At 38.2% G+C, this 126,975-nt stretch overlaps 9 protein-coding genes and 1 long non-coding RNA gene across 14 annotated transcripts in view; all 10 read left to right on the plus strand.

Moving 5' to 3' along the window:
- LOC146321725 (uncharacterized) overlaps positions 1–4,435 on the plus strand; it is a 26,279-nt gene extending 21,844 nt beyond the window's left edge. The window contains exons 7-10 of one of the 2 annotated variants that reach the window (XM_084726994.1): positions 134–388; positions 2,373–2,426; positions 2,562–2,602; positions 3,763–4,435. In XM_084726994.1, the coding sequence (XP_084583120.1) occupies positions 134–388; positions 2,373–2,426; positions 2,562–2,602; positions 3,763–3,768 (356 nt within the window). In that variant the 3' untranslated portion in view covers positions 3,769–4,435. The remainder of the gene's footprint in view (positions 1–133; positions 389–2,372; positions 2,427–2,561; positions 2,603–3,762) is intronic. The other variant, XM_084726993.1, reaches the window with a different exon arrangement.
- Positions 4,436–6,955: 2,520 nt separating this feature from the next.
- lsr (lipolysis stimulated lipoprotein receptor) lies at positions 6,956–30,669 on the plus strand. 2 transcript variants are annotated; one of them, XM_084726995.1, is made up of 11 exons: positions 6,956–7,162; positions 9,412–9,741; positions 13,624–13,743; positions 14,080–14,136; positions 17,044–17,190; positions 17,975–18,178; positions 18,385–18,441; positions 20,698–20,814; positions 21,153–21,450; positions 25,296–25,764; positions 29,184–30,669. In XM_084726995.1, the coding sequence occupies exons 1-11, from the start codon at positions 7,123–7,125 to the stop codon at positions 29,217–29,219; spliced, it is 1,875 nt and encodes a 624-aa protein (XP_084583121.1). In that variant the 5' UTR covers positions 6,956–7,122; the 3' UTR covers positions 29,220–30,669. The 2 variants fall into 2 exon arrangements, with proteins under 2 accessions (XP_084583121.1, XP_084583122.1); XM_084726996.1 differs by lacking the exon at positions 14,080–14,136 and having other exon boundaries at positions 6,957–7,162.
- A 17,151-nt stretch (positions 30,670–47,820) lies between these two features.
- Positions 47,821–83,568, plus strand: mag (myelin associated glycoprotein). Of its 3 annotated transcripts, XM_084726997.1 has the most exons (13): positions 47,821–47,951; positions 55,997–56,116; positions 61,334–61,440; positions 63,263–63,338; positions 63,946–64,314; positions 66,701–66,997; positions 68,227–68,484; positions 70,950–71,210; positions 72,266–72,571; positions 75,227–75,326; positions 75,958–76,054; positions 78,617–78,670; positions 78,976–83,568. In XM_084726997.1, the coding sequence occupies exons 4-13, from the start codon at positions 63,293–63,295 to the stop codon at positions 79,132–79,134; spliced, it is 1,947 nt and encodes a 648-aa protein (XP_084583123.1). In that variant the 5' UTR covers positions 47,821–47,951; positions 55,997–56,116; positions 61,334–61,440; positions 63,263–63,292; the 3' UTR covers positions 79,135–83,568. The 3 variants fall into 3 exon arrangements, with proteins under 3 accessions (XP_084583123.1, XP_084583124.1, XP_084583125.1); XM_084726998.1 differs by lacking the exon at positions 78,617–78,670; XM_084726999.1 differs by lacking the exons at positions 75,958–76,054; positions 78,617–78,670.
- A 2,246-nt stretch (positions 83,569–85,814) lies between these two features.
- On the plus strand, positions 85,815–92,303 carry LOC146321729 (sialic acid-binding Ig-like lectin 5). Its single transcript, XM_084727001.1, has 8 exons — positions 85,815–85,930; positions 86,214–86,323; positions 86,651–87,061; positions 87,293–87,616; positions 89,004–89,291; positions 90,289–90,576; positions 91,229–91,328; positions 91,428–92,303. The coding sequence occupies exons 2-8, from the start codon at positions 86,263–86,265 to the stop codon at positions 91,471–91,473; spliced, it is 1,518 nt and encodes a 505-aa protein (XP_084583127.1). The 5' UTR covers positions 85,815–85,930; positions 86,214–86,262; the 3' UTR covers positions 91,474–92,303.
- Positions 92,304–93,669: 1,366 nt separating this feature from the next.
- Positions 93,670–97,720, plus strand: LOC146321730 (sialic acid-binding Ig-like lectin 14). The gene is made up of 7 exons (XM_084727003.1): positions 93,670–94,158; positions 94,424–94,825; positions 95,120–95,446; positions 96,200–96,478; positions 97,218–97,236; positions 97,341–97,418; positions 97,512–97,720. Exons 1-7 carry the CDS (start codon positions 94,098–94,100, stop codon positions 97,618–97,620), a joined length of 1,275 nt encoding a protein of 424 aa, XP_084583129.1. The 5' UTR covers positions 93,670–94,097; the 3' UTR covers positions 97,621–97,720.
- Positions 97,721–99,833: 2,113 nt separating this feature from the next.
- On the plus strand, positions 99,834–102,425 carry LOC146321731 (sialic acid-binding Ig-like lectin 9). Its single transcript, XM_084725857.1, has 4 exons — positions 99,834–99,894; positions 100,825–101,145; positions 101,434–101,539; positions 101,634–102,425. Exons 1-4 carry the CDS (start codon positions 99,834–99,836, stop codon positions 101,740–101,742), a joined length of 597 nt encoding a protein of 198 aa, XP_084581983.1. The 3' UTR covers positions 101,743–102,425.
- A 4,935-nt stretch (positions 102,426–107,360) lies between these two features.
- Positions 107,361–113,386, plus strand: LOC146321732 (sialic acid-binding Ig-like lectin 10). The gene is made up of 8 exons (XM_084727002.1): positions 107,361–107,469; positions 107,781–108,191; positions 108,408–108,731; positions 108,930–109,232; positions 110,107–110,766; positions 111,310–111,421; positions 111,509–111,578; positions 112,264–113,386. Exons 1-8 carry the CDS (start codon positions 107,409–107,411, stop codon positions 112,714–112,716), a joined length of 2,394 nt encoding a protein of 797 aa, XP_084583128.1. The 5' UTR covers positions 107,361–107,408; the 3' UTR covers positions 112,717–113,386.
- Positions 113,387–115,229: 1,843 nt separating this feature from the next.
- LOC146321733 (sialic acid-binding Ig-like lectin 14) lies at positions 115,230–117,050 on the plus strand. Its single transcript, XM_084725858.1, is given in 4 exon segments — positions 115,230–115,374; positions 115,752–116,162; positions 116,406–116,714; positions 116,806–117,050. Coding segments are annotated over 4 exon segments (1,026 nt in total). The 5' UTR covers positions 115,230–115,313.
- A 926-nt stretch (positions 117,051–117,976) lies between these two features.
- On the plus strand, positions 117,977–121,622 carry LOC146321734 (uncharacterized). The gene is made up of 3 exons (XR_014771409.1): positions 117,977–118,899; positions 120,507–120,612; positions 120,706–121,622. It is a non-coding gene; the product is annotated as an uncharacterized LOC146321734 (long non-coding RNA).
- A 1,206-nt stretch (positions 121,623–122,828) lies between these two features.
- Positions 122,829–126,975, plus strand: part of LOC146321735 (sialic acid-binding Ig-like lectin 11) — a 4,840-nt gene continuing 693 nt past the window's right edge. The window contains 7 exon segments of the mRNA XM_084727004.1: positions 122,829–123,127; positions 123,382–123,792; positions 124,087–124,410; positions 124,615–124,917; positions 125,810–126,484; positions 126,647–126,746; positions 126,867–126,936. Coding sequence (XP_084583130.1) covers positions 123,067–123,127; positions 123,382–123,792; positions 124,087–124,410; positions 124,615–124,917; positions 125,810–126,484; positions 126,647–126,746; positions 126,867–126,936 — 1,944 coding nt within the window. The 5' untranslated portion in view covers positions 122,829–123,066.

The following is a 126,975-nucleotide window of genomic DNA, read 5'->3' on the forward strand; positions in this document are numbered from 1 at the left end:
AATAAGCTGACATGAAATGAAAATAAGTTCCAGGTTGAAAAACACCGAAGTTACCCTTTCAGTAACCTTTCCCTGAAACTGAAATTCACGTGCATCTGTTGCTCATTGATATTTTTCTCTGTTTTGACCACAGGTAACTGTTTTACCTGCGTGGACGAGGACAGATGCCCAAATCTGGTGAGCATATACAACTCTGATGACGATACGGTGTTTAATGGTCTCAATCAAACATTTACAACATGCTGCGGAGCCTCTCCACCCACCGCTCCGAAGACTTGTGCTGTGTGCCGTGACCAGTCTGACACCATCAAGATACTCTGCTCAGAGGACGTGGAAAAAGTGGAGGTGGAAGATAACGATGGAGATCTAAAGACTTCTCCATCAGTCTGTACGTATCACATAAATATATCAAACATGCATCTCTGCTGGTTTTAGTAATTTGTAGGTCAAAAGATGTCTAAACATCTCGGTTAAAACGGAGCTAAATTTATCAAACATTGGGGCTACATCTAACCATGAGTGCCTAACTGCAGTTAAAAGTGATGTCATGTGAAATACATCAATTTGTTTAGTGTGTGTCAAGCATCTCTATGAACTGCTGCACCTGGTCTGTGGTCAAAGCAGGGATTCACCTGGAGAAGAAGCTGCAGAGAGCAGGCCTCGCCACGATCGTCTAAACTGTGGGCGTATCATAGACAGGAACTAATGATTATTTTCATAGTCGATTAATCGGATGATTATTTCTGTTACGGTGAAAACTGTCCATCAGTGTTTCCTAAAGCCCAAGGTGACGTCCTCAAATGTCTTGTTTTACTAATAACCCAAAGATACTCAGTTTACTGTCATAGATGAGGAAAGAAACCAGAAAATATTTACATTTAAGATACCGAAGCCATTTAAATATATTTTCTGAACATTTCTGCATCTCCCCTGTGATAAAAGGATGTGTGTTTTGTACGGTTTGCTTGCTTTCGGTTTGCTTTAATGACCACGTATGAGTGAGGAATGGCTAAAAATAACATTACAGAGAGTCTGTAACTCATTTCAGTTATTTTTCTCACCCCACACTGATGCAAAAATACACTGCCAGTGATCAGTTTACCTACACATGACTCCAGTGATGGAATAACTCATAAACAGTTTTAAGTCAGGTACTTCAGGCATATAACAAACAGAGACAATTAAATGGGGTGAAAATTGGACAAACTAACTACTAACCTTTCAGGATTTCTGGTCAAATAAAATATTAAAACATTAATGAGACAAGTTTTTGATATTTATCTTAGGCAAACTGATTTTTCTAATTGATTAATAAGAAATAATCATTGGATGAATTGATAAATCAACTGTTAGATTAATAAAAAAAAATGTTTAAATAATTAATATGTGCAACCCTAGGAGGTACAGCAGAATTTTTAAATAGCAGCGACAAAAAACAAACAAACAAACAAACAAAAAAAAAACAGTGATGAAGGGTGTCATATGTCGATAGTCTTTTTGTGAACTTGGCATCAGTATAATCCATAAAGAGAAACCATATATCTGTTCAAAACGTTACATTTTGGATTTTGTTACCTCAACACATTACCAGCCTCATTACCTCAGCTGAGCTCTGTGTGATAGATATTATTATTATTATTATTATTATTATTATTATTATTATCATCATTATTGCTTTTTAATACTTAATACTTTATTATTATTAATACTGTTTGATCCAAACTTGCTCAAGTGTTTAAAAATACCACGGTTGTATGAAGTGTGGATGCAAAAGTTAACGTTTGCTCCTCCAAGTTTAATAGTTGGGATGCAACTGCTCTACTTTCTCCACTGCTCAGGTGCCTGTACATACAACTGTTGTTGCAGCACAGTGAAAACATATTGTAGTTACATGAACGATGTTGAAATGTCAGTTAGCCGGGTATTCCCCAGGAAACTGTCTGGCCAAAGCAGTTAGTTCAGGTCGCTTCTTGTCTAGTGACTGGTTCAGTAAGCAGGGGACAGCCTGAACAATAGGCGGAAAATATATTTCTCTGTGAGAAGCACCTCTGCTCTTTTCCCATAAAATATAATAGCTTATTTCCTAATAGTGTTAAAATTTCTGTGATATTAGTGGAAGCAGTCTTTGCTTTAAGTAAAAGCTTAATTAAAGTGGCTCATCTCCCAATACATTATACCTGACACTCTAGTTGCCAGTTTATTAGGTACTCTCACTAAATCTCATGCAGTCTAATACTACAGGCCTGCAACAGTGAAACTGTTTTAGAGAGTTGCTGATCCAACTTCATGGTCTTTTGGTAGAAGTTTATTGTGCTGTTAAGTGGTGTCTCTATGATTTGTGTAAAGCTCCAATTTTCCTTCTTCCTGTTTAGGTGAACTGCAAAACAGATGTGACCGTGCACACATTGGCTTGATTGCAGGAGCTGGTATGTATTTATCACAAGCACTGATGGTCAGTTTATGGCTGACATTGATGAACTGCATGATTTTAAACAATGCCAGAGGTCTTTTTTTTTTTTTTTAACTTCACCCAAAATGACAGACGTGTTTTCATTTTGCAGTCCTCTTTGGGGTTGCGGTGGCGGCGCTGTTGATCTGCAGTGTAAGTGCCACTCAGTGTGGTCACTGATCGCACAAATTTTAACATGTTCAACTGAGAAACAAAACTATCTCAAATCAGGTTTCTGTCACTGAAGTGATTACATTCATTCTAAGTCTTAGGTCTTACATATTTCATTTATATTTGTTTTGGATATGGTCACATTTAACTATTTCAATATATTTTTCGTTGTTCTTCTTTTAGTGCCGCCAGAGATGTAACAGGTAGGTTCAGTCTGATCTTAATGTAACCCATTTAATCAATATATGGGGGGTTATCATTATAATTTGTTTCCATGGTTTTATAAACACTTTTGGCACAAAATCATTCATACTGACCTGGGCAGGGTTCATACTGGAGAACTGAGAATAAACTGTACTTTGAGGGTTTTTCAATTTTTAGTCTTAAGTGATGCTGGGCTTTTAAAAGATCAAACTCTTGGCTATTAAACCTTGTAACGGACCAGCCTCCTGGGGATTTAAATTTTTATTAAATGTAGACTCAGTCAAATGGATAATCTCACCGTTGAGGTTTTACGGAGCTGATAAAATGCTATTTTTTTATTCCACAGCATTGTCATAGTGTGTGACCATTTTATTTTTTTAAGTTAATCACAATAAAATCAAAATACACATTTTTGAAAGGTAATTCTCATTCAGCTTTGATTTAAAGGGGCTATGTTTGAGTTGACGTGTTGAGAAACATCTGATAGTAATACATGAAATTTAACCAGTGCTTCAGAAGTATTCTCACCCTTTTTAAACCAGGAAGCGAGACAGGGGTCCTTAGGCTATAGCTTAACCTTTTATACCTGATTAAATCATGTTTTTGTAAAAATCCAGCAGAGCTGATGGAAAACTGGGGCACAACTTTAAAGGGCAAACATTTTCATTAAAAAATGATTTTTAAACAAATATAATTATAAAAGCACACTTTTACACCCATGTTAACCACAGATATTGGGGTTAGGTAGTTTTAGATTTCGAAGGCTTTTAACACATTTTTGTAATTGTTTATATATATATATTTTTTTATTCTTATTTATTTATTTTTTTGAATACCAAACATAGGCACACTATTGGACTGTGAATATTTCTAATTCAATATATTCACACTAGACACTCAGATCATGTTTTTTGTTTGTTTTTCTTTGCTTGAAATAGGACTGAAAATAGTGAGAACTGAAGAACACTGTACAAGCAAGACGAAGACAACAGTCTGCTGAGGCCATTCTATCGCCAACCCATTTTATTTCCATCTAATAATCCCTAGATTTAGCTGCCATGCAGAAAATAGCTTTTTATTGTTTACGCTTTGGGACAACTGCTGCTTTAGATTACTGCCATTATCGTTTCATCTGTTGTTTATTTTATTGATTGTTAAATTCATTGTTTAATCTGTAACATAGCCAAAATTATATAATACAATTGCTTGTTTTGTCTGATCAACACTCAAAAATGGCCTTTTTGCCTGTGTTTGATAGGGACAGCTGAAGATATGACAGGAAAGGGGGTAGAGATAGAGGGGATGACAGAAGGTCGGCCTCAGGTGGGAGCTGAACTAGCGGCCGCTGCACAGGACTGATAGCCTCGGTACATGGGGTGTATGCTTTACCAACTGAGCTACATGGGCGCCCCCTTTTGGCCTTTTTTTTTTTTTTTTTTAATTACTTAAACAGTCGATGACTATCAGAATACCTGTAGACCTCTTCACTGTCAATCAATGCTAAATGCTTATTTGATTAATTTACTTTCAGCTCTACAGCAAAAATTGCCTAATGAAAATGTGTACCTCCTGTTTTGATTAAAAAATGTTTCAAACAGCTCATGGCTTTGTCATTATTTATAGACCAGGCCACAGTGAACAATCAGTGGTGGACAAAGTAGTCAGACCTTTAACTTAAGTAAAAGTTGGCCAACACACTGCAGAAATACTCTGATACAAGTTGAAGTGAAAGTAAAAGTAAATGGTACAGGCCCACCAGCAACTATAATTTACCTAAAGTAAATTGACTCATTTTACAAATTGTCCCCTTTTCTGAATAGAATGTACTGGGTTATAATTATAGATGCATTAATATGTGATCATCTTTTTTAAGGGTTAACAGCTTTACTGCTGCATCACTTAAATGTCCTGTGTGTTAAGATAAATGGAAAAGGATTCACTGGCGTATATGGAAGCATGTTTTCATTAGTGTATAATCAACTGAAAATAGGAATTGTTGTTTTTGTTACTGTAGAACAGTGGTTCCCAAACATTTTCTGCCATGTCCCCCTTCAGAAGATGGATCTAAAGTAACTAAATTGATCAAATAAATGTTGTGGATTAAAAAGTCCAATATCCCCCTGTGAACTATAATGCAGTAGTACAAAGTAGGAGAAAATGGAAATACTGAGTGAAGTATTTAAGTACAGTACTTTAGGCCTAAATGCAGGGGAGACTGGGGGCAATTGTAACACACTTAATTCCTCCTATCACAAACAAGCTAGAGTGATGACACTTACTCTGCACGTGCTCAGTAGGATCCTCTTGCTGCTTGGGGAACAGAAGCATGATCATTTCACCTCAGCAGACATTTTCAACAAAAAACATTTTTTGAGGCATAAAAGTAACTTTTTGGATGTACGGTATCTTTCTTCTGCTGTAAAAAGTTTTGATGATAGCAAACTTAAACATCAGTTTTATCTTAAGGCTATTGGTTAAAAATGAACATGAACAAATTGTGTTAATATAGGTGTTGCTAGCTAGCATATGAGATTTTTATCATGGGTGGAAGATCAGGTGCAGTTGCATCAGTGTTACAGTCACCCACAAGCAACACGGCCCAATGTCAGCACTTCGTTCGTCTATTAGACACTAAACTTACTGTATAAAATTTAAATGGACTTACTTTTAACTCAATGCAAATAATTAAAATCTACTTACCAGTAGAATAGTTGCTTTTTCCTCTGCAAAAATAGAAACAGGCTTTTGCTTTGAATGCATACAATGCCTGACAATTAAAAGAATCTGAACCATATACAAGTATCTTAAAGGATGAGTATTTAGCAGTTGGTCATCCAGAAATGAGTACTGCAGTCCAAATAGTGAGTTGGAGCCGCAGAGGGTATATTAGTTTGAAATCTTATTTTGTGTACAATATGTGATTGAAGTAAGTTGTTTCCCCTTGCCCCCTCCTCTTCAGACTTGAGGAAGCTCAGGCAGGCTGCAGGAGCACTGCAGGAGTGCAAGACAAGTGCAACATTACAATGTGACAAAAACAAGCAAAGATGAGCACTACACTATAAGTTGATCACCTGTTATAGCTGTCATCTATCTGTCAATGTAAAACTAAGACCGTTATCCTGAAAACAAAAGCCCACTGCTCTGAAAATACACACTCTGGATTTTGAGTTCACTGACTGCCTGCCAGACTCCATATTGCTCAATTTAACCATTTCAAATAGCAACTCCTCCTAAAAGATTATTAGTAATTTCTTCTGACTCACAGACACTTACTCATTGTGTGAACATTCAGCATTAATTTCAACTCTAACCTAAACTAAAACTAAAACAGTTATTCCACCGCGGCATTAGTCTTGTTGTCAGATTAGCAATTATTTCAATTTACAACATTTCCATAATTTCTGATGACATATGTTGGTCATTTTATAATCTATTACAATAAGTATATTATCCTCTAACTAACAATATTTGATACTGTAGCAGAAATTACTTTGAGGTGTGCTTTTATTTTATATACAGTGGGTTAATGACTTATTTTTTCAGTGTTACACTTCTGTAACACTGTGATGTCTCTCATTAAATTCAGCATTATAGTCTTGATGTGTTTTTATATCAAAAGATGACTGACAAGTAATTGTGCGTTAGGAATGAAAATGCTAAAAATGTCACAATTGCCTCAACCTCTTTGAATAGCTTACAATAATACCGTGATAATACAGAGCGATACTGGCCTACTGGGCAATATAATAGCCGTAAAATTGCAAAATGTCTCACCTTCAGGAACTAGGCCTACTTAGCTACTTGGTTTCACACACACACAAACACATCTTTGTGCTCTCACAAACAGGTTGAACTTTAACAAGTGCTTTGATAACGTTATCACTGGAGCGTACCAACTACCGGGTAGGGGAAACTTGACTTCTCGGTCTTATTTCTATCTTAGCGAACAAATTCAGTGACAGAGAAACGGGTTTGTACTTTATAACATTGTTCTGCTCTCCTCGTCAGATTCTTGTCGTTAAATAAGTCCAACACCGAGCGAAAAAACACGAAACAACACACACACACCCCTGTGTTTCGCAACCCGTCCAAGCTCACCTGTTGGCTTGCGCGGCTGACGTGGGGCGTTCAGGTACTCCCCTCGTCTGTAACACACGAAGGAACAAAATGGAGCTGACGCTACCTGGCTGAGGGAAAGTACAGTTGCGTTCATTATTATGCATAACCTGATTTTTTGTGTATTTCTTAAACTACTAGTAAGCAAAGTCGACTGAGAGCCCGAAGAAAGAGGAGTAAAAATGTTCTGGACGTTAATCATCGCCGCTTTGATGGCGACAGGTAAGTTAGCATGTTTTTTTCCCCCATTTCTGTTTTGTACCAAACAGGGTGGGGGCCCTCTTCCGTGAAAGGTCCGTGGATAAATACTGCTTCATGGCTGCTCGAGTCTTTCTCAAATTTGACACATTTTGGGGATATTTTATCGTGTAGATTTAGTGTTATTGTGCTATTAATGTTCATGTGAGGGATTATTTAGTGCTAGTGGTGTATTAAATTCTGAACATTGAGCACTGAACCATAAAACTACCTGTTCTGACACAAATGAGTTTGTTCTTGTCGAAGGCTGCTTTCTTTTAACTACTTGCAATGTGTTTTGATAACCATTTTGATAATGATTAATCAATTTGAGTAAAGTTTTAAGACAAAAGTCAACAACTTCTTAAGTGTTTTGGTTTCCTTACTCCTTTATGACAGTAAACAGTATCTTTGGGTTGTGGGCAAACTAAGACATTTGAGGATGTCATCTTGGGTTTTGGAAACCACTGAGCAACATTATTCTCATCATTCTTATACGTTATTTTCTTTTAAGGCTTTATCGACCAAACCACTGATGGATTCATCGTGAAAATAATCGATAGATTATTCAACAATGAAAATAACGTTAGTTGCATTCTTATGTTATGTTATGTTATATAGAAATAATGCACAGGCTATAAAACATACAGATAAACATGACAGGCAACATAGATATATTATTTAATATTTTATATTATGATTATTTTATTTGAATGAAGTGACATGTTTCCTTTATGTGGAAAATGGAAGAAAAATTATGGTAGCAGAAATCTTGCCAGGGAATATTTAAATGCAGATTGTGCCATCTCTAAACCGCACAGTTTCTGATGCTGTTAGTGTTGTTCCTGTAGAGAATTTTACATTTAAAATGAGAGCGAGTTTTGAGTCAGAGCAACATAGAAAAGGTCACTTCAGCAGCACCACAAACCAATTCCAAAATTTGGAAACTTCAAGGCCTCAGAAAACTTGCATAGCTATCATAATTTAGTGAATTACAGCTGCAGAGGATTCAAACAAGTCATCTGAAGCATGTTACAGCTTATTTTAACAAAAATAATGAGTTGTTTCTTTTGCTTGGTGTCCTCTTTGATTTATGTCTTTTGATACAGTTGCATTCTGCAAACAAAACCTGTTCTCAAAATATGCAGTGTGATCAACAAATATGATGTGTGTTTTCAAAATGACATTTCCAGTGATATGGCACCTTACTTACGTGTTTTATTGTTTGTTGTATGGTTTCTTTCAGCCTTTTACATTTTACTTAAGCAATATGGGAAAACATGCTGGTTGATAAGGCTGTCAAATACATTGATAGTGAAATACTTTTTCAATACCACATGTTTAAAATGATACAATATCCATTAACTATAGTATAAAATGTAACGAAAATGAAATGCCTAAATGCTCATTCAAAACTGTCAATCTTTATTGTGCTGCCTGAAATTTGCTTGCAGCGAAACCAGACCAGCACTGCACTGTACTGTACTGTGTGCAGGTTGTTAATGTCTTCAACCTTTATTTATCAGGAGTAAAATAAATCGTTTTCATGACTGACCTGGCCAAAACAAGTAGCAGCAAAGATAACAAACATAAGACAAACAATTAACAAAATAAAATGAGAAACAAAGAACAAATTACAGAATGATAAGATGTCAAAGGATTCTTCAGCATTCAAAACATCTACAGCCAGATGTACCTTTTTTCAGGTCTTTCAGAAACATTTTAAAAGTCTCCAATGAGGCCTGTTCCCGAAGTTTTAGGTGAATACGCAACTGATTCCATGTTGAGGGAGCTTTAAATGCCCTTTTTCCCAGTTCAGTATCGACTGTGGGGACAGCTAGCAGAAAAAAAAAAACTATTGGGAACAAAGTCAATAACTTCCTATACCCTTTTTTTGTTTTGAAAAAGAAAAAGAAAATCCTAATCCTATTTTGGGTTGCCTAGGACTTTTTTCTTTTTGCTATGGTATCTGAAGAGCTATTGTTTTTCCAAAGTCTGGTATCGACTGTTCCTCTATCCTCTGAGCATGCAAAGTATGCAACATGTTGTCATAGTGTACTCAGCTGTAATGGTCAGGCTGAGAACCTGCCTGAGGTGACTCATCACACCCACCCAGTGATACTACTGAAGCAGTTACGAAATACAGTTTGTCATATACTACGCCCTGGGGCTATTGCAGACTGATTCAAAACCTTACTCAATATTACAAATTGTGTGTTAACTATATTTTTTAGAGTCCACCATGGCCATCTCGGTCCAGTGTCCCACAAAGAGGTACATAGTCATCCTCTTCCAGCCAGTCACCCTCACCTGTAACTACCAGACGACAGCCACTCAGCCTCCTGTCATCACGTGGAGGTTTAAATCATATTGCCGGGACCCCATCCAGGCTGCACTTAATCCCAGCAGCGCAGAGAACATCTTGTCTCAGAACAACCCAAACTACGACGCCAACATAGAGTGCGCAGACAGCCAGAGGACGGTGCGCATAGTGGCCTCCAAGCAGGGCAATGCTGTGACCCTCGGCACGGACTACCAGGGCCGCAAGATCAGCATCATAAACAGTAAGTTGATCAAAAAGTTCACTTTACTACACATCTGAACGAGAGGTCAAGGACTGGGTATGATCTTTTGCTAAATATTCAAAATATGCTGTAATCCCGTGTCGCTGTTTATTTACACAAGTAGAAAGTTAAACGACATGTCGTAATTACACAGGAATTTGAAGGAGAATTGCCCATAAAAACCCTCCAGGGGCTTTCAAAGTGCCCTTCTGCAGACAACATAATACAAGTAATAATTAGTGTTGAACTGTGCACAGTTTCTGTCATTAAAATTAAACATTAAAAACAGACATAGAGAAATAGTTTAGCATGGGACCTAAAAATGCAGTGATTCAGTCGTAGCCATTAGACACACATTATCGGGAAGACTTAGTCATAATACATGCAAGCATCCGCTAACCCTACAATTAACAAACAAAGAGTGTACACTCATGTGACATGACTTTAAGTTATTATCAGACAAGTATGTGAGAAATGACACAAGCACTGTACTTGTTATTTTGTCTACTACTATTATTTTGTTATCTTTATTGTTTAATAATCACCAAAATGCAAAGCTGGTTTCGAAAACCACCCTGTTTTTTAGGTCTCAAGGTTGGCACATATGAGGACACTGAAATAGAGGCTGAGAGGAGTGTCTTCACTGTACACAACTTAAAGGCGATAAATGGGCACAAGTTTTCTGATGAATAGTAGCCCAGCAAATTACACTTTGAAATCAACAAAATTAATTACCAATTAGAATTATACAGAGAATATGTTTATTAGGGCTGCAGCTATCGAATATTTTAGTAATCGAGTATTCTACTGAAAATTACATCGATTAATCGAGTAATCGGATAAAACATATTTTTGTTTAGTTAAAGAGCAATTATAAATATACATGAGAAAATAAGACATTTCACCTAATAATGAACCATTGGTTTCCTTTTTTAGACAATCAATGTCTTTATTTTTAGATGCACATTGTTTAAAAACCCTGAACTTACACCAGCTGACCAAATTCACTGCCTTCACTCAAAAAACTAAGGATCTTACCAAGAAATTTTCTTATTTCTGACCTAAAAATGTCATTACACCTGATAACACACATCACTTAAAAGGTTAGGTGTTTTTCCCACGTGTTTCAATTGAACTTTCATTTGTGTCAAGCACATTTTAAGTTCTAGTTAAGTTTTAAGTTAAAGTCTTGATAAGATTTTGAGTTTTTGCAGTGCTCAAAATAAAATTATGATACCTGCTGTACTGGAGCACATTAGGCACCAGTGCTACTTGATGTTTTATCCATCAATGACTACTGAGCTAAAATTGAGAACTACCCAGTTAGCTTTATAATGTTTTTATTTTTCACCCTCATCACTCTACAGCGCTGTGTTTTTACAGATTAAATAAAGCCTGTATGAAAGGCATGTTAGCCACGCATCGACAGTAGTCATAATTAATAGAAACCTAGTCCTCCGCAGGGCTAACGTTATGTTAGCAAGGTACAGTAACGTTAATCTCATTAATTAACGCAACGTGTCCAGCTTGAAATGCTCCCACACTTTTGACATTTTCTGCCTTTTCTTTGTGCCTTTCTCTTCGCTTTCGTCGCCTTCTTCGTCGTTACCTCTACATCCATGGTTAAAACCGAACATATCCGCCGCCTCTTTCTTCTTCTTTTACGTGCGTGACGTCAGCGCGTTGTGCCGCATTAAAAGTAGTCCGGGCGAAATACCATGCTTTGAGCTGGCAAAATTAAACGATTCCTCGAGGCAGAGAAAATTCCTTGATCATTTTTTGTAATCGAGTTACTCGAATTATTCGAGGAATCGTTTCAGCCCTAATGTTTATGTCTGTAAGACCTGTAATATTATTTAAAAAAAATGGAGTGGGGAATGGCTGAAGGATTAAAAAGCTCTGCTCTTAAGCTAATTATTCTCCTAGCAAGGTTGTTTATGAGTGATATAGCTTATAAACTGAGGGAAGACGCTAAAAATGAAAAGTAACCGAGCTGTATGTTCATAAAATCACAGGACGAATCTGTATAATGCATAAATCTAACATAGTGTCACAGCAGCACAAACTGTGTGCGTCACACTGTCATGTTAACCGCCGTTTGGGGAAGCAGAGGCATTTTTCCTTTTTGCTCCAGGTCCACTTTAAATTCACATGGTGTATGATCGACACGCTAAAATAATGATGAAGCAACTACGGACACTTTGAACACTTTTTAGCAGTGTCCGGTTTGCCTTGGTGATATTGTAGCTCAGAACACTGATTAGAAAATTCATCAGCGTCATGTTTGATTCTGCTGTATGAAGTTGTATTTGTTAACCTGCGGTTTTCATATTAGAGACAGATGGCGGGGGGGGGGTCATTTTATGCCTTTAATGACACGACAGCTGAAGATGTGACAGGAAATGGGGAGAGAGAGTGGGGGAATGACACGCAGCAAAGGGCCATGGGCGGGAGTCGAGCCCATGGCCGCTGCAGAGGACTCACAGTCTTCATACATGGGGGGGGGCACTCTACCAACTAAGCTATCCAGGTGCTCCTTAATATTCCTGTTTGATATAAATTCAGACTACAACAAATACAAATTAAATTCTATCCAAAAGCATTAATTAGTTTTTGGGATTAAAGTGAAAACCCATGAAAATTCCTGTTACCTTGTTTTAAAATCATTCGTATCTTTGAGTTTTAACTGTTGGTCTGACACAGCAAGACATTTGAGATCACCTCAGGCTCTTGGTGATGTCAGTCATGAGCATTTTTCACTTTTTTAATAAACAAAAAAATGTTAAATTTCCAGTTTTATTGCTTCATGCAAATAAGAGTAGAAATATCTTAAAGTCTGTCCAATTGACATTTTTATATTTATTCCATTAATATGAAGTAACGAAACACAGTACAGCTGTTTCTAACGCTGTTCATGTTACTATACAGTGTATATGTCAAATGCACCTCTGTATGATGCAATACATCACTGTATATAAAACATAGCTTGCTGTTTCTCTGCTGCATCTAATTGGCTCGTTTAAGTTTCATTCGAAAATCACTTTTTTTTTTTCGTTATGATTGCAGCTGGAAACATTGGTTTCCACTGTATTTGAATTTCAATTTGAATTTGACTGTGCGTGTGTTTGTGTTTGGGGGGGTTAACACTTAAACCCTCAACTTATGTTATTAATTTTACAGCAACATCTGACCAGAAATCCAAATTGAATGTATTTTAATGTGAATTTTTTGTACTAAATAAGTCAAGAGTGGTGAATGATTTTATATCGTCATTGTCAGTAATGTCATACGTCTTGTTTTTACTTTCATTTCTGAGAAGATCTGCTGTTCAAAACTGGACTAGAATGAATAAGTCCAGGTGGCACTGTAATGATTGATGCTGATAGACACAATGAGTCATATTTGAATTTGACTATGCCAGAAACTAAGGTTCAAAAAGTTACAGGCTATGTCACATCCTCTTGTCTTCAGTGTGTGCAGTTCATCATAAAAAATAGATCTGTTTATCTGGGTCATGTAGCTACATTAATATTCAATTGAAACTGTTTCAAAATTTGTTAAAAAGTCCTTATTGTAGCTTTAAAAACCTTTTGCTAAAACAAATAATGTGATAAATGGATTCGGTTACTGAATACATCTTTTAAAAGGTAATTAGTAACTCCAAAAGTGTCCATGTATTTGGACACTACATATTTTGCACTAGAGGATTTACTCTTTGTTTGGTCACTTGGCATTATTAAATAAAGGAATGTTTACAGAGTGATAAGAGTGATAACACATGATATAGAGGCTATTTCGCACAGATATGATTGCAGGTGTGCCTTAAGATTTTCTGTCTTGCCCCTTGGTGATTGAAAACCACTGACCTATTGTTTCTCACAGATGCCGACCTGAATATCGCGCAGACGGCATGGGGCGACAGCGGCGTCTACGTCTGTTCTGTTGTCTCCTCCCAGGACCTTTCAGGAAATGGTGAAGACTACACGGAGCTAATTGTCCTGGGTGAGTTACTTTAGTAGGCGTATGTGGTCACAGTTAACTTCTTCTTTTCCACTCTCTTTGCTTCCGTTTCCTTCCCCCATGCATGCACGCATGCACGCACACACACTTAGACATAAGTTTTTCAAATAATTAAGAGGAAATGTTCCAGATAAACTTGGCCTGACAGATTTGGCGTGTGGCTGATGATGAGCTAGTGTGTGGGCGGATGTACAGTCAGCAGAGAGGATAATTGCCACCAGCCTGGTTCTGAATAAGTCTGTAGAGTCGTTGGATTTTGGCAGTAACATTAGACCGATACCACTTAAAAGTAATTGTGGCTTTATCTTTCTTTCACAGAGAGAAAGTCAAATACTACTGACCTCCTGCCTGGCATTGACTTACTGGTTATGGAAGGTAGTACAAGCCTCTTGATATAGTTCAGTCTTGTTTTAGTCCCACAGTAGAGAAGTATTTGAGGTAGGAGGAGTTTTAGTTGCAAAGGCAAAGTTGTTATTTCTGACACAACACCCTGGCTGTATTGCTTGAGGTCACCCAGGTTGTGTGTTTTAAAAGATATAGAAATCTTACACTCAACAATCTTATTTCTGCTCCCATTTTTGTATAAGTTGAGTTTTATAAGACCTGTTCTGTGCACACAAAAAGTTTTCTTTTCCTTGTCACAGAATTGTTCTGTGTTAGTGAGCTTTTGGACACAATGGACTCATCACAATAAAAGGCTGCTCTGAAATGTGCAGTTTAATCTTCAAAAAAGACATTTATTAGATACTGGACTATGGCTGTTTCACATTTGGTGGCAGGGTAAAGTCATGACCCTCCCTCTGTTTGGCTTGCCCTGATATTCTTACCCTAAATAGAACTGCAATTATTACACGACTATTAAATTGATGGCCAATTCATTTACCTTACTTTTCACTGTCAGGTCATGCATTCATTAACCTTAACAGTTTGTTGTTCAAATACAACAATGTGCCAAATATTGCTTTCATGAAGATGTCATAACTATACATTGATTTTAAGACTAAAGCTCCTTTTACAAAACACTAAGCCCTGCTAACACCTGGAATTTGTCCTACATGGGAACGTGTACGATCGGCATTCACTCCCGGGTCAAATGACTCTGCAGTAGACACGGATATTTATCGCTTTTACCTCCAATCAGCATGAAGTGCTCATATTTAATCAAGCTGCTGAATGATGTCTTAACATTGTACTCCCTATAAATTCTTTGCAATATTATATACATGTATGTATATATATGTATGTATGTATGTATATATAGTTATTTGTTATCTGCAAGCAGCAATGTCAGGAAATATTGCACTTTCATCAGTAGTAACTTAACACGTTTCCTCTGCAGCTGAAAAGCAAACATGGGGCAGTTAAGGCAAACATCTGAAAGTACAAACGGTGACACAGAAGAGAACCTAAACTTTAAACCACAGAAATTTGTTTCATTCTCGTCTCTGCTGTTGTGCACAGACAAGCTGAGTCTCGGCACACATCAGGGAAAAAAAAAAAAAAACGGGTCTGCTGGGAATGGGAAATGGGTCAATTGCCTATTTTTACTGTTGGTGTGTAAAAAAAAAAAAAACTGCATATACATGCTATTTTGAGTGTAAAAACGGTATAAGAATGATTATGCATCTGTGATAACAGTACTGATTAAATTTATATAGTGGTCTAAAACAGTTTCTAATTATCCCAGACATACTGTAAAATGCCAAAAACAGTAAGGAGAACAAACTATGAGGCAAAAAAGCAAATGGCTACTCCTCTGATGGCGGTTGCTAATGCCCTGTAGAACTGTTGAAAAGGCTTGGCTTCCAATTGTGAAAAGTTGCCAATTATTTTGATTTCATTGTTAAGGGTCATTTTTTTAAAAGAAGAAATGTCCAAATTCTCTGATTTCTGGGTCTCAAATGTGAACATTTTGTGTTTTCTTTACTTCACTATAACAGTAAACTGAATATTTTTGGGTTATGGACAAAACAAGACATTTGAGGACATTTGGGAAACACTGGGCAAAAACAGAAGCGTTGCATTTATATTTAAAAGTGTGAACAATTTAGGTCTTTTAGACATGCAGTAGATTTTAGTGGCCAAGATCATACTTAAAGTGCACGATTCAGACAAAGTAGCAACTGACTCATCTTGAAAAGAGGCCCATGCCCACAAATATCTTGTCGTGAGTTAATAATATAATTATAGGTTTTTGAAAACCCAGCTGTTCTGCTTGTGTTATACCTCACTTACATCCTTAACTTTCTCTATCTTGCACTCTCTCCTTATCTACCTCTGTGTCTCTACTGTGGCTCAGCTCCCATGTGTGACTTTCTGTAGCTGCCTGCTTAAAAGGGCAGTCAGTCAACACACATTACCTTATCAGTGTGCACAGCCAAATTATGTTTTCACTCTGTGCTCTGCTAATCCAGAATCCATTTTAGTTGATGCTTGTGAATGAGCAGTGTCTCCCTCTCTGTTTGCTGTTTTTGTCTCTCTGCTACCTGAACTGACTTGCAGCATGAATTCATGCCGTGGGAGAAAAGGACAAACTGGCTTTACTGGTTTGGCAAAAACTTAAAAAACAAAACAAAAATACCACTGTAGCCAACATGTTTTGTTGATCTTAACACTCTAAAGCAAAAATGAAATCTGAGAGATACTCAGTGATTTTAAAAAGATTCTTTGCATTTATTTTAAAAAAAATCGTACAATATACAGTACAACCTATGACTAGAGTGTGAGTGTAGACAGACTTGGTTAAGCCACAAACTGCTGATACTGCCATACACATACACATACATCCTGTTTGACTGTTCCTCAATTATCTATTTACATATCGCACCTTAGAGATTTTCTGTTGGTAAGGAACAAAACAAAACAGAATCACTCTTGTTCTACTCCAGTTACAGAACCTGTAGATAACTTTGTAGTTCTGGAGCTGCATTCACAAAACTTTTTTCCCCCTTCAAGTTAAGAGTAGATCTTGTTTGAGATAAAAGTTATTCACAAAGCATCTTAGCCCTTAAGAGAGCTCCTCAAGTAAAAAAAACCTGTTAGGAGCAAGGAGGGGGGCTTTCGTTGGCTTAGAAATTTGTTAAAGGGACAGTTAAATCAACAATCTCATTTCCATACAGACCAAACAACAGTGGTGCGACTTAGGACAGTACAGTTACATTTCTATTCTGATTCCTTTTTCCTGTGAGGGCTGCAGCTAACGTAAGTTTAGTGTGTAAATCTCTTTATTGTATGAATATGAATGTATTAAATGTATCTAATGCACCCCCTGTTGATCCACAGACTGGCTCCTTGTTGTTTTGGTGGTCCTGGGCTTCCTGTTGCTGCTGCTCCTGATCGGGATCTGCTGGTGTCAGTGCTGTCCGCACACCTGCTGCTGCTACGTCAGCTGCCCCTGCTGCCCCGACCGCTGCTGCTGCCCGCGAGCATGTAAGTACCAAACGGATTTACCTACATTTCACTGCTTACTTTAAATATGGATTGTTCAAGCAAAAATGCCTCACAAATTGGCTTGGATGTGTTTTTAATGTAGGGTTTTTATACAGTTTCATCTGTTTAAATAGTTGGAATATTCTTTTATTCTATCAAGGATTTTTCTTCATCTTTTTCCTCTTCATGTTTCCTAAAACTACCTGGATCTCAAACTGTAACACATTCACTTTCCAAACTCAGCAGATATGTTAGAAATCTCACCCACTAGTCGGACAATATTGTGGCCATATTATTCCTTATTGTGATAAGTATAATGGTATAATGCATGAGACTACAGTACGCAGTAGAAGTGGAAATTCATTAGAACGGTCTATTCACCTCTGACAAAATATGACATTCAAAAGTTTGTGGAAACAGGAAATCATGTAGGTGATTTCACTGTACAAATACACATTCAGCAGGTGTTCACATACCATTTCTGCGGGACTCTTTCGAAGAAAAACATATTGGAAACTGAATTCCAACAAATTTGTGTGAGTCATTCTGATGGTTTGACTCTTGTCATTTGCGAGCAGTGTAGAACATTTTCAGGAAGGAGGAATCTGCTCTCTCAAATCTAGCTAATTAGCAGTTCAACCCCATTGTATCTGTCAGGATTATTCTTCTATCTAAACTATCACTAAAACTATATGGATCTCAGAAACTGTAACAGCTGCTGTTCCCAATCTTGCCCCGTGTGTTCTTTCCACTTAAACCAACTGTCTTCCTTTATTTTCCTCAGTGTACGAGGCAGGAAAAGCAGTGAAGAAAGGACTGCCCAGTAATTATGCTCCCACAGTTTATGCTCCCAGTATGTATGCTCAGCCAGCATACAGTGGCCAACTAATGAACCAGCCTGGTATACCCATGCTCCCTCTACCCAACGGAGCTGGAGCCTTACCGCCCCATAACGGTTACAGTCGAGAATATGATGGTGCCAGCTCAGGTGAGAGACACTTGTCATTGTTATTTCGGTCCTGATCTGAGTCATTTCTGAAGCACTTCTCATAATGTGTTGAACTTGTGGTTGGCCTTATCAGTAAAAGTCAGTTAACTGAAAATATGAGTTTCTTCATGACATCATAAAATCTCCTGCCTAATTTGTGTATTGCTGAACTTTGTTGTTTAAACTCGCTCTTTGTGTCTGCACAGTGGGACAGGGCTCCCAGGTGCCTCTGCTGCATGACCAAGACAGTGCAGGGGACCACAGTGAGTAAATGTAGCTTTTCCATTTACACAGCAAAACGTTCGCATTAGAGAGATTTTTATGCTTCAAATGGTGTAAAGATAACTGTACATCTTCCCAGTGCTGTTTGTCACTAATCTTGAATGAGCTGCACCCAATTGTTAGACTTCTCTGCTTTTTAAAGAAAGTTCTAACATGTGGGCCTTAGATTCAGTGACTCATTTCAACAGATATTTTTACAGAGTAATTATGTCGAAATATCATCCTTGGCTGGGCCTTTTCTGATTCATCCTTTTATCTCTATGTACAAGTAACCCCAATGTTCCCATTACAGTTTTTTCAATTGTGAACATGCACTAGTCAAAACTGAAGCCTATCCATCCATCCAATTTCTGTAACCGCCTATTCCCGAAGGGTCGCGGATTGCTGGAGCCTATCCCAGCTGACATTGGGCGGGAGGCGGGGTTCACCCTGGACAAGTCGCCAGTTCATTGCAGGGCTGACACATAGAGACAGACAACCACTCACACTCACATTCACACCTACAGGCAATTTAGAGTCACCAATTAACCCAGCATGCATGTCTTTGGACTGTGGGAGGAAGCTGGAGAACCCGGAGAGAACCCACGCAGACACGGGGAGAACATGCAAACTCTGCACAGAAAGGCCCTGCCCCTGCGGGATTTGAACTCAGGCTGTGAGGCGGCAGTGCTAACCACTGCACCGCCGTGCTGCCCCAAAACTGAAGCCACATTGTCAAAACTCTTCACACAGTCTGTAAAGCAGAAGTCTATATGGATCAAACTCTGAATTTTTTTTCATTGGTTTCACACAAAATGCACTCAGTGACCACATTTCCCAAGACGCTTGAACTCTTTTTTTCATACTTCACCATCCTCATGATGTCACTGGCCATTTTACTATGTGCACTGCATCAATTACAGGAATCATTCTCCCAGTTAAAGTTTTATTCATGTCAGTAATTTAAACTTATCAATTTATTAGTTTTAGTTAACAGAAGTATTGCATCTGACTCAAAATCAGAAACTGTATCCAGTGTTAAAGGTGGTTTGGATTTTTTGAAGCGGGGTTGTATGAGGTATTTATCCGTAGTTTGTGTATTATTTACAGTAGATGGCAGTCAGCAGACCCCCAGTTTGGAGAAGAAAGCTGAGCAATGTACTGATGTAGACGAGGTCAGCAAGAAAATGTATTTTAGCAGCTTAAAAAAATCATAATCAGGTATCCTGTCCATCGAGGCCCTTCTTAACCACCGAGAGCGCATAATCCGCGCTCCAGTGTATTAATGTAAAAAAAAAATTCATACAATTTTTTTTTTTACTTTTTAATTTTTTTTTTTGTATTTCTTTAACTTGAGCCATAAACAAAAATACCAAATACTCAATTGTCATATTTTTTTAACCCTTTAAATGCCATGTTTGTAATGTAAACAAACCACTTTTTTTAATGCAAAAAACAAAAAATGATTTTTTTCCCCCAAAATACTACATAAAAATGTGATTACTTCTTTTTGATTTTTGCAGGCCAGCATATGTCAATGATTAACAGCAACATTGGTTAATATGCATTATTATTTTTTGTACTAGGTCAAATACTCACACTTCAAAAAATGCACACCTATAAATCAAGCTATTAATTATTATATATTGATTTCTTTTTCTGCTCTAATTGAATTTTATTTTTGTAAATCAAGATCAGCCTTAATCATACATATCAAATACTCATTAATTTCACATTTTTTTAACCCTTTAAATGCTGTATTTTGATCATGATATCACTACATTTTGATGGAAAATGCACAACATTTTTTTTTTTCCCCAATATACTACATGAGATTACTTTTTTTTTTTTTTTTTGCAGGTCAGCATATGTCAGTGATGAACAGCAACATTGGTTAATATGCATTATTATTTTTTTGTACTAGGTCTAAAATACTCAAACTTATCACCCTCACCCCCATAATTTTAAAAATCATACAAAAATGAACAACTTTTGAATTCTCATCTATTACAAATTGTGAACAATAATATAACTTTCTTTAACATGAAGTGCAAAGTGTGCAGATTATGCACACCTGGATACCAGAGGGTAAACAAATATTGCTTTGATCTGGTACTCCTCTCTGTTTCTCCAGACTGCTATCTACTGTATCTATACTGACTATGGATAAATATCTCATACAACCCAACTTCAAGAAATCCGAACTATGTATTTGCATGAAGAAGCTGAAATGTGACTTCCTTCCTTCTTTTCACCAGCTCGCAGTGGGTTTCGTATCCAGGTGGACCCTGATGGGAACGCCACACGTGCTATTTACTACATGGAACAGGAGCTTTCCAAATTGGACCCGTCCAGACCTGGCAACTACAACCGCTGTGAGTGACTGATCACTTCCTCCTCCCTTTCATGCCAACTGTGCCACAGACATTTTGGAACCATTATGACAACAGAGACATGTTTTTTTTTATCGGGAGAGCAAAACCCCCTAAATGAAGTGGGCTGTTGTCGTGGCAGTCACAGTGTAGTACAGGTATTCTCTTATGACTGCCATTTATAAATGCCTACATTCATGTTCACATATTGGCAAATCAGCAGTTAATATTTCATTCCCACCTGTTCAAATGTGGCTTTAGTTTTTCTACCCTTCACAAGGCACTTTTGAACTTCCTCTCTTCTACTTATCGTCTCTTCTTCTCTGTTTGTCCTCCCTCAGTGGAAAATATGAGTGAAGTCAGTTCCTTGCATGATAGCTTGGAGCCTCGAGGTCGAGGGGGTCGTTCCCAGCCGCCACCTCTGGCCACGGTCTATGACCGGGATGAGGCCATGAGCACCATCAGCAGTGTTTCCCAGCAAGGCCGCCACCGTGATGACTACCCGCGCCGTGGTGGCGGATACATGGGGGATCGTGTGCGCGCCCGCTCCATGGACAACCTTGACGACATTGGACGGCGCTACGGCCGAGATGACTACCCACCACACCGGCGCCCAGATGAGCCCAGAGGCAGGAGAGGGTGAGTGAGAACAAGACCATCATCTGATTGGTGATGATTTACCTTGTCTTGGTATGTTAAGCTTTGATTGCTAGCAAGAAGATTGTTCATATTTATTTACTCAACAGCTGAATAAGAAAAGCAAACACACTCCATCCTACAGCTCTGCTCTTGACCTCGTTTAAAAAATGATGAAATAACCATGTCAGAGCTGTATATTGCCACATACAGTCCAGTGTTAATTTTGTCAATGAACATTTTGACTTTAGGTATTCATTGACATCCTTTCATTTCATGGCTAAATTGTGACCATGACGTAAGTGAAAAAAATTATATGAAATAATAAATAACCTACTAGAAATTGCATTCTTTAAAATATTAAATGAATCTGTTTATAGTAACATTTTTAGGTGAAATTCCTGATTTTATTTCTCCTTTGCTCCTCTGTTTGTTTGTCTGCCATAAAGTAGGTGAGCAAAAAGAAAGCCACAAACATTCTCCAGCATTTGCCACCTTCGTCTCTCTCCCTCCCTACCACACAAAGAGATTGGATCTCTTCTGAACTCGTCCCACCCTAACATTTTGGTTTTGTTTTTATTAATTGACCAAAGTGTCAATAGATAGCTTTTGTCATCATAAATAACTTTTTATTTAGTCATAGTCTCATTTTTGTTTGTGTTAAAAAAAGGCATTGATAAAAACTATGACAAAGATTATTTGTCAAAGAAATTAACAGTGGTTTGCACGAGAGGAATAAATCTTAATTTTTACTCCTCTCTACGTTGAAACTGAGAGCTGACAATCTCACAGACTTGGGTGTCCAAACCCCTTTTTGATACTTTGGGCTCTGACTGTTGTTTTGTACATCCCAGATATTTTTTTTTTTATTGTCTATGGTTCAGTCTGATTTTTTTTTTCTTTTTACTTTAATTTTCTTAGAAAGTAGAAGAAAATAGTAGTAAAGTAGTAACCTTCAGGTTTATTTGTCAGCCTCAACTACAAGATGCTTTTCCCAGTGCATAGCCTGGTCTCGCTTGGGTTAAAAAAAAAAGACTTTTTTAAACTCTCAAACTGATGTTGGTGTTAACCTCTCTTATCATAGGAATATAGCGTACAGTTAATTGAGTACATTGGAAAGTCCCTCACATTATTTACACTTTATTCTGTTTTACTGTAGTATGTATGAATGCATGCTTTATTTCACAATGTATGTACAAGAAGGTATACACAACATAATGAATAATATTTGTATGTATGCACAGAATATTTTTCCATGTGCATCTTGGTCAAAAGAATTTCATCTGTGTCTTATCTCGTCTAATCTTATTTTCCTCAAAACAGTGACGACACAGTGTCTTTCTGCTTGAGGCCGGCAACTATGGGGCTTCCCGCACACATGCCCTCGGTTTTATCACTTATTAAAATTATACAGGGAGAGCCCCTAATATAGCCACATAATAATGATACTGTGATAACCACCTGTGATTTTTCCTTTCCGTCCTGTGCAACAAGACCTCTTTGATTATCAGGTTGTTACGAAAGGTTTCACGTTAATTTTAACTAAACTTCTCTTTTTTTCCTCTTGGCTGGTTATTGTGTCCACAACAAAATCAAACAACAAGATGTTTTTTTAACACGACAATCATGGGGTCATAAGTCCTGTTTGTTCATATTACACTCTTTGACCCAGAACCATTTGCTTCTGAAGAACCCTTTTTTTAAGGAAGTGGTTTGTCCAAGTGTCCATTAGGAACTGTTTTCATCCAAAGAACCATTTTTAGAAGAAAGAGTTCTTCAAGGCTTGTAGAAATTCTTGAAGAACTCTTTCTTCAAGGTTTTGTCAATAGTTTTTTGTACCATAACATAAAAGGGTTCTCGGTAGTGAGTAGTAACCCCTTGGGTGAGTTCTACATTAAACCCTTGGAATGTAAATAGGTTCTTAATAGAACCCTTGGGTGGGTTCTTGTTGGCACTGTGAGAAGGTGGAAAGGTTCTCAGTAGAACCTCCAGAGAAGGCTTCTCTATAGAACTTTTCATGGGGGGATTCTGGGTGGAACCTAACACAGATGGTTCTGGGTATAACCATTTATGTTGGGTTCTAGGTAGAAGTCTAACAGGAACCAAAAAGGGTAGTAAGAGTGTATACAAGCAGCAGCATCTCTTATTTTACAGATTATTAAGAAAACAAATAAAAAGTTTAGTGTAAGTTGAGGGAAATAAAATGAAAATAAGAAGCACTGTTAATATATCAGGTTTGGATGAATAAAGTGATACTTTTATATTTTTATTTATTCATTTATGTATATATGTATATATATATTTTTTTTCATTTTTGAAGGGGATGCACCAGAACATTTAGAAGTGAAACCTTCACTTCAAAATATTCTGGGTGGGGACCAGAATGTGCGTGCATACTGGTAGTTTCGGTGGGTTTGGTGGTTTATCCTGCTGCCAACAAGATTGTCAAACTGAGCACATTTTCATCTGAACAGCATCTAAATTACAGTGAAACTAACCGTCCACCAAGTCTTACACTGCCGTTCGTTGGTGCTGTTTAAGTGCAGGAGAGAGAGCAGCTCCACACAGCCGTATGTGTTTCAATCAAACATTGCAAAAAAATATGGGTCTTTGTAATGCTCTATGTTAGTTTCCTCATTTTTCACAGCAAATAGGTTGTTAAATGAATTTATCTGTTTATTATTATAGTAACTGTTGAAGGAAATCTGGGACATCTGATACATTTAAGTTAAAATTTTCTGCTTTATGGCCTCTTCTAGTTTAACAAACATCTGTTTACCCTTCTTTACAATATGGAACGTAAAATTCAGTTACTTTTCTTAGTTATCCAAATGAGCCAGCAAAAAACTGCAGATTTGTTCCAACAATTTACTTGACACTTCTGCATTTATGTAATTTGGTTAGGTGTGGTTGAATAATCCTCCTGTTACACTCACCTACTTTGCTCAGTTCATCAGTTAAATCGTGATCGTTGTGAATTTCCTGTTTAGATATTCAGATAATCAAAAACCCTCTTTTCTGTACTCAGAATAAACTGAGGCAGATGTGGCATTATTTCAAAACAAGACAAAAGAGGACAGGCAACATGACTTCACAAGCCATAGATGCAGTTAATACAGATTTAGGTTGCCAAAGAGACACCGTGGCCATGCATTGATTATTCTAACTACAAGAAGCTGTATTTTCTGTTTTCTTCAGATTTGCTTAATTTCTTACATTAAAGCCTCCATTTCAACTTAACTATGTAAAACAAAGCAAAATAAAATGCTTCCCGAACACTGTCTTTCTCCATACATTAGTGATGGCTGATGGCTCTTGGCTTATTATCCACAGCATATCCATATTTTTTTAAATTCATCAATTACATGTATATACTAAATGCAAATCATTATCCCCAGAGAGTTTTCTTGTGTAATGTTTTCAAAAACAAACAAAATATTTATTTTGACCTTTAATTATATGTGGTTTTCCACACCTGGTGTGTATCATTTCCAAAATAAGTCTGCAAACTTCAAAATTATTCAACTTTGCTGTGACTTGTCAAAGTATGAACTGTGTCTGTGAAGTGAAGCTAGTCATAAATCACAGTTCTCAGATATTTGAAACTGCTAACAATGTCTGTAAAGGATTTGGTGATTATCAGAGTTTGATGCAGATTCACATCAGATGCAGTTCAGTAAGGTGACTTTTACATCACAAAATGGGTTCAAACTAAACGTAAATTATTGTTTAACCTGTAAGTGAGAACAAAGCCATGAAGTTTAGGCTTAAGTTTAAACTTGTCTTGCAGGGCAACAGCTCCAGTATATTTGCATTTCCCCTCAATTTGCTGTTTTCTGTCTCTTTAGCTCGGATGACGGGTGGAGCAGCAGTGCCCGCAGCGGCTATGACCGTGACTTGGACGAACGCAGGCGCCGTGACTACTCCCCTGACGATCGTCGGAGAGGAGACCGAGGAGGCTACGGTGGCCTCCCAGGGAGACGGAGCCGCAGCCGTGATGATCTGATGGACCTGGAGAGGGATAACCGGCGTGGCGGCGGTGCCAGGGGCGGGCGAGATGATTATGATGACAGCTTCCTGCGAGAAGCCATGGAGAGGAAGAGGATGGGTGAGCAGCAGAGGGCACGCAGCCGCGAGCGACTGGACAGCGAGAGTGACCGCTCTGATCGGGGGAGGGCACCACGTGGGCCCCCACCACTTCCTCAGAATCCACCCTCTGGACATCCTGGCCGCCGCGATGATTACCCGCCTCCTCCACCACCGCCATACAGTGAAGATGAAAGTGTGTCATCTTCAAAGAAAAGCAACCTCCGCAAAGTGAGTACCGTAACTCATACAATGCTAGAGTTTCAGAGTGATTTTTGATGTTTACTGTCATCTTCAAGAGCTTTATAAAACCACAGTTGGGTGCCAACATGTAAAATGAAACTGACTTCACTCACTTTTCTTGTAATTGTGAGTTTGAACTCTGCCTTTGTCTTACTGCCTGCTGACTGACTGCTATAAATAACTGCACTTTATAATAATCTGCGTTTGGAGGGTAACTTTAGAAATGTAGTAAACACAGAAGTAATCCAAGTTTACAGTGCTTTCCCATGATTAAGACAAGAGGGGTCAAGTAAAAGGTAAAGTAAAATTTCTGGGCTGATTCACAAATTGCAAATTTGTTTTTTTTTCCTAGTTTAAGGAACATCATCATGTCTTGTGACAGGGATGATGATGATGGGGGTCCAGGGGACTTTCAGACACATCAAATCCTCATACAAGCAACAAGAGAACTAAACAAAATAATGTAAAACCCCCTGATGTGATATTTTCAACTGAGTCAAGCACTTTAAAAACAGCTATCTCTATACCCAGCAGGATCTTCACCCCAGTGACCTCTGAAATTATTTCAAAAAATGAGAATTTTAGCAGTATAGGACATGACCAGAATATGTGTATTAGGTCTGCTGGGGATTGTCCTCAGCGGTCTTGTTTGTCATCTACTTCAGGGTAAAATTTTGCACGTTTAAATTTGGAGTGATGGACAGATCACCATCTAATTGACATTTGTATATTTAAATAGGAATACAAATGAAAAAAACACAGGTTCACTATTAATTGAATTTGAAAAACTGACAGTTTCAAAATATAGTACAGCTGTTTCAAACACCTTTGAAATTACTGCACAAATTAAAGTACTGTTCTGCATATACCTCAAATACAGTATAATAAAGTACAGCACTGTATATAAAATACAGTTTACTGTGGTTTCGCTGCTGCATCTCGTCGGCTCGTTTTTGACAGTTTGTTAGAAGCTTCAATTAACATTTTTTATGAAGAGACAATTACACTGTTTTTTTTCCCTTCTTGATTTCAATGTGCAGCAACACCGGCGTCAGCTGGAAACACAGATTACTCATTAGAGATGCACAATCTAGATTTTTTTTTTTCAGTCTGTACAATAAGTTTTATACGGTTGGTTGAGGCTGAGATGAAACGAGCAAAGATGGATGATGTAATATTCTACAGCTCTGACTGAAACAAATCTGTCATCACCAATTCAGCAAAAACAAATAACAGTTCTGACTCTTCAAATGTTCATTTATTTTTCTTGTAAAGCTTATCAGAAAACTTCACAACTATATTTTGGCTTTGATTCTATTTTAAATTAAATGCTTTGACAATCTTTTATATACCCTGATACTGATAGAGACGGATAAAGCTGGATAGGCCAATATCAGATCATTTATCTGCCGCAGTATTTACTGTGCATCCCCTAGTCGTCATGTATGAAAAGACCCACACTGTAAGATCACTACTTATATTTAAACAGCATTTGCATAAGAATGGTTCCAGTGTTTCCCCTGTCCTGGTCCTCTGGGGTCGCCACCTTGCATGTTTTAGATGTTTCCCTGCTCCAGCACACCTGATTCAGATGATCAGCTCATCATGAAGCCTCTGCCTGATAGACTGAAGTCTGATAATGAGCTGATCTAAAACATGCAGGGCAGTGAGCTCTAAGGACCAGGATAGGGGAAACACTGGGTTCTGTGCCAAGCAAGATTCATCTAAGTGATTTCCATGCTATACAATACACATAAAAAGATATTCAGTCTCCCCATACATATTTATAATACTGTCCATACTTGTACTTATACCTGCACTTTATACTTTGCTATTTACCACAGGTTTGAACTGTGTACACCTAACTGTACCTCTTACTGTTTATACTACATATTATTACTATGCATATGTATATTACTCAACAGTTTGCTGATTGTTGCACTTGTGGTTGGATGAAAAATTGCAATTCATTGTTTCAGTATTCTGTGCAGTGACAATGTAGTTTAATCTAATGTAGTTTAATTAACAGGATGAATGATTTAGAACAGAAGTTCTCATTTTTTTCCACAACCCAGGACCCCGTACAAGATAGTCATAATTTGACATCCCGTATTTGTTTACACTTCTATCTAGTTATGTGAAACAACCCAAGAGAAGTGTAGAGAGAGCCTGTTTCCACCATTAACGGGTGACGCATGCTTGACTGGTCGGGGGAATGTTTATTTATTGAGTGTTACAAATAGTTAGGTCTGTTGAATTTAACCTGTTTTAGAACCAGCAATTTGGAAAAACCAAAATCTGTTTCAGTGTTTCTGTGGGCGTCTATTGTCTGAAGACAAACCCAGGGGTTTCCCTCCTTACCAGCTCAGGGGTGGGCCGCCTTTTTGCTACCTCTGTTAAAAATTCCGACAGCAGTGTAAAAGCTTTTGTCAGCCGCTGCTTTGACTCACTCATGCCAATCATGTGCACGTTACACGGGGCACTTGAGTGCGGAGGCAACTGGGGAATGACACATTCAAAGTTCCTCAAAATCCAAATGAAGATAAGTTAGAACTTTATTAAATATAGTTTACATTTAAACTGATATTATTGCTCTTAGATGGGTCTTTTCAAGGGGCTAAAATTCCTTTTGTACTCCTCTCTTCTTCTCCAAACTGGGGTGTCGACCAGAAGCTATTGTAGCTAATACACAGACTATCAATATGTACGTCAAACAACTTCACTTCAAATAATCTGAACTATCCCTTTAACAGGGAAGCAGTCGTTGGTCTCAGGTTCTGTCCAGCTCTGGTCATGTAAAGTGAATGACAAGAAAATCCTGTAGTTAAAGCTATAATAAGTAACATTTCTGCATTTAAATGTCTAAAAACACTAAACATACGGTATGTATGTTGCCAAGTTTTGTATTTACATTATCTCAGATCTTTCCAATAATGTTCAAATGCAAAGAAATCCCTAATTTATTCAAAATAATAGTGCATTTCCTGTTAGCCCCTGCTAGCTAGTTGCTATGAGCACCGGTAAAAACAAGAAGAAAGTCAGTGATTTTGACTTAACATAATGTGAATAAAACTTGAATAACACCTCGTCCATGAACATAATTTCTGCCTGAATCAAATAGATTTTTATTGGCTATAGTCATTAAACGGTGAAGACAACAACTCCCATGATTCCACACCACTTCATGACATCATCAAAGTACGTCTTTTGTTATTGTTTTATTGTGAGAGACCCCTAGTGGTAGAACTTCCAAATGTGACATAAACCAGTACAGAAGTCAAGTCAAGTGGTAAAACGATTGAAGTGTAATATAAACAAGTTATTCATTAGTTATTTAAAATTCATAAATTAGATTTTTTTTTTTTTCGGTTCATTGTCAAGCTGACACGACTTTTCTTGTCTTACAGAATGGAGCTGTGAGTCGGGAGAGCCTGGTGGTGTGAAACCAACCGTGATGCGAGCAGCCCGTCCAGTAACGCAGCTTTGATCCATCCAAAAAATAAAAAGGACCCTTGGATTTCTAAGACTGTAAATATTACTCACACTGCTAATTTGCTGTGCTGATTTTATTTTGTATGTTGCATAATTAATGGTAAACGTTTCATGAATTGATGCTGAATGTGTATGAACACTTTTCTAACAGGGAAGAGGTGCACAGATCAAATTGTTACGTGCCTTTTCATGTGTAAAACATTGTGGCTGCCACAAGTGCCTTAGTGTGTACAGGATTTTACTTGTAGATGTGAAAGTCAAGTTGATAAACAGTTCTCCGTAATGATGTTTACATCTTGACGAGTAAACATGTTCTGATTGGTTTCAACTTTCTTTTTAACTTTTATGTAGTTTCCCTCAACTGAAAAAGGTACTGTTGTAAATCTGTAGGGGTCTAAAGATTTTTTCTGGCTTTTTACTCGTGAAAATGTTTTTGTAAGAAAAACTATGAACATGTAAAGGAATTGATTTTTTTATCTTTGCTTTTAGTTGTGTTAGTGTGCTCAGTGTTTAGAAACACCACTTTGCAAAAAGATCACCCTTATAAATGGTTTATAATTAGGTTGTTAAGACGTAAACACTTTATAAATCATTAATAAACTATTAAAACACATTAGCTGTGAAGGGTAATAGTGGCCTGTTGCTTGCCAAATAGTGAGCCCTCATTTGTCTGTAGTGTTAAACCCCAGATTTTATTGCTCACTTTGTCGTCTCCATCAGCAACATTTATATATTTATGTATTTGTTAATAAGTAACTAACATTTAACTACCCCCCAGGGTGATGCAGGAGGGGACTTGAATCATCCTGAATGCATAAAAATATTTAGATATTTTTTTAAAATTATTTTAACAAATTGTATTCTTCCTTCAGAGTCTATAATCAGAACTGTGTTCATAACAATGGTCTGTTCTTCATAGTAACAGTCTACCATACATGCTCTTATTGACCAATCAGAATCGGGTATTTAACAAAGCCATGCAATAATTTATAATAAACCTCCCATTTGCTGGTTATAAATGTTAGTAACCCATTAGTAAGATTATTTGGTAGAAAGCGACAGTAACTACATCTTGGTAAATAGTGAGCCTACAACGATGCATGAAAACTTTTAGAACTTGTTTATATTTGTTTATTAATGATCTATGAAGTGTTTACAACCTAATTAATAACCCAATTAGACTTTTTATAAATAAGTTATTATAAAGTGGTATTAAGTAGTCTTAGATAGAGTTTGTGTTTGAGTGCTTACTTTTTATTGTTTGTTTTCTTTGTTTTTTTACACAAAATTTCAGTTTTAACCTGCAGTATATTGTACAGCTGACCAGTAATACAATCTGAAAATGTTTATTGTGACATAATGAATCCTAATTTTACAATAAAGGTGTCTATTGTCAGGCCATCTGTTCGACATGCAGAGTTTTACCACTAGATGACAGCATCACGTTAGAGTGTAATTTAACGGGTACAGTCGACTGAAGCAGTGGAGTTGTTGTGGACTGCAGTCTCTTAAGTTCAAGTGTTGCTCTTGAACTGTGGATGTATTAATCACAACAGATGTTCATTGCTGTTGTATTTGGAACAGTAGAGTACAGTACTGTTTGACAGATTTATTTACGTGTTTTCAGTTCAGTTTAGATTCAGTTAGTTTCCAGGGTGAGTTTGCTCCTTTCAGTTTAGTTTGTATTGTAAAATGTTCAGTTTTAGTTTAGTTTCCATTAGTTTCTGTGTTTTGTTTTTGGAATAATACAGGAGGTATTTTCTGGGGTGACGTTCAAGAAGTTCAGAACAGGTATTACAGTAGAAATGCAACACTTTTCTCATTCTTGTGTTGACAAATTTGACCAAATTGACTAAAAAGACTAAAACTAAAGACATGTCCTGTATATTTTCATTTTAATCTTGTAGGAGCACAATGTCATTTCAGTTAGCTTATGTTATTTTCTGAAGTCTAGTTTTTATTTTTATTTCAGTTAACTAAAATGTCTTTTCATACATTATTTTAGTTTTTTGTGAAGTTTTAGATAACTTTAATGACCTTGGTTTGGCTTAAAGAGACAGTGTACTCTTCAGGTCTGTGTCATAATTTCTGTAAAGAGACACATTTTGGTGCTTTGAGCGCCACAGGCAGAGTGCCATTTAGTCCCATTTAAACTGGAGAGAAGGCAGAAATCTCTATGGGCAAAATTCTTCAGCTCAGACCAGGAGGACAAATAGCAACACAGCCAAGGGGAAAATATGTACTGGGGGGAAATGTCCCTTTAACATAACTTCACAAATCTTTGGGCTTGGGGGAAGGTGTCTAGTATTTTCAAGTAAAAAGGCTAAAGTCCAAAAGACGTCACATGTCCAATTTAAGTTGCAAATCTTTTTTGATTTTGTCAGTTGTATAAAGTCATCTAATTTGTTATCACCATCTGAGTTTAGTCCAAGTCACATGACTCGAGTCCACACCTCTGCTGAACAGGTAAGAACACATCAGCAAGTAATTTATCCAAAGTTGTTAAACTTGCAGTCAGAATTTAATTATATAAAATGGCACTGTCTTGTTTTCAGAACTCCCACCATTCTCTGCTTCAGGTATCCAGATTACTGGACAGTTTGTGTGTCTTTCTCCATGGCAACCGTCTCATCACGCCATCCATCAACACCCTGAGGTCTCTGGTACTAAAAGATGGTCACAGTGACTGAAGTTTGTGTGAATTATCTCCACATTACCACATGGTGTCAGTTGTGACTGTGGTTGCATGCAGGTGGCACAAGTGAATTTATTTTGAAATCTGTTGTGTCAGAGTGGGAATTTCAGGTCCCGAACTCTTTTACTTTGAAGGACGCTTTCTTGACTGTTTCATATAATGCAAGTGTTTGAGAATGTCATGAATGCCGACATTAGACCGCTGCTTCTGCTTTTTGCGAGTCCAATTTCTGCATTCTTCTCTCCAAAGGAAGTCTTCTGCAAATATCTAACTTTCTGTGATTGCTTTAAGATTAACCTTATGTCATAATTACTCACGCCTACAAAACAAGTGCCAGCTTTATAAATAGTACCAAATTTTACGAAAGTATAGCTTAATTTGGGAATCCAGCACAATTATTATTATTTAAGAATAGATAGTAAGAGATAAATAACTTTTCTCATGACATGTTCAAAGTGGGAAAGGCACGCTTCCAGAAAGACTTGCAGAAAGTTTAAAATCTTGTTTGTTTTAGTGCTTCCCAAACTTTTTTTCTGGCCCAAGTTACAATAGGACCTATAGATTTTTTCATCTACTTCATAATTGCTATAAACAGCAGATATAAATCTTAAATTTTTCCAGTCTTTTACTTTTTGGGGACCCATAGAAAAACTCCTGTGACACCACCAGTGTGGATGTGTGTCTCTGTGTGAATTTAATCAGGACAATCCTGCAAAAGGGAGGCTTTGTCTCAGTGCACTATCCCTGAATAAATAAAAGTTTTCTTTAAAAAAAAAAGAAGAAAAACTTAAAAAACAAAAAAACAGGTTTTTGATATTAATATTAAATATAGGGTATTTGTTCTGTAGGTTTGAGGGAACAAAATAATTGCATTTAACTTTATTTTTCTGAGAATGTTTAACCCTTTGAGAGACTCTTAATGGTCCCCAGGCCCCACTAGAGGAACTACTATCAAACAAGGCTACTAATATCATGAATGTTATTGCAGCTAATAGCGTTACTAAAAGTTTCTTTTCGCTGCTGAGATCATTAGAAAAAAACAAAAACAAAACAGATTTGTATGAATGACCCCTCCTGCAGAATAATATCAGGAGAAACTGGCTTTGATTTCATCCTGAGGATTTACTATTACACTTCCATAAAGCTGGGAGACTCAGAAGAGTCAGATTGAAAGACGAATGATCAAAATGGGGGCATCAAAGGCTGAGATTCTCAATTTTTGGCACTAGGATGAGTCAAATTCCACAAATGACATACTGACATCACCATGACACTATGAGGGGTTATTTTCTCACACTTTAATCTGATCTTTATGGTTGAAATTAGTGTAGCTCCCCTTTAAAGATAACCAAATGAGTCTCCTGCGCTTTCAAAGAGCCTCATTCACGGTTCCTCATTGATAAAGTTACTTGTTCGAAGGTGCAGTGTGAGATTCATCAGGATCTACTGGCAGAATTTGGCAGATATGGACTCTAATAGTTTGTTTTCATTAGTGTATAACCACCTGAAAATAACCTTAGAATAAGCTGTTTATATCTACAGAGGTTGTTGGTCCTCTAGGAGGCCGCCATATTGCACAGAGACTCCCAAAGATCTTGGTATTTCACACAGATGGGCGCTGTTTTGCAGGATGTAGCACAGCGCGTTTAGATGACCTTTAGCCTTTCAGCTCATGCTCTGAGTGCACCATGAAACAAAGTTGGACTAAGCAGCAAAGACTATTTCTAAATCTTGGGGAATTAAGCACACTAGACTGAATAATACACTCACGCAATATGAGATAAGTTAATTTTATGTTTGTGAACCTCATCAGCCCATTTGAGCAAGATACCCCACTGACTTCAGAATACAGGCCCCATATCTTAGTATATTTATGTTGTACACTATACAATGTAGTTCATCTTGTCAGTAGCACTATTTAGTTCTGGGGCACAAAGGGTGCTAAATCCAAGTAAACTCAGTTTATCCATCTCCTTGAAATGAGGATGAGAGTTTACTCATATTGTAAATCAACTGCATCGATCAAGGAGAGGAAACGAGCACCATGTTACTGTGTTTACCACTAAACCCCTGATTTAGTTATATTTTCCAGTATAACATTATGATAGTAAGGTTAAGAATTTATCTAAAGGTCAGGTAAAAGTCATTTGAAAATCTGTAGGGAAGTCATGATTGCAGCTGTGCAACAGTTCAAGAAGCCAGAATCTATATGTATCCTTGTAAACTGATGATCACAAAAAATCAGAATTATCTTTGCTTGGCATGAGGTGTTTGTATCTCTACAACGTTTTAGGTTCCGCATTTGTTTATCCACAAAATGACAAAGACAACCTGAAGTAGATCAAGCATCAGGTAAACAAGACTGTGTGTGACGCAGGACGTCAGGCTCCACTGTCGGGGCGAAATGCCAAATGGGAGTCCCCATAGCCTATAATAAAAATAGACAGGGCTTTGCTGCTCAGCCTCAGTACCAATTTTTCCGAGTGGCCACTTGCAGTATAGCAGTGAAAAATTTCCCACTGGACCAAAACGCATTTTCTCCCATAGACCGCCATTATAACAGAGATACCTGTATAACTGTTGACAGGACACCTCGAGCTGCAAACAAGGTCAATTATGACTCTTTGTATTATTAGGGATGCATCAATATCGATACCAGCATCGGGTGTTTTTTCTTGGTAATAAGCTGTAATAACTTCTCTTTGTGTACTTAATCTTCACCAAAAGGGCCTTACAGCACACCCGAGTACACCCAACTTCACTCTTTGAGGTTCACAGCAGGGTCAACAAAACTGTTGCACACATGGCACCACACTCACACCTGTCCCCCCTAAACAATGACAGGTAGGAACTAATTAGCTCTTAGACAAGAGGGACATGAAGAAGAAACTCAAATAACACACATGTAAATACTAGACATGTAAATTAAAATACTAGGTAAAATGCTGTAAATGATAATGAAATAATTATCATATATAATACCATTTATAACAGTAAACTTAATTCTCCATAATGTTGTGAAATTATTATACTGAAATATATCATGTACACAGTATTCATAAGAAAGACAAAATCAGTTAAGTAACTTACTGCAAATAACCCAAAAATGTAATGTGTACAGTAACTATGGTTACACTTGTAGCAGGAAACCGTAATGATGATTTGTTACATTCAGAAAGTGAGCATCTAATGAAAATCAAACATGTTTTTAAAGTTATTGTAAGAACTTTAATGGCATTATTAAGTACTTGTATCGGTACTCAGTATCAGCAAGTACTCAAATGTAAGTTATTATGAATGCTATTATTAATATTTGAATTGATTTGTATTTGTAAAATTTTCCTCAAGCCGAAAAAAGGAGCGTGAAGGGAAATGGAATATACAGGGGTTAGGAGCTGAAGAGTCACATGACAGTTAACTTCCTGAAGTCCCCAAACACATCTCGACAATATAAAAATAACTAAAGACAGGTGAAATGGTAAATCTGATGTTCTGTTTCCATGTTTTGACACTTGTTCAGAGGAACAAGTATTTATTTACTACAACTTATTGTTGCTCATATTTTGCCAACTCGGCCGGTGTGTCCCGCCAGAGATTTTTCAAAGGAAGAGGAGGAGATTTGTTTGGCAGTTGACTGGTGCTACATTAGTCAAAGATTAACACTGACGGCAGAATATTCACATCACACCCACATCAAGCACACTTGACGTGGCAATAACGAACGGCACTAATGTGAGATTCCTTGACTGCTGGAGTGAAAACAGCTCAGGGTGTTCATGGCCATTTGCACCAGCGAACCACCAAGTGGGTGGTTGTTGCTCCCTCGTCTCCAGACAGGAATACCAATGTTGGATAATTCTCTAAAATCCCAGATTATGTTCAATAACAAATCATTTTCTAATTATCACTTTCCACAGTATCTCTGCAGGGCAATCATTGTATGGATAATTTTAGGGTTTAAGTAACTGTTTGGTATAATGGTAATTAGGGTTAGGACCTGATTTAAAACCCATCCAGACCAAGAATGATAACTTTTAGGGCTGGGAGAAAAGTTTTAGTCTCTAAAATATCGTGATTCTTTTTTCATGATTCCTGAATCGATGTTTGGATTCCTGAATCCTTCTTGTTTTCATATAGTGGCTAGTGCTTAGTCTGTTAGCTCGAGGCTAGCACATACTGGCAATTTTCATTGTCACGCTAATGGACATTAGCATGGCGATTGCTGTAAAAGTAGCATAGCAAACTGATCCATTTTACTTTACACGCTTAATATAAAATGACACTTGTGCTCATATTTTAAGACATATATTTCCTCTGGTTTGTAAACAAATTAATAGCTGCTGGCATCACATTGTTAACTCAGTCAATTACTCTGGCTTTAACACTCCACACCGGCCAGCTACAGCAACCACAAAGGGTCAAAACTCAATATTCTCAATGGGAAATACAGCTACCACTTGGAAAAAATATTGCATCCCAGGAGAGGGCAGCACAAATATTTATATTTTCTATTTTATTTATTGTGTTGTGAAAATCAAGTGGATGGAGGAGGCCGCACCACGATTATAAAGTTGCTGTCTGAACTCCACCATCCACTTGAGGTAGAATGATTTCTGTGATCTGATTTTATGCTGCACACAGCACGATCTGTGAACAGCAGGGCTCAGTCAGTGAGAGGAGTCAGTTACCTGGCTGAAAAGTTTTGTTTACTCTGTCGCCTGCAGCTCCTCATCACTGTGGCAGCTCTTTGTTGCTCCATTACTTTGTGCAATATTTCAAATGTATCCTCTATCAAAAAAGCCAAAAACGACCATTGTCTTGTTTTGTAGATGCATTTTTGTTGAATGATTATGCTAAAAAAAGAAAAAAGAAAAGTACACTGAATTTCCAGCAACTTAACTCCAAAATAAAAGTCTACTTATGTTTCGCCAGTTGAATGTTTTTAATATGAAGCTGCAGCAGTAGGAAATGTTTGGTTTGCATTAGCAGTAACTTCATATTTTTAAGTATATTCATTAATCAGAGGCCACTCTGTGGACAAGATGCGGCCAACAGGCTGTAAAACAAACAGGTAGTGAGTTATGAAGGGGGTGTGGCTACAGGATAGGGGCAGGGATATCTTGCACTTTTGAAATTGGAACTATCTTCCACTTGAGTCTATGACAAACTTCATTAGTTTGGCCATGTAACAGTAATAAATTTAGAAGTTAAATATATTTTTGTCATAGACACCTCCTAGTGCCACACCCCCTTTTTTGCCAGCTGGCATGAACATAAACACACAAACACACACTTGACCTGCATGCCAAATTTCAGCCTCCTAGGGCAAAAACTGTGGCTGCTAAAGGGAGGGGAAATTTTGTCGACTGACCAACTGACCAACCAATAAAGCGAAGTATAGAGCTGCTGGTCGCAGCTAATAAGTAAATTTTCTTTCTTTTTTTTTCCGTTTTCATGCTAATATACATTAATGAGTCTGAAAACTTTTCACAGACACTCTTGCAGAGTGCTATGGACCCCTGGCTGATACCTATTTGAAAATTACTGTTTTGGATAATGTGGATAAACTGTCAGCTTGTTTGCAACCTGACTGAGTCCGACTGGCTGACATGTTTCTTGCACTGACTTTGCCACGTCCCTAGATCTCACATCTCTCTTACTTAGGTGAGTACAATATTATCATGACGATAGAAATAACGCCCCAAAATATGAAAAAATAAGACAAACAAGCAGAGCCCTCCTTGAATTAAATAAAAATAATGTGTGAATCCAAAACCTGAGCACTGCCTCCCTCCACCACCACCCCATCACAGGTTGTGTATGCCAAAGACCCAATCTGCTGACAGAGAGAGAGAAAGAGGAGGGAGCACAGTAGAGAAAACCGATTGAGAGAAGACGCCTCTTTGAGCTCCTCACTGGCTTCATCTCAGCTGATAAGGTAAGAGCTCTGCTACTCTCTGCTCTAGAGTTATTTTTCATTACTGATGGATTTTCCTCGTATGCAAATCCTGGACACCCTGCTGGTCTTTGCTTCTCTGAGTCATAACTCTTTATCTGCTCTCTTGTGTTTACATTTTTAAATATTTTCTTTGCAACAGAACGGCTGTGAGTTGATTATTGTTGTCATAGTAAAGAGTTAATAGCTCTTTTACACTTAGTTTTTATTATTATAGTATATCCATATCCAGTGTCTTGACACGTTATGGGTTACAGCTGAGGATGATCACAGAAAATCATGAATGTGCTGTTTTTTATGTTTCATAACCATGCAGTATGTATTTTTCTTTCCAAGACTGGTGACTCAACAAACTCATGTTTTTCTTATTTTTTTTTCCAAAAAACAAACAAAGACTGTGTTTCATATTGTTCTGGCCATGACAAAATAGCACCTAATTATTATGTTCAACATTTTTTCCCATTGCATCCCTGTTAACTGCTATTCTGTGGCTGTCATTGCTCTCATTGCTTTAGATGTCTATTGTGTCTGGCTTTTCAATTTTAGTGTTTTAGAGTCATTGGACAAATTACTGAGGAAATAACATTAATACACAGAAACAAGAAGACAAATAGTGATAGATTTTGAGATTACCATAAAGATAAGATAAGAGAAAATGGGATAATCCTTTATTAGTCCCAAACAGCCAAATTTGCAGTGTTACAGCAGCAAAGTGGATAGGAAACATACACAGAAGCATTAATAAAAAACAATAAATAATAACCAAGTTAGAAAGCAATATAAAGAGCAATATGAACAAGAGGAGATATAGAAGAATAGGAACAATATAAATAAAAGGGGAATATAAAAGATAGGAGCAATGTAAACAAGAGGAGATATTAAAAAAGGAACAATGTATACAATAAAATGTATATGATATAAACAATAAATATAGCTGCCATAATTTCAATGTCTTTAATGGAAGGAGCTAGAACTTTTTTTTTTTTTAAATGACCTGCATATCAAACATCCTCCAAGTCCAAGCTGCACAATAACAGTTGGAGTGCAATATTAGGCCAAGTAGGACAAATTTGAGATTAGTTGCACCTTTGGGAATAGAAATCCCATGTAGCACAGGGACAGCAGCATGTCAGGGCCTGAACTGGGGTCAATAATCCCTCATTGAGATATTCAGTGGTATACAACATGGTGAACATGATAAGTGAGTACAATATCAGCTTTATCCTGATAGGAAAGAAATGACCAGTTCATTGTTTTTATTGAGTCTCATATTTAATCTGGGATCTTTCCAGAATTCCTTAAATTGGATTTCGGAGTTCTTGTTGATATTTGAGTGTTGACTTCGGAATTTAAAGTTATTGAACAAAACTTTTATTTTGTGTTGATTCTGGCAGCCCCCTGTGGACAAAAGCGGTAGTACCCTCATGTCGTAAAGCTCTTGATCTGGCTCGTGCTGCACCTGTTTCAGAAGTGACTAATTTTCAAATACTGTTTGGCAGAATGCATGAGCATCTGTAGTTATTTATCCATTTTTCAGTTATGAAAACAGATGTTGTCGTTAGCGTGTTCTTAGCTGTCCACTGGCAATCCCAAGATGCCTTGGGTTGAGCCTGTCGACCAATCAGAGGCTGCGCTCCTGACTTGTGTGTGATAGTGCTGATCCTGTGTAATAAAATAAAAACACCGATCTCAGCATAAGATTGACCCTTCAAAATAAAAACAGCGGTGATGACAGTAATGAGGTCACATGATCGCTGGATTGCCATCAACATATGAACGTTGATAATAAGCCAACAGCAAGATATAGCTTGGTAGCGAGGTCAGCATAAAATTTTATATTATGAGCCAGTTATATTACAGTAATGTCCACCATGGACTCTTGGACACCAAGCTCTTGTTTTCACCCAAAGGGAACTGTGACGTACGGCTGCATGCAGCCATTCAGGGTCGGTTTTGAATCCTATTAAATTCCACAATTCTCTCCATCTGTCGAATGATCAAGGCTGGCTCATGTTTTTGACTGTGTTCTGTCACTTTTAATCTTTGCTGACCCTGTGCCAGAATCAACCATAACCACAAAGTGTAACACCATTCTTTTAGCTGACTAAAGTACTAGAAACTTTCTGAGCATGGGAAAGCTGAAAAATGCTGCGTGCAGTTAATAGTTTCGCTGTGAATTGGACCTGTTGTAAGGCATTTAGAATTACTATATAGAAATAACCATCTTCTCACTGATGGTTTTGTTTGTTTATGTATGTCTCAAGCTTTAACTTGAGACACTGACTTTCAAATTAAAATATTTCACTGTTCTTTTCAACCAAATCGGACAAACCTCATAATTAAAATACTTAAGTTGCATGCACATTGCATTTCCAGTAGGTTTTAAGCCTGTTGTTGTTTCCATCTGTTTCTACATGTCCAATCAATGGCCACAATCTAAAATGATTTAGGTAAACACATTCTAGGTGCAGCGATGAAAAACATTAAATGCAATCATTTCTAGCAGTTTTGCAAATGGCGGTGATCCACTGCCTCTGTCCAGTAAAGTGGATGGAGGGACAATGGATCCATTCTCAGTGTGTTGTTCTGTTACCCGTCTCTGTCCAGCACAATCCCAGCAACCTCCTCACCCACCCACATGCCCTCTCTCCCCCACACCACCCTCAATGTCTACACCGTAATACTGTAAAAGCATGTCTGTGTGTGTGTGTGGTTTTACACTAAGTGGATTCTGGTGTGTTTGACTCTCAGAGTTGTTGTAATATTTTCATCTTTTTATCAAGCTGCTTTGTGTTGAAACAGGTTTTGGTTAAGATACAGTAAGAGTAGCAGGTAAATGTTTCTCAACCCATTAAACTAAAGTACACAGAGCTACTTGCAATGAATTTTTGAGACATGTCATCCTGAATACCCACACAGGTGTTTCAGTGTATTCTTGATGATGACATATCGGAGGCGGAGCTTTGTTTGCATTATGTCGTGTCACAGGATAAGAATGATGAAGATGTAATTTGCTGAAGTCTAACAGGTACAACAAATCACACTGCAGAGTGAGGGAGCAGCCGAAAAAGCCCAAACTGTACGTGCTCACACAGCCATGAGAAGAGGTCTAATCAGCCAAAACAATTAAAATTACAATTAAAATTAATGTGTGGTTGGGTGTCCTCAGCTTTTGAAAGATTTTCTTATCTTTCACAGACCAAATCACAGTGATGCCGCGCTAACAACAGCAGCCACTTTTGGGTAGACTTCTGGCAGTTTATTTGAATTGCAAAGATATTTAAAGTCCAGAACTGTTGTTTTTTTCTTTAGCTGTAACAAAAGTAAAAGTGTGTACTTTTCTGGTCCGACCTCTATGCTTCTGCCCTGCTTTTTTTAAAAATGTATTGGCTTTGCTAGCGTCTTTGATGAACCACACAACAGCGACATCCCGCCACCACTGCTACCAGCTCTGACAAAACATAGAAAAATATTTATTTAAACATAAACTGTGGTGTGTTGATCACCCTTTTGTGTAGCAATGCAAGTGCGTCTTTTTAATGTGCAATATAGCCTGTTGCACACCATTTCAAGGAAAGATGTCGTTCCATGTGGAAATCTCAGCAAAACAGTGCACACTGCTTCCAGACTGAGCGTGGCTCTGGTACATTAGGTCTCCAAACTATCTAGTGATAGTATTAGGCACCAAAACTACTTGGGCAGGGTTAGGAAAGATCTCAGCGGGGCTTGTCATGCAGTGAAGTTGCTGTGTCATGTAGTAAAGTGGGACCTTCTCTATGCCGCTGCTTTGTGTCTGCATGGCCGCCATATTGGAGAGGTTAAGATCTGCTAGTAAACAAATACAACATGTACTAAGAGATACAAACTTTACTACAAAATCAACTATAGCCTGCTTAATGCTCAACCGATTTTCATGAAATTTGGTTCATTATAAACATGGCAAGTTGAACATGATAGTGGTTACTTATTGGAATTTAATTCACTTTCTGGGTGCGATCTAATCAGCTCCACGCCAAAAGATTAACCTTCTGAAAAGCCACAACTTCCACTGGGACCTGCGGGCTCTGATCTATGAATAGGAAATATTAAGAGTAAATTATTTAGAATTTCAGCTTTTGTGAGTTTCTCCAAAAATTCCTACACAGTGTGTGATTTGTTAAAAAAAATCAACTGTTGGAGCAGCTGTTTAGCTCAGTTGGTAGAGCGTCCGCTCCATGCAGCGGCCGCTGGTTCGACTGCCATCTGTGGCCCTTTGCTGCTTGTCATCCTCTCTCTCTTCACCCCCCTTTCCTGTCTCCTCTTCAGCTGTCCTTTCAAATAAAGAGAAGAAAAGCCCCAAAACATAACTTAAAAAAATAATAATTTAGGCATATTGTGACCTTGTCTTCACACTTTTTGGCACCAAAATGCATTGCGGTCATCTCATACAGGTATTAATTTTTGATAGCTAGTGGATGTCAATAGTAAGCTAGTTATTATTGCTTATAGTAACAATTAACTTGATAATGGCAGTGACTTTCCCCTCAGGAGAGTCCACAACTTCTTGTTAAAATAGCTCGTATGGCTTATTGACTTGCAGCATCTACTGATGAGTGTAGTAAATACATCTGATTTATTCAGTCTGACCAGAAGCAGCAATTCTCACCCTGTTCCAATATTTATTATATTGCTGTAAAGCTGCCTGGTTGCTTGTTATGTCCTAAATAAATAAAAATGTTTGAATAGAGAAGTATGAAGTTATCGTACCATTTATTATTTCTTTAAGTTTATTCAGTTAGCTGAACCCAAGATGCTTATTCTATGCATCTTAAAGTTAGGCTATACTATATAAAAAACTTTATTTAAAACTTTGCATACACCTATGTAAGAAAACACATACACTATACTATACAACAAACTTAATCTCCGCTGGTTGCATCAGGCAATTGTTGTGGCACTGCAGTAGGTGCTTCACCATCTGTTACCTGGAGGAGATCTGCACTCTACTGACTGCACTTTTCTAGTTTAAATATATTTGATAACAGCAGTTTGCCCCTTTTAGGTAAGTCCCGTCTTGTATGGGACCCATCATTCGTAGTTTCAGCCCCGTTTCCATCACAAAAGCCTCAGCTCACAAGATCGATGTGGCCGGTCGAACTCGCTAAAAGCCACAAGAGTTACAACCGAGAGAGAAAGGTCGAACAAGAGACAGAAACAATCAAGCGAGGCCAGAGAAAAGGGGATTGTTGTGATTAAAAGACAATTATCTGTGCACATCGACTTCCCAGTGTTGTGCGGTGTCAGGCTCGAGCTGAGCTGTTCTGTCCCAGAAGGCCTCGAGAGACAATGGCTCCTGTGTCAGGAGGAGGGAGGGGGTGCGTTAACAAGTCTTGGGGTTTCATGACACGGTCACAGCACCATGCAACTGTGTGAACACTCTTAATGCCACATTTAGGCTTAATAATGGGTTTTTATTAATGGTAGTAAGAGGAAGGATGAGCTGGCAGCTTCATACAGGCTTATTTCCTAATGTGATGTACAGTTGTCGTAATACTACAATAGACCTTTAAAACAGACTTTAGAAGAACAAAAACAGTGTAATAACTTAAATTAAGCAGATTACCTTTAGATTATCGTTGCTGAAAGGCTGCAAAGAGGAACTATTGCACAGATCGTAGAAAAAGAAAACAAAATCAATGTGTTTAAATACAGATTCAGAGTGACCTCAGTTCACTGTGTGGTTCAAGGACATCAAGGAGTCTGTAGTGTCTTCAGTCAGCGAGACAGTAGAGATGTGCTCATACACAGCTCTTGTGTGCCAGCTCCAGCTGTGTAGTAAGGTGTCATGAAGCACAGTGTCCCAGTAATATTAGTGCAAATGACAAAAGTAGCATTAAGAGTAAGACTAAGTTGACTAGATCTGACCACAAATGGACCAGTAAAACCATTACATGATTAGTGATAAGAAGTAAAAGTACATTCTGAAACTGTTCACAATTTAAGGGACGGTTCACCCTAAAATCAACAATACATGTGTTTCCCCCATCCTGTGATGTCATTTATCGTTCTAGATTTTTCTGGACTGAGTTGCAGAGTTTTGGAGATATCAGCCATGGAGATGTCTGCTTTCTCTCCAGTATAATGGGACAAGATGGACTCAGCCTGCGGTGCTCGAAGCACCATGAAAAAAATACATTTGAAAAATTCAAAATCAGTGTCCGTTTCCTAAAATCATAACCCGGTTACTCAAGATAAACCACAGACCTTTTTAAGAGCACTTTCATGTAGAACTGTTCCATAATACTGGACAAAAGGCAGACATCCCTATGACCGATATCTCTAAAACTCTACAACTCACACCAAAAAAAATCTGGATAGATAAATAGCACCACAAGCCACGGTTTTCCTCATTCAGTCTACTGTCATTACATCTGCAACTACAATATATCACAGTTGCACAAAACATTTATGTATTTCAGAATTGAACAATAATATAGTATTTTACTTTGTTATGATTAAACAACTTGTCAAGATACTGAAATTTTCTTAATTTTGAAGACATTTCCACTCCTGTTTAGTAATGCTGGCATCACAACACAACCCATCCCCTGTCTTACAGACCATTTAAAAATCAAAATTTTTGGCAGTGCCTTAGCAACAGCGTATGACAATATTGTGTTAAGATAGAAGTCTGATGCAGATTATTTCTGAAGCTCCTGACTGACAATATTTTTTGCACAGTATTCAATATCTTTAAAGGGAAGGTTAATCTCAAAATCAAAAATACATATTTCCTTCATCTGGCCTTTTGCACCATTTATCCATCCAGATAGTTTGGGTGTGAGTTGCAGAGTTTTGGAGTTATTGGCTGTAGAGATGTCTGCCTCCTCTCCATTATAATGGGACTAAATGGCACTCGGTTCGTGGTGCTCACAGCACCAAAAATACATTTGAAATTCAAAACTGGAACACTTCAGAAGCTGGAGAAACTAAAGAAGCAGAGCAGCGTTTTTGCTGTTCAGTGAGTCGTGGTTAATATTTTAGATGTGTTCTTCTCCCACCTTCCAGGCAGCCACATGTTTCCAATCATTTCATGACCAAACCTAATCACACTGAGAGTTGATTGAGTCAAAATGATCAACTAGTCTTTTCTCATTAACTTACAGGGACAGCTCACCCCTCAATATCAAAATTACATATTTCTTTCCCCTGCCCTGTAGTGCTATTTATCCATCTAGATAGTTTGGGTGTGCGTTGCTGAGTTTTCCAATATAATGAAACTAAATGGTACTCAGCTTGTGGTGCTCAAAGCACCAAAAGATACATTTGAAAAAATCAAAACCAGTGTCTCTTTCAGAAAAATCATCACCCTATTACTCAAGATAATCCACAGACCTTGTTGTGAGCCATTTCATGTAAGAATTACTTTCTTTCTAGTGGAAGAAACATCAAGTGTTGGAAAGTTAGTCCCATTATATTGGAGAGAAGGTTGATATATGTACGGCTGATATCTCCAAAACTCTGAAACTCACACCAAAACCATGTAGATGGGTAAATAGCACTACAGGCCAGAGGAACCATATGTAGCTTTGATTTTGAAGTGAACTGTTCCTTTAAGACAAATAAGTGCAACTTCAACAATATCTTAAGTTTGTCCACATTCAGTCTGTGAATGTGCTGTCATTACACGTGCATTACAATATATCACAGTTACATAAAACATTTATGTACTTTGGAACTGAACAACAGTCTATTTTATTTCTTTATGATTCAAACAACTTTTTAGGATTATGAAATTCTTTTAATTTTCCAGACATTTCCACACCTGTGTAGTAATGCTGGCATCACCACACAGCAACAACTGAAGTGGAAGGTAATGAAGAAGAAGGTTAAATTTTCCCCTGCTTTACAAACCATTTACAAATCAAAGGTTTTGGCAGTGTTTAAGTAACAGGGTTCCACTTATATTGTTTTAAAATAGAGGTCTGATAGAAATGATCTTGTACTAAAGCTTCTGATTGACATTTTGTAGTTGTGTGTTAACTACATTAGCACTAATGCTGCTTTCATGTCACATCAGAGTTACTGTAAATGCGAGTTATCTTGAATAAGTAATAAATACCGTTCATGTCAACATCTTAATTGTAATTACGACTGCGGAACCTCTGATATAACCCACAATACAGACCTTAGATTCAACTTGACAAAAACCATAAAGATGAGCAACTTGACTTGACTTTAACACCAATGACTCATAACTTCACTTGAACCTTTTGACTTGACTTGATACTTTCTCTGTAGCCCAAAGATTACAAAGTGTGTTACTTAAGAAGAGTTGAAGAGCACATTATTACTTGTCTAGAACTCAAATCTCAAAGTTTAGGACTTGGGACTTAGGTGCAAAGACCTGAGACTTACCTGTGACTTGCAAAACAATGACTTGGTCAAACAATCAACAATCAACTCTGCAACCATGAACCCATCTTTGTGCTGTGCAGTGACATGTAACTTGGGAATCTCTTCCATCTCTTGAGTGAGAATTGCTGAGGGTAATGGGAATGGGAAGGATTTCCACCTCTCTGCTTCTGATACCCCCCCCCGTGGTCATTCATATTTTATCCCCACCAGGGATATACTGTATGTTAACTCTACTTGTGGTCAGACTGAATAATTTAAATGTATTTACGATGCCCACTAGTAAAGGTTTGAAGTCATATTATTTGCTTTTTATAAGAAAAGTATGGATCAGTGGATCAAACTCTCATTTGTTACAGTGGCAGTGCTGACTGCACTTCACACTTAGAATAAAAAATTAATTCTAGTTCCATCTTTGTCCCTACTATTATCAGGTAATTATGAACAATAACTACCGTAGTACTGATGTTCACTAGATATTGAAATACCAGTATGAAACTGCAACCAAGTATTTTTGTGTTGAAAAGTGCACCAAAGAATTCACAATGAGCTTCTGCCAATATTATGGCAATTAAAATTTTATTTAGGTAAATGTCTCAGACTTCAGGCCGGCAGTTGGTTGCCTTTGAAGAATTCAAAACCAGCATCTCTTTCCAAGAATCGTGACCTGGTTACTCAAAACAATCTTCACACATGAAAAGGTTCACGTAGAAACTACTTTCTTTCTAGTAGAAAAGAAAGTAGTTCCCGTAGATTCTGCTGCAGAAAGAAAGTAATTCTTAGTCTGTGGATTATCTTGAGTGATAGGGTCATGATTTTTTCCTAGAGGCTCACGTGACTTTCAGTGTGAGTTTGCTTTGGTAGTGAAATGATTGGAGATGTGTAGCTACCAGGAAGGTGGCAGAAAACACCTAAAATATTAACCACGACTCACTAAACAGCAGATTTGTGGTCACTGGGTGAAACGTGCAAAAACGCTGCTCTGCTTCTTTAGTTTCTCCAGCTTCTGAAGCGTTCACTTCGGGTTTTTAAGCTTCAAACAGTGACACACACAACCATTTGGGCTTCTTCACTACGTTCCCTCATATTGGTCCTACCCCTCCCCACCATCTGCATCTCCCCCTCCCAAACTCACTTCCTGCCTTCTGCTGCGCTGACCTCGAAAACAACAAGAAAAAAAAATATGTGGATGTGCTCGCCATCAATCCAAAATGATCAAATATGCTCAGTTCCGTCCAGCGTAAACCAACTGGCAGTGTTGGATAGAAGAAGGCCTCGGAGCTCAAAGCCTCACCCATATTTGTTGGGACGAGGGGGGAACAGTGTGGCCCTTTGTGGCCCTGTGTGTATTTATGAATGGCTGAGGCTTGGGGCGAAGCCTCAGAACAATGCTGCTACACTGAAGGGCTGATTTTCATATGGGAGGGGTGATGGCGATGGTGATGATGGTGGTGGTGGTGGCGGTGGGGAGGGCAGTTTATTCCCCACCGTTGGGGCTTGGTACAGAGAGTGGCGAGAGGTCTTGCTGGCAACGGGCTGGTGTGACGCTTTGCATGTGAGTGTCAGAGGGAAGGCTGCTGGAGCTGCTCGTACAGGAGCTGCTGAACGCTTGGAGCGCGGCCACAGTCACCTACACAGGTGAGCGGCAGCATTTATTTTTAATTTGTTGTCTTTCTATGCCTTTGGGAGCTTTTGGAATTGGAGTTTTTTTTAGCAAGAAAGAGGCAAGAGGATGTAGATTTATGCAGATAGGGGAAGAGAAATGGAGGAACGAATCTAATTTGAAACCATCGATGAGAACCAATGACTCTAATTCTAATCATGCTTTTGTATTTATTCATATCCTCGAGGGCCCAATGGTATTGATACAATGATAAATTTTGCTGAAAAAAAGCTATTAAAATCATGAGGTTTGTGTGGTCTGTACCAAACAAACATGTTTTCTTCCATCTTCTGGACAGCAAGATTTGTAGGCCAGGGCCACTCTGCAGCACTACAGCACCTCATTACTACGCTGCTTTGTCACATTTTTTCTTCATCAAAAAATTACAACTTCTACGATTTGGACATTGCACAATTTTGATCAAATGCGCAGCCCATCAATTGATTTTTTTAGGAAGGCTGAGATCTATCTATCTATCTATCTATCTATCTATCTATCTATCTATCTGTCTATCTGTCTATCTGTCTGTCTGTCTGTCTGTCTGTCTGTCTGTCTATCTATCTATCTATCTATCTATCTATCTATCTATCTAATCTTTTTGTTATTTTTGTTCTTTAAGGTCAAACACCTACAGTCAGGGTGACTGTGCACTTGTTTGCGTGAGCGTTGATGTGATGAGTGAAAAGATTGAGAGTTGGATGAGTCACAAGTTAGACTGAGTTAGGTAATGAGCAAGTGTGTGTGTGGCTGAATGAATGTGTGCTTGAGTGTTGATGTGTAAGCGTGCACGCACGAGTGAGTGAGTGAGTGTGTGTGTTCTCTGTGTGTGTTGTTCGGTGTTCGCAGGGGTTGCTAAAAGCCCTGCCAATTATTACTGGACGGATTTCGCTGCCTGTGCCATTAGCGCTGAGCCGTTCTTGTAATTGCCAGAGCGTGTTACCACATCCAAACAGACATCTGATGCCAGGTAGAAGAGCCTCCGATTACACAGCCAACCAAAACAGCTTTACAAGTAATTTAACAGCGGTCTGTATTATTTCAACGAGTGAGAGATGTGTTTTCTTAAACAAATCTCTCAGAAGCAAATAGGTTTAGGCTTATAGAGAAAAAAGGGAAACAAACAAGAAGTATTTTACAAAAATCAAAGTGGTGGTGGTGTAGTCTAATTTTAATTCATAGTAATGAATAGAACTGGTGAATTTTGAACTGTTTCAGAGTGCCACAAAGCATAATCTCTGCAGGTTAGGCTAAAGCACATCAGTGGTGACACATTTGAGTTTTAGATTTTGACCTTTAATTATACAGTAGCTCCCCTCTCAGGCCAATTAACGTATTTTTTAAGAATCAGTGGACGTGTATTGCAAGTTTCTCCATCCAATTAGGCTTTAAGTGTAAGAATTAGGGCATTTTTCAAACCTTTGTAATTTAACAGTAAATGCATCTCGCCTCTCATCAGGCCAAACATTATTTTTTTTCATTAATGCATCCAAAATCAGTACAAAGACAAACACTTTCTAACTCTGCACTGGACACAAGGACCTTTCTCAGGACGCAGCAACCATAAAGTGACATAGGTTTTTAAAACAGCCTATAGTTGCACGATAGACCACAGCTGTGATGGAGGTGTGTCTAAAGTCACATGCAAATGCTCACTCATTTAAAATCCTCAACCATCAAAATATTTAGCATCCACAAACCTCTTAAACTTACCACTAAATAGATGGAAAAATAAGATAAAATAAATAAAAAATAAAATAATGTGATAATACAAAACAATAAACAAACTAAAACAAGATAATAAAATAAATAATAATACAAATAGAAAAAAGAGAAAAAAGAAAGGAAAAATAGGAAGAGAATGTCCAAATCATATCCAAAATCAGACCAGTGGTGATGGAAGGACAGAGGCTTTACACTCATGTTCCTTGTTCAGGACAGTGAGTCAAGTGCAGTGTTTCAGGGAGCACTGGGATGAGGCCCACACTTTATTTGTCTGTGTGGCTGAACAGGTGACGGCTCTGTTTGTCGCCCCCTTTTGTTCAGAGCGGAAGCGAGAGCGCTCTAATGAGAGAGGAGGCCTGTGGCTCACCATCTGCCCACTGGGCCGGGGATTGCCAGAGTCGACCCGGGTTTGCCAGGTAGAAAAGATGGAAATGAGCTCCTGGTCTCTTGTTATGTTGCTGATCGGCCAAGTGAGGCTCACTTCCTCTATTGTCATGCTCACTTCATGTGCTCGTGGTAAAACACCCCAAAATGATCCGTCTCTGTGGATCTTATCTTGAAATAGAAAAAAAAAAGCTGCTGATGATTAAACCAAACAGAAAAATGCAGAGTGAAACATGGAAAATAGATGTACACTGTAAAAAAACAAAAAAAACCTTGAATCTTGATCATCTTGGTCTCGATAATATTGCAAACAATTGTGAAGCACCCAGATAATGACAAATCAGGTTCACAGCTCACTGTGAATAACTTTTAAAATGGAGTTTTTTGGGGGCTGTTTCTTTAATGAAGAAAAGTAAATTATCTCATCAAAACATTATAGTTTAGCAAAACTTCTTTTAAGTGACTCAAAACTTAAACATGTAGTGAAGCCAGTCTCCTTGATTTGAATGAGTTTTCTCAATTTTTTCTTTACAGTGTAGTAAAGCTGTCACACAAGTTATCTGTTATCAGGGCCAAAACAATTCATGATGGCAGTATTATCACAATATTATAGAAATTCAGTTTTAACTTTGTTTATTGTGCATTTTGTTTCTTTTTTGGCAAATGAATTACGGAGATAAAGCCAGGAAAGGAAAGACACAGAAATGATTTAAGAGCATACACTATGTTTAAGAGGTGCGGGGTTATCTACACAATATTATGTATGTAAGTGTACTGTTAAAGTTACAACATGGAACTTTCGTATTTTCTTGATTTTGGACACCCCTGTAGACAAAACATGTAGTATTTACACACAAAATATTCTGTTAAAAATAAAGTTATCTGGATAGAAATCTCCTCCTGACTCTTTTTAACTTGTTAACATCCTACTCACTGTAACTTTGGCTGTGAAAATGTAAACACAGACTTGTTTCATCTGATTTCAAGGAGAATCCGACCCGGTGGCAGCCATTAAGAACAACTAGAAACACACGGTCTTCTAACAGATGGTCTTGTTAAGATGCCTTGTTAAGTACCTTTAAAGCAATACCAATACAAATTGAGTATTTCATTTGATACCTTTTCTTTTTGACTGTATGGACTGTAGCTGCTGTGGTAATGGGTCTGTTCCATGTCACATTAAATTGAAGAACGCTTGTGGTGATTGGCTGCAAGAAAAACTGCTTTTTCTAGGTCTAGGTACAAAAAAGATGTCCTGGTTACTGTCAGTACCGGTATATTGCAACATCCCTAATATGTAGCATCTGTACAAACTTGAAGGCAGGGAGTGAGACACAGGCCCACAGAACCATGCAAACACCAAGAAAAACACTCCTGACATCTTGAGTTTACTTAAAACACCTGAGATGATTAAGAAAAATCGTAATTATCAAAGCAGCATAAAATAAAAGATGCATAATATAGTAAAAATGTCCCCTAAAACACTTGAATACTACACTTACATACGCTTCAAAGTATATATTTTAAGAGATGTTTTTATTTTATTTGATTTCCTCAAAGTCCAGTCTGAATCTCTTATTTATGCCAGCACTCTCTGCAGAACCTTGGACAGACTGTGTGACTGGATATTGGCATGTCTTCGTGTTTATGTTTGTATCTCATGTGCATGAGTGTGTGTGTGTGTGTGTGTGTGTGTGTGTGTGTGTGTGTGTGTGTGTGTGTGCACTGTGCTCATCGCAGCTCAGCGCTCCATGTGTGGGAGGGGGGAGCAGTCATGTTTTAAGACCATCTGCTCCTCTGAGTATTTTAGTGGGGGCCTTAGCTTGCGGTGGACCAACGCGCGTCACAGGCAAACAGCAAAGCGCAAGCTGTGAGCGGGCCTGTTCCGGAAAAATTCCTCCAGTTTCTCCCTCGCACAATGGGCAGTGTTCTGCATACAAGGTTCCCATTCTTTCACGCCCCGTCCGAGAGCCACGGCGAAGCTCTTGTAGACGGACCGCAGACGATATTCACAATGAAAATGTTCTTCTTGGCACAGTCGATTGTTTGTGTGAGCCTGTTGGTTTGTGTGAGCAATTTCAATAATGTAAAATGACTCATAAAAGGTGTCGTGGCCTGATTTAGCAGAGATGATTGTTCAGATAGCATCTGTATCCCTGAAGCGTGATGTGGAATAAGTAATTATGTTGAGGTTTGATTAGATATTAGAGGAGGATGTTCTGCACATGACAGCAACAAGATCAAAAGAAGACGACAAATGTTTTTAACATAAATATAAATGCTACACTTTGTGCACTCTCTCAAATTCTGTTCAGAAATGTGTTAAAATCTGTTAGTGAGCAGTTCTGCTTTGCCAAGATAATCCGTCCACCTGACAGGTATATTGAGAAGCTGATTAAACAGGTTGATTATTACACAGGTGTGTCTAGGACTGGTCACACTAGAGAGGCAAAGTTCCTCCCTCTGGTGTGCCCCATGGGTCCTCACTTTAAAAATAATATTAACAGTTGAGATGATATTTGAATTGGGCCATGAAGAGCAGGGACCACTGAAAAAATTAAATATAACCACTGTATCTGTCAGTATCTGGTCAATGTTAATTAGTATGTGTGCTAATTAAGTGACTAGCAACAGTGAGTTATTCAGACCACCAGGGGGAAAGTGAAAAATACACACAACTCTATTATTTTGTCATTTATTCTTATGCTTGCTGTAATCTTAGTCAGCACTCTTCTGACAGCAGCACAGTGTCTTTCTGTCTCTCTTCACACCGTGTGCCACAGGAAGCAGATTGACAGCTTTTTCTTTGCTTGTGGGGACACTCGGTGTCAGACAACACAGAAGGAGAAGGAGGCAGGGCGAGATGCAGCAGACTTTGCAATGATTAGAAGTAACCAATCAATCATTCAATCACGATGGGTTAACCCCACCAACAGCTGCACGAAATATTCACCCTTGAATTACACATATTTTGTTTGCCAATTTAAAAGATAATTTTACAAAACAAGAAAGTTGCAGTTTGTGGAAGGTTTGTCATGGTTTATTTTAGTTTTGTGTAAATCCACTCTGTGGACTACATCTCTCATCTCACACAAAATACATTTTCAATTTTATTTATATAGCACCAAATCATAACAAAGTTATCTCAGGGCACTTTTCAAATAGAGTGGGTCTGGACTGTCCTCTTTATAAACCAAACTGTTCCCATCAAGAGCAAGCACTGAGGCAACTGTAGTGAGGAAAAACTTCCTTTTAACAGGCAGAAACCCCGAGTGGATCTATGCTCTTAAAACACCAACATCGATGTCCCTTGTGCGTTATCTTACGTGGTGTGTTTCATCCTGTATCTCCTGGCCGTTCTATCAGCTCGAAGGCGAAAGAACGAGCAAGAGATGGGTGTGTAGTCTTTCTATTTACGTGTCTTCGCACTCTCATACCCCAACCTTACTACAAAGCCTGGATCTGTCTGAGTTTTTCCTCACCACAGTTGCCTCGGTGCTTGCTCTCGGTGGGAATGATTGGGTTTTTTAAAATTACGGTCAAGACCTGCTCGTTTTAAGAAGTACCCTGAAATAACTGTATTATGATTTGACGCCATATTAATAAAATTGAATTGAACTGAATTCTTCAACAGTTTTATGACAAAATGTGTCTTTCTTGTCTATGAAAACGACAAAAATCTTTTTTTTTAATTCATGACACAATACGAACAATACAAATATATTTGTCTCTCACAGATGCCTGATAATGACACTTGGGCCCTGAACATCGAATATTTCACATAATGCTACAGATTACATTTTTTTCCTACGAGGGCAAAGTCATGATGCTCCCTAATCTGCCTCTGATTGGCTTACCCTGATACTCTAACCTTAACCCGAATCAATCACTCCTCATGCATAAACCAAACCAACCCAACCAACGGATTTCACAAATTTAAGAGAAATAAACCTTTTGTGTGCACAGAACAAGTGTTTCAAAGATATTTTTTACTTTGACTCATAAACAGTGGGAGAAAAAAAACAAGGAAACTGAAAAAGAAGGAGGTGTCATTAGATCACTATAACATCCTGTACTCTGCTTGGTGCCAGACTTTGGTCCCAGTTCTATTGAAGTCTATGGAGGAGGCACACTTAAACCCAAAACTCCATCTATATTGTATGACCTTTGATGAAGAAAAGAATAACATATCTTCCTTCTTTTTAATTTCTTTGCAGCATTATGATTATATTTTTGCTGTTTGTATTTCAGCTCATCACACTTTATCAACATGCTATTTCTTGTTGTTTCCTTTGTCTCCTTTGCTTCTTTCTTTGTGAGAGGAGACCATAGAAACAAACATGACATGCTTCTGTCCAGCGAGACGCTCACTCCATCCGCATTTAACATACACATTCTGCACATACAATGGCTACAGTCCCAGCAGGACAATGAAGCAGGCTGAGCTTACAAACAGCACAGAGGGAATGCAGAGGAAGGTCGCATAGCTGCACACCCCACACTGAGCAGCGTGTTGGCATGCCTTATGCTGCATGTGTGTGTAGGGGGGGCAATGGCATGCCACGTATTCGTTTGTACATGGCTACAGAGCGTCAATGCAGCATTCTCTTCTTCAGCTCCTCTCCAGACTGTTTACAGAGGGATTCCCTTGAGGTCGTTCGATGCCATCACTTGGCCGGTGGCCTAACGGCTTTTGGACGCAGTGACTCGCCCTACATGTAACAATGAGAGTGGGGAAAAAAAGTGTCACTTGGATAGACAAGTTGCCTTTGTTACTTTTATATGTAAAGTAGTGCTTGTTCATGCTTGTGCTCCTCGCCTACAAACATTCCTCGGCAGGGAAAATATTAGATCTGCATACGGCTGGAAAAGATCAATGATCATGCCCTGAAGGACTTTTTTCATTTCTGAAATTCAAATTCATCCAAACACAGCTTCAGATTCAAAGACTTTGTTGAGCAGGCTTTGGGAGTAACAGGATTACATATTTAAGATACAAAAAAGCAAGACGTAATCAGGTTACATTTGGTAAAAAGGACATGATTAGCAGGATTACAATTTAAAAACACGTTTTCAAATAAAGAATGATATACTACCACATGCACACACGTTGCAACACTTCATGAGTCTCAAAACCACTCTGGTCTCAGTCAAACCAGCTAATCTGCCAATTTATTAGCCCTTGAAAAAATACTTTTACCGGGTGCAAATTTTACCATTATCTTTTCTCAACATCCACATTAAAGAAACATTTACAGGTAAGACCAACTGCTATCCTTAGCTACACAAGCCAACTGATAACTGTAGCTTTACAGACCATCCCCCAACTTTTTTTGGAACATTTTTTGGGCCTTTTGTGCCTTTATTTATAAGACAAATGAAGAAATGACAGGAGACATTACAGGTAATCCAAAGCAATGGAAAGTAAGTGACTTAATACACATTGACCTTTTTAAGATCAAAATCTGTATCAAACTAATGTAAATCTGTAATTTACATATTCATCTCATCCTCCTACTCTTCGTATGTTGCTCTAACACAACCTTTTACTCAAAGTGATATTGAGTCATCATGCCTTCACCACGAAATGTTCGGCCTCATGTCCTGGGCACTAACTAGCATGAAATAGTTCAGCTAATGTCGACATGTTGGTGTTCCACAGAAGGAAGTACTGTATGATCAATGAGTTCAAGGCATTGAGACACATAGGACGGCTCATGGAAACGGTGGAACAGAAGGAAGGAATTCTGAGTGGGCCAAAGAACGGCTTCAGAAATGCCTGAACGCATATTCAGAGCTGCCCACGACACATGTAAACCAGTGCTCATACAGACTCCCTCTCTTCCCCTTGTCTCATTCTCACATCTCTCTTTATCTCCCTTTTCTGTCCTTTCCCATAAAATCTGACATCTAGGATTCAGAGCAAGGCGACCAACTCAGGGAGGACGCAAACAACGAGAGGAAGAAAAAGAAGAAGAAGAGAAGAAGTAAGGACTGAGAGGGAGCAGGAGCCTGGTGCTGAGGCTGGTATGAGGCAAGTGTTTTGTGTGTGTGTGTGTGTGCGCGCGTGTCGCGTGTGTGCGTGCTTAAGTGTGTGCACACGTATGCTGTGTGCTCCGTGCCAGCCGTTTGTCTGCCCCATCAATGAGGCCGTTGTTGCTGGGCTTGGTGGTGGTGTCAGTTGCCCTGCCCGGTCGCTCGGCTCTATTCTCTCCTGCCGCTGCTGATGCACGGCCTCTCTGCCTGGACGCACTCGCCTGGCTCTTGGCCTTTTGTTGGAGTGCAGATGGTGAAGCTTGACGCAACATTGGAGAAAAGTTAGGACTGTCACAGGCAACAGTGTGGCATTATGGGCCAAGACATCTCAAAATGTGACCCCTTTCCAATCTAAGATGTTTATTTTTAAACTAGTTTTAATTATTATTTTTAAAACAGTGTTATCAAATGACACCGTGAAAGAGGTGTAGTATTTATCACCTGATTTATCCCCTCGACTTTGCAGCACTTTATAGAGCATTATAGCTTCAGCTCACTGTTTAGCTCTCTGGCATGTAACTTTATTAACTCTCACAGCATGTTTTCAGCTGCAGCATGCAGCTATTTTAAGAAAAAAAAAAGCTGCAGAAACTCGCTGTGCACTACCTGCTCATCACCAAACGTCAGACTAGTCTGACTCACCAGATGAAACTGTTGGTATAAGGCTGCCATAGATGAGAGCAGCCATGTATCACTGTTCTGTTAAAGTGCTGCCACCAATTAAAAAAAGAAAGTGTCATTTACCTGGATGTTAATGTTGGTGATGTAATTAGCTTACCGTAATGCCACAGTGACTAATAAAACAACAATGGTGTATTAAAAAGTGACAGATGTCAGATATATGTTACCTAGATATCCAGTAAGGTAGGATACAGCATCTCTGGTCTCATGGTGAGGTTGTTCTTCAACCCTGAAGGAGGCAGACTGAGAGGGCACTCATCAACCCCTATTTCTTCTTTTTCTATGTAACAACACTGATTGTGGATTGGCAAAATTGTTCATGTGACTGTTTAATGATTGCTCATCTAAACTGACAAAGACCTAAGAATTTGTCTTCACTCACAAAGGGGTGGGGGCATTTTGCTGGAGCAAAGTATCCACAAGGGCCGCTCTCACCATCGTCAACCTATTTGAGGCAGCATTCTCTCATCCCTTCTACTATCTGTGCGTTACCGTTTCAACATCCCCGTTGGAAACAACAAGAGCAACCTATGAGCTGGCAGCCTACGCGCAGAAAATGACAAATTATCCTAATTCTAACCTGGCCACTAATGGTGCGAACGGTGGAAGCTGTTACCTTTTCTTTTGTGGGGATTTAGTTATTTTAATGGGTCGACTCCTCACATGCAAATGTTCCACCCCGGCACTATTTTGCAGGGGCACCATTGCTATTTCCTGTGGTTTCCACCACCTAAGTCAATTGTGATTGGTTTAAAAAAAAAATACAAACAAGCCAGAGTGTTTTTCTTTGTACTCTATAGCTGAATTATAATGTGTGGAGCCAGACCTTTATCCAGCGCTAACACAGAGCTCTGGAGGGCTGGCTATGCAAGACTAATGTCAAATACCCCTTTTCCATACACATTTGCTGGATTGGCATGACTCAGTTTGACTCAGCACATCAGTGCAGCACAGCAGGGGTTTGCATCTCCATTACAACAGGGCTACCTGCTTGAAGGTCTGTCTTTTAACTGATGCATGTTTGTCTTGAGTCACGCAGCTATGAATAATAATAAACATTTTGTTTCCTTTAAATTCCCCCATTATTTTGTTAATTAGACGCTTTAATACAAATCAGCAAAATCAGGAAATGCTGCGTTTTCATCAGCAGTAACTTAGCACAACTCCCATACAGCTGAAAGTGAACATGAAACTGTAAAATAAAGCAGATTCTTGAAAATACAAACAACAACGCAGGAGAGAAACTAAACTTCAGACGACAGAGATTCAGGCAGAAGTTACAAAAGTACAGAGAACTCAACACAGACCAAACCTCTTTCCGTCTGCTTTCCTGTATACAGCCTTGTAACATACACTTGTTTGAGGAGGAGAGGAGGGTCAGCGAGATGTGATTGTAGCCTCCTTGAAGGTAGGTCAGGCTCGCTTTGGCCCCACTCCAGACAAGGTCTGTCTCGTGCGTGACTCAGCACAGCTCAGTGCATTAAAAGTGCTAATGGAAATGCAAATCAGCACAGCATGGTTTGACCCAAAAGCCCCAAGACTGACACAGTTAGAGACAGACATAACATTTAAAAGCTAAAAAGTAAGATATTTACCTCAGTAGGTGGTGGAGACCAAAAACAGAGCTAAAAGAGAGTGAATATTGCACCTACATTTGGCAGGTGAACAAAAATATGACTCCAAACGAATGTTGTGTAAATAAGCAACAAGCAGTTCACTATATCAACTTTAGAGGTGATGATATGACAGTGTTGTGTTCACATCTCGTTTCCGCTGCCCCCAAGTGACCAAGAAAATTAGTTATTGCGGGTTTAAAGAAGAAGGTACATAATAGCCAGCATGAATTTGTGACTGTTTGGCCGCGAGACTGCCTGAAGAGCAGCCTGACAAATCCGCGGCCTCTTGCAATGTCGAACCAACATCATTTTTCACTTCTCTCTGTCAACAAGGCTAATATTGGTCATGGATTCTCTGGGGGATGTTGTGATGTGTTAATCACCAAGCTCTAGAACACAATCCACTCTTAGTCCTGCCATCTGCACACGCCGGCTGCTGCAGCATGAGGCTAAATCCTCTGCTTCTACTTCTGCATGTATTAATTCATTATGATAATAGTGTACATTTTATTTATAAAGGATTTAAACTGTTACACATTTCTTCAAAAACATGTAAAGTAAAAAAACAGAAGTTAATTTGTTGAAAATGGAAATACACACTTAAAACTCAAAAATAAATAGGATTTAAGAGATTAGATTACATTGATGAATGTAAATAGATTAATTAGAATATTTTCTGGTGTTATTATTGTTACCTGTCTCAGACTGCAGATTGGAGAGAAGTTTTGCATATTCACTTTATTACTAGCCTGCATGTGTTTAATACACAGTGTGAGAAGTCAGTAATCAACTAAAAATAACTATGAAACATCAGTCGCAGAGAGTGATGATTGGTGTTGAAACAAGTTCTCGGTTCTCAGTTTGATTTGATTGGAGAGGTTCAGATTGTTCCAGCATCACTCTCATTATAGTCATTATCATTACTGGCATTATTTAAAAATTCTACATTTGTCTTGTCACTTATCAATAAATAGGGGTTAAATAGGGGTAAACATGGTGTAAAATTTGTTTTTCATTTCAAAGTGACAGAATAAACGGATCTATATGTTTTCCTTTTTTAAGTTCACTTTATGTAACAAAGATAAGAAGTCTATGATGACTACGTAAAGCTACTAAACTCAGTCTTTTTGAATGTATCAGCATCACAGAACCACCACACTGTATTTATACATAGTGACTTGAATATGACATCAGTTTGTATATGTTTTCATTTTGTTCAATTCAAGGGAAATACTTTCTGTAGTTTATATATAAGTTTTCAGAGTTTAAAGGCATAATATATAACATTTCATTAATGACATTAATGACTTAAAACAACCAGACCTATATCATATATTCTGTTGAGCTGTGTACTTACATTATTCCATATGCTTCCAACAGTGTTCACACACAGACAAATCTGTAATGTTTTCAAGGTAACAGTAATTGTCTTATCTCCTTTAGCCCCTTTAGCTGCTATAACATCAGGGGAAACACCACGTGATGTCAGAGATTGAGGATAGAAGTCGGCGAACACGACTAAAAGTACATGACCTCATCTGTGAACATCATTTTCTCCATTCAGTCATTTTCATGACTGGCACGCAATAGTGATTTTTTTTTTAACCATAAAGACAACTTCCAAGATCCCACGCTACTTCAGTTCATCAAACTACATCTTTTGTTGTTGTTTTGATAGCAGCACTGTGTGTTTAAATTTAGTAATTTAAAGACTCTACTGATTTAAGATCCAAAAGGTAAAGAAACAGTCAACCTTGCCTTCCTTCTCCCACTACGGGGGACCAATCTCACATTTACACTTCAGATAGATTATGCATAATTCTTTATAAATGCACCATTTAGAGTCGAGAGACACAGACAGTGAATGCTGTTACTAAGAACAAAGCAGGAAATCAGAGGAATAAAACATAATTTTCAGATTTTTTTTACAGTGGTTTTGTTCGAATAAACAAACCCATACTTCAGTGCAAAATTTTGTGTGAATTCAGCTGAAGTGATCCTCAGTCTGTCCTGCCTGTGCGTGTGTGTGTGTGTGTGTGTGTGTGTGTGTGTGTGTGTGTGTGTGTGTAAAACTCTCTGCAGCTCTCACAGACAGAGAGCAAAGGATACTACTACATTTTGAAAGGAGTCCTGACCTCAAAACATCCGCTGCCAAACAGGAGCCTGAGTGCAGCAAAACACAAGAAAATAAGGAAACACAGGCAAAGAGCAGAGTCTCTGCAGATACAACCACCAACACACACTACTAATGTCTCATGAATGATTATTTAGAGAGATTTCTGTTTGGTAAATTCTGCATAATATGCCTTTAACAGATAAAATTAAAATTGGCACACATTAATTAGGATCAAAACCAAGAGCTGATATTCCAGACAATAAACACACGGAAAGAAGAGAAGAGAAAAGCAACAAAAACAACTCAAATACAAAAAGACACAAGTTCTATTTTTCTCATTTAATAAAGATATCAAGTGAGCAAAAACATATATAGTCCTATTTTGGAACAACATTTAATGCTGTGCTGTTATAGAATTTTTTTATGTGTATTTTCTTGTGCTATCTTGCTAATTCTCTAAATTCAGTGACATTTGTGTACATACTTTGTCATCACTGTCACCACAGTGGTTATGGCACCTCCTGATTTATTTGTAGTGCAGCACAGATAGTATCAGTAATCTCCTGATGACATGATGAGTGGTGACTGGGGTTTGTGTCAGAGCTCAGCCAACAGTGAGGGTCATTCATCGGACGGGCTTACGTATGGCGACCATAATGAGTGACTCTACTGAGAGGCAGCAAACAGGTGCTGACTGACGCTGAGTTTGTGTGACTTACTACGGCTCTGTGCGAGTGAGGGGCCTGCGAGTGATGTCATTGCCTGATGATGCTGATGTCACTTTTTTTTTTTTCTTTAACAGAGAAGAAGGCTGTCGAGCTGTCTGGGTGTGAGTGAACACCCTCTAGTGGAGCTGCTGACGAGCCGTCCTGCAGAGCTTCTGTCTGTTTCTAACATCAGCATTTCAAGGTAAAAGCACAGTCACAAGTCACAGCACACTTTTATAAAAAGATACTGACAAGCATTTTCAACTGAGTCACTTCACATGGTTCATACAGCAACCGTCCTTGTGAACCAAACCATGAATGAACTGTTTCTGTTGCTTTGACACAAATTAGCCACAGCAACCAGCAAAATTATGTATCTCTGGTAGAGAAAATGGGCCTAAATTAACGTAAAAGGACCCCCAAATAATCTTTAGAAAGCTAAAACTATAGCTCAGTAACTATACAGCTAATTTCCAGAATCCTCTTCTCCTTATTCTGCTGAAATAACAGATGGGCTTAGATTAACACAGACGCCACACTTTAACGGAGTCACTTCAGAGGGCCAAAGGAGCTCTATCTGGCTCCGGGGCCGCAGGTTGCACACACCTGTGGGAGCTGCTAGTTACTATAACATGGGATCAGTCAGATATGTCATAGACTGAGGAAAGAAGTCAGTGAACCTGACTAAACGTAATGTGAATAACATTACCTCTTCTGTGAATATGATTCCTGCCAGAGTCGTGTCAGATTTTTATCCTCTAGTTATTTTTGAAGTATTTTAGAAGTAATTCCACCAGAGTTAGCTAGCAGCTATTTTGCATCTGTTGCACAGGCAGGTAGACAAGACAAAACAAACAAACAAACAAACAAACAAACAAAACCAAAGTAGTTACAAGAGAGAGCTGAGAGAGCAGATTGTGCAAAGGCTCTTCCTGAACTGTGGTATCCTGTCATCCCAAGCATAGACGCTCTAGTCTGTTTTGAACTTGAGTTCAAAATACAAACAGTTAAGTTAAACATGCTTGAAGATACTGAAAAATATTCAAAACCCTTCACATATTTTAAAATGGGAATGGGTAAAAACTGCTAATTTAAGCTATGAATCAATTATATTGGCTTCCCATCTCAGTGAAGTGCACCCTGATGGTTAATGAGTTTCAGTTTCTTCACCATTATAACAAGGGGACATCTTTGATGTTAATTTGTTCATTTGGCAATACTGCATGCAGCACTGCTGTCACATAAACCACTTAATTAGTACACAATGTAGTCCATCATATGCTGTATTTTGTAATGGCCTGCTGGGTTAAAAATCGGACTAATAGAGCTCCAATCATTAGTCGATTAATCTAAAATTAATTGCCAACTATTCTGATAATCATGAATCATTTTTCAAGCAGAAATGCTGGTCCCAGCTTGTTAAATATAAGGATTTTCTGCTTTTCTTTGTCTTTTCTTTCTCATCAGTAATAAGAAAGTAAGCAAAAAAAGGACTATTGTGTCCTTTTGTGCCTCCTGTTTTTCTGCCTGTTGTTAGGGTTGCTGCTGGGAGAAAACTAATGCATTGTGGAGTTTTTATACATAAATATGTTTTTGACTCATGGCTGCAGTGTTATATCAGCCTTCTTTCATCTGGGGCATAAAATGAGCTTTTGTGTTCAGATGAATACTGATACAGGAATGCCTGTGACGAGTTATGAATATATGAAACTGGAATTACTTGGCTGACAAAAAAAAACATATTGCTGTTGTCACGCAAACATCAGCTAACTCTAAATTTGGTTTTTCTTTGTGGTTTGTAAAGCTGTTTTTGTAAAAAGTTCTTCTGAAAATGTTTTTTTTAAGGAGGTTTGGGTGCCATGCTATATATGTCTCAGTGTCTCAGAAACATTTTGAGTATTTGTGTGATTCTTAGAGGTAGATGAGTCACGCAGCAGTGCCAATGCTGTGAACAAGACATTTCAGGGTTTTTTTTTCTCTTGATGATGAATGTGCTATAACTGACAGGATGTTATGTGTTCCAGAGGTCTATGGTCCAGCGTTGAGCAGAGACCATGTGGTGTTTGGAGCTGCTCTTACCACTGCTGTTGATCATCAATGGTAATAAATTCCTTTAATATCTCCTCCTTGTATGATGGTAGAAACAGTAGTCCTAGTCGTGTGCACAGCACTATACATGCAATGATCTTACATCCAGAGGTGGGAGTAAGTCACACATGCGCAAGTCAAAAGCAAGTCTCCAGTCTTAACCCTCAAGTCCCTCAAGACAGTGGTCATTCCTCCCCCTTATCATTGAGCAGATCAAGCAAGTCCTGAAATTTGTTACTCGAGTGGTGTGAATTGTTTAGTTTGAAGTAACAAAATAATGTCACTTGTGTTGTTTAGTTTTAAACTAGATGAAAGAAAAGGTTTGAAAAATACTATTTACAGTAAATACGTAAGAAGATATGTTACCTGTGACACACGCATAAACGGCACTGGGATAACAGACTGGGATAACAAAAATGCTTTGTTAATTTATTTCTTAATTTTCCTTTGTAAAACTGCGCTATATTGGAGGTAAAATGTTCAATTTTGAACAACATCTGTTTTGCTCATTATTTGAAGTTTCCACTACACAACTCGAGTCCCCCACCTCTGCTTACACCTTTTGAATAGACTTCTGCAGTCATATTTCATTCAACACCTGTCTCTGATTTTCTCTCAGATGCCAGTGGCCAATGGAACGTTTGGGTACCTCGGGACATCTCGGCCATGACAAACTCCTGCGTGGTCATCCCGTGCACCTTCATGTATCCGTCAGGCATCAGGCCGTACCGTGGCATTCATGGTATCTGGTACTTTGGCCAGCCGTACCCTCAACTTTTCCCTCCTGTTGTCTTCAAGACGCGCACAGACATCGTGCATGAGAGCTACAAGGGCCGCACCAAGCTGTTGGGTGACCTGCACCAGAGGAACTGCACTCTGCTCATCAATAACATCGGCGCAGAGCACTCAGGGAGATACTACTTTCGCGCTGACCTCGGTGGAGCCAACATGTACACGTTCCCAGACTACGCTGAGCTCAAAGTTCTGGGTAAGTCGCTGTTCAGAGTAAAATATGCACAATACTGTAACCATCTATCCATCCACTTTCTTCACATCACAGTGGCAGCAGGTTAAGCTGGTCATTCCAGACATCCCTGTCTCCAGCAACGCTTTCCAACTCCTCCTGGGGGACCCCGAGGCCAGATGGAATATATAATCCCTCCAGGAAGTTCTGGGTCTACCCCTGGGTCTCCTCCCAGTTGGACATGCCTGGAAAACCTCCAAAGGAATTCGTCCAGGAGACATCTTGATCAGATGCCCAAACCACCTCAGCTGACTCCTTTCGACTCTGAGTTACCCCTGGATTTCTGAGGTCCTCACCCTATCTCTGAGGCTGAGCCCAGCCACACTATGAAGGAAACGCATTTCAGCTGCTTGTATCCGTGACCTCATTCTTTCGGTCACTACCCAAAGCTCATGCCCAAAGGTGAGGTTTGGAACACCTGCATTACTGCAGACAGCGGACCTATCCACCTGTTGATCTCTCATTCCAGCTTACCGTCACTTGTAAACAAGACTCCAAGACACTTAACATTAGGCCTTCTAACACTAGGCCTGCTCAGGCCTAGTATTAGCATGCATCCTGGATGATCCGATCACATATTGTGTACTGTTTGTCAAATTTACAAGAAAGACGAAATAATTAAGACTTCATCACAGACAGCTTTTCACATCTGCTGAGGGTAAGAGAGCCCAAACACGTCATTTGCATTACAGTGAACCAAATAATGTCCTTATAGGACTAAACATCCGCTGCAGTAGTTAAAGCTGTGATGAGGTTCAGGTGAGCGGAGAGCATGCAGAAGCTGAAGGAGTGTTAGGCACCAGTTTTTTGAAAAGCTCCACTGAGGACACTCTACAGCTTCACAATGTTCCAGCTCAAGGACTTTTGTTTGAGAACCAGCTCTTTTTTGGGGGTCCAACACCAACCAAAACTGAATTCAAGAAACAAGAGCGCTGCCAAGACCTGGTAACTACTAACTGCTACCCTGCTACTTGGTAAGCTAACCCACCTCCAGGCTGTTACTCTTTTTTTGAAAATAAGTCAAGTTTTCCCTCTTTTACACACTCAAGGTTAGAAGTAATCCTTCAGTATGGCCTAGGACTCATTGCGTACACACACTAAAAGATTGTGGTCGCATGTGTCCCAGACCACTTCAAATGCATCCAAGGTCAGTTCACATCTGTACTTATAGCTGTCCACTTGTGATTGGATCACCCAGGATGCATGCTAATAAACTCCTTCACTCAAGGCAGCAAGTCAGTCGCCACCTGGAGGGAGCGATCCATATTTTCTGACAGAGAACCATGGCCTCTGACTTAGATATGCTGACTCTCATCCTGGCCATTTCACACTCTAGTGCAAACTGCTCCAGTGTGTGCTGAAGGTCATGGTCTTACGAAGCCAACAGAATCACATCATCTGCAAAAAGTAGAGACACAATTCCAAGGTTTCCAAACTGGACGGTCTTCTCAGCCCGGCTGCATCTTAAGATCCTGTCCATGAAAACATGGAGACAAGGAGCAGCCCTGGCAGAGGCTAACATCTGCTGAAAGTGTGTTTTACTTTGTGACGAGGATACAGACGCAGCTCTCACTTTGGTTATAAGGACTGATGTAACCAATAAACCAGGAATATGAAATCAGTTTACAGCTAATAAATATAATAATTATTAGAGTTTAGCCTTTAATCACTTAAACAAAAAGGCTGAAATGATTCATTAAACTAAGTAAGCAATGATCATCATGTTTTTATCCAAGAACTTTCCATTTTCTCTGACTTTTAATTGGGATGACAATGCCTTAATAGCTTTTACATTGTTTTTTACTTTTTTACTTTTTGTCATTTCCATTTTTTTCATTTATTTTATGTTACTGTTTTCAATTTTTAAGGTTACTGTTCTGTTTTATTGAGTGGTACAGTATCTTTGTTCTAGTTTTCCGCTTAACCTTGAGCTGCATTTCAAAAACAAACTGCCTTCTTGATGGACACTCTCTTAGATGACATCACATCATACTCTAAATTCTAAAACAGCACCCATATCTGGTGTACCATTGCCACCCATGGCCACTCTTAGTATTGCTGGTTGAATATACAATAACCTATAGGCTACTGGACTGATAAGGAACACTGCCATTTTATTATTATTGTTAATATAATTATTTAAAACATTTGAACTTGCTGGTACAACCCTTATCAATTATCCAGTATAAAGTAGTAATAAGGGTTTCTGCTATACAACAGTACTGGTAGCACTTTTGGTGTCCCTTTCAGGAAATGCTATGCAAAAAATAAAAACTGCTTTACAAATTATGTTGCTCTTATTATTATTCATAAAGAAATCCAGCAATGTCTTTGCATTCCTGTCCACCAGATCAACCCAACATTGACGTCCCGGAGGAGATCGTCAGTGATGAGAATCTGGAGCTGACATGCTACGCTCCAGACAACTGCCCCGACATGACTCCAGAGATCCAGTGGATGTATACCGACTACCTGCCCGACCCAGAGTTCAGCTCTGACTATCTGGAGGAGAGCAACACAGCGGTACTCTCCAGCACCCTCACTTTCACACCCAGACCCATGCACAACGGGCAGCTCCTGGGCTGCAGAGTCTACTACCCCAACACCACTCTGGTTTATGAGAGGCTCATCTCTCTAGACATCAAGTGTAAGTTGAAAAGCAGCTCACACTACAAGGCCAGCAAGTAATAATGATGCTTCTCCACTTCCATCCATAGTCTCAAAGGGACTCTTGAGTCCAAACAGCAATTATGAATTCCTATTAAGCAAAGTTTTTTTGTGAGTGGCTTCAAAGCAGGAGATGACTCAGATGTTTTCTGTTTATTTTTTGTGTCATGCAGCATCACCTTTTAAGTTCCAAGAAAGGCTTTAATGCTCAAGTGGAGCTAAAACTAAAGTTAGCTTTCAGTTGACAAGATGCATGTATATATGTGAACCTGGATACAGTGTAGCCCCTTAGGTTCTAGTTTGTCCCATTGGCTGCTAGAGGTATTGAAAAAAAATCCCCTGTGTCATTTTTTTTCAACTTCTGAAGGGAGGTTTGCCAGAGACAATTTGGGAACCACTGGCGTAACACATCCATGGTTGACCAACTTTGTTTAGGGCTGCAAGAGTAGAATCAGCTTTTCAGAATAATATTCCTCGGCACAAAAAATTAAGATGCACAATATGGCAATTAACAAGAAATGTATCTATTTAACAAAACTGAGAGTCTATTGCTATGCTAGTGGCTCTGTGAAACTGCAGTTAGGCGCGTTGTTTTTTTTAAGGTAATATTTCTTACATCAGCACACTAGTATACTCACAATGACTCCGCTAACATGCTGATGATTAATGAAGATAATAATGCAGGTATCATGTTTCTAGTGTTTACCTTTTTAGTTTAGCATGGTAGAATGTTAACATTTGCTAATCAGCATAAACAAAGGGGTGATAAAAGTTGTTGCATTTCTTGAGGGGCACACAATGCCAAATTTCTATCCAATTGATGTTAGACATTGCACTAAAAAGGAAAAATGTCAACCTTATGGTAGCGCTGGCGATGTGAGTGTGAGTGGTTGTCTGTCTGTATGTGTCAGCCCTGCGATGAACTGGCGACTTGTCCAGGGTGAACCCCGCCTCTCGCTCAATGTCAGCTGGGATGGGCTCCAGCCCTCCATGACCCTTTGGGAATAAGCAGTTGCGGAAATGACTGTAGCCCTATTATTGTTCTGCTGCAATGTTCAAAAAAGGGCTACAATTTCTACAGTTTGAATCAAACATCAAAACAAAAATTCAATGTGAAAATCTGTTTCAGCAGGAGAGATCAACACATTTTTAAGAGGCAGTCATTCAATGTTGTCCAGAGTCCTAAATTCATCTTACTTTCCCTCACAGACGCTCCACGCTCGGTGTGGGTGAACGTGTCCTCAGAGGTGATGGAGGGCAGCTCTGTGATGCTGCACTGCGAGGTGGACAGTAACCCTTCTCCCAGGATCTCCTGGATGTTCGGAGACCAGGAGCTTCTGTGGGACACGGCGTCCAACATCTCCCTCTCCCTGGACGATGTGACGCCTGCGCAGGAGGGAGTTTACACCTGTGTTGGGGACAATGGCTATGGCATCATGAACACCTCACTGTACCTGGCTGTCAAATGTAAGTCCCTGAGACAGTAGCTGTGTCCCAGTACCAACATACATGTTGTACACACTGTATACAACTAGGGTAGTACAAAGCTTGAATTTTCCCTTTAGAAACAGAAAAGTCTACTGAAAAAGTTCACCTCTGATGGGCAGCTGTTGTTGGCCTGGATTCACAGCAGCTACAATCAACAGAGAACCGAAAAAAAGCCTCAGAACATCCATAGAAACCTCTTAAAGCTGTTGTTGATACGTACGTTCAGTATTTCTCAAACTATCCCTGCTTCATCGATAAATCAATATAAACTACAGAGCTTCAGAGACACCAGGAGACAATGGTGAAACAATAAAAAAGTGTTTTGGGCAATATTGTGGAGAAACCAGAGCTGTGTCCAAAATCCATACAACGTGCTAATAGTATCATAAATCAAGGTACTTTTTTGTTTCACACACACACTGAGTGACACAAGAAACAACGGTGATCTTAGAACACCACTGCCAATTAAACTTTACCACAAGAAATAAAACAAGAATTTAAAGATACTAATGATCTTCCTGAAGCTCTATAGTCACAATAGTCTGTTTTTTTTTCATTTCATTGCAGGTCAATAGTCTTGATCAGCTGCACATTTTAAAAGAGTGGATTGAGTATGCATATTGCCATGTTTGAGTGTACTTTTCTTTTTATCCTGTCCTTAACTTCATACTTACAACCTGCTGATCATTACAACCAAAAAGTTGTGATGTTGTGTAAAACATAAAAAAAGACAGCATGCAGTCATTTTCAAATTCTTTTCAACCTAAAGTCAATTGAATATAGTGCAAAGACAAGATATTTGATGTACAGACTGATAATCTTCATTGTTTTTCGTAAATATACACTCATTTTGCATTTGATGCCTGCGACACACTTCAAAAAGTTGGGACAGGAGCAGCAAAAAAGGGGAAAGTTGTGGACTGCTCAAAAGACACCTGTTTAGAACATTTGCCAGGTAAACAGGTTAACTGGTAACAGGTTATAGTATCATGATTAGGTATTAAAGGGACATCTTTGAAAGGCTCAGTCCTTCACAAACATGGATGGAGTGAGGTTCACTACTTAAAACCATGTGGGCAAATAGTCCAACAGTTTAAGAACATTTGTCAACACACAACTGCAGTAATTTAGAGATTTTACCATTTATAATCCATAATATTAAAGGAGAATCCAGAGAAATCGCTAAATGTAAGGGATAGAACAAACATCGAAGGCCTGTGACCTTTGACCCCCCAGGCATTAAAACCCACATAACTGTAACTTGTCAGTTTGTTGCTGCACCTACAAACACAAATCAAGACTCTACTATGCAAAGCACAAGCCATATACCAACAACATTGAAAAACGTCACAGACTTCTCTGTGTCCAAGCTCATCTGAGATGGACTGATGCAAAGTGGAAAAGTGTGCTGTTCCCTGACAAGTCCACGTTTTAGATAACTGTGGACATTGTGACCTCCAGGCTAAAGAGGAAAAGGACCATCCAAACTGTTACCAGCACTAACTTCAAAAAACAGTATCTGTGATGATATGGGGATGAGTTAGTGCCAATGGCATCATGGGTAACTGTTACATCTGTAAATGCTGAAAGGTACATAAAGGTTTGGGAACAACATATGCTGCTTATTTCAGAAAGACAATGCCAAGACACATTCTGTATGTGACACAACAGGGTGGCTTTATAGTAAAAGAGTTCAGGTACTAGACTGACCTGTCTGCAGTCCAGACCAACAGAGACCCCGGACTGCTGAGGACCTGAAGTTGTATGCCAAGCAAGAATGAGAAAGAATTTCATTTTCAAAACTGAAACAATTAGTGTCCTCAGTTCCCAAATGCTTACTGAGTGCTCTTAAAAGAAAAGGTGATGTAATACAGTGATAAACAGGCTCCTGTTGCAGGTATCAAATTCAAAACGAGTGTATATTCACACTGCTCATAGCGATGAACCGACAGAGAGTGATCACCTGAATATGCAGCTCCCTTTGGCTTTATGAAGCTTCAAAAACAATTTCATCTGTCCAACCCTAAACTGTCACTGTTGTGGTTCACTCTTTCCATGTCTGCTCAGCAGTAAACAGCAGGCAGACACACAGACTGGCTGGTGAACATAAAGGTGCATTTAAGGAGTCCTTCAGAAATTGGCAGAGACAGTAAACAGCAGGTAGTCAGAGACACGCCTCCAAATGAATGCTAATGTCACTTCATAATTGCTCGATATGTAAATAAGCAATTGGTTGCTAACAAATCTGCTATATCAACCTAAAAGATGATGATAAATCAGTGTTGTGTTCACAGCTTGTTTTCACTGCAGATTTGAAGAATTGCAGATTTAACTAAATTGTGTACCTTGAAATTGGAGCAGGTAACATCGTATATTTCAAAGACTTTGCCCAACTCTGAAGAAGGAAAAAAGAAATAGCTGAATTTCTCTACATTTTGTTACAGACCCTCCCCGCGAGCCAGTGGTAAATGACTCTATGACGGTACTGGAGGGAACTTCATTGGCCCTGCACTGCAGCACCCAGGGCAGCCCGGCCCCAACCCTCACCTGGCTGAAGGACGGGGAGCTGGTTGGCACCATCACTGCTGATGAGCTGTCCGTGCTGGAGATCGCAGAGATCACACCGCAGGGAGACGGACAGTACCGCTGCCTGGCCGAAAACGAACATGGAAGAGCCAGCAGCTCCCTCAACATCACAGTAGAGTGTGAGTGCTTCACTGTCCTGCATTTCATTCCACAGTTGTGAAAAACTAGCATAAACAGTATAAAATGAGCTGTTAATGAGCAGTAATACTTTATTTGAAAGGGTGTGTGTATACTGTCATTACAGTCATAGCCATGTCATGACACCTGTATGAACATGAAGGGGTTGGTGTCATTGTCATTTGGTCAGTTATGACACTTTTAATGCAAAGTTGACACATATATGGATGGAGACGTCTCTGTTCTTGCAACTTGACATTAACCAAGACAAAAATGTCTTTGTTATGACAACTTGACATTAACCAAGACAAACATGTCTTTGTTATGACAACTTGACATTAATCAAGACAAAAATGTCTCTGTTTTGACAACTGACATTAACTAAGACAAAAATGTCTCTGTTCTGACAACTAGACTTTAACCAAGACAAAAATGTCTCTGTTCTGACAGCCGACATTAATGATGACAAAAATGTCTTTGTTATGACAACTTGACATTGTCAGACTTAAAGAAATTGTTCATGACAAGTTGAATTTGTCACGAATATTTTCTTTGACCTCAAGTAAAGTGGTACATTTTTTGACTTGCCATAAAGAGGTCATTAAATGTATTATTCCAGTTTGACAACAGACTATAGTCCCATTGTGATTTAGCTTATACAGACAGATAGAAGTTAGCTAGTTGACTTATTACTCTAGTAGGCTAAATGCTATCTGCTGCTATCAGTAGCCAGCATTAGCCAGTTAGCTCAGTTAGCTGTGGAGCTAGTTGCCTAATTAGCTGACTCAGCCCCGGGTGTTATAAGACACACCTTCAAATAAAGTGTTACCTGAGCATCTCTAAAGCTGCTGTTGCACGCTTTTAAAATACAATATTCAGCTTACATACATTACACATGCAGAATTATCCCTGTTCAGCCTATTTCCATTGAGTTTGTGAGCATTTCTTAACCAAAATATGAAGTATAACGGTGATATAAAGCTTAGCTTTTATATTCATGTATGTTCATATTCAGTGTTGTTAATCTAGCTCTTTACTCTGCTTCCTCCCTCAACAGATGCCCCGGTCTTTCTGGAGGAGTCAAAGTGCACAGTGGTGAGGGAGGGTGTCCAGTGTGTCTGCATGGCCACAGGAAACCCCGAACCCACCATTGAGTTCTACCTGCCCGACCTGAACGTCACCATCAACGAGACCGATGGCCGGTACAACTTCTACACACACACAGACGGACACACCTCCACGGGTATGATCAAACTGCGGGAGAAAGGCGAGCGGGTCGACAACGGCCCCGCCGTCAACGTCCACTGCAGCATGTACAACATGTACGGAAGAGAGAGCGTACACCTGGAGCTGCAGCAGGAGAGTGAGTAGTCTTACTGTACACCTGTACTGATTCTTTTATTTTTTCCTATTTTTTCTCCTTTTTTCATTTAACAGGGACGCTACAATTTAACATAGTTCCAGTACAGAGTATTATTAAGTATAATGAGAGTTTATAGCTGTTGGTAATGTTCAACTCTTGTACTCTGTTGGGCTTTTACATGTAGGTCTACAGTATGTACAGTAAAATATACAGCTACAAACATCATAAAACCACAATACACTTTAGACATGCAAGTCAGAAATTTGATTCTTGTTTGATAAAATCATACCAAAATGTCCTCCTTCTGCCACTGACTCTTATTTGTCATCTTTCTAACAGCATTCCTATGTCTTATGCACTCTTTGTCATTGTTTAAACCACTGTTTCCCAACTTGAGGTTCCTGACCCCCACTAGGGGTCAAAAGAAAACTGTTTTTCAAAATATATAGTAGGCCTATATCATTCATTAGTGTGAAGAAAGGGGAATGAAATTAATGTTATTTTAGGAAACAGTTCAAACATGCATATTTTTCCTCTTATCTGCAGCGCTATTTATCCTTCTTGATAGTTTTAGGGGTGAGGTGCAGAATTGTGGAGATAACAGCCGTAGAGATGTCTGCCTTCTTGTGGGACTCAAAGCACCAAAAAATACATTCTAGTGGAAAAAGTAGTAGAAGAGTACTAAGGTACAGACTAACAGGGTTTTCTAAATGCATGAGTTAACATTGTGCAGATAAAGGCCACTGTTTCCAGAGGTGATAGTGGCTCTTTTGGGCAGTTGCATGAGCTATAGCAGTGTTCACAACGTTGATTTTTCACCTGTGTTTGTGACCAACAATTGTATTTTTACTTTAGTGCAGCATAGTGAAAAAGTTAGGCTAATTTTGTGCATCTCTGAATTCTCCAAGCAACTCTATTCTCTGATCCAACCAAGACTTAAGTAAAAAATCTCAATCATGGCAGAAATATCAGAGAGGACTGGGATACCAGATTTGTAAATAAATAGAGTGATTATTCAGGCATTCTTCCAATGTACTATAGCATCCTCGTTAGCTGCTTTGTAGGATTATGTGCTACTTTTCCTTTTGCCCATACCTCATGCAAACTGTTTGTTCATGTGGGATTGTTCTGAAAACAACATAAACACATTGTTGGTTTTGGTCTCTTCATGGGATTCATGGGATCATGACAGTAAGAAAAGATAGATGAATGTCAGCCTTATCCTTTAAAGGTCCAGTGTGTAAGATTTACAGTGATTTATTGGCAGAATATGGCAGAAACAGGATATAATATTCAGAATTATGTTTTCAGTAGTGTATAATCACCTGAAAATAAGAATGCTTGTGTTTTCTGCACCTTAGAGTGATCAGTTTAAATCTACAAATCTACAGTGGGTCTGGATCCTCTTCCAAGAAGGTCATCACGTTGTACTGCCATGTTTCTACAGAGCGGACAAACCAAACACCAGCTCTAGATATACAGCCTTTTGTGTTTTGTATGAGTTTCATGGCCACCGTAGTAGAGGTGCACAGAGACATCATTATTTGGATCTGTATCTGTTAAACCTCAAACTTATTTATCTCTGTATCTGTATTTGGATAGAAGACCAGATGTGACTGTGGTTTATACCAGAAGTCACATTAAATCAGCAAATGTTTTATTTTCTGAACATTTCATTACTATATGTACTAACTAGGGGATATTAAAAACATCAGAAGCTGAAAAAAAGTATATTATAGAAATATCCTTCAGTTAAGGGGAATAATCTTAGTGCATTAAATCTGGCACACTGCTCGGTACTGGCATATGTGTTGTCCAATATGTGCTGATATGAAAACGTACAAAATGTAATACTAACAGTTTTTATTTATAAGCTTTATAGGCAGCATTTTGTGTGTATTTGATCCTTTTTCTTAATTCAGGTTTGATATATACATATATTTTGCAAACATTTGTGTTTTTTAATCATATTTATAATTAAAAATACTAGTGAAGCATTACTGTTTCAGTGGCCTAATATAATTTTGGATAATAAAGTTTATTGTTAAACTGTAAAGTATCCTTTGTCCATTACATATCTTTGTCACAGGTGTTAACCATTTTTGCGGGATCATTGCAAAAAATGTGTATTTACATGTATATATGTAACCTCCTAATATCAGCATCAGCCTCAAATTCCAATGTTGGTTGAGCATTAATGTATATGATGAATTGTAGTAAACCATTTTTCACTGTGTAGGTTATTATTTTTTATTATAATAATTAAAAGGATGGTTCACCTCAAAATCAAAAGTACATATTTTAAATTTTACACTTGTAGTCCTATTTGCCCATCTATATTGTTCATCTACAGTTTTAAAGATATCAGCCATAAAGATGTCTGCTTCTCTCGAATATAATGTAACTAGATGGCATTCGGCTTGTGGTGCTCAAAGCACCAAAAGTACTTTTGACATTTCTGTTGAGTTTTTCAAATGTAAATGTCTAGATTAGTAGACATCTCTAAGGCTGATATCTCCAAAACACTGCAAAACAATATAGATAGATAAACAGCACCACAGGCCAGAGGAAAAAATATGTGTTTTTGACTCAGGGGTGAACTGTCCCTTTAAGGCGTAAGTCGTCATTTTTAATTTTGATCACCTTTGTTTTCAGAAAAGTACATGATGGCAGTTATAGTCGGCACCATCGGAGGAGTGGCGGTTATAGCCTTCATCATTGCAGCAGTGAGATACGTTGGCCACAACAACAAGAAGTGAGTATGAATGACAAACTAATAGAGAAGCCGATGCGAGGCAGAAGTAGTCATTTTCCTCACTAAGCATTTTCTGAAATCCAAGGAAACACTTAAGCCTTGTCATCCATTCTAAAACACATTTGATGCACATTGTATATGAGTGAATGTGGGACTGATGTGGACGTGAGAATCATTCTCCAGAGCAATTTCAGTTTATTTGCCAGGACAAGTCGCTGTTGAAATCCTTGGAGATCCACATGGGCTGCCTTGTGGAGTGGGTTAGAAAGCTGGACTAACCTTATATTTTGCAGGCACAATTCCCTGCTCTGACACCGCTTCTGTATCCTTGACCTGCTACGCTAAATACAACCCAGGTAGCCCTCTTAATTAACCAAGGTGTTTTATTTTAGCCTCAAGGCATATTTGGACCCCCAAATTTGCAAGCTTTCTCTGGCAAATCACCCCTGAAGTGGGTGTGAGCTCAGCGACTAAACCCATGAAATAACCACGTCACTCACAGCCACAGTTGGCCTCCAGCATAACCTTTACAGAGCTTGTTGTTGTTTTAAAATGGATGCCCAGGCTTGGCGTGTCACCCTGCGTTAGTGGCAGTCGAGACCGAGTCTGATTATGTGACTCCGTCCCCCAGAGAGAATGGCAACCCTAGGCAGGACGTGGTCCTGGAGAACCCAGCTTTGTACTACAGCGCAGTCAAGAAGGACAAACAAAATCTGAGGAAGAAAGTGGTGAGACATGCTGATGTCAATGATTATGATTATGATGGCGGATGGGTTGGGTGACCATTCTCAGATTGTTTGGGGTAGAGTCCTGCACTGGGTCGGGTATCCGCGGGTACCCACCCGCCGACCTGCAAAAAAGCATTGGGTAACGGGAAAAAAAAATAGATTTATATAAACTCACAGGTGCTAGCATGTGTAAAAATGAACTTATTGGCCCTTTGCTAAGCCCCGCCCTTTTTGGTCACTGTTGCTATGCCTGTCAAGCTTTCCTTTCCGAAGGTTTGTTGGATGATATTAGTCCACTTTTCTCTACACAACAGTGGCAAATTAAACATTGAAATTGGGAGTAGGTCATTGTTGAAAAACATGTTTCTTGATTCCACAGAAAAGTAAACAAAAGCAGCCTCTCGTTAATAGCTGACGACCATGGATTCTGTCGGTTAAAATGACGACTATCACTAGCAGATTTAATAACTGTAGCTAGCTAGCTAACGCTAATTCTTAAAGTCCTCAAGTCAGTTGTGAAGTTCATCCCAAGTGGACTTTTTTTTTCCATCTGACACGTTAAAACAAGAACCCTCTGAAAGTGTTGTAAACATGTAAAGTTACTTAACAGCTGTATACATGATATAACAATTATGCTAATAGACTGAGGCTAAAGCTAGCTTACACCCCAGCAAATATTGGTCAGATGGTGAAATATAAAAGACAGAAAAACACTCATTAATATTGTAAAAGGGAGCACAGGGAGTAGATTAGTGCAGTTGACTTTGAGACGGTCACCCAGCCAGACCAGCCAGACTGTGATTACCTCAGGAAGAGAGCCAGAATAGGAGCTAAGCTAACCAGGCTTAGACCAAGGAGAGCGAGCCACAGAGAGATGTTGTCAGTGGCCCGCTTTGTTTCTGCACCAGCCCACATTCTCCACCTCAATCCCCCCACATAACAAATCCCAATGTAGCCCCTGGGATTAAGCCACAAGTCGGGCAAATGAGGTGGTAACATAAATTTGGCTGGAGGTAACATTACTACAGCTAGTAAGCTAGCATTAGTTAGCTGAACATGCTAACACAGTTTATGTTAGAGCAGGTAAAGACAAAGTTTAAGCCATTCCCCACGTGTGCTCTTGTGTTTTACATTTTGGAGAGACTGCAAAAAAGATGTCATCATCCAGACTCATGAAACACAGAGTATTGCTGGTGTCAGAGCCCCACGCACACCGCTTCAACACAGAGAGAAATGCAAAGCTTAACAGGCCTGCAGTGCCTCATTATAGTTGCTACGTTATGATCAGACAGTTGCTGTTCACAGGGGAGGTTCAGCAAAGGATCAGTTGTGGGCGGGCAACAGATGAGAACATAACACATACAATAGAATAATATGTTTTTTCTCCCAGAGAAATCAGAAATGATTGTGTCGTATTTTTAATATTACTATTCATTAATGCAGTTATCTCAAGCCTAATCAGCTGGCAGGATTTTATTGTGAAAGTGGACAACACAACCTTTGACTCCACATCCCTCCAAACAATGGGACATCACTGTATGATCTGACCATAGATATAGTATATAACTCGATAGTGGATACAAAGATAGCGCCCATTCAGTCCTATGAGAGTTGCTTGTCGGCCCATAAGCCAAAAAAGTTTTCTAGTTTCCAGGTTTACTTCCTGGTTATATGGCCCACTGCACATGCACAGTGGTGTTTTCTGCATTGACCCCGCCCACAAGTTCCTGCTTGGCCTGCAGACTTTAAATGATAATGTAACAGATTCTTAAATTGCTTTTTTTTTTCCAGCACAAGGAAAGTTTTACAAATATTAAGACTCCACTGATCAAAAATAATAACAATAAAAAGATCTTGTTTGCAGTTTGGAGTGTCATGTCAACAGTTTTACATACAGTTGCTGCAATACTGTTGCAGCAAGGCTGAACAGCAATGCCTGTCTGATTTTATGGATCTGACAGTGATGGAGGACAGCAATACTTTGTCCAAGGCCAAGTCGGACATTTCAGAGGAATTCAGTGCACCCAAAAACTGTGAGAATAACATTGCCTGTCTGGCTTTGCTGCGTGTAAAAAGTTTTTAAATGTATCAGGTTCTGATAGCTGCGAGCTAGTTTCATCGTCACTGGAGAAACACATCGACAGCTGCCAGAGCGCAGGTGTTGCACCAGATAAGAACAGAAGTGAGAGATTGTGTATGTGTGTTTAATCACGGTTGAGGGTTGAGTTGTAGGGCTTATATTCACGGTTCCGTGAGAGTACGGATATGAGATAACTGCGGGTAACAGGTTGGTTCTGGCTCTCAGCTTTGCGGGTGCAGGCGGGTTTTTACAAAACTGAACCCGTGCAGGACTCTGATTTGGGGTTGTAGTTTTGTTTAATGCAACAAGTTGTGAAATATGAGACCCCGTTTTTGACCTCTGAAAAAGAGGTAATAGAAGGACTTTCTCCCACTAGAAGTCCAGTAGCTCCAACCATGACCTTTCCGAACACTGTTTTCTCTTGCTTTCATCGCTTCTCTGCGTTTTTCTGTCTGTTTTTCTCTCCCCTAACTCTTGCACAGCTTAAGACAGAGCTGTTGGGCTCAAAGTTTAACTCCATTCTAGAGGAGACTACGGTAAGGTTCCTAAACAAATCCCCATTAAAAAAACACAAGCCTCAGTGACAGATGCATCTCCTCGCATATCCGCTTCTGTGTCCCGTACACTGCCATTTGTTTCCGAAACTGCCTTCTGCATGGCTGCCTCATTGCTAACACAAACTGCCAAACTAACAGGAAACATCTCAATCTCCTTGTCAGCTGTCGACCAGTAACCACTAACGTCTTTTCTTTATGGTGTCTGTCGCACTCGTCTGTCATCTGTGGTGTCGCCGGCACCTTGCCAAGTGATTCGTGCCGCTGATCGTTCCTTCTGTCTGCAGGGAGAAGACGGGGATTATCAACCTGTGGGCTCTATGGCAGGACTGGAGAGGCAAGAGCTGAATTACGCTGCTCTGGAGTTTATCGGGGCCAGGTCCAGGGAGGGGGCATCAGGGAGGGGGGATGACGGCAGCAACTACACGGAAATCAAAGCCAAATGAATCGCGATCCTTCCCTGATCCCTCGGCTATGCGAGACGCAGTGGCAGCCCCAACACATCTTCTGCCCTATAAACTGTGTAATAACCCCACTTCCTCTACTGGATTTCACCCCGTCTCTCATTTCCTCAGATTTGTCACATGTAATATTCCCCTTGATGCCCGTACTCCCCCCTCATGCTGCCCCTCCTCCATGGGATGCCCCTTCACACACCATCATTTGGGAAAACTGGTACTTTTTTGGGTCAGAGCATGACCCCCTGGACAATGTAAAAGAAATTATTTGAATTTCTAGCCTCAGTTGTGGTACATGGGCTCTAAAACATGCAGTGTTAACCAGCGACCATGTTTTTGTTGCTTTCCTTGTGATTGTTGGCATCATCGTCATCACTATTTGCTCCATCATCTGTCTCTTGTAACTGTCACTGTGTCTGCTGCCAGTCGAAGCATCAGGGCAAGGAGTAACTGCGCTTTTTGTTCTCTTATATTTGTGTGTGTCTATCAGCCGAGAGCAAACCTCTCATCTCTTTCCTTTGGTTAATTACATCCCGAGAAGATAACCGACTGGGGCCGAGAGATGAGAACGCATCTCAGCATCTTGTTTCCACATAATTGTATTTAATGTGTGCTGTGACTCGGAAGCCTCTCGTAATAAATGAAAAAAAAAAAGAGCCACCACTCATCAATTTTGATAGTAATTGAAGAGGTTTTGTAAATTCAAGTGATACACTGTCCAGTTCTGAAAAATGTCACACAAACATTTCCAGCATTTTCCAGTTAACTGTAGAATTAGAACTGCAACGATTGCAGTCGATTATTTGCCACGTATTTTGAGAATCGATTAGCCGTTTCAGTCATTTTTCCAGCAAAAATGTAAAACATTCGCTGGGTCCAGCTTTTTAAAGGGACAGTTAACAAAAATACAAATTTTTCCTCTCACCTGTGGTGCTATTCATCGGACTAGATAGCTTTGTTGTGAGATGCCACATTTTTGAGATATCAGCTGTAGATAATGGGACTAAACGGCACTCAGCTTGTGGTCCTCAAATTGCCAGAAAAGTACATTTTAATAACTCAACAGCAATGTCTCTTTCTGGAAATCATGATCCTTTTACTCATGACAGTCCAAGCAGTTTCATGTAGGAACTATTTTCTTCCTGCAGTTGAATCTACTGGAACTACTTCCTTTCTACTAGACATAAAGTAGTTCTTACATGAAACTGCACACAACAAGGTCTGTGGATTATTTGGAGTAAATGGGTCAGGAGTTCTGGAAAGAGACGTTGCTGCTGAGTTCAAATGTATTTTTTGGTGCGCTGAGCACCACAAGCCAAGTGACATTTACTCCATTTAGTTTATTAGCACTACAGGTAAGAGAATGAACCGTCCCTTTACTTGTAAGGGCATGCTGCTTTTCTTTGTCATTTGTGACAGTAAATGAAGAGTATTTCAGTTTTGGACTGTTGGTTGGACAAAAGAAGCAGTTTGACATTTTATGACCTAACGATTAATCATGAAAATAATCGGCAGATTCATCCGTAATGAAAATAATCGTTAGTTGCAGGCCTCTGTAGAATGTGTTGAGATTTTTAGGAATTTTCCTGCACTGTGGCCAAAGCAAAATGTCTGTCTCCTCCTCTACATCTCCTCCCTAAAGTCATGGGTTCGAGCTCCCAGACTGATCTGGAAAACACAGACCTACTGTAAAGCACAACATATTTGCGAGCGAGCGGCCAAACTGTTATCTCTTTTAGACAATGTGTGTGTGTGTATATGCGTGTGTGTGTTCAAATCGTGCTGAAAGATCATAGGACACTGATCACTGGGGTCTTTGGGAGTTTCGAGCATCACTTCACTTGAGAAGTTGGTGCTTTGTTCGCATGGGGTTGCATCAGATGTTTGAATAACAAAAAGTGATGCTGACTAGCCAGTTGGTTGTGCTATTCAAAGACATTGATGATGAACCTGTGATGTAAAAGTGCACTAATAGTCTAACTTGTTAATGATGGTGTCAATAATATATATTAATAAAATGTATATCGATAGGGAAAAGGGTGCCAGTATGTACAGTGAAAACCCTGCGTGACTGTTTTGCCACCAGGCACACATATAAGTATTAAATTATGGATAAAAGCCAATGTGGGAAGTAAAAACAGTCTTGTTGCACATTATTCCAACAGTTCTGACTGAACACTGTCTTAATGTGAGCTTAGTAAATAGTACCAACCTCTAACTAGTGTGCACTATGATCGAAGTCAAATAAGAGGCTACGTTTACATGCAGAGAGTAACCTTGTTATTGACTGTGGGTGTGGTTGATTTTAAGTATAATACCTGCTGGTTTAATCTATCTTTTGTATTAACGATTAAAAGGGAACTCCACTTTAGTAGCACACGTTCATTAAATTGTGTCACAGGAAACAGAATTATTTTTAAAAAAGCAAAGCAGCAGAGGCTGATGTGTCCTAAATAGAGGCTGTTCATACCTGGTATTAACATGCATCTTGGGGAATCCGATCACAAGTTGCAGTTTCATTTCCCCGCCCCTGTCGCAAAATGGTGAGAAGATGAGAATATTGTTCTCTGCAAAGACTATGAAAAGCACAAAATCTAAAGTAAATTGTTTTGTGAACTGGAGATCTTCACCCATCCTCACATCAGCACAGGGGTGAGTAGATATTGAGTGATATTCAATTTTTGGGTGAACTATCGCTTTAAGTAGCTGAAGGTAAACACTTAGAGGTTAAAGGGTTTTCCCATAGAACTTTCTAAGGAAATCCTTTGGGTGATTTTATGCAAGGCATCCTATGATGAAAATTTAAGGTAAACCTTAGCCCAAGTGGTTTTATGCAACCGGGCACTGCCCTTTATGCCAGAAAGTCAGTTCCCCTTTTATACAAGCACCAGTGATGCCACCACTGTGGTTCCACATCTCTTCACTACTTCCAGTTTGCATCACTGCACCTCTGTTTAAATAAAACAACTCACAGACACTCTGCAGCTTTAACTGACTAACATGATCTGTCACTGTAAATAAGACAACAGGTATTAATTAAATGTTATTTTTAATGGGCTTATTGTCACTTTCATTCAATACATATGTAGTGAAAATTGATATTGATGGTGTCTTGTATGTTAGAAAACCACAAATACATCAAAAAGTAGCTTGTTAACAATTACAAATACTTGCTCATCAAATATATCCAAATAAAATACAAAGCACTGGTGTGTGAGGAAATGTATTTAATCTAATTAAAAAGGAGGTAATTTGTAGTTTGATCATACAGGAATGCATTCTATTCATTCTAAATGCTGAAGTCATACAATAATACAATGCATTTAGCCAAATTTAGGCAATTGTGCTGATTAATACACTATTGTCATGTAGCTTTATTTTTCTACAGTTTAAAGCTGGGGTTAAAATGTGTCTTATTTGAGATTAAAATAACATGTTGCATAATGTACTTTAGGTATTTCAAATACTCAAATACAAGCGCTTAAAGTGTTTTGTTACAAATTCCATTACAAATTTCCTAAATGTAATTAAATACATATTTTAAATACTTTTAATTTAAATAATGCCAATCCCTGACAATAAGTTATTGTGTTATCTAAATGAATCATGCAGAACAATTATCTAGTCAGTTTTCTCTGCAAGATATGATTTCTCAGTGTGTTAAACATCAAATATGCAACTCGTCCACTAAACACCGACGTTGTTACACTGTGCTACTGTCGATAGAAGTCTCAAGTGGAAAGTTAAATCTGGGTAGTGATGTGCAATGATCTCTTTTTGAAGAATGAAATTACTTTTCATCCACGTGCTCTCACTCGTGTTTGTTATGAAACAGTTGTACTGTGGCAGTCTCATTTAAAGTGATGGATTAAGTTCATCAAGGCAGCAGCATGTCTCTGTGTTTTTAATTGGTTTTACAATCAGTAGGAGAACAAAATACAGCAAAGGCCTCTGACTGCTAACTGCTAACTCAGTCTATGGGTAGACTTTTGATAGGCAGCAATGGCAAAATTAAAACAACAAAATTACACTACAAGGAGGGCTTCAGTTTGAGCTGTTGGGCTGAGGAAGATGATTAAGGATAAGATGTAAAGAATATTTTTTCTGACATCAAAACTTACCCATAATGCCTTCCCGTGCAGGTCTGAGTGTAAACTGCATTTGCGGCTTAGTGATGGCACTACTGTCACTATTGTCAAATAACATTTACTGTTGCAGATGAGTTGTTGCATGCTTTACATTCTTAAGCTTATTTTATCTCATTATCGTTGCATCCTTAAAGAGTTCATTTGAAATTCCTTTAAAATTCCTTTGTCTTATCCTGCCTCAAGTAATTTTTGAAGTATTAAAATTGCAGACAAATGAGCCAACTTTATGTTACTTTTGACTGGAAAAGTCAGAATTAAATACTGTGGGGTTGTTCTTTTTGTTTGTTTGTGTTTTTTTTAATCAAAGCAGATCCACAAAATGTATAGGTACATAATACAAAAGCAAAAAGCAAATCTGAGCATCATTTACACACAAAACAGGTTTAAAAAAAGCAGTTCTCTGTGCATGTAAACAGGCTTTTCTTACTCACATTTTCCCTTTATTAAGACATTGTTCTGTCGACTTAATGATGGAGGGTTCCAGACATGCTGGCTATTGTTCTTAAATTGCCTGTATGCACAAAGTCAATAACCAGTTCCTGTCTTTGAACGCCTCATCTGGGTTTTTATTTTTTATTTACATTTTTTTAAAAGCAGAAATATCAAATATGTCTTATACCTAATCTTTTGTCACAGTGTGTTGTAAAGCAAATTTGTATGTCCTATACTTTGTGGTGATCATAATTATCATTACGGAGGTTTTGTTTTCTACATATATGATTGACACAGTAATTCAGATCAGGGTTTTTGCAATCCCTCTTCAAATTAGCACTGTTACTTAATGAAAGTAGAATTTCTGCAATGATGTAGTTTGCTTGCTTTTTTTTTTTATTTTAAACAAGTCTTTCATGCCTCAAGCAAATTCATCTGTCTTCAGTTCCACGCAAACATAAATAAAATAAAGACAACACAAAATGCAAACAGTTGGTTATTGACAGAAAACAAACTGTGAACTGTCTGTTTCTCATGCTGTCTCTTTGTTTTGAAAATCAGCCTCACCATGATGAAACTGTGTGCCATGCTCTTTTTACTTTTTGGTTTCACTTCTATGGTTAAGTGAACAAAAGAGAAAAGAAATGTAAAATGAAGCTGAAAAATACAAATGCAAAGGTTTTTTTTCCCAAAGGGGCTGCGTAGTTAAAATTGAGGACTAGCACACTGCTAGTCTTCCCCTTGTTATATTTAGTTGCAGGGTAAGTACAGTGTAACTACAGGGTAAATACAGGGTAACTACAAGGTAACTACAGGGTCTGTAGGCTGTAATCTAGCACATTGTTAGTCTTCCCCTTGTTATATTTATTTGTAGCGTAACTGCAGTGTAACTACATGGTAAATACCGGGTAACTACAGTGTAACTACAGGGTCTGTAGGCTGTAATCTAGCACACTGTTAGTCCTCCCCTTGTTATATTTAGTTGTAGAATAACTCCAGTGTAACTACAGAGTAAATACAGAGCAACTACAGTGTAACTAAATGGTATGCAGGCTCTAATTTAAATCATTGTTAGTTCTCTCAATGTTACATTTAGTTAGCAGGTGAATACAGGGTAACTACAGGGTATGTGACCTGTAAGGCAGTATTGCTGGTATCCAGCAGTCCAATGTTGCTTCCATCCTAATCACACACATAAACATTGTAATTGATGAGCTCCTTTGGCAGTTAGCCTTATACTTTTTAAAAGTCCTTAACCCTGTTTACCCTTTTTTTTTGTTTTGTTTTAACCTCTTTCAAATTTGATCTGTGAAAACTGAGAGTGTAAACCATTTCTGAAGGCAACAGGAGAGTTAGGAACAATATAGTCTGCCATTTTGTTGGTAGTAAGGTAATTTTGAAATAAAATCACATTAAATTTATGCAGAAGTTATCACTCCATCTTCCCTTAAGTATCCATATGTTTGCTTATTTTTATGGTCATACTGTAATAGAATACAATAATAGAATAGATGCTCAATAGTTAAATAAAGTCTCAATTTTCTCTAAATTCCTCCTAAATGCCAGATTATTACTGAGTAGGTCATATTTACCCCGAAACAACAGACTAGGTAACCAGTAATTGCAGCATAAATAGCTATAATTTCTATAATTATAGTACAATTTCTTTGTAAAATCCTGAATTGTTACCCCCTTATCCCATGTTGTTCCCCACTATCTACATTTTTGATATATTTTGTATGTACTACATTGGTACAGTGAAAAGATTACACCATAACTCTGGAGTAATTACAATTGCAGGTTTTAATCTTAAGTGTTACCAAACTAGTTAGGTCAATCAAGATTACAAGATTTTTTAAATCACACATCTACCGTACTTCCTATTTCTTTCATATGATACAAAGGACATACAAAAAATGTCTTTATTACTTTAAAATTTTAAAATTCTTTGACACTAGCCACAAACAGAGAAGAAGCAGAAAAAGAGAAGGAAGGGAGAAAGAGTCAGCTACTGTTGAGACAACACAGCAGAAATTTATAAAATAACGTGCTGGTAGGTTGCCACAGTGTCACATGTTGCAAAACTTCTGTTGCGACCGTGTTTCATGCAACGACTTTGTGTTAGTAGGATTCTGTTATAGGAGAGCAGAGTCGCTCAGCAGACATCTCTGTGGAGAGAAGAGAGCAGAACAAAGCAGAAAAAGGTAAAAACAGTCAGTGCATCTTTTGGTCATTTGATTTTCCTTTCAGAAATGGGTATTACAAAACAAAATAAAACTGCTAGTTATTTGATTTTCAAATAAATATGAACATGTTTCTCCTGTCATCCTAAATGACAGCAATGCAGCTGGGTAGAATGATGGATATCTATCTATCTATCTATCTATCTATCTATCTATCTATCTATCTATCTATCTATCTATCTATCTATCTATCTATCTATCTATCTATCTATACCTCATGTTTATTTTTTTCCCCTCTATAAAGTGTTTGTACAGTGGAGGGATAGACTGGTGGTCTCAGTCATCAAATCAGGATGTTTGTTCTCATCTGGGCGACACTGTTGCTGCCTGTCCTGGGAAACACTGGTCCCACAAGTATGCATATCTACTGTAATCTTGTTATGACTGCCAGCAAATCTTGCAAGTAGAATTATGAATTTAAATAGTCTGAAATTATTGGTGATAATTAACGTCCCTGTAAATGTAAATGTAGAGCTGCATGTTTTTCCACCTTGAATTTAGCAGCACATTAATTGGACGACTCGAAACACCTAATCACTCGGGATTGATTTAAATGAAACTTGTTTGCCAAAGATAGAATGGGTACTGATATATGCCTGTGGGGATTATTCTCTGTCAGTGAAATCTAAACCTCTCGTACATCATCCCAGTGTTTGTTTCTTTCTCTTTTTTTGTTAACAGGTGCTTCAGTGGAGGGAAAAACAGTCTGTCAGTTTGGATTCTGTGTCACTCTTAATGACGCAGAAATAACAGCAGAGGCTGGACTCTGTGTTGTGATACCATGTTCTTTCACTACTGGTTCTGGCTTTACAGCCCAACATATGGTTTGGTTCAAATGTGAACCATCTAAACCAATATGTGGTGATTCAGACGTGATCTTCCACTCTAACAATTACAGCAAAGTTCAGCCTGGGTTTAGAGGACGAGTGTCACTGCTGGAGCCTGACGTGAGACAGATGAAGTGCAGCATCATCATCAATGACCTCACTGAGTCAGACTCTGGATCATATCAGTTCAGAGTTAATGTAGTTGGTCAGAATGGGAACCCAGACGGATTTTCATATGCTCTAAAAGCAGCTGTGTCTGTTAAAGGTAAGAAGAGCAACAATAAATACACACAGTGAAGATGTTCATTGTTGTGCCTTTGAACTGCATCAACAGACTTGATGTTTTTACAGTTGTAATGCAGCATTATGTTTTGCTTGGCATTTGGAACTGCAGCAGTTACTGGGATATAACCCATTTAGATGCTTTACAAAGTATCTGATTATTTTAGCCCAGATTTAAGATACTGATTCCTCTCATGAACTGCTCTCTCATTAGGTCTGACCCAGAAGCCCACAGTGATGATTCCTCCTCTGACAGAGGGACAGCAGACCACACTTACCTGCACTGCTCCTGGTCTCTGCTCTGGATCTGATCCTAAAATCACCTGGATGTGGAGAAGAGCAGGAGAGAACGACTCTCACATCACAGGAAACATGACTGCTTTCAAGACTGAGAATCTGACTGCTGTCACACACAGACACAGCTCAACTTTGACCTTTAATGCTTCAGCCGCCCAGCACCACGGCATCAACGTCACCTGTAAGGTCAGCTTCTCAAACAACATCACCACAGAGGAGACAGTGACTCTGAATATGGCCAGTGAGTATATACACATATATATACATATATATAAAACCAGGCTTGATTACAGATACATTTAATATGATTACTAGTGGGATTACAGTTACAATATACTACCAAACACTGATCAATCCACATGGACCGTGTGCTCCACTTGTTTGTGAAGGGATGAGGATCCAGTGTTGTTCAGAAAATGCCCTATTTCATTTTGTACTGACTGTCAGTATTTTAATTGCTGAAAGGCTTTAAAACTCAATAAAAAAACATTTGGGAAAAAATAAAATAAAAATATAGGATCCTAGTTTCTGTGAAGCAAGACAAAATGCAGCAGCCAAACTACAGTAAGATGCATTTCATATATGGTAATGTATTTCACACAGTACAGTAATTTCAGTACATTCAGTGAAATGTGATGCTGTACGTTTTTTATAATTTAATATTAATTCAGCAATTTTAAAAAGTCTATTTGATGTGACGCTGCATAAGAAGTAAAGAGAAAGAAAAAAAAAGTCTATAAAAATCATCCGCTTAAAGTGTTCACTTTAATCCCGTGTTCTATCAATAGATCCCTGTAAATCTTACACACTGGACCTTTAATCTCTGCAGCTGTAATTTCTCATACACCAATTCTCCAATAACTAGAGATGGAAGGACGATAACGAGGCTCTGAAACTTGTTTCACTTCTCTGAAACTGTTTCAGCATACTGTGCTGGAGCTTGTGTCGAATGAAAAATATCACAGGACTGATGATGTCTGAAGCTTCAAAAGTCGCCGGTGCTTCAGAAAGCGTTTTATTCAGTTTGACTTTTGACAGTTTTACAGCTGAAATATGTCGTTTACACATGAATGTGATAAGAAGAGAGGGTAATGCTTGAGAAACGTGGCGATGTAGGCTACATTAGAAAGATATAATCACATATGAAACATGAAACCACACCAGTGCATTCATGTTTCGTGTCATCAACATATATTATAGGCTTTCTGGGCAATGCATACCTATTTTGTTGTAACATGTTGCATAATAACATATATATTTTAAAAATATATTGAACACAGCATTCCTGATCCAAAGAAGGCCTACAGATTTAATAACGTTTAGGATTCATGAACTTCTATTACACACAAATGAGACTAAAACTATTAATATCAGTGAGGTGAGGTGGTGCTTCAGTCCCAGGCTGCTATAACTTCTGCAGACCACCAGATGTCACTGGGTTTGCAGATGTAGGGGGGGACACATGTAAGGGCTCATTCCCTTCATGACTTTAAAACCAGTTAATCAAAGGTAAGGCAGGATTGTCTGTAGTTATTCATATGGCGACTAAAAGTTAAAAATAGTAGTTTAGTACATAACTGTATATCTGTGATCCTACAACTCTAAAGTTTGTGTTTGTGTGTTTACAGCATTTCCAAAGATCTTAAAAAGCTCTGGATGTAAAGTTCAGTCTGAGATTCTGACCTGTGTGTGCATCAGTGAGGCGTTTCCTTTACCCACCATCAAATGGCCGCTGTTGAAGAACCACACTGAGTACTCTGTTACTACCAGTGTGTCAAACCACACAGTCAACAGCAGCATCACTCTGAGTGTGAAAGACCACAGCAACACTGCTGCTGAGTGTGTCAGCAGCAATGAAGCTGGGGAAGCAAAAGTGAGCATGAACCTCAACGTCATAACTTCAGACAGGCGAGAAGGTAAACACATGCATAATAATCAGCACCAATCACTGATATCAATAAGAATGTATTGATAACATAATGTTCGGTTTTATGTCTAATGACATCACCACGATGATAATAACATCCATTCAGTAGTTGCTGTTTTAGGTAAGATGAACCTAGTCTCAGGTAGATTTTTCATGTATCTGTACTTAACTTGAGTATTTATTTTTCTGACAACTTTTCACTTTGACTCCCCACATTTTAACACACACATCTGTAGGCTTGGTACTTTAGTATTAATGGATTTGAGGGGAAATATTGATTATTTGTATTTGTGCACTGCCGTCACGACATCAAGACTGATTTCACCCTAAATGGATGATACAATAGCAAAAAAAAAAAAAAAAATAGACAATTCCTTGATTTGTTATCTGTACATACTCTGCATGACAGGCACAACAAGTCGAAAATGGTGAACAGGATGTGACAAGAAGACAACATAACTAGATGAAAAACACCATAAAAGGCATAATAAGACAAAAAAAAGACAAAAAAACACTGTAACAAGATGAAAAAGATATAAGACTTAACAAGATGTGACAAGACTAAAACGATGCAACAAGTTGTGTCATCAAAGGTGTCATCAAAAATATTTCATATCTAGGCATTCTGGGCAACTATTTCGATGTAACATGTTGCACAATAACATATATTTTAAATATATATTTAGTACAGCACTCCTGATCCAAAGAAGGCCTACAGATTTAATAACACACAGGATTCACAGACTTTTATTGCACACAAGTGAGACTAAAACTCACTTGTGAGGTGAGGTGGTGCTTCGGCCTGTTCTGGAGGGCTGCTATAACTTCTGCAGACCACCAGATGTCACTGGGTTTGCAGATGTAGGGGGGGACACATGTTGTCTGTAGTTATTCATATGGCGACTAAAAGTTAAAAATAGGCATTTAGTACATAACTGTATATCTGTGATCCTACAACTCTAAAGTTTGTGTTTGTGTGTTTACAGCATTTCCAAAGATCTTAAAAAGCTCTGGATGTACAATTCAGTCTGAGATTCTGACCTGTGTGTGCATCAGTGAGGCGTTTCCTTTACCCACCATCAAATGGCCGCTGTTGAAGAACCACACTGAGTACTCTGTTACTACCAGTGTGTCAAACCACACAGTCAACAGCAGCATCACCCTGAGCGTAAAAGACCACAGCAACACTGCTGCTGAGTGTGTCAGCAGCAGTGAAAATGGGGAAGCAAAAGTGAGCAAGAACCTCAACGTCATAATTTCAGAGAGGCGAGAAGGTAAACACACAATAATCAGCACCAATCACTGATATCATTAAGAAGGTATTGATAATGTTTGGTTTTATTTCTGAAGACCCAGTTTTGGGTTAGATGCCAATTTTCTGTCTGATGTCTTTCAAAGGGTACATTCAAGAGAGTGGAAACTTATATACTTATATACTTATATATACACATAAATATATATATATTTTCTAGTACATACTATATACATATATATATATATATATATGTATATATATAGTATGTACTAGAAAATATTACTATATTGGTTTGCCTGATGTTAATGTACACTCTGGATTAATGTAGAAACTCGTAAATAGCCTTTCAGGAGTTCTTGGGTAAAACTCCCTCTGTTGCTCTGGAAGGCTTTTATACTGAAACTTTACAGGAAGTACTGGGTTTAATTAACAGTGTCTTGACAAAAATACAGAGTAAAAAAAGAGCTGATTCAGTGAAAATGTAAATTATCATGAAAAGTTAAAAAATGAAATTATGTGATCCTCCAGAATACATGGAATTTTACTGTTTACTCTTGTTTCTTCTTGGCCTTCAGCTGTTAATACAAATTATAATAGGCTATTGTTTGGATATTTATATTATTTATTTATACTAAGCATTTATACAATCTATATTCTGTCATTTATGGTAGATCCTGTGCAGGAGTGTGAATCTTGCAGTTTAGCGCTTCCCTTGGCCATCGCTGCTGTGTCTCTCATTGTGAATGTCACCTGCTGCGTGTTGTTCCTTTGGTACGTTATTACAACATCATTTTAAGTTTTAATGTCTCTGTCAGTGGCATAGAGACATTTTGACGATACATCTTGTCTCACTCTTTCTTCTCTCTGAAGGAACGCAAGAAAAAAGGGGAAACCAAACCAAAAGGACAGAACTTAGATGTCGCTGCAGAAAACAGAACCGTCACCAGAGTATGATGTTATTGGCCAAAAGCTGAACTAACAAGAATCAGCTTCCACTGAGTGTAGAAGACGGTACTTTCACACTCTGACTCATCTGTAAGATTTTATAAATATGGCATTTCTTATGTATTTTGACTTGGCCTGTAACTCTGATTTTGCATTTTTACAGTATTATTTTTGCGTTATATTTCATGAAGCTTCATTGCCTCAGAGGAAGTCCACTGAGTGACCTGCTCACATTCACACAAAACACAAGGATTTCCAGTAATATGGCATTTATTAGAGTTATTTGAATTAAAGTGTTGCTTACATTTTGCTTTTACAGTATTTTTTTCTCCACTCCTCCATGTCGGTTAAAAAAAAAGATTTTTTGCTGCACTTCGGTCTCATTTCCTTTCATTGTCATTTATTCTTTTATCTAATTTTAACATCACCTATCACAATGTCAGTGGCTTGTTGCTTTGTGTTTTGCTCATGGAACTTAAGTCAGCTCACCTCATATGGATTTATTGGGGGTGTTTCTATGCTAATTAAAAACTTCCTGATAGGCACATCCAATTAGATAAAACACAATTCATCAACACACACAGGTGAGGAAGAACAGATTTGTCTGTCTGCACATTTCATGAATCCCTCATAGGATTTTCTTATTCTTCTCCTCCTGCTTTGTTTAAGAACAAATATAAGAGAAAAGTAAGAAAACATTCATGCATGAGGTCCAGTGTGTCTGGAATACGTTGTGTAAAGGACTTAATCTTGTATTGCACATGTAAATGCTTTTGAAAATAAAGGACTTTTTGATTTGTAGTTTTGTTGTAGCTCCCTATTTAGTTGCAGAGATTTCCTTTGTCACAAATCAGAAAAAAATTAAAGTCATTATGGATTCAAAGGTCTATAAATATTTGGCATAAAGACTATTGAACCAAGCCTGATAATCAGATCAAATGATACATTTGTGATTCTGTCCATTACCCAGAGTCCTGCCCTCTGTTAAAGTTGGCCACATACAGACAATGGGTTATTTTAATGCTGTGGGTCTAATGAGCTGAAACATGAAACTGAGTTTTTCTGTTTATATTCTATATATAACTGTGACCAACTGCTGTTGGACAATTAGTAATGAAGGCTCAGTGAATCTGTCTTCCCTTTGAATTGGCAGGAGTTTAATACACTTCACTTCACTTGTTTGATTTGTCTTCTCCTCTTGAATTCTGTTTGCTTGTGATTTTTGGTTTCCCCTCGTATGGATTTATGTTTTTTTTTTCCCTTCCCGGACTGAGGACTCTCCTACGTTATTTGTGTAAGCTTTTGTTTTTCCTTTTGTTTATTAAATATCTTTTGAACCGCTCCCCTCCGTCTGCGTAGTCTGCATTTGGGTCCAACCCTGACAATTCCTGAACTCGTAACAGAATGAACCAGCAACTGAGCAGAAAAACACAAAGGGTTAAATACACTTGGGAGAGGGAGGATAACAAGACACAGGTGAGGGCAGTGAAGGACAGAGCGGGAAAGCAGACAAAGACAGGAAGTAAATACAACAAAGACACACAAGGGAAGACACACTAGAATACAGAAAGTGACTATGAAAAACCTAAACCATGACATCACGTGTGAAAAAAACTCTATTTGACTATAATTACTCAACTGTCACAGCACATATACAGTAAGACAATAATACAGAGTAATTAGTTTGTCACACTGTGATGCATTATAATGTACTTTATAACTGACATGAAAAGACACAATAAAATGACCAAAAGTTACTCTGTCACAGAAACTGAATGAGAAAAATGTTCAGTGTAACTCTGTTGATGTAACAACTGTTTTAAACTCACAAATCTAACTTACTATCTATTTTTTTCTTATGATCTACCAATGATCAGTTCTTTGACACAAACCACAGACAAAAGGAGAAGCAAGAAATGGAGAAGGAAAAGATTAAGAGCCATTTACTGTAAAGAAGAGCAGTGTCTCAGCAGAGATCACTGTGGAGAGAGAAGAACTGAACAGAAAGGTAAGATACAACTTATGCAAAACATATTTTTGAGTGGATTATCAATATCATGAAAACATGAGCATATTTGTAATTAGAGTTAAGTTTATTCTTATTGCAACTTTGTAGACCAACTGTTTCATAGCATAGAAAACATGTCAGCCACACCCTGAGTAAAGTGAGACACATTTATTTACACAACAATAGAATAACAACACATTTAATAATACATCATTTATATTAAGGTTGTCAAAGGTATCAATACTTTGATATTTTTTCCAACATAACAGTTCATAACTATATGACTGCAGTTAATTATTCCTGAGACAGGATCAAATGTAGTAAAGCTATGATCGAAGTTCTCATTCAGTCTTTATTGTCCTGCCTCAAAACTGACTTGCAGCAAAATCAGATGTTCAGTGACTTTTCTGAGACAGACAGATCATCACAGATAAAAAAAAAAATCTGTCAGCTGCGCAGTCGTTTCATCAGCTGACATTCCTGTATGTCTTTTATCCTGTTTCTGCTCCTGAAACATGTTTGTGCTTCTGAAAAGATGAGTTTGTCCTGTAGAAAGAAAGACTGACTGTCTTTATCATCAGATCAGGATGTTTGTTCTCATCTGGTCGACTCTGCTGTTCACTGTGAGAGGCAGCACTGCAGAAACAGGTATAAATCTCTACTGCAGTCTTGTTATGATGTCAAGATTAAAGATATAAATAAAATTAATTCTAATAATTTTGCATAATGAATTTCCTTATACATGTTTTCTTGCTTCCTCATAAATTCTGGAATAAAAAGTTATTTAAATGAGCCTTTTGTTTTCCAAAGATATTATAAAAAAAGAAAAATGTTGAATGCTGAAATTTGGTTTGGTCGTAAATAACCTCTGTCCCTGTTTTAATCTCACTGTTTGTATTAACAGGTGCTTCAGTGAAGGAAAAAACAGTCTGTCAGTCTGGATTCTGTATCACTCTTAATGAAGGAGAAATAACAGCAGAGGCTGGACTCTGTGTTGTCATACCATGTTCTTTCACTTCTGGTTATGGCTTTACACCCCAACATATGGTTTGGTTCAAATGTGAACCATCTAAACAAAGATGTGGTGATTCAGACGTGATCTTCCACTCTAACAAGAGCAACAGAAAAGTTCAGTCTGGGTTTAGAGGACGAGTGTCACTGCTGGAGCCTGACATGAGACAGATGAACTGCAGCATCATCATCAATGACCTCACTGAGTCAGACTCTGGATCATATCAGTTCAGAGTTAATGTTTACGACCTGTATCGTTCAGATGGATTTACATTCCCTCTGAAAGCAACTGTTTCTGTTAAAGGTATGAAGAGCTACAATAAATAATACACACTGAAAATGTTTATTGTTGTGTCTTTGAACTGCACCAACATATCTGGGGTATTTATAGTCTTAATGGAGCATGAAGTAATGTTTGGTATTATGTCGACCTCTGTGGGCAGCCAGGAGAAACTGCAGCAGTTCCTCATATTACTCCCACCAAATCCTTGTCCCATTAATGTTAAACAAAGTATCTGATCACTTTAGTCTAAATTTAAGTTAATGTTGACCTTCAGGCTGCTCACTTGATTCCTCTCATGAACTGCTCTCCCATTAGGTCTGATCCAGAAGCCCACAGTGACGGTTCCTCTGGCTCTGACAGAGGGACAGCAGACCACACTGACCTGCACTGCTCCTGGTCTCTGTTCTGGATCTGATCCTAAAATCACCTGGATGTGGAGAGGAGCAGGAGAGAACGACTCTCACATCACAGGAAACATCACTGCTTTCAAAACTGAGACTCTGACTGCTGTCACACACAGACACAGTTCAACTTTGACCTTTAATGCTTCAGCCACCCAGCACCACGGCACCAACGTCACCTGTAAGGTCAGCTTCTCAAACAACATCACCACAGAGGAAACAGTGACTCTCAATATGACCTGTGAGTATAACTGTATTTTATCCCTTCACATTTACTTTTTAACTCTACAAAGAATCATAAAACTGTCCTCCCAGCTCGCTCACTGGTTTAATCTCAGTATAACTGAGACTTTTCTGCCCTAACATATAGTTTCTAGATTGGGATCAGAAACCTGGTTAAGGACAGTTAAAACATCAGATGACAAATGGGTGCACATCTCATACACATATTTAGAGGACCAGTGTGTAGGATTTAATGGCATCTAGCTGTAAACTTGCAGATTAAGGGTCTATTGAAAATCTTTTAGGCTCAATAATTCTAATAATAATTCCTTAGTCATTAGTTTTACTTTTATTTTGTTTGATTTCACACACACACACACACACACACACACACACACAAACTGTTTTATTTCAACATATATTTACACTTTTCAAAGGTCACTTTAAGTTAACATAATTGAACATAAATGAAGACAGACCTGAGTGCATGATTTTACACTTTGAGGTTTTAGCCAGTCTGTGGCTCAAGTAGTAGTATTAGTATAAGTCAGTAAAAAAAACCCAAAAAAAAACCTTTCTTTTTACTGGTGGCCATAGATATCATCAGTGGAAAAAATGCTCACTGAGCCGATTCTTCACATGTAAGCATTAATTGCTTTTATGACTTAAAGACCAGTTGATGACAGGTTACTGAGACGGTGACTAAAAGTGAAAAAAAAAAAGAAAAAAAGGACAAAACTGTGCTCCTACAACTCTTTTTTTGTGTTTACAGCATTTCCAAAGATCTTAAACTCTGGATGTGAGGTCCAGTCAGAGGTCCTGACCTGTGTGTGTATCAGTGAGGCGGTTCCTTTACCCACCATCAAATGGCCGCTGTTGAAGAACCACACTGAGTACTCTGTTACTACCAGTGTGTCAAAACACACAGTCAACAGCAGCATCACCCTGAGCGTAAAAGACCCCAGCAGCGCTGCTGTTGAGTGTGTCAGCAGCAATGAAGTTGGGGAAGTGGAACAGAACATCAACATCATAACTTCAGAGAGACGAGAAGGTACGCAAGCACACTGTACTGCCTTTTTAATGTGGTTGTGTTTATTTACACATGGCTGCTGATGATTTCTAAAGCCATATTGAAATAACTTTTAGCTGTTAGAAATTAAGGGTAGCGTAAAGCTGCCACCACCTTTGTTAACCCGGTCTGATCTGGTGTCAGAGGCAAGAGAACATTCACCCCACAAGGACGGGTATGTAATGCAAAAATAACCTTTATTGAAAATACAAATTCATAAAAGCTAAAAGACACCCACCTAGGAAGTCCCACAAGAGTCAATCACTAAAACTCAGACAGCCCTCCCAACCCTTAAGCACGCAACACTGCAAGTGAATTAGGATAACTTTGCTCACACCTTACAAGGACCACTACACACATCACTAGAGAACAAAATAGCACTCTGCACACTACTATAACACAATATCAGGATGCACAGCAAATAAGGACTGCTCCAAACTGTAGGCAAGTCAGACCCACTTCAACCGATAGGGGGAGGCAGAGGACTAACAGTCACCAATACTGCCTCTAAATGGGGTCCTGGCAGGACCAATATGCACAAATAGAACTGTAAAAAAGTTAAGTTTACAACCAACTAAAGGATGAAAAAGCACTCTGATGACCACAGAGGTATACTACAGATTTGACTTGAGGAGCAAAGTAACTTTTTTTTTTTTTTTACCTAATTCAGCATAAATACTCTTGACTGGTTATGCAGCCTACATTAAGTCATTTCTAACAGCAGATCAACATGGACCTTGGTGTAAATAAGGTTATATACTACTACAAAATGTGCAGTACAGTATAACCATAGCAGTCTGTCATTTCTTGTGGTAGATCATGTGCAGCAGTGTAGATCTGACAGTGCAGTGCTTCCATGGGCCGTCACTGCTGTCTCTCTCATTGTGAGCATCATCTGCATCATCTGCGTGCTGTTCCTCTGGTACGTTACTACATCATCATTTTATCATTTAATCAGTGCAGTGGAGACTTTTAGACAACGCATTGAGTCACTCACTCTTTCTTCTCTCTGAAGGAACACAAGAAAAAAGGCAAAACCAAACCAAGAAGACAAAACTTACATGTCGCTGCAGAAAAGAGAAGCATCACCAGAGTACGATGTTATTGGCCAACAGCTGAACTAACAAGAGTCAGCTTCCACTAAGTGTAGAAGATGATACTTTCATACTTTGACTCATCTGTAAGATTTACAAATATGGCATTTCTTATGGTTATTTGACTTAAACTGTAACTTTGTCTTTTCATTTTTGTAATATTATTTTTTAGTTTGTATATATTGTATATTGTATTTCGCGCTTCTTCTCCAGTAAGAACAAAATTTCAGAGCACGCAAACGCCAACCTATGTTTTGTGCCATGAAATATTAATGATAGTGAAGAACACATGATTTACTTTGTGAAAATATAAAGAAAAATGTCATACAAGTATTTGTTAATTTAATAAATTTAAATGTTTACACGTAAATATGATTATGTTACCAATTAGGAGCCTCAGCTTAGATCTGGCTGCACCTGCTGCACCCCGACAGAGAAATTTCTCCAATGATGCTCCAATCCACATGTCTGTTAATTTTTATTTTTAATTTATTATTAATTTATTTTTTTTTTGCTGTTCTTTGGTCTCGTTTCCATTTCTTTCCTATTCTTGTTATTTATTCTTTTATCTAAGTTTAACATCACCTGTCAAATGTCAGTGGCTTGTTGCTTTGTGTTTTGCTTGTGGAACTTAAGTCAGCTCACCTTTTATGCATTTTTTGGGGGTGTTTCTATGCTAATTACAAAGGCGCATCCAATTTAAGTTCAAACACAATTCATCAACACACACAGGTGAGGAAGAACAGATTTGTCTGTTTGCAAATGTTTCATGTAGGATTTTCTTACTCTCCTCGTCCTGCTTTGTTTAAGAACAGTTATAAGAGAAAAGTAAGAAAACATTCATGCATGAGGTCCAGTGTGAAAATAAAGGCCATTTTGATTTGTAGTTTTGTTGTAGTTTGCTCTATAGTTGCAGATATTTCCTTTGTCACAAGTTATTATTGTTAATAACATTGTTATTGTTATTGTTATTATGGATTCAAAGATCTAGAAATATGTGGCACAAAGAGTATTGAACCAAGCCTGGCCACTGGCCACATATACAGTAAGACAATAATACAGAGCAATTACAGTTGTTCACACTGTGAATTATGCATTATAATGTCCTGTAATAGACATGAAAAAACACAATAATATGATCACAAAAACCTGTCACAAAAATGGCATGAGTAAAAGATGCTGAATGCATCTCCAAGACAGATAGTTCCTTTTTTTGAATGATAAAAATATGACAAAACATATTAAAAAAAATGTTGTTATACTTTATTCTTACGAAATCCACAAAGAAGAAGCAGAAAAGGAGAAGGAAAAGAATAAGAGTTTGTCACTGTAAGAAAAACCATAGTCTCAACAGAGATCACTGTGGGGAGAGAAGAAAGCAGAGACAGGTAAAACACAACTTTTACAAAATATCTTTCTGAGTGAATTATTTGTCAGTGATTAATATCATTAAACGTATCAGTGCTTTTTTTTTTTTTTTTTTAATTTGAGTTAAGTTTATTCTGATTGCAACTTCCTAGAACATGTTTTTCACAGCATAGAAAAAATGTCAGCCACACACCTCAGTAAAGTGAGAGACATGTTTGTTTATGCAACTTTGAAATAACTGCACATTCCATAATACTTTTATACTTTTCCAACAACCATGTGTTGATGTGTGTTTAAATCTATACGACCACAGCAGAGATGAGCGGGCTGCAGCTATACCCGCGGCCTCACAGGCAAGCTGCAGACCGAGCGGGGTGGATCATACAAATTAACATATCAGATTAATGCTTAGTGGGTTCAGGTGGATGTAAAAAAAAAATCTATAATTACTGAGGAAAATATTGCTTATTTTGAAAGTTTATTAAGTATTTATTATTATTTATTTATTAAGTGACAACTGTAACTCACACTGCAAATTTACTGCTAAAACTGACCACTTCTGCTGACTGCAGGCTCATTTCTCTGCTCTGCTCCACTGCATTCAGTGTCACTTGTATCACCTGCTCAATCTTGCTAGTACACTCACTCTATATGCACACAAACATGCACTGCCCTGTCTCTTAAAGAGAACAGATAGATAGATAGTTAGTTAACCATGATAAGTGTGTTGTGTTGCATCATAGATATATTCAAATCTGTCAGTTGCGCAACTGTTTCATCGACTAACCTTCCTCTATGTCTTTTATCCTGTTTCTGTAACATATTTGTGCTTCTGAAAAGAAGAGTTTGTCCTGTAGAAGGAAAGACTGATCAGGATGTTTGTTCTCATCTGGTCGACTCTGCTGGTCACTGTGAGAGGCAGCACTGCAGACACAGGTATAAATCTCTACTGCAATCTTGTTATGATGTCAAGATTAAAGATGTGAATAAAATTATTAATAATAATATTTCATGATGAATTTCCTTATACATGTTTTAATGTTTCCTTGTAAATTCTGGGATAAATAGTTCTTTATGTGTATGTATATATATATAAAATAAAAACTTGTGCTGACTGTCATGAGGTTGTAGCCTTTCTTCATCGTTCATTAAAAGTGGTTTATTGTCAAAGTTTGAATTACCTAACCTGTCTCTGTTTCTTGCATTAACAGATGCTTCGGCGGGGAACGGAGAACACTGTCGAATGGGATTCTGTAACACTGTTAATGAAGCAGAAATAACAGCAGAGGCTGGGCTCTGTGTTGTGATACCATGTTCTTTTACTACTAATGATAGACTTAAACCCCAGTATATGGCTTGGTTCAAATGCGAACAATCTCAAAAAAAATGTGGTCATTCAAACATGATATTCTATAAAAACAAGAACAACAGAAAAGTCAGTTCTGGGTTTAGAGGACGAGTGTCACTGTTGGAGCCTGACGTGAGAAAGAGGAACTGCAGCATCATCATCAATGACCTCACTGAGTCAGACTCTGGATCATACAAGTTCAGAGTTTATGGGAGTGCAAGTGGATTTATATTCCGTCCAAGAGCAAATGTCTCTGTTAAAGGTATGAACAAGTGAAGTTGTTCATTGCTTTGCCTGTGAATTGCACCAACATATCTGGTGTATTTATAGTCTTAATGGGACATGAAGTAATGTTTGGTATTATGTCAACCTCTGTGGGCAGCCAGGAGAAACTGCAGCAGTTCCTCATATAACTCTTGATATAATACTTATTGGCCAAATATTTTGGACTAAATTTAAGTTAATGTTGACCTTCAGGCTTCACACTTGATTCCTCTCATGAACTGCTCTCCCATTAGGTCTGATCCAGAGGCCCACAGTGATGATTCCTCCTCTGACAGAGGGAAAGCAGACCACACTGACCTGCACTGCTCCTGGTCTCTGTTCTGGATCTGATCCTAAAATCACCTGGATGTGGAGAGGAGCAGGAGAGAACGACTCTCACATCACAGGAAACATCACTGCTTTCACAACCGAGATTCTGACTGCTGTCACACACAGACACAGCTCAACTTTGACCTTTAATGCTTCAGCTGAACACCACGGCACCAACGTCACCTGTAAGGTCAGCTTCTCAAACAACATCACCACAGAGGAGACAGTGACTCTGAATATGGCCTGTGAGTGTAACTGTATTTTATTCCCTCACATTTACTTTTTAACTTTACAAAGAATCATAAAACTGTCCTCCCAGCTCACTGCTGATGTTCTGAGAAAGTTTTGCAGCTTCAACAATGAGCTAGAAGGAAGTTTTTGGGACACAATAAACTTCAGCATGGTCAAAAGATTTAGATTTTTTTTTTTCTGTGCCCCTGGCGCAAGAAGTGGGGTTATATACTACTACAAAATGTACAGTGATGCATAACCATGACATAAGCGCATTTATATTCTGTCATTTCTTGTGGTAGATCCTGTGCAGCGGTATGGCTCCTGCAGTGCAGTGCTTCCCTGGGCCGTCGCTGCTGTGTCTCTCATTGTGAATATCATCTACACAATCTGCGTGCTGTTCCTCTGGTATGTAACTTCATCATTTTTATGTTTTAAAGTTTCTTATGGTCCAGTGGAGATGCTCACACATCATGTCGCCCACTGTTTCCTCTCTCCAAAGGAACACAAGAAAAAAAATGAAACCAAACCAAGAAGACAGAACTTACATGTCGCTGCATAAAACAGAACAATCATCAGAGTACGAAGTTATTGGCCAACGTCGGGACTGACAAGAGTCAGCTGCCATGGCGTGTAGTAGAGGATGGTATATTCACACTCTGACTCATCTGTAAGATTTTACAAATATGGCGTTACTTATTGTTAATTGGCTTGAACTGTAACTTTTATTTTGCATCTTCACAATATTATTTTTACCTTATATTTCATGAACAGTCATATTTTCGATATGTTTGTCATTTTGCAAATATAGCATTCCTTAGAGTTGTATAAATTTAACATTTGCTTACATTTCGCTTACAAAGTAGTTTTTGTTTGAATGTATATTTCATGAAGGTTTGTTGATTTAGGGGAAGTCCACTGAGCATACATTATTTTAAGTGTTCAAATGCTCTGTGGATTCTCAAGCAGTCTGTACTTCTGAAACAGTCATTTTCAAATAAAATGAATTAATATGTATGTATATATGTATGTATGAGTGCCTAAGTCACAGCCCTTCTGGTGGACCACCACGTGACCTAACTTATTATCTGATCCTGTTTGAATTGTGCCGCAAATTACATATATGATGTTTGTCAATTTAAAAGATATTTTTTTCAAGTCAAGACAGTTTGTTGTAAAACTGCTGAAGTATAAGACTGTGAAGATACGTAATTAGGACTACACACACAGAAGTCACATAAGTGACGTCAAGACTTTCTCCCTCTAAAAGCTAATGTTAGTCGCTGAAGCTACGATGCCTTTCGTACTGGGATGTAGTCACACAACAGCTTACGCATTCTTTCTCTTCATGGCTGATAAAAGTACCAGGAGTCGTTATTTAAAGTAAGATAACGGTCCAGGGGGCAGCAAAATTGGTGTTGATGACGTATATTATGCTAGACAAGAGATGTAGATCACTAAGCAGTTTCACACAAAACTTAACCAAACTATTACAAACCAACAACAAACTGATTTCCTTGACTTAAAAAATTGTTTTAAATTGACAAACAACATATATGTAATTCGTTGCTCACTTAAAATGGGATAAAAAAAAAAAAAAAATTATCTCTTGCCATAGACCACCATTCATATATTTTTTTCAAATTTAGGTCACATGGGGCACACCAGAATGGGCTTAATTTAGGCACTCCATCGACCATATTCACACAGTGGCCATTTTTCTCTGACGTCACATTCAAGTTTTAGACATTGCCAGCAAAATATGTAATTTTAGCTTAAACGTCCCTCCAGATTCTCACTGACCATTGTCTTTTGGTGGTAAATCAGGGCGCAGTGAAATAACAATGATTCATATTTTCGACATTTATATGACTTGAAACCCTGAACATGACATTTCAGCTTCCCACCCTGAGTGTGACATTAGAGGATAACTGTGTGAACATATTCCAAGAGTTGTGATTTTACCTTATTTGTAAATAATTTTTGCAATATAGTGTATGCCATTGTTTTTGACAATAAAGTGCAGTTTTTATTTGTAGTTTTGGTGTAGTTTCCTAGTTGCAGAGATTTTCTTTGCCAGAAATGACAAACAATTAAATGTCACTATGGCTACAAAGAACTGTAAATATTTAGTGTAAAAATTTTGAGCTTAGCCTGATGAGAAATCGCATACTCGCTCACAAACTAGACAAACCTTTGTTATGTATTTGGTTTAGTCTGAAGTTACATAAAACAACAATATTAGGCTATTTTGGCTCAATTGGTGAATGTCTAATGGATCAATAATCATGATCCCATAGACATCCAAGAATTGAATAAAGTAAGCAAGTAACCTCAGGGGGGCGTCTTTTACCAAGTTTTGTCTGATCACAGTCTCAGAATCCCCAAGTCTAAGACTCAGTCAGAATCAGAATCAGAAATATTTCACTGATGCCCAGGGGGAAACTGTTCACGTTACAGTGGCTCCCATTCAAGAATAGACACGTAGAAAATACAAGAATAGAAACAGAAATGTCTAGTTTATACAGTGGGTGTGTAATGTTCAGGATGTAAATTGTCTGTGACAGAACTGTAGTCAGTTTGAAGTGTGAGCAGGAATTTGTGAGTAATAGTTGATGACATATGAAAATGTTTAAATGAATGATCACTACAGAGATGATAACAGCACATACTGATATTGCACAATATAAACCATGGAAACATACTGTTACAAATACAAATTGCTTTCTGTGCTGAAGGTTGTTGAAACTGAAATAAGACGCAGATACTTTGTCTATTAATCTGCAGGCATTTGATGTACTGCACCAGTGAGTTGTGTTTTTTACTCATATAAAGTTAATTTAACCATCATTACCAAACTGACACAGAGACCATTTACAATGATGCATGTCTGATTATGTACAATATGTGCTGTACATTATTGAAGCAATATAAAAAGATGTGATTAATAACTAATTGTTATAAGAGATCATATAAAAAGAGGTAAAGCATTTACTTCATTTTTATAAAAAAAAATAATCTTGAATTATGAATTGAAATGGTTGAAGTGATTGAAGTGATGAATTCTTCCTCACCTGATATAAAAAAATGTCCTGATATTGCTGTCAGTGGAAAGGAAAGGTGGACTGTGTTAGAGAAATGGTGCTTAAGGATGCAGATATTGTTAGAGGTGGTGTCTGTCAGAGTCAGGAGATCTATGATTCAGTGAGGCCAGAGCTGTGAGGGCTGAAATACTGCAGAGATTACAGTCATCCATCTTATCAGAGCTGTTGCTGAGCGGTCACAATGTTTTTTTTTTTTAATATATAGTACCTTTCTAGAGCAGTTTTAACAAACTGCCTCACAATAAAGTCTAAGAACAGTGACACCCTGTGTTTAATAATAGCCAAATTTAATTGGGCAACTATGGAATAACTGAACATGCAACATCCTGCATTAAGAGTCCTGAGGAACTTCCTTTGTTTCATCAGCTGAACTTATTGCATTTTCACCGCTCTTGTGGTGAAAATGACCTGTGGAGGGAGAGGCTGAACAAATCAGCAGTTTGTTCTCATCAGGGGGACTTTGGCTTTCTCTGTAAGAAGCAGTGTGTGTGTGTGTGTGTGTGTGTGTGTGTGTGTGTGTGTGTGTGTGTGTGTGTGTGTAAATATAAGAGTATTAATTGTATGTGTCCAGTATTGATACCAGATACCAGAGTATTGCACAGTTAAATTACTATTTCACAAAGTTATTGAACTTTTAGCTTATAGTTATGTAAATAAAACTTTTGCTCACCAAATAAATTATGGGTTAAGAAATGTGTAAAATTCTGAACTGCAGTTGTATAAGACATAATACATAGTCACTGTAGTAGCATTTCTTCATCATTTATTAAATAAAATTTAAGAATAAAGTAAGTAAAGTAATGCTAAGCCGTGTAGGTTTTGTTAATAATGGATTGTGATTGGTTGGTCAATTACAAAATTCTAAGGTCTGTTATTTCTTTGACAGCAGACTGTTGTATAACAGACCATTTCTATGATGAACAGACCCATATAAATCCATAAAATCATTTTTAAATTAACATTTTGTATCAAATTATTGATTCTTTTGTTAAGCAATCATGTATTATGCCCTCTCACTGTAATTATCCCTTACAAAACAAAGCTTAACTGTGATTTATAATTTGCATTGTACGCTCCTTTCCTTCATAAACTTCATTAATTCTATTAGTATATATAACATCAACTGAAGACACATTATTTAGCAGTATTTTAACACAGATTGCTTATTTCTGAACTACTAAAATGTGAAATTATCATGTAACTATCATCTGAAAAAAATCCATGTCATGTATCCTTAATTTTTGTTCCACTACAATAATTTGACAGGTTTAGTTTCTAGTTAATTTACAGTCACCGATTTGACATACAAGACATATTTTAAAACATGTTCTATTAAATAAACTATCCAGCTTAAATGATTAGTCATCTCATCAGTTATTTGTCAAGTATCAAAAAATGAATCGGTGACTGTTTTAATAACTGATTAATCTCTTACCATTTCATGGCTTCAGCTTCTGACATTGGACAGTTTGTTGCTTTCCTTGTTTTAAATTGCAGTAAATGGAGTAATTTAGAGGTTTGGACTGTTGGTGGCACAAAAAAAAGATGTGACAGTGACGCTTGGTCACTTTCAGTTCAGTTTAAGCCTGACTGTAATATAGAAGAAGTGAAAAGAAAATAACAAACACCGTACTTTTCCATCATTCAATGTGGGACTTTACTTGTAATGGAATGTAAAAGAAAAACAAAAAAATACCTAAGAATAAAAAAAGTCCTTTAGCCTCAGTTTGAATGTATATCTTTATCCATTTTTTGGAGTTAATTTTACATTCTCATAGGCTCTGTTTTGTATCTGACCTATTTTGTTGTGGTTAAATGTTATTTAATCTTTTTAAAACAGTTACTTGTGCTAACTTTACATTTGAAAATGTATTCTATTGTGAGGTAAAATCAGGGAACTGACAACCTTTTCAGAGACCATGTAGTGTTTGCATGTTGTCATGTTTAAGCTTTAACTCCATCACTGCTTTGTTTGTCTCAGATCATCCCTGTTCAGATTTTCACTTGTTTGGTGAGAACACTGTTTACAGATATTGCACAATTAAACCCCAAAATACAACACATAAATAATATGCAGAAGTGTTTCCAATTCAAAGCGGCTGCATGTGGTTGAAATGGGGAAATAGTGGAAGCAGATACTTTCCATTTTAATCTTCTGGAACTTGTGACAGTTGAAGTGCACTGTCATTAATAAATTATTTGACCACCGTCACTCAACTGTCACTGCAGATAGCTCATAACACAGACCATTTATAGCGTTAACACTTCAGGAACAAATGTAGAAAAGACTGAGTGAAGTGTTCGGTGCTTGCACTAGTTTGTCAGTTTCTCAAGATAACAAAAATCACGCATTTACAATACTTCCCTTTTCAAAATGGTTTGTGTTGCTTCACAGCCAAGGAGGGGAAGGAAACAAAACCAGCTTTCTCTTAATTATCCAGTGTTAATGATTTAAATTTGTAATTAGATACACATATTGTACTATGATACTGTACAGTAAATTTATAATATGCCGGCCAGTCTCAGGAAGAGAGAGACTGGAGAAACATTGCTGCCATGTGTCAGGGGAAACTTCCTCAAATCACGTTCTTGCAGAAAAAGGGAAGAAATAGAAAAGTGAGGAAAGGGTCATTTCTGAGCAGAATCTGTGGAGAGAAGACACCAGGAGAACAGAAAGAGGTAAAACACAACTTTTAATTTATGTTTAAATGAGCTTTTTGAACTGTAGATGATATAAGTTGTTGAAGTGAGTCATGATTTCCTGACAAATATCATAAAAAATGCATTTTAACATTCCTGGATTTGCTGGTAAAGTTAAGAAGGCTTTGCTGGAGAAAGAGAACTTGGGAATGGGTGGATTTTTTGTCACAGTTGGTGAATTTAGTAAATGATTTAAGAGGCCCAAAGCTACAGGAGTAGTAAAGTTAATTTAGGGTCCGTAAGACCTTTTGAGAGCAATGTGCTTTACCATAAAATTGACGATCGTCACAGTCTTGGGTAAAGTGTGTGAATCTTGCAACTGTGGAATGATTGAACATGCAACATCCTGTGTTAAGATCTGTGATGTCAGCTGTGGAGTTTCTTTTTGGTTAGTTCCTCTGTGTTTACTGCACGTTCACTGTAAAATCTGTCCCGTAGAGCAAGACACTGACTGTCTTAACCATCAAATCAGGATGTTTGTTCTCATCTGGGCGACTCTGCTTTTCTCTGTGAGAGGGACCCATGCAGACACAGGTATGCCTCTTTATTATAATCTTATGATGTCAAGATTAAAGATGTGAACATCATTGCAATAATTTCCATGATAAATGTCCTTGTACGTTTTCCTGCTTACAGTTCTATTGACTTACTCAGAAACTCTGGGATAAAGAGTTACTTAAATGACTTCTATTTATCAAAGATATGAGATAAAGGGAAATGTTAAATGCTGATATTCTGTTGTGTAACAAAAGCAGTATATGTGCTATCAGTTTATTGAATATGATGTATTGTCAAAATTTAAATAACCTCTGTCCCTGTGTTAATCTCACTGTTTGCATTAACAGGTGCTTCAGTGAAGGAAAAAACAGTCTGTCAGTCTGGATTCTGTATCACTCTTAATGAAGGAGAAATAACAGCAGAGGCTGGACTCTGTGTTGTCATACCATGTTCTTTCACTCCTGGTTCTGGCTTTACAGCCCTACATATGGTTTGGTTCAAATGTGAACCACCTGAACAAAGGTGTGGTGATTCAGACGTGATCTTCCACTCTAACAAGTACAACAGAAATGTTCAGTCTGGGTTTAGAGGACGAGTGTCACTGCTGGAGCCTGACGTGAGACAGATGAACTGCAGCATCATCATCAATGACCTCACTGAGTCAGACTCTGGATCATATCAGTTCAGAGTTAATGGTTACTACCAGTATCGTTCAGATGGATTTACATTCCCTCTAAAAGCAACTGTTTCTGTTAAAGGTATGAAGAGCTACAATAAATAATACACACTGAAAATGTTGATTATTGTGCCTTTCAATTGCACCAACATATCTGATGTATTATACATATTACTCCCACCAAATCATTGTCCCATTAATGTTAAACAAAGTATCTGATTACTTTAGTCTAAATTTAAGTTAATGTTGACCTTCAGGCTGCTCACTTGATTCCTCTCATGAACTGCTCTCCCATTAGGTCTGATCCAGAAGCCCACAGTGACGGTTCCTCTGGCTCTGACAGAGGGACAGCAGACCACACTGACCTGCACTGCTCCTGGTCTCTGCTCAGGATCTCGTCCTAAAATCACCTGGATGTGGAGAGGAGCAGGAGAGAACGACTCTCACATCACAGGAAACATGACTGCTTTCAAGACTGAGACTCTGACTGCTGTCACACACAGACACAGTTCAACTTTGACCTTTAATGCTTCAGCTGAACACCACGGCACCAACGTCACCTGTAAGGTCAGCTTCTCAAACAGCATCACCACAGAGGAAACAGTGACTCTCAATGTGACATGTGAGTAACAGATTCTATACTTCATTCTCACATCTTGTCTTGTATTTAGAATGTTTGCTAAAATATTGAACTTGTGTGATTTCTGCTGTGGTTTTCTGAGCTGTGTTAGATTATACAACATCAGCAGTGTTCTTGCAGGAATATTGTGAATTTCAGGGTACAGCATTATATAAGACAGTATATAATTTTGTTTTATAGATATGAAGGAGGTTAAAATCACTGGGACTACAAGTGTGAAGGAAGGTGAGACTCTGAATCTGACCTGCAGCGCTGAAAGTTTCCCTCCATCTCTTATCACATGGACTAAATTTTCTGATAAAAACATGCAAAATGGAACAGAAACTAATCTGCAGAATGACACTGAGACCTCTGTGTGGGAAGAAAGTGGGATGAGGTCTTTTTTTATCCATAACGTGACAGTAGCAGATTCTGGACAATACATCTGCACAGCAAACTATCAGAACAACACCCGGACGAAAAACGTTGATGTTACAGTCATATGTAAGTAGTACAATTACAACTGTTTGTATTGTATGTCTTGTAGTATTTTACTTTCTGCTACTCAGGTAACAGGGGAAATATGAGTTTAGAGCCTTAATAAGCACGGCAAACTCAGGCTGAATAACTTACCTATATGTTCAAATATAAGTGTGAACATCTCAATGTGCATTTTTGACTGCAGATAAAATGTACTGTTTGCTTTAGTCATTAATGGAAATAATGGAGATTTAAAAAGTCATTCAGGTGGTTCTCAGTCTCACTGGAGCCACATGTTTAGAGAAATAAAAATGTCTGTCAAAGCACTGTGACGACTATTAAAGCTGCTGACTGTAGAGTTTAAATGAGACTTTGGTGTCCTCCAGTGGTAACATTAAAAATAAAACACCTGTCAGACAATGCATGACTGCAAAAACATTTACACACCTTGACATGATATTATGTGTGTATATTATATAATATCTCAGTACTATATATATATCACAGTACTGCATGCATTTTCATTTATTCTTATGTATAGTGTATGTATCATTTATATTAATACCTCTATACATATATTTAGATAGCATTAGTGATAGCACATATACTAAGTAGGCTGCCTTGTTCTATTTCAATCAGAATCTTATAAAGTTACTATAAAACCTCAAGAAGTCTTCTGGAGTTGCACTACTGGACAAATTATATTTGCATGCATATTCTGTATATGTTTGACAGATATTTCCACAATTAATGTAGTGTATGTGGATAATGAATAGTGCAAGGTATCGTAATGTATGAATGACATTTCACTACTTTTATTTAACTTGACAAAATAGATTTGTTTCCTAAAGCTGTCTTATCTGACCTTCAAATATATTGTTTGAAATTTGCTTCACAGATATGAGGAAACCTGTAATCACAGGGAATACGACTGTTAAGGTGGGAGATGCTCTGAATCTGACCTGCAGTGTTGAAAGTTTTCCTCTGTCTCGTATCACATGGACTATACCTGGTTCCAACACAAACTCGCCCAAACCTAACACTGACCTGCAGAGCGACACTGGATCAGCCACACTTCTCATCCATAATATGAGTCCAGAACGCTCTGGACAGTACATGTGTACAGTACAACTCCTGGACACGCATGAGACTGTATTTGCTAATGTAACTGCGACTTGTGAGTATACTGTAGTAATCTCTTTCAAAGGGATGTTTATGTTCACATTTTACTCTATCAGCATTTTGTTGTGGTGTTGTAACTCTGCTTGTGTGTTTGCAGTGTTTCCAAAGATTTTAAACACTAGATGTGAGGTCCAGTCAGAGGTCCTGACCTGTGTGTGTATCAGTGAGGCGGTTCCTTTACCTGCCATCAAATGGCCGCTGTTGAAGAACCACACTGAGTACTCTGTTACTACCAGTGTGTCAAAACACACAGTCAACAGCAGCATCACCCTGACTGTAAAAGACCACAGCAGCGCTGCTGTTGAGTGTGTCAGCAGCAGTGAAGTTGGGGAAGTGGAACAGAACATCAACATCATAACTTCAGAGAGGCGAGAAGGTACGCAAGTGCACTGTACTGCCTTTTTAATTGACTCCCACTGACAACCTGGGAATAACACTCAACAATCTACCCTCTTTAAGATCTGTGATTGGTCAAAGTGTCCTGTCACAGACAAGAATTTCTAAAGCCTGAAAACAGAGCAAAGAGATACAGCAGTCTAATTAATTTTAAAATGTTGAAAGGTGATTGTGGAATTTTTGCCCAATGATGCCAAAAATATACATCTTTAGCTTTACCACAGCTTTAATGTGAAACTCATGAATAGCCTTTCAGGAATTCGTGGGCAAACTGCACGTTTCTGCAAGGCTTTCATACTGAAACTGAAGTATTTGGGTTTAATTAACACCAACTTAACAAAAATACACACTGATGTGTCAGCAGCAATGAAAATGGGGAAGCACAATAAAACCTCACCATCCGCATAGACATTTCAGAAAAAAGGGTGCATCTTCTCAGCTAAAACACGTTTTTAGTTTTAAGTTTTTACATGTACATTATTGTTGAGAACAACATTTTTTCTTTTATTCCTCTTTATTGCAGATCAACACATAGAAATGTTAAAAAGTGTGCCATGGCTGGAAGTCATAATTGCCTTTTTGATTGGGATACTTCTTTCAGCAGTCATCTGTTGTTTGGTGACAAAATGCCACAGGTACACTATTCATTGCAATAATTGATTCCTGGTTTTGATAAGACAATTTTAATTTGTTACTGTTTAAATATGTTTTGTTTTTCTCAGGAAAAAACAAAAGAGCTTTGGAAATCCGAATGAAACTCTGGAGATGGTGACCAGTCAAGAGGATCCACTGGTATCAGTCACAACACTACTTTTCTTCAGAATTGTCTTCAATATTAAATGTGGCTTTCATTATTTTAATATTTCAGTCAGACACTTTATACAAGGTATTGACCGTAAATAGCAAATGGTCATCCAGTTAGATGTGGCAGAAAATAGTTTGCTTTTTCAGGGAACTGAAAAATCTGAATTTGAGTTGCAAGAACGAGGCTACCAGTAGAAATAATCCCCTCTTAACAGGAAAATTCACCATATTTCATGTGTGTGTTCAATCCGTGTTGATTGTAATTAAGCACATACTGAGGAATTTATTCCTTCATTCAGTTACATTTAACAGCAGAAAGCTGAATTCACATAGTCTGTAGTTTTCCTGCCTCCAGCTACATTACTTTCAGCTTGGATTTCTAGTCTCTGAGTAGTATTTTTGCCACCTAATGCTATGTGTTAGCTAATAGAATTAGCTCCTCTTTTCCTCAACTTTTAGCCGTCTGTAAAAACATCGTTCTGATTTCTTGGTGAATCTTTTTGTACACAAGTCACAATAAGCTTACTATAATAAAAGCAGATACACATCCTGATGGATTACAGTATTTCAAAGATTAGAATATGAGTTGATAAAAATGACTAGATGGACATATTTAAGACAGTTTTGGTGCTTTTTGCTGAATGAGTCATGTAATTGATGTTTTACATGACAGATAGATGCTGGTCAAGCAGGGGAAGATGATCAGACCTACTACCAAGAGGCAGCTGAAGAAGAAGAAGAAGAAGGAGGAGGAGGAGGAGGAGGAGAAGGAGGAGAAGCTGAGGCAGCAGAGAAACCTAGCCTTGATCTTGATGGTGGACCAAAAGATGTGGAGTACGCCAGCATTGATTTCTCTGTGTTGAAGAGAAAGAGTCCCAGGGAGGCAGCAAAGAACCAAGAGACTACAGAGACGGAGTACGCTGAGATCAAGAGACAAGTAAAAGAGGAAAGACAAGACAATGGTGGAGAGGAAGGTGAAGTGTTGGAGGGCAAAGAGGAGGAGGAAGAGGAGGAAGAGATAAAGATGGAGGAGGATAAGGAAATAAAACTGTGTGTCCCAGAAGAGGAGGAAGGTGAAGATGTGGCAGTGTACTCCAATGTAAAGGAAATAATGGCTGAGATTTGAGGACGGTGTTGCATCGTGGAATTGCTTGAGAATTAAGTTTGTTTGCTTTCATCAGAAATGATGGATTGTCGTTCTGGTAAATGTTTTTACCACAGAGCCGTGATGTTCGGACACCAAATTCAGCCTGTGGTAAACCAAAGTGACTGAGACGCTTTACTCCTCTTCATGTTAAGGGGCTGTGCAAATCCATTCACTCAGCTAAGCGTGGACTGGAAGTTTGACAGACTTTCTTGAGATCAAGTGTCATGGAGCTTCAGTGTGTTTACTTTTCATAAATTTTCCCAAAGTTTACCGACATTCATGAAAAAAATGACACATCCATTATGCCGTTGGTGTATGAACTGAGGGGCCAGAGGGAAAACCGCTTGTCTTCTCTGCTCTGAGAGCGATTTGTACTTTTGTTTGATGACCATGAGCCTTAGATGTCCCTCTGGTTAAACATTCTCTGCATCAGGCACAAAATTAACTCACACTTTGACCATGGGTAGGAAAGAGGTGTCTGGCTCTATCATGGCTCTAGGTATGGCAACATTAGTCTATCTGTCAGACCATTTTGTTTGAGACAGAAAAACCTCTTGAATGTATTGCAGTGACTCTGTTTATAGTACAGCTTAACCTGTCGCACCACCATGAATTTAGCATGTGGTTTTGTTGAAGTGTCTAAACCCCACACTTCGCAGGTGAAACAAAAAGCCTAACACATTGTGTCTGATGTGCACCCTTTTTTAATTCATAAAACTGCTCTCAGGTAGACATTATAGAGCTGCAGCAGTGACCAAGAATATTTATAAAAAATCTTTCGTACCAAATGCAATAACCCTACAAAACTTGTTAAAATGATTCAGACTGGTGCTGTGCCCGTTATTGTTGTCTGCACTGTGAATGTGTACAAAAGTCTGTATACAAAACTGTTTATAAAAATACATTTTTCATCTTCACTCAAAAACAGAAGGCTACAACTCTGTGACCTCTCAAGCTCTGTGATAATGAATCATTATTGTTCTTTTGGTAAGAATAAGTGTGAATAAGCTGGTTTATTAAAATAAAGAATATTAAGCTTATATTAGAAAAGAGAAATGTACTAAGATGGGAAAGTTTTTTTTTTTTTTTTTTTTAGTCTTTATTTTGGACAGTAAAGCTTTGTAATTAATCACTTCATTTCTTCTGGTGTATGTGTGCTAGAATGCAGGTTTGGGCCCCCAGCTTTCCTTAGATACAAGTAAGGGGTGCTCTGAGGAAAAAGGGTTGGGAACCACTGGTCAAAACAACTATTGGATGAATTGCCATGAAATCTGGTACTCTGGTATTCCTTTGACTCTTTGTCCAATAGGAATGACCAAATACCTGCAAAACTAATGACATTCCCAACAGCCTCAGCTGTATGTTTAGTTTGTCCCCCATCTCTTACAGTGTCTACACTGTTTTAATGGCTAAAAGAAAAATCTCCTCAGGGACTTTTCTGAGAACACAATTTGTAGATTTTGCACAATAAACATTGAACCATAAATTATTCTTTCACAACAGTTTTTGTTTCTAAGAGGCTGCATGTTGCTGAAATTAAAAACTAGGATGAATGCAAATAAGTTTATTTGTTTAATCTGCAGTTATTTAATGTATCATTGTTATGTCTTTATTTTTTTATGCATGAATAAACTGATTCTTAAATAATGATCATCTTTGAGAATTATTATTTAAATAGTGCTGCAGGTATTAACCAGTCATACAGATCATTCATATTCATGCACATACCACTATGCAGATCATGTGTTAGGACTATGCATAACAAAGTAGATAGATTAGTTGGCAGGTATGATTGTCGGTTTATAAAGATGATGTTTCAGTTATGAAGATAAGCAAAGAAAAATCTATACTTGCTTGATTTTATTTTTATTTTATTTTATATCAGGGATAAAGGTGCACATTTCCAAATTGATATATCATTTATATACCTAATATTAGGAGGCTTTTTGCTGAAAGTGTGGCATCTAAGGACGGCCAGCAGTGTTTAGAGAAACTTCCTGGAAACTTGTCTTGCAAAAAGGAGGAAGAATTACGAAAAGAGGAGGGCGAGTCAGTTCACAGCAGAAGCATTTGGCAGAGATGACAGAAAGGAGAAGTGAGGAGGAGAACACGCTAAAAAGGGGTAAAACACTTCATTTATCTTTTATAAAATATATTTTGAAATTGTAACTGGAACCTATAGTCATTATTATTCCCTAAACAAAGACATAAAATGTTTGTTTGTTAGTTTAATGCATTTAATTGGGAAAGTCTGAGGTTGTGGTGGATTGTAGGTTTATTTCAGAGCTGTTTGTGAGCTGCTGCAGATGCATTTGTTTATTTATTAGCTTTCTGGAACAGATATCACAAGTGCTTAAAAATTAAACAAACTATGAAGAACGTGTTACATTTATTAATGTGACTACAAAAAAGATGAACATGCATCATTCTGTATTTACATCTGTGCTGTTAACCAGAAAGGTGTCTATTGTCCATTTTCATCAACTTAAACATTTTAATGTATAAAATATTTTCCTCGGAAGGGAAAAGTTTGTCCTGTGGAGTGAGAGACTGACTGCCTCAATCATCGAATCAGAATGTTTTTTCTCATCTGGGTGACTTTGCTTTTCTCTGTGAGCAGGATCAATGCAGGCCAAGGTATGCAGCTTTATTATAATCTTGAAATGATATAATGATTAAAGATCTGAACAAAATAGAAAGTAATTTGCCATGATAACTGTTCTTATATACTTGTTCCTGACATGCTGCCAAATAAGAAGTATTTCATTTTTCCACCCTTAATTTACTAGCTCATTGGTGATATTCTGCACAGCATGTATTGACTTATTAGGAAATTCTGGGATAAGTAGTTATAGTTTTGTAAATTACTCTTGTTTACCAAAGATGTTGTGGATAATGAAATATGAAATTCTATTGTGTTGTCTGCTGCCTTTGTTCAACATTTATTGAATATAGCGTATTGTCAAAATTGAAATATCCTCTGTTTCTCTGTTTGTCACTGTTTGTATTAACAGGAGCTTCAGTGGTGGAAAAAACAGTCTGTCAGTCTGGATCCTGTATCACTCTTAATGAAGGAGAAATAACAGCAGAGGCTGGGCTCTGTGTTGTCATACCATGTTCTTTCACTCCTGCTTCTGGCTTTAAACCCAAACATATGATTTGGGTCAAATGTGAATCTAAACAAAGATGTAGTGAATCACAAATAATCTTCCACTCTAACAAGAACAACAGAAAAGTTCAGTCTAGGTTTAGAGGACGAGTGTCACTGCTGGAGCCTGACGTGAGACAGATGAAGTGCAGCATCATCATCAATGACCTCACTGAGTCAGACTCTGGATCATATAAGTTCAGAGTTAATGGAATCAAACAAGATGGGAAGGAAGATGAATTAACATTCTCTGAAAGAGTAACCGTCTCTGTTAAAGGTAAGAAGAGCCACAATAAATATATGTGGTGTAGATGTTCATTGTTGTACCTCTGAACTCCACTGATATATTTGATGTATTTATTTGGGCAGCCAATAGGAACTGCAGCAGTTGATATAACTCTTACTTATTGTCCTGTTGAAATGTTTTACAGTAGTATTTGATAATTTTAGCCAAGATTTAAGTTAATGATGACCTTCAGGCTGCTCACTTGATTCCTCTCATGAACTGCTCTCCCATTAGGTCTGATCCAGAAGCCCACAGTGATGATTCCTCCTCTGAAACATGGACAGCAGACCACACTGACCTGCACTGCTCCTGGTCTCTGCTCTGGATCTGATCCTAAAATCACCTGGATGTGGAGAGGAGCAGGAGAGAACGACTCTCACATCACAGGAAACATGACTGAGACTCTGACTGCTGTCACACAGAGACACATTTCAACTTTGACCTTTAATGCTTCAACTGAACACAACGGCACCAACGTCACCTGTGAGGTCAGCTTCTCAAACAACATCACCACAGTGGAGACAGTGACTCTCAATGTAACATGTGAGTAAAACATATTATACATATTATGTTTTTCTTTTTTACTTTGCAAACTTAAAAAAAAAAACATGTCCTAGGTCTGTTCAGATTTCAGTTCTGTTCAAAATCAGTGGAAATCCACCTGTGAAGAAGGGTGATGCTCTGAATCTGATCTGCAGTGCTGATAGCTTCCCTGCTTCTCTTATTATGTGGACTAAATTTGACAAAAGCCTGCATGTGAAATCTGAAAATGAAGTGCAAAAGCACAATGGATCAGCTTCTCTTATTAACTCTGGATAGTACATCTGTACAGCAAAACATCTGAATAATACTCAGATGAAAAAGGTTAATGTAATGTGAAAACATTTTGTTAATCCTCTTAAAAAAAGAAATTTATAGCAATTCTTCATTATCAGATAGCCCTCTTAAGTTGAGTGTCAGTGGATTTATTTATTTTTTTTATATTTCATTACATTACAATACATATGCACTCTAACCAAATAGTTTTTTTCAGCCACCGTTAGATTGAACTCAGTTGTTTTGAATAGTAAGGAATTGTTTTGTCAGAATAAATCTAATAGGTTGTCTAAAATTTTGTCTTTTTAAAGATGTAGACAAACCAGTAGTCACAGGAATGACGTCTGTGAAAGTAGGAGATAATCTGAATCTGAGCTGCAGTGTTGAACAGCCACTCTTTTCATCCGTAATGTGACGACAGAACATTCTGGACGGTACATCTGTACAGCAACACACCAGATTCCTACCCTGACTGTACATGCTGTAACTGTGACATGTACAGTATGTCACAAAAGTGAGTACACCCCTCACGTTTCAGCAACCATTTTATTATATCTTCTCAAGGGACAATACTATAGAAATAAAACTTGGATATACTTTAGAGTAGTCAGTGTACAGCCTGTATAGCAGTATAGATTTTCTATCCACTGAAAATTACTAAACACAGCCATTATTGTCTAAATAGCTGGCAACATTAGTGAGTACACCCTTAGTGATACCTGTACATGTCACTTGTCCTATTCATCATGTTCATGTTTTTGCCTACTTGACTGGACCATACAAATTTGTGTGTCATGGATTAGAGCCCTTACATTTGGTGCTTTGTGTACAATTCTCTCATATTGGCCACTGGGATGTTCAACATGGCACCTCATGGCAAAGAACTCTCTAAGGATGTGAGAAAAAGAATTGTTGCTCTCCACAAACATGGCCTAGGCTATAAGAAGACTGGTAACACCCTGAAACTGAGCTACAGCACGGTCGCCAAGGTCATACAGCGGTTTTCCAAGACAGGTTCCAATCTGAACAGGCCTCGCCAGGGTCGACCAAAGAAGTTGAGTCGTCATGCTCTGCGTCATATCCAGCAGGTGGCTTCAAAAAATAGATGCATGAGTGCTGCATGCATTGCTACAGAGGTTGAAGAAGTGGGAGGTCAGCCTGTCAGTGCTCAGACCATACGTCTTGCCTACAGTCAAGCGTGGTGGTGGTAGCGTCATGGTCTGGGGCTGCATGAATGCTGCCGGCACCGGGGAGCTGCAGTTTATTGAGGGAAACATGAATTCCAACATGTACTGTGACATTCTGAAGCAGAGCATGACCCCCTCCCTTCGGAAACTGTGTTGAGTTATTTTCAGAGGACAGTAAATCTATACTGCTATACAAGATGTACGCTGACTACTCTAAATTATATCCAAGTTTCATTTCTATAGTATTGTCCCTTGAGAAGATATAATAAAATGGCTGCTGAAACGTGAGGGGTGTACTCACTTTTGTGACATACTGTAAGTAGACTGTACATCTACTGATCATCTTAGCAACTTGAACAGACTGTACTAATATTATTGAAAATGATGTTTATGTTAACATTTTACTCTATCAGCATTTTGTTGAAATTCTGCTTGTGTGTTTACAGTGTTGCCAAAGATTGTCCACTCTAGATGTGAGGTTCAGTCTGAGATTCTGACCTGTGTGTGCGTCAGTGAGGCGTCTCCTTTACCCACCATCAAATGGCCGCTGTTGGAGAACTATACTGAGTACTCCATCGCAACCACAGTGACAAACCACACAGTCAACAGCACCGTCATCCTGACTGTAAAGGACCACGCTCACACTGATGTTGAGTGTGTCAGCAGGAGTGGAGATGGGGAAGTGGAACACACCATCACCATCATAACTTCAGAGAGGACAGGATGTACGCAAGCGCACTGCACTGCCTTTTTAATGTGGTTGTGTTAATTTACACATGGCTGCTGATTGTGACACCCACCAAATGACCTGAGAATGAATCTCAACAATCAACCCTCTTACTGTCAAAGTTTCCTGTCAAGGGCAAGAATTTCTAAAGCCTGAAAACAGAGCAAAGACGTGCAGCAGTCTAGTTTTTTCCCACTTGAATTATAATATGCTGAAAGATTGTTGTGGAATATGTTTAAATATGAAACTTCTAAATAACATTTCAGCAATTCTTGGTCAAACTCCATTTACTTTTCTGCAATGTCTTTACAGGAAGTGTTTGGATTTGAATAACAACGACTTAACACAAACACAAGAAAAAGTATATATAACAGAAAAAAAAATTCTTGAGCTGATTTAAATTAAATTATATGTTTCCTTAGAATTTGCCCCTGGCACAATGTAGTGTGACATATATCTGCTTTTCGGACTGTTGGTTACTTAGCTTCCTGTGTCAAATCTGCAGTATCTGTCTATAGCATATCTCTACCAAGTGTTTTTTTCATCCATTAGTTAGTTAAAAGACATAACTTTTTACAGTTTGTTGCACATATTATTTTGTTTGCTTTGTATATAGTGAGCATGAGTTACTATTTTAGCCACAAGCTAACATCAGGTTGCTTTGGCTCTGTTTTACACTTGTTACTTGGAAGAGTTGCCTAAAATGAAAGTGACTGACGTACACCATGTTGGTGTATAAGAGGCATGACATAACAAAGGAGCTCATCGGTCACCAGCTGTTTCTGCTCATTTATAATCACATACACACAGCTGATAACCCCGTGGATTTATAACATGAAGGTTTTTATGTGTTACTTGTGTCTTCTGTGATGATCTGCGGTGAGGATTTGTCTCCTCCTGTCTGTGTGTCTGCTCAGTACACACAGCGCCGTAAAAAGTGTCCACTCACCACCTTAACTCTCCCAGCTTAAAATAAAAAAAAATAAATATGTGGAAAAAAGTTCATAACATCACACAAACAGCAGTGAACATGTTATGCTCGCTTTATCAACATGGTGTATGTCAGTCACTTTTATTTTGGGCAACTCCTCCAAGCACCAAGCATAAAAAAAGAGCCAAAGAAACCTAATGTTAGCCTGTGGCTAGCTAACATTGCTATATAATGTTGTTGTCTATATTTTAAAATGATCAAAAATACTAACTAATACACAATATATACAAATGATAAGCTATAAACAATATGCACAAATGGAACTGTAAAAAGTTAAGTTTACAACCAACTAAAGGATGAAAAAGCACTCTGATGACCACAGAGGTATACTGCAGATTTGAAATGAGGAGCAAAGTAACTTTTTTTTTTTACCTAATTTAGAATAATTTCATAAAAACATTGATTAATTTTAGTATCTATCATTTACGAGTTACGCTGCTTAAATTGGAGTTGACACTGAGTTTACAGCATAAATACTCTCGACTGGTTATGCAGCCTACATTAAGTCATTTCTAACAGCAGATCAACATGGACCTTGGCATGAATAAGGTTATATACTAGTACAAAATGTGCAGTACAGTATAACCATAGCAGTCTGTCATTTCTTGTGGTAGATCATGTGCAGCAGTGTGGCTCTGACAGTGCAGTGCTTCCATGGGCCGTCACTGCTGTCTCTCTCATTGTGAGCGTCATCTGCATCATCTGCGTGCTGTTCCTCTGGTACGTTACTACATCATCATTTTATCATTTAATCAGTGCAGTGGAGACTTTTAGACAACGCATCAAGTCACTCACTCTTTCTTCTCTCTGAAGGAACACAAGAAAAAAGGCGAAACCAGACCAAGAAGACAAAACTTACATGTCGCTGCAGAAAAGAGAACCATCATCAGAGTATGATGTTATTGGCCAACAGCAATGTCACTGAGATTTCCAGTAATATGGCATTTATTGGAGCTATTTGAATTTAACTGTTGCTTACATTTTGCTTATACAGCTTCACAGCATGTTCACTGATGGGACATTATTTCACAATGATGTGTTCATTCATGCTCACACCTTCACACCTGAGAGATTTCCAGTGTAATCATGGCCAGTATATTTTATTGGGTTTGTTTAGTATTTGCTCTGCAGATTTCCAAAATGAATTAATACTGAAAATTTGACTGTGACAGTGTTTATGAGTTGTGACTTCACTTTTATCTGAAAGAATGGTCCTCATGCATGAATTGTTCATATGCACAGATTTGATTTTAACTTACATGTCAATAATTTAAGAACATTTGTGGTATCCATTAATACTTAATACATTTAAATGTTTACACGTAAATATGATTATGTTACCGATTAGGAGCCTCAGCTTAGATCTGGCTGCACCTGCTGCACCCCGACAGAGAAATTTCTCCAATGATGCTCCAGTCCACTCCTCCAGTCTGGGGGTATTTCTATGCTAATTAGAAACTTCCTGGAAGTCACATCCAATTCAAGATCAAACACAATTCATCAACACACACAGGTGAGGAAGAACAGATTTGGCTGTCTGTACATTTCATGAATCCCTCATAGGATTTTCTTATTCTTCTCCTCCTGCTTTGTTTAAGAACAAATATAAGAGAAAAGTAAGAAAACATTCATGCATGAGGTCCAGTGTGTCTGGAATACGTTGTGTAAAGGACTTAATCTTATGTTGTAGGATGGCATGTGAAATTGTTTTTGAAAATAAAGGCCATTTTGATTCATACATTTGTTGTATTTTTCTGTTTAGTTGCAGAGATTTCCTTTGTCACAAATCAGCAAAAAAGACCTATAAATATTTGGCACAAAGACTATTGAACCAAGCCTGATAATCAGATCAAATTATATATTTGTGATTCTGTCCATTATCCAGAGTCCTGCCCTCTGTTAAAGGGTCCAATGAGCTGAAATACGAAACTGAGTTTTTCTGTTTATATTCTGATACACAAGCAGAAATTTACAATAACTGTGACCAACTGCTGTTACGTACGTACACACTTGCTCCCATGTGTGCAATGCATCAACACACACACAAATTGCTGAAGGTGCAAAAGTCATAAAAATAGAAATCACAAATGCAGAGCTTCTTGCAAAGCAGCCGCATAGATGAAACTGACAATTATTTATGAATGCTAATCTCCCCTTTCAATCAGCAGGAATTAAATACACATCATGAATGAAAAAAACTCTCATTTGACCATAATTACTCAACTGTCACAGCACATATACATTAAGACAATAATACAGAGCAATTACAGTTGTTCACACTGTGCAGATATGTATTATGGATTATAATGTACTTTATAATTGACATGAAAAGACACAATAAAATGACCAAAGGTTATTCTGTCACAGAAACTGAATGAGAAAAACATTCAATGAAACTCCAACTGTTTTAAACTCACAAATCTAACTTACATTTTTTTCTTATGCTCTACAAATGATCAGTTCTTTGACACAAACCAGCCAAAAGGAGAAGCAGGAAAAGGAGAAGGAAAAGATTAAGAGCCATTTACTGTAAAGAAGAGCAGTCTCAGCAGAGATCACTGTGGAGAGAGAAGAACTGAACAGAAAGGTAAGATACAACTTATGCAAAACATATTTTTGAGTGGATTATCAATATCATGAAAACATGAGTGTATTTGTAATTAGAGTTAAGTTTATTCTTATTACAACTTTGTAGACCAACTGTTTCATAGCATAGAAAACATGTCAGCCACACCCTGAGTAAAGTGAGACACATTTATTTACACAACAATAGAATAACAACACATTTAATAATATATCATTTATATTAAGGTTGTCAAAGGTATCAATACTTTGATATTTTTTCCAACATAACAGTTTATAACTATATGACTGCAGTTAATTATTCCTGAGACAGGATCAAATGTAGTAAAGCTATGATCAAAGTTCTCATTCAGTCTTTATTGTCCTGCCTCAAAACTGACTTGCAGCAAAATCAGATGTTCAGTGACTTTTCTGAGACAGACAGATCATCACAGATAAAAAAAAAAATCTGTCAGCTGCGCAGTCGTTTCATCAGCTGACCTTCCTGTATGTCTTTTATCCTGTTTCTGCTCCTGAAACATGTTTGTGCTTCTGAAAAGATGAGTTTGTCCTGTAGAAGGAAAGACTGACTGTCTTTATCATCAGATCAGGATGTTTGTTCTCATCTGGTCGACTCTGCTGTTCACTGTGAGAGGCAGCACTGCAGAAACAGGTATAAATCTCTACTGCAGTCTTGTTATGATGTCAAGATTAAAGATATAAATAAAATTAATTCTAATAATTTTGCATAATGAATTTCCTCATACATGTTTTCTTGCTTCCTTGTAAATTCTGAATAAAAAGTTATTTAAATGAGCCTTTTGTTTACCAAAGATATAATAATAAAGAAAAATGTTGAATGCTGAAATTTGGTTTGGTCATAAATAACCTCTGTCCCTGTTTTAATCTCACTGTTTGCATTAACAGGAGCTTCAGTGAAGGAAAAAACAGTCTGTCAGTCTGGATCCTGTATCACTCTTAATGAAGGAGAAATAACAGCAGAGGCTGGACTCTGTGTTGTCATACCATGTTCTTTCACTTCTGGTTCTGGCTTTACACCCCAACATATGGTTTGGTTCAAATGTGAACCACCTAAACAAAGATGTGGTGATTCAGACGTGATCTTCCACTCTAACAAGAGCAACAGAAAAGTTCAGTCTGGGTTTAGAGGACGAGTGTCACTGCTGGAGCCTGACGTGAGACAGATGAACTGCAGCATCATCATCAATGACCTCACTGAGTCAGACTCTGGATCATATCAGTTCAGAGTTAATGTTTACAACCAGTATCGTTCAGATGGATTTACATTCCCTCTGAAAGCAACTGTTTCTGTTAAAGGTATGAAGAGCTACAATAAATAATACACACTGAAAATGTTGATTATTGTGCCTTTCAATTGCACCAACATATCTGGTGTGTTTATAGTCTTAATGGAGCATGAAGTAATGTTTGGTATTATGTCGACCTCTGTGGGCAGCCAGGAGAAACTGCAGCAGTTCCTCATATTACTCCCACCAAATCATTGTCCCATTAATGTTAAACAAAGTATCTGATCACTTTAGTCTAAATTTAAGTTAATGTTGACCTTCAGGCTGCTCACTTGATTCCTCTCATGAACTACTCTCCCATTAGGTCTGATCCAGAAGCCCACAGTGACGGTTCCTCTGGCTCTGACAGAGGGACAGCAGACCACACTGACCTGCACTGCTCCTGGTCTCTGCTCAGGATCTCGTCCTCAAATCACCTGGATGTGGAGAGGAGCAGGAGAGAACGACTCTCACATCACAGGAAACATGACTGCTTTCAAGACTGAGACTCTGACTGCTGTCACACACAGACACAGTTCAACTTTGACCTTTAATGCTTCAGCTGAACACTACGGCACCAACGTCACCTGTAAGGTCAGCTTCTCAAACAGCATCACCACAGAGGAGACAGTGACTCTCAGTGTCACTTGTGAGTAACACATTCTGTACTTCATTCTCACATCTTGTGTTATATTTAGAATTTTTTCTAAAATATTGAACTTGTGTGATTTCTGCTGTGGTTTTCTGAGCTGTGTTATATTATACAGCGTTCAGTTATACAGTGTTCTTGCAGGAATATTGTGAATTTCAGGGTACAGCATTGTATAAGACAGTATATAATTTTGTTTCATAGATATGAAGGAGGTTAAAATCACTGGGACTACAAGTGTGAAGGAAGGTGAGACTCTGAATCTGACCTGCAGCGCTGAAAGTTTCCCTCCATCTCTTATCACATGGACTAAATTTTCTGGCAAAAACATGCAAAATGGAACAGAAACTAATCTGCAGAATGACACTGAGTCCTCTGTGTGGGAAGAAAGTGGGATGAGGTCTTTTTTTATCCATAACGTGACAGTAGCAGATTCTGGACAATACATCTGCACAGCAAACTATCAGAACAACACCCAGACGAAAAACATTGATGTTACAGTCATATGTAAGTAGTACAATTACAACTGTTTGCAGGATTGTAAATTTCTTGTAGTATTTTACTTTCTGCTACTCAGGTAACTGGGGGAATATGAGTTTAGAGCCTTAATAAGCACGGAAAACTCAGGCTGAATAACTTACCTATATGTTCAAATATGAGTGTGACCATCTCAGTGTGCATTTTTTGACTGCAGATAAAATGTACTGTTTGCTTTAATGTTTGCTTTAGTCATTAATGGAAATAATGGAGATTTAAAAAGTCATTCAGGTGGTTCTCAGTCTCACTGGAGCCACATGTTTAGAGAAATAAAAATGTCTGTCAAAGCACTGTGACGACTATTAAAGCTGCTGACTGTAGAGTTTAAATGAGACTTTGGTGTCCTCCAGTGGTAACATTAAAAATAAAACACCTGTCAGACAATGCATGACTGCAAAAACATTTACACACCTTGACATGATATTATGTGTGTATATTATATAATATCTCAGTACTATATATATATCACAGTACTGCATGCATTTTCGTTTATTCTAATGTATAGTGTCTCTATCATTTATATTAATACCTCTATACATATATTTAGATAGCATTAGTGATAGCACATATACTGAGTAGGCTGCCTTGTTCTATTTCAATCAGAATCTTATAAAGTTACTATAAAACCTCAAGAAGTCTTCTGGAGTTGCACTACTGGACAAATTATATTTTCATGCATATTCTGTATATGTTTGACAGATATTTCCACAATTAATGTACTGTATGTGGATAATGAATAGTGCAAGGTATCGTAATGTATGAATGACATTTCACTACTTTTATTTAACTTGACAAAATAGATTTGTTTCCTAAAGCTGTCTTATCTGACCTTCAAATATATTGTTTGAAATTTGATTCACAGATATGAGGAAACCTGTAATCACAGGGAATACGACTGTTAAGGTGGGAGATGCTCTGAATCTGACCTGCAGTGTTGAAAGTTTTCCTCTGTCTCGTATCACATGGACTATACCTGGTTCCAACACAAACTCGCCCAAACCTAACACTGACCTGCAGAGCGACACTGGATCAGCCACACTTCTCATCCATAATATGAGTCCAGAACGCTCTGGACAGTACATGTGTACAGTACAACTCCTGGACACGCATGAGACTGTATTTGCTAATGTAACTGCGACTTGTGAGTATACTGTAGTAATCTCTTTCAAAGGGATGTTTATGTTCACATTTTACTCTATCAGCATTTTGTTGTGGTGTTGTAACTCTGCTTGTGTGTTTGCAGTGTTTCCAAAGATTTTAAACACTAGATGTGAGGTCCAGTCAGAGGTCCTGACCTGTGTGTGTATCAGTGAGGCGGTTCCTTTACCCGCCATCAAATGGCCGCTGTTGAAGAACCACACTGAGTACTCTGTCATTACCACAGTGTCAAAACACACAGTCAACAGCAGCATCACCCTGACTGTCAAAGACCACAGCAGCGCTGCTGTTGAGTGTGTCAGCAGCAGTGAAGTTGGGGAAGTGGAACAGAACATCAACATCATAACTTCAGAGAGACAAGAAGGTACGCAAGCACACTGTACTGCCTTTTTAATTGACTCCCACTGAACAACCTGGGAATAACACTCAACAATCTACCCTCTTACAGCTAAAACACTTCTGCTACATGTTTTTACATGTACATTATTGTTGAGAACAACATTTTTTCTTTTATTCCTCTTTATTGCAGATCAACACATAGAAATGTTAAAAAGTGTGTCATGGCTGGAAGTCATAATTGCCTTTTTGATTGGGATACTTCTTTCAGCAGTCATCTGTTGTTTGGCGACAAAATGCCACAGGTACATTATTCATTGCAATAATTCATTCCTGGTTTTGTTTATGGACAATTTTGATAAGACAATTTTGATTTGTTACTGTTTAGATATTTTGATATGTTATAGATATTTTTTTTTTCTCAGGAAAAAACAGAAGAGCTTTGGAAATCCGAATGAAACTCTGGAGATGGTGACCAGTCAAGAGGATCCACTGGTATTCATGTTGTTTCAGCTAATATGTATATATATGTAT

This window comes from Lutjanus erythropterus, chromosome 9 (assembly GCF_056507025.1).
Source record: "Lutjanus erythropterus isolate fLutEry1 chromosome 9, fLutEry1.hap2, whole genome shotgun sequence".
Classification (NCBI taxonomy): domain Eukaryota; kingdom Metazoa; phylum Chordata; class Actinopteri; order Lutjaniformes; family Lutjanidae; genus Lutjanus; species Lutjanus erythropterus.

Excerpts from the sequence above, each read along its gene's own strand:
- lsr (XM_084726995.1), top strand. The coding sequence starts at position 7,123 with ATGTTCTGGACGTTAATCATCGCCGCTTTGATGGCGACAG. Across the intron at positions 7,163-9,411 it reads CGCCGCTTTGATGGCGACAG|AGTCCACCATGGCCATCTCG; the intron begins GTAAGTTAGCAT and ends TATATTTTTTAG. Across the intron at positions 18,179-18,384 it reads ATATGATGGTGCCAGCTCAG|TGGGACAGGGCTCCCAGGTG; the intron begins GTGAGAGACACT and ends GTGTCTGCACAG.
- mag (XM_084726997.1), top strand. The coding sequence starts at position 63,293 with ATGTGGTGTTTGGAGCTGCTCTTACCACTGCTGTTGATCATCAATG. Across the intron at positions 71,211-72,265 it reads CCTCAACATCACAGTAGAGT|ATGCCCCGGTCTTTCTGGAG; the intron begins GTGAGTGCTTCA and ends CTCCCTCAACAG. Across the intron at positions 76,055-78,616 it reads AAAATCTGAGGAAGAAAGTG|CTTAAGACAGAGCTGTTGGG; the intron begins GTGAGACATGCT and ends ACTCTTGCACAG.
- LOC146321729 (XM_084727001.1), top strand. The coding sequence starts at position 86,263 with ATGTTTGTTCTCATCTGGGCGACACTGTTGCTGCCTGTCCTGGGAAAC. Across the intron at positions 86,324-86,650 it reads GGGAAACACTGGTCCCACAA|GTGCTTCAGTGGAGGGAAAA; the intron begins GTATGCATATCT and ends TTTTGTTAACAG. Across the intron at positions 90,577-91,228 it reads AATTTCAGAGAGGCGAGAAG|ATCCTGTGCAGGAGTGTGAA; the intron begins GTAAACACACAA and ends CATTTATGGTAG.
- LOC146321730 (XM_084727003.1), top strand. The coding sequence starts at position 94,098 with ATGTTTGTTCTCATCTGGTCGACTCTGCTGTTCACTGTGAGAGGCAGC. Across the intron at positions 94,159-94,423 it reads AGGCAGCACTGCAGAAACAG|TGAAGGAAAAAACAGTCTGT; the intron begins GTATAAATCTCT and ends CAGGTGCTTCAG. Across the intron at positions 94,826-95,119 it reads AGCAACTGTTTCTGTTAAAG|GTCTGATCCAGAAGCCCACA; the intron begins GTATGAAGAGCT and ends CTCTCCCATTAG.
- LOC146321731 (XM_084725857.1), top strand. The coding sequence starts at position 99,834 with ATGTTTGTTCTCATCTGGTCGACTCTGCTGGTCACTGTGAGAGGCAGC. Across the intron at positions 99,895-100,824 it reads AGGCAGCACTGCAGACACAG|GTCTGATCCAGAGGCCCACA; the intron begins GTATAAATCTCT and ends CTCTCCCATTAG. Across the intron at positions 101,146-101,433 it reads AGTGACTCTGAATATGGCCT|ATCCTGTGCAGCGGTATGGC; the intron begins GTGAGTGTAACT and ends TTCTTGTGGTAG.
- LOC146321732 (XM_084727002.1), top strand. The coding sequence starts at position 107,409 with ATGTTTGTTCTCATCTGGGCGACTCTGCTTTTCTCTGTGAGAGGGACC. Across the intron at positions 108,192-108,407 it reads AGCAACTGTTTCTGTTAAAG|GTCTGATCCAGAAGCCCACA; the intron begins GTATGAAGAGCT and ends CTCTCCCATTAG. Across the intron at positions 108,732-108,929 it reads AGTGACTCTCAATGTGACAT|ATATGAAGGAGGTTAAAATC; the intron begins GTGAGTAACAGA and ends TTTGTTTTATAG.